The sequence below is a fragment of the Tiliqua scincoides genome, chromosome 12 (genome assembly GCF_035046505.1).
Source record: "Tiliqua scincoides isolate rTilSci1 chromosome 12, rTilSci1.hap2, whole genome shotgun sequence".
Classification (NCBI taxonomy): Eukaryota; Metazoa; Chordata; class Lepidosauria; order Squamata; family Scincidae; genus Tiliqua; species Tiliqua scincoides.
Genome location: NC_089832.1, coordinates 17,483,213 through 17,626,811, shown reverse-complemented (window position 1 = coordinate 17,626,811; position 143,599 = coordinate 17,483,213). Strand labels below are relative to the sequence as shown.

General features: G+C 46.0%; 3 protein-coding genes across 3 annotated transcripts; 2 read left to right on the top strand and 1 right to left on the bottom strand.

Moving 5' to 3' along the window:
* Positions 1 to 41,384: 41,384 nt before the first annotated feature.
* On the top strand, positions 41,385 to 64,337 carry ZDHHC15 (zinc finger DHHC-type palmitoyltransferase 15). The gene is made up of 12 exons (XM_066639957.1): positions 41,385 to 41,506; positions 46,167 to 46,193; positions 48,890 to 48,984; positions 49,868 to 49,988; positions 51,952 to 52,021; positions 52,895 to 52,927; positions 54,301 to 54,421; positions 55,218 to 55,350; positions 56,296 to 56,422; positions 57,593 to 57,702; positions 59,535 to 59,614; positions 61,172 to 64,337. Exons 1-11 carry the CDS (start codon positions 41,386 to 41,388, stop codon positions 59,576 to 59,578), a joined length of 1,002 nt encoding a protein of 333 aa, XP_066496054.1. The 5' UTR covers position 41,385; the 3' UTR covers positions 59,579 to 59,614; positions 61,172 to 64,337.
* A 1,869-nt stretch (positions 64,338 to 66,206) lies between these two features.
* On the bottom strand, positions 66,207 to 87,512 carry UPRT (uracil phosphoribosyltransferase homolog). The gene is made up of 7 exons (XM_066640098.1): positions 87,270 to 87,512; positions 75,745 to 75,787; positions 73,605 to 73,674; positions 72,594 to 72,656; positions 71,070 to 71,231; positions 68,620 to 68,718; positions 66,207 to 66,674 (listed from the first exon to the last, which is right to left on the bottom strand). Exons 1-7 carry the CDS (start codon positions 87,503 to 87,505, stop codon positions 66,568 to 66,570), a joined length of 780 nt encoding a protein of 259 aa, XP_066496195.1. The 5' UTR covers positions 87,506 to 87,512; the 3' UTR covers positions 66,207 to 66,567.
* Positions 87,513 to 88,244: 732 nt separating this feature from the next.
* On the top strand, positions 88,245 to 135,260 carry ABCB7 (ATP binding cassette subfamily B member 7). Its single transcript, XM_066640078.1, has 17 exons — positions 88,245 to 88,381; positions 95,908 to 95,985; positions 103,983 to 104,063; positions 107,517 to 107,636; positions 118,106 to 118,238; positions 118,707 to 118,975; positions 119,784 to 119,872; positions 119,980 to 120,067; positions 121,384 to 121,558; positions 124,029 to 124,186; positions 125,060 to 125,223; positions 125,348 to 125,477; positions 126,273 to 126,444; positions 130,651 to 130,754; positions 132,304 to 132,411; positions 134,125 to 134,344; positions 134,953 to 135,260. Exons 1-16 carry the CDS (start codon positions 88,250 to 88,252, stop codon positions 134,341 to 134,343), a joined length of 2,220 nt encoding a protein of 739 aa, XP_066496175.1. The 5' UTR covers positions 88,245 to 88,249; the 3' UTR covers position 134,344; positions 134,953 to 135,260.
* The last annotated feature ends 8,339 nt before the right edge of the window (positions 135,261 to 143,599 follow it).

Genomic DNA, 143,599 nt, shown 5'->3' with positions numbered 1-143,599 from the left:
AGTCACAAAAACACAGAGAATTGCACAAATTACAATAGTGACTGTCTTGCAGCGGACTTTAGTCCCTGCCGTGCAATAGCATATGAAGAGGGCAGCCAAGGGGCAGCCCCCAATGCCAGGCTGCAGGGGGACATCTGAGAGATCACCCCAAGATGGCGGCAGTGACCCCAGCTGCAGCTGTGATTTGTTTAGCGCCGGCTGCAGCCGCCCACAAAAAATGCATGCTTATTGGTATGATAATATATACAAAATTACAAAGTTATGTACAAATATAAATATACAAACTTACACAGTCTGTATGTAAAGAAAGTTCCATAAAAGAAAATGTTCACTGTCTGCGCTTCTTCTCTGGCCATTATTATTATTCATGTCATGTCATGACTATTACTGAAAATAATTTTGCCATGGGGAGGGTGCCAAAAATGTATGGACCCCAAATGCCAAATGACCTTGGTACGCCACTGCTCCGATGATCTTTACGACTGTGACCACGCTTGATCTTCTCATTTCCACGGATGGAACGTGCATTCTGCCAGCAGAACAAGGAGAGGATTGGGGCAAAAGCCTGATTAGGAAAAGATAGCACCCAAATTGGTTCTCTTAAGGGCCAGCAAATCCAAGGGAATAACATAAGAACATAAGAACAGCCCCACTGGATCAGGCCATAGGCCCATCTAGTTCAGCTTCCTGTATCTCACAGCGGCCCACCAAATGCCCCAGGGAGCACACCAGATAACAAGAGACCTGCATCCTGGTGTCCTTCCTTGCATCTGGCATTCTGACATAGCCCATTTCTAAAATCAGGAGGTTGCGCATACACATCATGGCTTGTACCCCGTAATGGATTTTTCCTTCAGAAACTTGTCCAATCCCCTTTTAAAGGTGTCCAGGCCAGACGCCGTCACCACATCCTGTGGCAAGGAGTTCCACAGACCAACCACACACTGAGTAAAGAAATATTTTCTCTTGTCTGTTCTAACTCTCCCAACACTCAATTTTAGTGGATGTCCCCTGGTTCTGGTGTTATGTGAGAGTGTAAAGAGCATCTCCCTATCCACTCTGTCCATCCCCTGCATAATTTTGTATGTCTCAATCATGTCCCCCCTCAGACGCCTCTTTTCTAGGCTGAAGAGGCCCAAACGCCGTAGCCTTTTCTTGTAAGGAAGGTGCCCCAGCCCCGTAATCATCTTAGTCGCTCTCTTTTGCACCTTTTCCTACTTTTTGCACCTTTTTGCACCTTTGAATCAATCCTACTGATCTCAGTCAAGTTAATGAGAAATGTCCAGCATGTCTACACTGCAAAACTGAACTACCTGGACCTGAGAACAGGTCATTCTGCGCAGGTGCTGCTGTTTCATTTCGAGAATTCTCAGCACTTTCTCAATGGTGTCCATTTTCAAGGTCCCTTGTGGAAAACCAAGATCACGTAATATTATATTTTTCTAGCCCAACTTGGAATGGAATGAAACCAAATTCAGCAGCTGTTGCTTGACATTGTTTAAGAAAACAAGAGCGGTTCCCAAAAGCGATTAGACTGGGCCTCTCTGATGTCCTGGAGATGGGGGGTAGGGATGACTCCTCCATTAGGCAAGGTGATGCAGGTTGTATTCATGCCGGATTGCAGGAAGTGAGAGGATGGGGGATTGGGGGTGCCCTTTACCCCAAGTCTGCTACCACAACTGACTCTCCAGTCCTCTGGATGCAACCCACACTAATCTGTTTTAAGCCCTCTCAAAGCAAGCAGGGTGGGTCACCTGCCTCCTTGCCTTCCTCCTCACATCCTGTTTTATTTGCAGGGACAAACGTGGGAGCACATTTGCATGATCCCTTTAAATTGAACTTGTAAGTCCTGCACTTCCATGACAGAAGAAACTGGAAAATAAGGATGGCCAGTGGCTTTAAAAAATTATGTACTGATTTCAGACAGGAGACAGCATTGGGCAGACTTCTGGGTCATGCCACCATTGAAGGCGAAGTGCCACCCCCAACCCAAAAGACCCTTCACCAGTCACCTCCCCCATCAGAAGCTGGGGACACCAGGAGAAGGGCCTTGAATGACAGGCAGCTAAAAGTGGGAAAGATCATCACTGCTTAGAGTTGCATTTCTTAAACTGTGGGCTGGGACCCATTTGGTGGGTTGTGACCCAATTTCTGGCGGGTTCCACAGAGCCTCCAATGAAAACATGGGTGACAGAAAGATCAGAACAATCACCTCAAGCCCTGAGGCTATTCAAAACTAACTGCGGCTTGCAAGCTTGTGGAAATAAATGTTTGAGCCTCTTTTTCAGATTATTTTTTTCCTAAGTCCATTAATGACAAGCAGTGGGGGCAGTTATGTCTGGGTGACATAATTCACGCCTCTCGATCCTTGAGGCTATTCATTAGGGCTGGCTCCCTTTGAGAAATGGATCAACTTTCCTGTAAGGAAATAAAGAAAATGTTACTTGTAAATAAATAAATAAATAAATAAAAACATTATTTCTTTCTAGATCGCCTTTTTTTAAAAGTCCCGTTAAGCTGGGTAGGTCCCGACAGTGTCATTTTAAAAAGTGGGTCCCAGTGCTAAAAAGTTTGAAGAACCAGTGGCTAAGAGGAATGTGAACAAAAAAACTCCTGGGCAGTCCATTTTCCATGTGCAGTCATGATAGAAAGAGTATTCGATGAGGAGTGGCAAGTGAGAAAGTAGCTGAATATTCCTTGGGAGTGTTGGGGCTACACATTTTGTAGAATTGCGCCCTGGCTCCCGATTCAGTCTATCTACAGTAATTAGATCTATACAGAGTAGCACACAATGTTAGAAGTATTTGTCTGGCAGACACAGTATCTCCTGAAGATATCAGATACGCACAACACTTAAAACCATTACAGCGTCCCAGTTGAGGCATCAGTCTTCTCCAGTTTCAGCCCGTTGCCAAGAAATGCTATTAAAATTTGGCACTCCTGCGCAAAGTCTTGTACTCATGACATTTTATTAACATAACAGGTCTCATTCTGACCTCCGCCGATTTAACGCCAATGGCGTGAGTGGAATTGACCCAGGTCTCTATCTGCTGAGATCAGAATTGGGCCTGGTGTATCTAATTTAATTTACAGGGTTTTTGCACTTAACATTTCAGCTGTCCTTTTGAAGTCCCTTCGCTGGAAGCCTTAAACGATTTGTCAAGCGCAAAACAAAAAGCTCTTTCGAGATGAATCGAGGCTGATTGCTCAGGGCTCTTTTCGCTTGCAGGAAATCAAAGGACGCTGATCACTGCCACCCTGCCTGCCCCGGCATGCCTCCCAGTGGCCCAGATTCCCGCCACAACCCTCACCCTCTCCACCAGGTTATTCCCCTTCCTTGCCCATAACCCACCCACCCACCCCCCACCGCCTCTGACCCCTTGCACCAATTTTCCAACACTAGGGGAGCTGGATGACCTACTGGCCACCATTTGTAGAAGCGGCCCATTTGCACACGATAACACATGTTTTGCAACACTGCAAACCGGTCTGTGCTGACAGAACACAGCTTTATCAAATTGTAAGTCCCCCTTCTCATCCCAGAATGCATTATACAACCCAAACGTGGCTTACAGGAGTGCAGAAGACTGCTCTGTAGCCCTGCGATTTTGTGGCGCAAAGGTAGGGAAGCCTGTTTCTGTAGTGATTTTTGCTTTTTAAAAACATTTTTTTAAAGGGGACCTCCACACCCATGGCATCTGCAGCATCCGTGGCATCTGTATACAGGGGCCCCCTGTATCCACAGATCTCGTCTCTACAGATTCACCTATCCATGTATCAGGTCTGTCCCCCCAATGCATGTGCACCAGTGTGCATCAACTCCAGAGGGTCCTCTGAGCTCAGCAGAGGCCGAGGACATCCGTCCCTGGTCTCTGCCAAGCTCAGACTGAGCTCAGGATCCATGGCGACACATGGCGACACATGGGGGGGTGGCAATAACTCCTGAGCTCCCAATGCCTTCAAAACATCATTTCCAGTTTCTCTGTGAAACTGGAAGTAGTTTTTTTTTTTTTAGCTTTAGAGCTCAGCATGAGCTCAGCAAAGGCCAGAGACAAATGCCCTCGCCCTCTGCTGAGCTCAGAGGCCTCTCCAGAAGTGGCCCCCTGGGACTGCGGAGATTGGCGTTTGCCCATATCTGTGGCTTCAGGCATCTGCTGAGGGTTCCAGATTGGAACCCCCATGAATTCACCTGTATACTAAAATCTGTATACTAAGAACATAAGAACGTAAGAACAGCCCCACTGGATCAGGCCATAGGTCCATCTAGTCCAGCTTCATGTATCTCACAGCGGCCCACCAAATGCCCCAGGGAGCACACCAGATAGCAAGAGATCTGCAAGGCATTCTGGGAATTGTAGTTAAGAACATAAGAACAGCCCCATTGGATCAGGCCAGAGACCCATCTAATCCAGCTTCCTATATCTCACAGCGGCCCACCAAATGCCTCAGGGAGCACACCAGATAACAAGAGACCTCATCCTGGTGCCCTCCCTTGCATCTGGCCTTCTGACATAACCCATTTCTAAAATTAGTGTACTGTATACTACACCTGTATAGTAAAATCTGTGGATGCCAGATTCACAGATAAGTCAGGTTCACTATAAATGGCCCCAGTTTACTGGGCAGTAAGTTTATTAAATTGGAAATTGTCAGAATTTTTTCAATGTTCTAAAAAGGAACCAAGTTAAATTTGGGTGATGTGGAAATCTCAATAAATTTCCTACATTAATCGGTCAGTTAAAAAGACATTTGAATAACCAGCTAAGCATTCATTTCATGAATAACAGGCTTAGAACAAAATACGAAAGCTGCCGCTTCTTAACTCTCACTCGAATCCTGATTTCAAACAGAGAGGTGTTCCAGACTCAATTTCTCTGCAAGTTTTCCACCGTCAAAGCGGCGTTCACCAAGGATTTGGACAGCATTCCATCTCCAAGTTTAATGTCAGTGTCGAAGGTGTGGCAGTTATGGGATGAATGGAAATTTGGCCGCAGATATCAAAGGCAAAACACAGAACTAGGCAGCCACTGTTGTGGTGGAAGCTGTAAAGATTAGCCAGGGTGCATATGTGAACAGGCTTTTTGCAAAGAGGAGAAGCTACATTCAATGTGCAAATGGGGTATTTGGCAACCGTGCAGAAAAGGCTACTTTGAAAAAGGGGTTTGCTTCAAGGCAATGTCTCTGTCCTTTTCACACCCATTTAACCTGAGAACATTCTCCTGCTGAAAATAGGACTGCCAAAGGTTGACCTCCAATGAGCCCCTGTGACACCCACGGTGGTACATAGGGGGTGACCACTGCCTCCTGAGCTTCCTAAACCGTGCATATATCCAGCAGTGGCAACTGAGGTGGCAGCTGAGGACTTACAGCAGTGGTTCCCAAACTGTGCACCACGGTGCCCTCAGATGTCATAGCAAATTCACAGAGGTGCTGTGGGCTATCTCAGGAGACCTCTTCTTTCCAACTCTCCTAGAGGCCACCTTCTTGGACTGTGCAGTTCTTGTGAGAATCTCACAAGATCATGCCCCGTCCAAGATGGCAGTGCCCGGGAAAGCCAGGAAGAGGCAGCGACCACTGTTTGGGAACCACAGACTTAAAGGATCGGCACTCTTGGTACTGAGTTGCTTCTGTACTGAGGGGTCATCTCTGTTTTGCTCTAGCGACCTGGGATGGCTCTGAAGGGGAGGGGCCACTTGCACACCACGGTGAGGCACTGTGCAAGACGTGGTGCTTTGCACCCTCTCCAGCTGTTACTGGCCTGTGCTGCCCCTCTGGCACCAGATCCAGTCTTGTGGTCACCAGAGCAGGTAAGGTCTCAAGCGGCAAGGGGGTGGGGGAGCGCAGAACAGGAGGGGCCATTTCTGGGTGGGGGAAGGGTGGAATGGGGGTAGATCAGGTCCAAAAGGGGGAAGGATCAGCAAAGCAGGCTTATGCAGTATCCTATGCCCCCTTCCTGAGCCTTTCCCCCTGACCTAGGCTTTGCTGGCTATTTAGCTGGTGCAGATCTGAGAAGCCCCATAGGGCAGGCTGGGGTTTTACATAGGGTAAGGGGACAAATTGCCCTGTGCCCCAAGTAGACCTCCATCCTGCTCCTAACCCGCACGGGATACACCGTGGACCATTCAGCCCTGCTGCACGGGTGCTGATTCATTATGCCATTAAAGGTTGTTGAGTTGAGTTGATTAGGATTGAGTAGTCATAGTGTCATTCTAGCCTCTTCTGTTCCTAAACCCTGAAATAAGACCATACAATAATTGCAAGAAGGCAGATTAGTGCGCACAAATTTGAAACAATAGCATCTAACAGAGCCGTTGATATATAATCCCTTTGGAACACCAGTGGGACTGCACAGCACAAGCCTGTTGAAAAAAAATTGTTTGCTTTTTTAAAAATGCAAGACAGCACTGAGAGGCTCAGCCAGGCCCCCACCAGAACCCCACCAAGCCCAGCTCCACATCACCTTCCTCCTCCTTTCTGTCATCGCTCCGCCTGCCACACGAGTCTATAACAGAGAAGCACCCTGTCAATGTTAACTGCAGGCGCGTGGCAGAAGGCTGCATCCCAGGGGAGAGCCGGTAGTCATCTCTCCAGCTAGCTGTGTGTCATGGTTGATATTCCCTCCTGGCACAGAGTTTCTCTCCCACCAGACAGTGTAAAACCCGTTGCAAGTGAACGAGGCAGTTGTAGCAATTCAACACTTTATTTGAGTTACCTGTGCAAGTTTTGGTACAATCGTGGAGAGGCAACACAGCCCAGGACCTGCAATGCATGTCAGTCCAGTGCGTGTATTTTCCCGCAATACCCCCTCCCCTGAATTCCATTTTTTGAAAAAAAATGTTTGGTAAAGCAAGTGACTCTTGCCCACCGCGAACGTCTTGCTGGATTGGTCCTCTTCCAAGTGCGACATGATCCGCATCCATCTGGTTCCCATCAGGGCCAGACCCTTTGCAGAGCTGCAGCAAAGACGAAAACAAGAGCGAGTCAACCCATTACATGATGAGCATGTTCAGCAAAACCGCAGCTCACAAGTGCACCTATAGCGACTGATAGCAGGGCGCAATGAGGACTCCCAGCAAGTGGCTGGAGGTGAGGAAAGCCACTCTGGGCAACTCCAGGCAAGGATCAGGAGTTCAGAGCAGCGGCCAATTTCTATTGCTTGTGAGAATTGCACGCTGTTAAGAAAAGCTCCTTGCTTGCACACACCAGTCTCCTGTCTGCAGCATTTAGAAAGCCTGCGGAATGTCTTCCATGTTATCTGTTTGCATGTCTTTAGCATCTAAACACCACTAAGGGGGGGCGTGGGGCGTGTGCTAATTTGACCAGGGAAAGTGCCTGCATTTTATTGCCCATCGTCCATCCATTTATTGCCAATGCAGCCATACAGTGGCGTAGCTGGAAGGGGTGCCAGGCACTAAGTTTTATAGGGAGACTCACCGTGGTGTGCAAGCATCCCACCCCCTCCTCTTTGGAACCATTCTGGATGGGAGGAATAAAATGGAGGCATACACCTCCAAAGGTGAGGGGGTGGGTCCTGCTTTCATGCCACGGTGAGGCTCCCTGCATAATTTAGTGCTTTGCAACCCCTCTAGCTGTCACCGCAGATATGTGATGTGGGTTGCATCATGCAAAGGGTCTGAGAGGGTGGTGGAGTTAGGGCCCCTTCACCCTGCCATCACTGCTGGGTTAAACCTTCCTCTCCCCTTGCCATGCACCTGGCCCAGATCACTCTCACAGCCGTGATCTCCCCCCCCCCCCCCCAAAGACGTCAGAGTTGCTGTTGTGCAACTTTTACATCACATCTAGTTTTTCCTTCAGAAATTCAGGCACAAAATCTCTCATTGCACACATGAGAATCAGTTCTGTTGTCTGAGCAGGACTAGTCACTGCTAATTGGGTAAGAGGCACTTTTTCAAGTGGGTGCTCCTTTTTTTTAGCAGGGGGAGAGTAACTGGCCCACCTCACCCCAGCACCGTCTGTTCTAGTGGCTGTCTGCTGGTATTCATTTGCATCTTTTTAGATTGTGAGCCCTTTTGGGACAGGGAGCCATTTAGTTATTTGATTTTTCTCTGTAAACCGCTTTGTGAACTTTTAGTTGAAAAGCGGTATATAAATACTGTTAATAATAATAATAATAATAATAATAATAATAATAATAATAATAATAAAAATAATAATACAGTGGTGCCTTGCAAGACGAATGCCTCGCACACCGAAAAACTCGCAAGACGAAAGTGTTTTTGCTATTTTTTCTGGTGACTCACAAGACGAATTTTTCTATGCCGTGCTTCGCAAGACGAATTTTTTCTATGGCCGTGCTTCGCAAGACAAATTTTTAAAATTAAAAAGTTGAAGTTTTGTGCTTGAAATTTTTGAAATCCTCTGTACAGTATGTATGCCTTTAAAGAGCACTTAATAAACACTTTGTAAACCAAATTTGACTTTGTTCTGACTTTTTTTGCCCATAGGAACACATAAATTGAATTTCAATGCATTCCTATGGGAAACCACGCTTCGCAAGACGAAATTTTCACAATACGAAACGACTTGCGGAACGAATTAATTTCGTCTTGCGAGGCACCACTGTAATAATAATAATAATAATAATAATAATAACAACAACAACAACAACAACAACAACAACAACAACAACAACAACAACAACAACAACATAGGCCTTCAGAATCCACAAGGAATCAATCCCATGACACACATACACACCCATGGACACCAAAACCTGCAGATACTGAAATCCATGGGAGACCAGGGTGACAGTGCAGCAAGAAGTTGCCTAGGGGTCATGCCAGGCCCTCTGGAGGTTGTACTGGCCTCATCAGAAGGCCTCCTAGAGGGCCTCCCAGTTCACATCAGTGACTTCTGGTCACGTCAAGGAGGTGTTCTGAGGCACAGGGGGGTGTACAGACAACCTCCCCACTGGTCAGATGTGACCAGAAGTCACCAGTGCAAATTAGAAGTGGCTTCTGTTTACGTCCAGGAGGCCCTTTGAGTCATGGGCTCAACATCTGCAGAACTCAAATCCGAGGCTTGTGAGCCTGCAAATAAGGAGGCCACTGTATATCAAAACAGGTTGCATGATTTTCCCCTAAAGCTAAGGGGCATCTTTTGTTAGCCTGGAGGGTCTACAGGTTGGAAACTCAAAGGACAGTTCCAGGTGGCTCTGAGATCAGGCCGAAGATGGCTTTGCTAAAGCACCAGAATCATTAAACATTAACAGAGGAAGGGAATTATTGGGTGGCATCCCATGAGTAATTCATTCTTGAAACAATGCGAGATCATAAATCCTGAGCACGTACCACACACTGAATGGAAGGCACCTGTCAATAGGTTCGACCAGATCCATTCTGGTGTTGCCCATAAAATCGCACATCGACTTTTTCTAAGGAGGCCAGATCCCTGCGCTGGAAAAGAGCTTTATTGCTTGGAATTGATGCAGCCTTTGGAGGGAAGGACAGGGTGATGAGGTGGGAGAACAGCCCTATGTCCTGTTTTGCTCTCTAATGGATATAAAATGTGGATAAGCTATTTTTAGATGAAAGCTTGTCGCTGGAGGAGGTTCAGCTCCCTGTTTCAAAAAGAAGACGAGATTAGAGGATGGAGAAGAAATAACTAAGGAAAGAAAACTGTTTTCAGAGAAAAACCTGTTGACAATCCTTCGCCCAGAAGATAAAGTCAGTCTTCATGACCTGCAATTCGTTACCTGAGATTCACTTATCCACAGGGAGCACACCCTATCTGTGGTGCATTCTCAGTTATTTGCAGTCCCTTTGGAAGGTCTCTGCTGCCTTCCAGAAGGTCTCTTTTTGGCAGGTTAGCTACCCTAAACCCATTGATCCCATTGGATGAATGCTTCAGTATCCACAAATTTGCTACCTGCTGCAACCTAACCCCAATGAGAATGAATGTTGGCAACCTTCAGTCTCGAAAGACTATGGTACAAGCCTACAGCACCTGGTATTCCCAGGCGGTCTCCCATCCAAGTACTAACCAGGCCTGACCCTGCTTAGCTTCCGAGATCATGGGATAAGCCTACAGCACCTGGTATTCCCAGGCGGTCTCCCATCCAAGTACTAACCAGGCCTGGCCCTGCTTATCTTCCGAGATCATGGTATAAGCCTACAGCACCCGGTATTCCCAGGCGGTCTCCCATCCAAGTACTAACCAGGCCTGACCCTGCTTAGCTTCCAAGACCAGACGAGATCTGGCATGTGCAGGGTAACAATGAGAATTGACTGTATTTTATTGCAAGGAAAGCATCATGTTGGAGATATCTTAAGGAAATCTCAGCACTGATTTCTATGGAAGGGTCATAGTGGTAGAGTGAGCATGTGCTTTGCTCTCAGAACGTACCAGATGCAGTCGGTCCCCTATGTCCTGTTTAAAAGATCAGGTAGTGATGATGAAGGTCTCAGCCTGATCTCCTGGAGAGCTGCAGCCAATCAGATTCAGCAGCAGTGTGCTAGAAGGATCATAGCTCAGGGGTAGAGCACCCACTCTGCTCATTAAAGGTGATACCAGGCTAAATGGACCACTGGCACTGACTCAATATAGTAGTCAAGAGAATGGACCCAAACAGAGGAGACAGTCCCCCAAGTAAAGGCTGCATGGTCAGGAGGTTTGGTTAAACTTTTCACAGCAATCAGGGAGCATTATAATGAGCACTGAGGTGGATTAATTTTTCTACATGAAAATGTTTATCTCCTCCTCTCCCCCCCCCCCCCGTTTCAATGGGCAAATATGGTGACAATTATAGAACTGTGCGCACAACGGGGAGAACTGTTGGGCCCCACACTTCAGAGCCGGCACAAGTTTCCATCATCACGTCCTTTCAAAATAAAATCAGGAATTTTGAAAATTTGTGAAACAGAACACTCCATCCCATAACCCTCTTGATGTCGCAGATTCACCAGAAGTGCTCGCATCGAGGGACAGCCAGGATTCTAATCTTTTTTTCTTTTTTTTAATAGAAGACTGCCTTTGAAGTATTTTTAAACCTGTAGACCGAGTCAGCTGGCTGTGGATGCCCAAGGAATGTCTGGCTGTTGCTTGGAAAAGTTGATTGCTTGCCCTTTTGACTACCAGGGGGGTGGGTGGGGAGGCCATGTGGCTTCCAAGAAAACAGAGGCAGGGAAGGGAAAATGAACAAATGCAAAATGACATACATGTCACTGTGGGCCTTTCTGACACATGTCTTGCTTCTGGCTTTAATGAAATCTAGCAACCCTACCGAACAAGCACCACCGTGGAGAGCTCACTCGATACTTCTCTCTGCCAGGAATGGCTCCGAAGGAGCTGAGGGGCCCCTTGCACGGAGCGTTCAGGAGCCTGCACGACTTAGTGCTTTGCACCCCCTCTAGCTATGCTCCTGCACCCTTGTGTTCTTCAGGGCATGGTGCCGACAATGTGTTTCTGCTGGAGCTAGGATACGTCCATAGCAGAAGTGGGTTCTCAAGCCTGGGTCACTTCTGTTTTCCGGCTGCCTTGTTTTGCTCAAAACGCCAACAGAAAAAAAACACAGGCAGCCATTTGCCTAAGAGGATAGTGCAGAATTCCATCGGAAGTCCTGTCATTGTATTCAAGGAATCGCCACAGTCAGTCCTGTTTTAAATGTAGCATGTTCAACAGCCTGTGGGATGGAGAAAGTCTTTCCTGTGCATTCCTAGCACTGCTGAGCTACAGGTCCCATGGTCTCCGTGGCTCACTGGCTATTCTGAAAGATATGGCAGAAGCCAGGCAGCAATCCAACAGGAGCAGCTTTCACATTCTCTGGAGAGCTGGCTGAAATTTTCTCCACGTTGGTCAAACGTCACCTGGAGTACTATGTCCAAATCTAGGCACCACCTTTTAGGAAAGATGCAGTCAAGCTAGAGCAGGTTCAGAGGAGAACGACAAGGACTGGAGAACTAGCTTATGAGGAAAGGCTGAGAGAACGGAGTATGTTGCATCTGGAGAAGTCTGAGAAGGGATGTGATAGTGCTTCAAATATCCAAAGGGCTGTCATATAGAAGGAGGAACAGATTGCCCAGGGTGGATTCTCCCTCACTGGAGGACTTCAGGCTCAACAAGCACCTGCTGGAGCATTTTCTGCTACAGGGCAGGGGTTTGAATGAGATGATCTTGAAGGTCTCTTCAACTCTTTGATTCCATGAACAAAGCCACACATCTGCATGGCAACCAGAAACTGTTTAAGATCTAAGAAACCATTCCTCCAATACCCCAGGCCGCAAACCACACAGCCACCCTGATGTAGCCCAACTGTGGAGCAGTGGACTCCAATGCAGTGGGCAGACACACCCCTGGCATTCTATTCTGCATCTCCATCTACTCTGCTCCACTGCCCTGATCTCATGCTGGCCAGGAACAGTGGCATCCACACATCCCGTTCACCATTCCAGTGGCAATCAGTCGCAAAATAGTGCCCTTCAGTGTGTTACATGTTCAACTAGATGCAGCAGTTTCCAAGGGCTGATGGCACAACGCACACATCTGGCACAAGTCACCTTCCACATGCGTGTGCCAGCATTACTAATCTCAAGAGAGCTCTTGGAGGGGGGGGGGAAAGAGGACTTTCTCCAGCGCTTGGCAAGAAAGCTCAGGAAGATGAAGCCAAATATTAACGGAGCCTGGGGAGAGTGCCCACTGCTAATTATTTAGAAGTGCACAAGTCTGAGGAAATCTCTGGAGGTCCATAAATCATAGGTGTAACTTGATTAACACCCATAATCCTTGCTGAGAACTCTGCCCTAACACTTCACTAAGAAGCAAGCCCCCCCCTCCAAAAAACGATGCTTTCCCTTACTAATATTCTTCCATTGTACTTTACAGTCCTTCTGTGATTTTCAATTAGCCCCACCTAAACAAACGCTGTGCTTTAACTTGGCCAGCTCTCGCTGCCACTACCAGGTAGGAATGTTTTTCACGCGCAAGCTCATCCACACATCCATTTGAGGCTTCCTACAAATCTCTTACAATCAAGGTTCCCAAACTGACCTGCCTCTACTGGTGTCAGTCATGGAACCCAGAAGCAGAGGCATTCCAAGGCAGGGGGGGGGGGCAACAGTCTGAGGCCAAGAGGCAAAGAAGGAAGGCCCACAGCCAGGGAGACAGACCAGGGACAGGCTGCACTTGCTCCCGGTGTGGAAGGGATTGTCACTCCCGAATGGGCCTTTTCAGCCACACTAGACGCTGTTCCAGAACCACCTTTCAGAGCGCGATACCAGAGTCTTCCGAGACTGAAGGTTGCCAACAACACGGGGCGGGGGCAAATGTCCCAGTGTGCCACGCCTCCAGGGGTGGTAGCACCTTCCTCACTCCCCCTGCCACCACCACCACCCCTGTTTGGGGGCCTTTGGAGAGCCAGGAAGGCAGCATGTGCAGCCTCCTCAGCCCCCAGAAGGCCAAAAATGGCTACGCCTGGTTTTCAGCTGAAAACTGGGTTATTTTTTAGCCTTCTGGAGGCCTCAGAAGGCATGCAGAGGACCAGGGAGGTGGTGCGTGACTTCCTTGGCTTTCTGAAAGTCCCCGGACGGTGGGGGGGCAGCACTTGGTGGGGAGGCAGCACTCTGTGGCCCTGGCCCCGGGTAATGGAGAGGTCAGGATCACCAGTGCCCAGAAGTACGTGCCGGCGATGCAATGATGAGTCATGTAATGACATCATTGGCACTTAACATCCAAGTTCCGCAGCCTTAGAAGACCCTAAAGTCAGCACTAACCAGGGTTAGTTAGTTTTGAGGGTGTCCCCCAAAAACCAAGCAAAACAATGCACAGCCCGTGGAGCACAGCCTGCCATTCACAATCGCGCTGCCAAGCAGTTTGGCCCAACAAGCATCCCGCGACACCCCTAGGGGCTTGTTGAGATGCCCAGGACATTGCAGCACCCATTTTGGGAATCTCTGTCGTACAATGAACCAGATCGGTTCCCCCTGCCCCCAAGCGTTGAGACCACTGGAGAGTTCTCTCCCCGTGTCAACTTTCTGAGTACAGGTGAGAATCTAATGCCCACAACCAGTGTTAGATCTGGAAAAACTCACCTGCTAAAATTCCATACCTTCAAAGAGCGTTTCAGCCCCAGGCTGGGCGAGGAAAGGGGATGTCTCCCTTCACCCAACCACCCCCTACCCCAAGCTCCCTAGTTACATCAGGTTGGGCTTTACACCCACTTCCTCCTCTGAAAATCTGCCAGGTTTCAAATGTCTCTCATTAACTTTTAAAACCTATGCTCTGTTTAAGAGGAGTTATTACTTTTTTCCTGGCAGTCACTGAAATTACAAGGCCCACATAAATGCACCAAATCTACTCAAGGCAGGGTGGGAAATAAATGCGCACCGCGACATATAAAATCAGTTCATGGTGTGCAGGAGTGACAGTATGTGCCCTTTCAAAGCCAAATGGAAAAAGTGGCTTCAGAACACACACTTAAGTTTCCAAAACAAGAGAAAAGGTGATCAGTCTAGGCTTTGGCTCGCTCTTTTTTTTTTTTTTCTTTCAACAAAGCAGCTGTACGGTTTGCTGGAGTAAAGGACGGTCAGGGCTTCCGTGTAACCCTTTGTAGACTCCTTCAGTTTCACAGCAGTGTCTGGCAACGTTCCTTCCTTCAACTACTATCTGCCGATGCTTGAAAAGTTGAGTAGAAAGTTGAGAGCACCGTTGAAAGACTGTAAGCCTTTGTTCTGAACTGTTTTCATTGCATCAGCTCAAGAATTCGGGCAGTTCTCAGGTAAGCCCCAGCAGCTGCCATGGGTCAACTCAGACCTGTGTTAGCTCCATAGCTGGCACAAGTCTACGTTGATCAGTGTGGTTGGATCAGGTCCAGGCAAGGGGATAGCTACCAATCCCTCCCCCCTCCGGGGCCCAATCCACGCACCCCCACCCCATCGCCACACTTCTCATGCCCCGTTCCACCTCTCCCTTCTTTTCCCCCACCCCTGCACTAGACTTACCTGCTCCAATGGGCATCCTTGCAGCCACCAGCACATGCAGGAAGGTTCCGGAAGGTTCAGGAAGGCCCTTGCACTATCACAAAGTGCTTTATGGCCATAGGATTGGGCCATTAGCCGCTGTGCAACACGAGCTCTCAGATGCAGCAACAGCTCCTTATGATGCAAGGGAAAAATTCATTTGTGTTAGAGGAGAACCCTTTAAAACATTTCCTAACACTCCGGCCACGGAGAGAACCTAACACCCAATGCACCTTGCGTGTATTTTCACATCACTCACATTCCAATGAACCTTATTAGCAAGCTACATTCATCCAGGTCCTTAAACAAAACACTTCTCTCTGGTGTTTGTGCCTAGAACCAAGAAACACCAGCAACGCACATTTGGGACGGGAAAATCCAGTCACGGCAGCATTCGGGTGAGGGCTGAGATTCTTCCACTCAAAAGAGAATGTCAAACAAGAACTTTACCAACAACAGCGTTTCTCCCCCTTTCAAGCTGTGGCCATGGACATTCTTTGCAGCTATTTTCCTCTTGTAAATGCCTTTCTCAAGCCGCAAGCGTGATGAAAATGACCCATTCTCTTTTGAGCCTGCCTTCGTCAGCCTCATCAGTGTCATTAGGGGCCAGTTCCCAGGATGTTGACCCCAACTTAGTCAGTTTGCCTCTGTGTTTTACTAGAGCCTGAACAGTTGGTTGCGCACAGCATGGACGGAGATGGAAGAGCTTAATTGCAAGAGGGAGAACTAGGTTGGAGAAAGTACTTTGAAGATTCGGATCATATGAAGCTCCCTCCTGCCCTGGTCCTCCTCCTCCACTTCTCTGGATCTGGAAAGAAAGAGGAGAACAGAAAAGGAAGTGTGGGGGAGAGAATAGAAGGGGCTAGATATGGCCTACTCTATCACTCCCCTCCCCAGTTTTCCACACTTCCATTCCAAAACCAATTGTAAACCACATCTGGTTTCGTGACTGCAAACCAGATATGGGTCGTGATCTTTTTTTTTCATTCTCTGCACATTGGGCAGTCCTGTTGAGGTGTCCATGGGGCTCCCTGCGCCCCTGGGATGCTGCTGCTTAATAAAGGACAGTCCCAGCCCCCCCCCCAACAGTGGCATGATCCTGGGGATTGCGTCACTGCATCCCCACCTCTCCTGCCACCTCAGGAGTTTTGCTCCTGAGGAGTTTGAGCATCCCCGTCCTAGAGCATCTCCAGCAGGTGCCTGTTTGAGCCTCTGCTTGGAGATCTCCAGTGAGAGAGAATCCCCCAACCAGTATAGTGCAGTACAGGTTTTTGACATCTCTAGAGGAACAGATGGTTGGCTGCAGGGTTGAAGAGGTACTGCCGGGCAGATGATACTGATCGAGAGGGACCAGGAATCTTCCAATGGCTCAGGAAAAGACATGTTCTCTATTGGTTGTCATAATATCCCCTTCCTAATAAGTCTTCCTAATAAGTCTCCGGACCAGATCAGACAGAAAGCTCTTCAACCTCTCCAGACTGAGAGCAAAATCCAAAGTCCAGCTGAAATGTCTGCGTGACTTCCTCTTTGCCGACGATGCAGCTGTCACTACCCACTCTGCCAAAGATCTCCAGCAGCTCATGGATCGTTTTAGCAAGGCCTGCCAAGATTTTGGACTGACAATCAGCCTGAAGAAAACACAGGTCATGGTTCAGGATGTGGACTCACCTCCCTGCATTACAATCTCTGAGCATGAACTGGAGGTTGTCCATGACTTTGTGTACCTTGGCTCAACGATCTCCGACACTCATTCTCTCGATGCCGAGCTAAACAGGCGCATCGGTAAAGCAGCTACCACGTTTTCCAGACTCACAAAGAGAGTCTGGTCCAGCAAGAAGCTGACGGAACATACCAAGATCCAGGTCTACAGAGCTTGCGTCCTGAGTACACTTCTGTACTGCAGCGAGTCATGGACTCTTCGCCCACAACAGGAGAGGAAACTGAGCGCTTTCCACATGCGCTGCCTCCGACGCATCCTCGGCATCACCTGGCAGGACAAAGTTCCAAACAACACAGTCCTGGAACGTGCTGGAATCCCTAGCATGTATTCACTGCTGAAACAGAGACGCCTGCGTTGGCTTGGTCATGTCGTGAGAATGGATGATGGCCGGATCCCAAAGGATCTCCTCTATGGAGAACTCGTGCAAGGAAAGCGCCCTACAGGTAGACCACAGCTGCGATACAAGGACATCTGCAAGAGGGATCTGAAGGCCTTAGGGATGGACCTCAACAAGTGGGAAACCCTGGCCTCTGAGCGGCCCGCTTGGAGGCAGGCTGTGCAGCATGGCCTTTCCCAGTTTGAAGAGACACTTTGCCAACAGTCTGAGGCTAAGAGGCAAAGAAGGAAGGCCCATAGCCAGGGAGACAGACCAGGGACAGACTGCACTTGCTCCCAGTGTGGAAGGGATTGTCACTCCCGGATTGGCCTTTTCAGCCACACTAGACGCTGTGCCAGAACCACCTTTCAGAGCGCGATACCATAGTCTTTCGAGACTGAAGGTTGCCAATACTTTAATAAGTCTTGCATTGCTTGCCTTGTTTCCATTTTTAAGTCTATTCAGAATGGTTTGTGGTGGTTGGCAACCTTCAGTCTCGAAAGACTATGGTATAAGCCTACAGCACCCGGTATTCCCAGGCGGTCTCCCATCCAAGTACTAACCAGGCCTGACCCTGCTTAGCTTCCGAGATCAGACAAGATCAGGCATCTGAGTGTTTAAATATCATACATGATTAAAGAGACTAGAGAGAAACAGAAAACAAAGATGAGTAAAAATATTAAGGAAAAGAAAATCCATTGTTTGTGATCAGGACTGACAAAGGCTGAATATAAATGTATAATAAATAAACACACACACACATCTAGCAAGACATGTACACGCAGAAAAATACACATATACATACGTCACTAGATATGTAACAGTGGGTAAGACATGCTTAATGTTCTTACTGAAAATCAGTGCTGGGAAGTGCTTTGGAATGAAAATATGCAGAATGGTGGTATTTAACCCTCTCTCAGCCTGCCACTAGAATTGATTAATATAATAATTAGACAGGCCAGATTTGAGGATCTGAAATATGGCGATCCTAACTGTAGATGTAGGTGATCTCATGCAGAGTTTGAGTGACCCCATTAGGTCTTTACAGAGAATGAAACAAATAATACAGAAATTTGGACTGGTCTCTAGTTACAAATGGAATGTGCTGGATTTTCATTGCATCATAAGCATATGGAGACAATTAAGAGGGTGTTTGGAAATCAGTGAAATAATAAACCAATAAATAAATCTGGGAATTGATTTAGCATCTTCTAAGATAGAATGAAAAAAAGTGCAAAAGAGAGCAACTGAGATGATTACTGGGCTGGGGCACCTTCCTTATGAGGAAAGGCTGCGGCGTTTGGGCCTCTTCAGCCTAAAAAAGAGACACCTGAGGGGGGACATGATTGAGACATACAAAAATATGTAGAGGGTGGACAGAGTGAATAGAGAGATGCTCTTTACAGTCTCACATAACACCAGAACCAGAGGACATCCACTAAAATTGAGTGTTGGGAGAGTGATATTTCTTTACTCAGCGTGTGGTCGGTCTGTGGAACTCCTTGCCACAGATGTGGTGACGGCGTCTGGCCTGGATGCCTTTAAAAGGGGATTGGACAAGTTTCTGGAGGAAAAATTCATTACGGGTTACAAGCCATGATGCGCATGTACAACCTCCTGATTTTAGAAATGGGTTATGTCAGAATGCCAGATGCAAGGGAGGGCAGCAGGATGAGGTCTCTTGTTATCTGGTGTGCTCCCTGGGGCATTTGGTGGGCTGCTGTGAGGTACAGGAAGCTGGACTAGATGGGCCTCTGGCCTGATCCAGTGAGGCTGTTCTTATGTTCTTATGACTGACTTTGATACCTTGATAGCAAAGGATTTTCAAGAACAGGATCATCTTCATCTCTTGCTGCCTCTCTAGTCATAGGCTTGCTATTCATTTATTTTATTTATTTAAAATATTTATATCTTGTCTTGCCCCATCCAATGGAAGTGTCCAAGGCAGCTCTCAATCATAAATTAAAACAATAAAACAACAATATTCTAAGGAAAAAAAAGACAATAAAAGAGCAAACAGAAAACTAATAAGGAAGAATGAAAAGAGCATCAATCAAAAGTAAGACAAAAAAAGAGAAAAAAAGGAACATTCCAGTCAAAAATCACTCCTGCAGGGTGCCTCAGGTTGTGCCTCAGAAAGGCTCCCAGATGCGACCGGAACAAGGTTCTGGGCACATCTGGGAGACTCCGTGGGTCCTCAACCGTGGGTTCCGGTCAAATCTGCAGGTTCACAAATGCACGGATAAAGAGGACCCACCTGTATAAGTACTGACTGTTTTTCTCCAAAAGGAACCAGAGGAGGCTGAATTTTAATGGGGGCCAGGCCACAAGGGAGGAGATTAGCCCTTTGCTCCATGTTGATTCTTAACACCACCCAAAAGATGCTATTATCCACGGGGGGGGGGGGGGACGGACTTAAGAGCAGCTTTGGAGGAAATCTGGATCAGGGCCATGAAATAATAGCAATGGCTTGACCCCTCCCCACACACACACTTCCCACTCCATGGTTCTGATTCAGATCTCTCTCTCTCTCTCTCTCTCTCTCTCTCTCTCTCTCTCTCTCTGTCTTACACACACACACACACACACACACACACACACACATACACACAGTGGGTCCTCAGTATCTGTAGGCTTGGCACCTGCAGATTCCACCATCCGCGGATGGTTCCCTGCGCCTCAGAGGGCCTCCAAGACATATCCAGAACCCACTACCTGTTGTGTCTTTGAGGTGTTTTGAGGCGCATGGAGACTGCAGCCCACTCCACAAGCCTTCCTGTGCCTCAGAAGGCCTCCAGGATGCTATCGGAATCCATTTCTGGTCCATGTCTGTGACTTTGGGTTGCATCTCAGAGATCTTCTAAGGAGGCGGGGAGGTGCGTGGAGTGGCTGCATAACCTCCAGAGGACCCCCAGGTAAGTCATCACAGCATCAGGTGCCAGACTTTAGCATCTGCCAAATTTGTTATTCTCAGGCGTTTCAGGAACGAAACCCCCACGGACAACGAGGGCCTAGTGTACTTTGTGAGTAAGAGAACAACGTCACGACCTCCAGTCCTGGGAATCTCTTGTCACATCTTCTTTGGCCCTAAAAGAGAGTTTTGTTTTCACAAGAGTTCCCATTCAAGCCAGGGCTCCACAGAGGCTTCCACCTCTGTGACAGTCCTGGGGCTTGCCTGATTTCCTCTTTCTCTCTATGGATCTAGAGCAGAGACACTTTTTACCTAATCCAAGCCTCAGCCTTCTCAACAGATTCTGGCAAGGTGGGAAAGCAACCCTGGCCTCCACAGTGTTGACTTTCTGTGGGTGGTTTGAATCCCTCGGGGCAATCCCGCTGTCCTCCAAAGCCCCCTCAACCTCCACTACAAAGTGCAGAACCCAAAGTTCAAAGTCAAGCACTTCCTTTGGCAGCAGTGGCTGTTTTCCACACGCAGTTAAAGTGGTTTATGGCCGGTGTATGAACGAAACAAAACCCTTTAAAGCAACTTGAATATAAATAGCTGCTGCGTGTTTTTATTCCTGCTTCCTCCCTTACTGAATTCTTCCTAAAGTAAACAAGAAGGCCATTAACTTTCTCTTGCAGTAAATTTTATTCCCGTGTCTGATTTACAGGGCAAATGAGCAGCTCTTCAAAGTTGTACAATATCAGAGAACAGTCCCTGAGAAGCTGGTCTCATGACTCCAGCAGCGCATGATGACAGCAAGAAAAGCCCTCCACATCCATGAATGGCAAGGCAGTTGGGTGCATCCTCTTCTCCATATGCAGAAGTGGCTTTTTGCCCACCACAGCCTACTGTCTTCCACCCATAATCCTAGCTGAGTGTCATGATCCAGCTCAATCCAGCTTCCTGAACCATCTGCAGGCAGCCTTCTTGCTGCTACATGCCAGGCTGTCAGGTCCCAAGACCAGAGGGGCGAGCTCTGTGGCTCCTGATGGCGGGGCTAGAACCAATGGGTTGAAGCTACAGGGAAGGAGATTGAGGGAAGAAGAAATTCCTTATATTCCACCAACATAGTGCACCCTTAGGACTGGACCCTGTTTCTATACATGTGGGTCCAATCTCCCGTGTGGGTTATCAACAGGGCTGATTAAGATCTGCTTTGTATAAGATTTGTTGAGTTTGAACTGACCAGAATGAGTTTTAGGCCTCCACAGTAGTCAGCATGAAATAAAGGGTGTCCTGCTTGCCTAGAAAGTCTTGGGTTCACACCCCAGTAGCGGAGTTATGAACCTTGAACAAGCCATTGTCTCAGCCTAACCTACCTCACAGGGTTGTTTGTGAGGTTAAAATTAGAAAAACCCAAGCTACTGCTCTGACTCCTCAGAGACTGGGTAGAACAGATGTGATAAACAAGTCGCTGTGGAATGCTTCGATTGCAGCAGAGCGAAGATTATCTGTTACTCTTGATCTCCTCCATTGCTTAAAATGTGACTTCAGGATCAGTCTTGCCAAGGACAGGGGTTGTGATGTCATCTCATTTGGTGCTGCAAGTTGCCCAACCATATGTTTGGCAAGCAGCGTAAGGAAATGAAAATCATTTCAGTCAAGAAATTTTTTTTTTTTAAATGCTTTTTTTAAACCTCCTCGGTCATTTTAAGATTTGGTCATCTGAAATGACAGAAAGACAATTAGACCAGACGGGACCCTGGAACGATGGCCGTTTCTGAAGGCCAGGTGGCTCTGCGTGAAACAGTTATCCCTTTGTCAAGCAGACGGCGCCTTATAATTTTGCAGCAAGACACAGCCGTCAGGGTTTCTCCTATGTAAGTGAGTTTCACTCACGGGCTTCAGAGCCACTTGAGAAGGCTTGGCAGGAACGGCACAGCCCAAGGTGCGATGGTCCCATTGCAAAGTGGAATTTTGCTTAGTTCATAAATGGGGGGGGGGGGAGAGACAATTAGTGGCTCAGGCCAACGTTGTCATCACCTCTGCATTTTCTGCACAGAGACCGACTGGTGGCTTCTGCCAGACAGCACGAAAGGTCTATTTTTGCTGTACATTCTGATGCTGTGGCATAATCTTGTTTTGATCTCTCTCTCTTTCTCCCCCGGGGTGCATTCAGAGCAGGCTTGCCAAGGTCAATTTCTTTTTTAGAGGAAAGATAACTAAAGTTCACGTCTTGGTGAAAATCTGCAGAGCAAAGCAACGCTCGCCTGGCCTCAAGCAGAGCTCGAACATGCCATGGAACGCGTGCTGGCTATTGAAGCAGACCACTTGGGTCAGGCCTGATGAGAAGCAGAGGCTACCTGGGTTTCTTTCGACTGGAGATGGAACTTTTGTGTGCAAAGATATGCTTTAGAACAGTGGCATTACCAGGAGGTTGCGGGGGGGTGGGCAGACTACACCAGGTGATACCAGGTGATACACCAGGTGATTTGTTGGCATCCTTCAGTCTTGGAAGACTATGGTGTCACGCTCTGAATGGTGGTTCTGGAACACAGTGTCCTCTCCAGTGCGCGAAGCCTGGGTAAAGTAGGTATGGAGGATAGGCTGTTACCCATACAGCAAATCCCCCCTCTCCACGTCGCGGAAATGGTCCAATGGAAAGGCAGAGGCCAATACGGTTGGTTCCAGCGGCGTCGCAGGAGTTGCCAGAACGTGACTGTGTTCAGCCATGAACTGCCTCAGGGACTCTGGCTCCAAATTTTGCCTTGACTCCTGAATCCTTTTCCATAACTGGATGTAGCCACAAGGCAGTGGAGGTTTGGGATCAGAGTTTTCCTTCTCTCAGAAGAGCTGCCTTCCCAGGCTGACGAGTCCCATCTACCCGGTGGCTGTTCAGTCGCCTCTTACGACAAGTACAGCCAAACTGAGGGCCTATTCTTATCCCCAGCCCCCAAGGGTAACACCAGGTGATACACCAGGTGAAAATGAACATGCACCGTGAGAACCCAATGGGGCTGCTGGTGCTCTGTTAAGATCTTGTGAGATCTGCCCAACAGGGAACTTGGGTGATTTCATGAGATCTTGAAAGGTGGTGGCACCCAGGGGAACCTGGAAGTGGAAGCCACATCGCATCAATCCTAGGGAAGCCACTGCTTTAGTACTGAGCTCTGGACCTTCCCCTAAATGTCATCTAGGCCAGCATCTTATAGTTTGGCTCTCAGCAACTTTCTCCAAGGTCTCAGGGAAAGGAAGTCTTTCCCACTCTGCTTCCCAAAATCCTTTCCAGAGGTGGTGCTGGGGTAACCCCTGGAGCCACTGGCATGTAGAACACTCTGCCGGCAAGAAGGACAGGGACCGTAAAATTGGGACTGTCTCTGGTCCACAAGGATAGTTGGAACATATGTGAATATTGACTTCTGTGCCAGGATGTAGGGGAACTCAAGCACACTTTTTGGAGCGACACAAAATTGCCTTTTCCCTTTTCTTAATTTCAGAATCTAGACCAGCCAGAATAACAGACAACATCAAAAGGGAAGGAAACAAGAACCAACAGGTATGAACTGCAAGAGAAGGGATTCCAGTTGGACAACAGGAAACATTTCCTGACGGTCAGGGCAGTTCAGCGGCGGAACAGATGACCAAGGGAGGTGGTGGACACTCCCTCACTGGAGAGCTTCAAAAGAGGCTTGACAAGCACCTGTTGGAGATTCTCTAGGAGGATTTCCTGTTACAGGCAGGGCATTGGACTAGATGACCCTATTAAGTCCCTTCCAACTCTGTGATTCTATGATTCTAAGAAGGTGATAAAAAATCTGGAAGCAGATGAAAAAACAGAGAAAGGAAGAGGTGGAAAGAGGAGGAGACAAGGTTGGTTGTCCTCAATTTCTAGGCTCCCTGATTTACCCAGAGAGGATTCTGGACCACCAACATCCAGGAACGAGCTACCAAGATATTGGGTTTTTTGGCTTCTTTCTTATTCCTGGACTAGCAGCCTCCCTCCTAAAAGCTGAAAAGGGTGCGATGTAGGGAAAGCATAATATTCTGTTGATAACGAGAATCGCCTCCTAAACCTCCATCCTGAGTTTATTCCACTGCAGGGAAGGGCAGAAAACACATTGTGGGCATCTCATCCTCATGGTCAGGTAACCTGCTGACATCCTTCAGTCTAGGAAGACTACGGTATCGCGCTCTGAATAGTGGTTCTGGAACAGAGTGTCCTCTCCAGTGCGCGACTCCTGTGTAAAGTAGATATGGAGGATAGACTGTTTCCCATGCAGCAAATCCCGCCTCTCCACGTTGCTGAAATGGTCCAATGGAAAGGCAGAAGCCAATACGGTTGGTTCCAGCCACGTCGCAGGAGTTGCCAGAACGTGACTGTGTTCAGCCATGAACTGCCTCAGGGACTCTGGCTCCGGATTTTGCCTCGAGGTTGACTCCTGAAGCCTTTTCTATGACTGGATGTAGCCACAAGGCAGTGGAGGTTTGGGATCAGAGTTTTCCTTCTCTCAGATGAGCTGCCTTCCCAGGCTAACGAGTCCCATCTACCTGTTGGTTGCAGATGCTAAATGTCAGTATGTCATAAATGTCATAAAAGCTTTGTACATTTCTGGAATCAGTAGAGTAAGAGAGAACAACTTGTTGGAACTGAAGTCATCACTTCTGAACAGGTTAAGGCCTGCCTGAAGGTAGATTTCCACCAACTTGCCTAGAGAAATTGGTGGCAATTAGCTATAGGAAGGATTTGGACACTTGATTTCTGGAAGTTTTTCCCCTTCTGAATCCATTTTGGATCAGACCCAGAACACGTCAAAGGCCAAGCCAATCTCTCATGAATCTCTTTCAGCCCACAAATATTCTCCAGAGCCGCCTTGATTGCCTCACTAAGATGAGGAGATGTGAACAAGTCTCATAGTCATAGGGCTTCGGGCCCGGTGCTATGACAAACATGCACAACAGTGTGACCAGGAATGCCAGAGACCATGAGAAATATTAGTCCCATGGTCCCCACATCCTTGGACACCAGAGTACATGTTTGGCAACAGGACATCAAGGCTCTGCTGATTCGGAATGTGTTCTAGTTTCAAAGCAGATTTAGTTGGACCGTCTGCATGTCTTCCTCCAAACCAATCCATTTCAATCAGACCCTTTCTGAACTAGAGCAGTTCACATCTTTAGCAATTATATGTGTAACACCCAAATGAATGCAGCCTATGTGATGTTTGAAACTGGTAGCATTCCAAACCCACTGGGTGAAAAATCCAAAACATGAAAGCTTCCATGAACTACCACAACAGGGAGAAATATTACCCAATCTCCTGAGAGTCAGGATGGCGTAGTGGTTCTGGACATAGGCTTAGACTTGGGAGATCCTATCCCATAAGATTGTTGTGAGGGCCAAAGGAGTGGAGTAACTATGTACACCACCCTGAGCTCCTCAGAGGAAGGGTGGTATTAAGATATGAAAAATAAATTAATGAACAGCAGCAAAATGGGCTGCTTTCTATAGTATAGGTTCACTATAGCGTTCTTTGTCCTGGCATGATTGACTGCTATTCTAACCAATGCAAGCAGTGCATTCTGAGCCCATCGGTTCCCATTTCTTGCCAATGAGGTATTGAGGTGGTGAGATGGGGGAGAGAGTTAAGGAATACTGTGGGTGTGATATGGGATAACCCTCAGATTACAAGCTGTGCTTTTGAGCTGAACCAGCAAGTCGTGTCGGGTTCACTACTTGCCCAGAAATGTAGGTGGGCTCTTAAAAGTTTCTCCTTAGAAAGAGTTGGGATCATTAAGAAGAGCAAGGATTGCTATGAGAGGCCACGACACAGAGTCCGTTTCTCCAAAAGGTACAACACTCTTGAGTTCTCCGATGCTTACACTCGGTAGCAATGCAGAACTCTTGGAAGCAGATATCACAAGCATGGTTGATCCATGAAAAAGACCACATTTTTTCCATTTTGTTCTCCTCACACTAAATTCCAAAGGAAGGGTGACAATGACGATTTCAGATGATTTTGTAAGAACATTGTGGTTGTGGCAGAAGCAAACAGTGCCAGGAAAGCCCATGTTAGGACCCCAGTGGGTGTGTCCTTCGTGTGAGCTGAGGAAGCCTTGCAAATTCTCAGACAGATTGCGGCACGAAGGATTCCTTACAGGTCAAGTCCCTGGCTTGATTTTTGTGGGAACTTTCAAATATCTAAGTTTGCAACTGAGCTAATCCAGAGCTAATCCAGAGCCATTTCAGGCTAGGTAAATATGCAGGTTTAAAAAAAAACAAAAAAAACTTAAGAGTTTAGTGCTCTTAAAGGCCTCGAAAGAGCCATTCTGATCAATATGCATTTATATAAAAATATATTTATAAAGGGATGTGGTGTCCATAAAAATCCCTATAAAAATATTTCTCTTCCATCTGTTTGTAATATTTGTGTGGGTTGTTGTTGTTTTTTAAGACAAAAATGCTTTTTGGTTCTAAATCTAAACGGTCAAAATCTAAATGGTCCCAAACCTAAACGCACGCAGAAGAACAAATCTGATAGAATTGGTCCATCAAGTTATGTGTTGTCCACTCTAATCCACGGCAACTCCCTAGGGTCTCTGGTTTGAGAGATCTTTCCCATGACGTGCTACCCTGACCTTTTCGACTAGAGATTGATGCAAAAGAGATTGATGCACGCAAGCAATCATGGACCTTCGGCATGAAAAAAGTATGCTCTACCACTGAGCTCTGGACCCTGCCTGAGAGAGGACTCCAGATTTTAAAACTGATCATCCCCCTGCTTTGAAATTTGATCTCCAACTTGGCCTTTGTTTTGAACAGTTTTATCTTGGTCCAAGTTTACTGAAAATGTGATTGGTGATTAAGAATTTCCAAGAACTTAATCTTGCTTGGCCAAAACAAAGCATTTCACAACACAGCTCCCTTCCAACACTATTTGTTGTGGTTGTACTGCAAAAAAAAGTTTTTAAAAAAGTTTTGATTTATCATGCTAAGAAGGCCTGAGACTTTAACAATCTTTGCAGAACTTGAATTGCTCTGATCCTGTACTTCAAAAGTTTCCAGTCAGACTCCAAGCTCAGCTCAAGGTGCTGGTGTTGACCTATGAAATTTGAGATGTTGCAAGCATTCTACTGGGGAAGTTCAAAATATGAACCTTTGCAAGAGAATCAACTGCTCATGAAAGGTCTTCTTCATTCAACCCTTTGTGATCTTTTGTGAACAGTCGATGCATGGAAAGGTCTAGCCTTTTGTGGGTGCTTTTGAGCCCTTACAAGAGATTGAATTGATGATTCACAAAGACCCAAGTTCTGCAGACATTCACTTGGAGCCTGTGCAGAAGCTCAGTTTGATTTCAGGTGGGACACTGGCCTGTTCACGCACCTGTTCACGTTCATGATTTAAAATCCAAAATGGTCTGGGGTCAGAATATCTCATCAACTGCCTATTTCCATTTGAAATCACCTGATCTTATCAAGGGTCCCTGCTCCCCAGAATTATAGCAGACAACCAAGCTCCTCCTCTCCATCCATCTTTGAATTTTCTTTCCATTTTCTGGCAGAAACATGTTTTTTAACTTTCACTTCCACGTTCAGACCAATGTCTTTAGCTGCCTTTAACTTTTGGGATCCTGACCAATATTTCCCTCTTTCTGCTGCCCAAAACTAAAAGCGTGTTCATATATCATGTGTTTGTCCCTCGATACCGCAAGTATTTTCCACATGGTCGACTCGTTTTCCAACTCCTAAGCCAATGTTATGAAAGAGGGAATGAGCGGTGAGGGAGCCTTTATGGTCCGTTCTTGAAAAATCCCTACCGTTGGACACCATGAAGGGCAGCAGCCCCCACACAAAAGTCACTTTCAACTGTTCTGTGTCCTCCATTGTGAATTGTTCGTCCTTTCGGTGTCCTGTAGCAAATCAAGCAGTTTGGGCATAAACCCATGATGGCCACAAATCCTGTTGCATTCTGGCCCACTAGCTGGTACAGATGGCTAGCCTAAAATTTAGTCATGGTGCCAGATTACCATAAGCAACAATCTTTAAAGTAAGCTATAACCATAAGTGGTAACCTTTAAATGATTCCACGAATCAAGCATAACCTTTCACTGTTCAGTGAACCAAGAAGCTTCTTTTGCTCTCACTCTCTGCCTTTCTGGGTTGTTGCTCTTCTAAGGGCACAATCCTAACCAGGTCTACTCAGAAGTAAGTCCTATTTTGTTCGGTGGGGCTTACTCTCAGGAAAGTGTGGTTAGGATTGCAGCCTAAACCAGGGATTTTCAACTTTTTCCTTCTCATGACGCACTGACCTCTGTGGTCTTCACCTCTTGTGATGTCAGTTCTGGGAGACCAGGTTCTACCATGTTTCTAGAGCAACTGTATGTAGTAACAACTTGCCTGCCCCTCTTTCTCTGCCACAGAGCAATAGAGGGACAGACAATTTGTTGCTACAGACAGTTGCCCTAGAAACAGAGCTGCAGAACCTGGAAGAGTTATTTAGTGATTCTCATCTGCTGTGCTCCAAACTCCTGTGGCACACATGCCGACCTTTCACGGCACACCAGTTGAAAATCGCTGTTCTAAACAGTCTGGTCGAGCTGATGCCTCTCTTGGAAATGCCGTTAACAAGTGCTGTAAGACTTTGGGAAGCCTGTCAAACACGCGGCCCAGCTGCTAAACAGAGCCCTGCTAGCCGGTGTGTGCTTTGGCATGGCTGGGATACACAGGAGCAAGTGGAGGAACAACACTTTGAAGTCTGCCTGGTGATGTGATATTATCCTTGGCCCACAGCATGCTGGAAAATACACTGCAACCAGTTATATTTTTTTTTTGTTCCTCAAGGCTCTGGAAGGTTGCTTTCAGCATTACATGCCGCTATGAAACACCTCGGTCATTTTGTTGCTGAAGTTCTGTTGTTATATTAAACTACTCTTCAGTCCCCCAAGACATATCTTCTCCAACAGGCATTCTCCACCGTCTGTGATTTTGCAAGTGAGTGGGGGAAGGTTATTGTCTCTTTCTGGTTCTTGACATGTGCAGTTATAATTAATTCCAAGAAGCATTTCTAGTTACTATATCACCACAATCTTTCTCTTATATTGCATTTCTCTGACCTCTCATCCAAGTTTTGTTGTGGCCTGGAAGCCTTCTAGGAATTTGGAACTGGAAAAGGTGCAGAAGAGTGTGACCAAAACGATTACTGGGTTGGGGCACCTCACTTATGAAGAAAGGTTAGAGAATTTGGGGCCCTTCAGTCTAGAAAAAAGGTGTCTGGGGTGATTGAGACGCATAAAATGATACAGGGGATGGATAGAGGGACATTCTTTTCCCTCTTGCACAACACCAGAACCAAGGGACAGCCACTAAAATTGAGTGTCAGGAGAGTTAGAAGAAAAGAAAATATTTCTTTACCCATCATGTTGGCAACCTTCAGTCTCGAAAGACTATGGTATCGCGCTCTGAAAGCGGTTCTGGAACAGCGTCTAGTGTGGCTGAAAAGGCCAATTCGGGAGTGACAATCCCTTCCACACTGGGAGCAAGTGCAGTCTGTCCCTGCTCTGTCTCCCTGGCTATGGGCCTTCCTTCTTTGCCTCTTTGCCTCTTTGCCTCTTTGCCTCAGACTGTTGGCCAAGTGTCTCTTCAAACTGGGAAAGGCCATGCTGCACAGCCTGCCTCCAAGCAGGCCGCTCAGAGGCCAGGGTTTCCCACCTGTTGAGGTCCACTCCTAAGGCCTTCAGATCCCTCTTGCAGATGTCCTTGTATCGCAGCTGTGGTCTACCTGTAGGGCGCTTTCCTTGCATGAGTTCACCATAGAGGAGATCCTTTGGGATCCGACCATCATCCATTCTCACGACATGACCGAGCCAACGCAGGCGTCTCTGTTTCAGCAGTGCATACATGCTAGGGATTCCAGCTCGTTCCAGGACTGTGTTGTTTGGAACTTTGTCCTGCCAGGTGATGCCGAGGATGCGCCGGAGGCAGCGCATGTGGAAAGCATTCAGTTTCCTCTCCTGTTGTGAGCGAAGAGTCCATGACTCGCTGCAGTACAGAAGTGCACTCAGGACGCAAGCTCTGTAGACCTGGATCTTCTTTACCCAGCGTGTTATTAATCTGTGGAACTCCTTGCCAAAGGATGAGGTTATGGCACCTGTCCTGGATGCCTTTAAAAGGGGTTTGGACAATTTTTATAGAGGAAAATTCAATCAAAGGTTAAAAACCATGAAGGGTATACCACCTGGTTGTACGTAGAAGCAGGCTATCTCTGACATGCCAGATACAAGGGAGTTGCAACAGGATACAGGCATCATGTTGCCTGTGGCTCCCTGAAGGCCACTGGGAGCGGTAGGAATCTGGAATAGAGGGGCCCTTGGCCTGATCCTGCAGGGCTCTTCTGATGTCCTTATGGTGGAGGAAAAGTCCATTACAAGTTACAAGACGTGATGGGCATATGCAACCTCTGGATTTTAGAAGCAGACTATTGCAGAAGGCCAGGCGCAAGGGAGTGGGACCAGGATTCAGGGATCTTGTTGTCTTGTAAGTTCCCAGAGATGTCTGGTGGGTTACTTTGAGATTCAGGAAGCTGGACTAGATGCATCCTTGATCTGATTCAGCAGGGCTCTTCTGAAGTTCTTAAGCAATTCAGTACGACTTTTTTTCCCCCTGATTTAAATTCCAGTGGAAAAGCAAACTGAAGTCTAGCCGTGGAGAAGTTTCCCCATAGACCTCATGCTTGTGCAAGAGACCTTCCAAATGCTGGAAAATCTGTCCATTTCTCTACACACAACTTCTCGCAAGAGGCACATAGTTGAAGCTGCATTCCTGAAAGACGTCACAGGACTGCCATCTGCACCAAGGTACGTGTCCAAACTCCAGAAACGAAGGCTATACTTTTAAAGAAAAGCTAATATTTTTCCAGTGTATTAAAACAACACCAAAACCCAAGAGTGTACTATACGTATAAAGTTCTTTCAAACCTGTTTCGAGGGTCCTTTCTGCCAATGAAGGGGGAAGCCATGGCTTGAAGTGCTGCACAGTGCCAGTCTTTCTACAGCAGGTGCACTGATGTCCTCATCAGCTCAAGTGTTGCCTTTGAAAAATGTTTCAAAGGGTCCAGCTCAGCAGTAGGCAAATTGAGGCATTTGCCTAGGGGCATAAACCTGCCTACCCTGCACTAGATACAGATGAATGGACAGATAGGGAAGGGGACACCTGGATGTAAGGAGGGGGGAACATGAAACTAGAAAGTGCCTCCAGCGTGGGGAGTAAGCGGACTTTGTTATGGGGGGAGTGGTCTAACTAAAATTCAGGTCTACTAAATGTTAAGAACATAAGAACAGCCCCACTGGATCAGGCCACAGGCCCATTAGTTCAGCTTCCTGTATCTCACAGCGGCCCACCAAATGCCCCAGGGAGCACACCAGATAACAAGAGACCTCATCCTGGTGCCCTCCCTTGCATCTGGCATTCTGACATAACCCATTTCTAAAATCAGGAGGTTGCGCATACACCTCATGGCTTGTACCCCGTAATGAATTTTTCCTCTAGAAACCTGTCCAATCCCCTTTTAAAGGCGTCCAGGCCAGATGCTGCCACCACATCCTGTGGCAAGGAGTTCCACAGACCAACCACACGCTGAGTAAAGAAATATTTTCTCTTGTCTGTTCTAACTCTCCCAACACTCCATTTTAGTGGATGTCCCCTGGTTCTGGTGTTGTGTGAGAGTGTAAAGAGCATCTCCCTATCCACTCTGTCCATCCCCTGCATAATTTCTTGACAATGTTCTTGTCAAGGGCTAAGATGGCTTCTTCTTTAAGAGGTGGTCCAGTCACAGGGCCGGTCCATTCATGCCAACTGAAGAGGCTGCCTTGGGCAGCAAATTGGTGCCCATCTCTGATTGCCTACTTGCTGCCATGCTCCTCCTCCTCCTTCCTCTCCCAAGACTGAAAAGGAAGAAGAGAGCAGAGAGAAAAAGTGGAGAGGAGGAGAGTCTGAGCTAAAACATTGAAGAGTCTGAGGATCAGAGGCTGACACAGCATTATGTAAGGGCGGGCGTTTGGCATGCTGCCTCACGCATCAGGAAGTCTTGGGCTGACCCTGGTCCCAGGGATCTGAAGATAGAGGGTAGTGTTTTGGTGCTAGCCATCTGTAGTCACCCTCTACAGAGAGTTTTTCCCAGTTTCCCCAACAGAGTAGCCCTGCTGGATCAGGCCAAAGGCCCATCTAGTACAACTCCCAGTATCTAACAGTGGCCCATCAGATGCATCAGGGAGCACAGAAGACAACACAAGACCTGCATTCTGTTGCTACTCCCTTGCACCTGGCATTCAGAGATAGCCTACTTCTAAAAACATCCTGTGGCAAGGAGTTCCACAGACTAATGACACGCTGGGTAAAGGAATATATTCTTTTGTGTGCTCCAACTCCCCTGACACTCAATTTAGTGGCTGTTCTGGAGTTGTGCAAGAGTAAAAAGAATATCCCTCTATCCATTCTGTCCACCCCCTGCATAATTTTCTTATGATCATGTCTTCCCTCAGGTGCCTTTTTTTTTTTCTAGGCTGAACCACAAAATTTAAACCAGAAAACACCAGCAGGACTGAATTTTCCTGAGCTTGCCCCAGGAGAGGATAATGTATACACATTTATAGAGAAGCAAAAGCATTCTGAAATGCTTCTTCTGTCTGCACCCATAAGCTTTCCTCCTCAGATCAGAACTGATTTTGGGACATGAGGTGGCCGGTTCATCCCTATTGCAATCTTGGCATGTTTGCTTACACAATCCTCACTGAAAGATCTGATAAATCTAGTCCCTGAAAACGCCCACTTCTCCCACCTACCCCCAGTCTTTTTTAAATGCTTTAGAGTTTGCAGTTTCCTTTCAAACTGTTTCAAGGAGCTGAAACCGACAGGTCAATTAATCAAGCGTAGCTCTTTTCCCAGCCCAACAGCCTCATCCAGGGTTAAAACAAAGAGCAACAATGGCCAGATCTTTGCAGCTCTGGGCCCCACTGAATCGAATGCCTGTTAACCCCTCAGGACTCCTGAAACTTTTGCGCTCGGCAGGCCCCAAGCCAAACTTCGCATGCCGCGGATGAAGTCATGCCGTACCTGTCCATCTGTCTGGCCGACTGCTTTACAATATTTGGAATCAAAATTGAATTTTGTGTAATTTTGGGTGACATTGTTTAGAAAGAGACCATTTGTAAGTGTCAGAATAAAATGCAAATCGCCCCTCCGGTCCACGGAGGCGTGATTTTGTGATTGATATTTTGTGATGCGTGATTGTTATGATTGCAGCATGGTTGTATATCGCCCCCCGCTCCTCCAGAAGAAAATGTAATGGAAAACTTTGCCACCACAATTACTCACAGATGGTGCCATCCGCGTTATTTCAGCTCCCTCCATAGCAGCTTAGATTTCTGCCCAGCAACTGGGATGAATTAAGTTGTAGTTGTCATCTGCAAACGCAGCCACTGTACATCTCCACCAGCTCTCGCTCAAGCGCTGCTCAGCTGTTGAGTGAGAGGCAAAATGCTGATTTTGTTTTGTCGTTTAAATTTAGCAATTATGTGCAATTATGATTCCCAAGGACTCCAAGCCAAACTAGGCATTCAATGTGCAGGTGTCTCTGGAAATAGTAACCATACATTTAACTTTCTTCTACCACCCCACCAGTATCACCTAATACAGTGCTTCCCAAACTCTGAGTCAGGACCCACCAGTGGGTCATAAGCCGATTTTTAGTGAGTTGCAAAAAGTTTTTGAAACATTTTTTTAAAAAACTTTGCAGTCATCCTTGCCCCGTTTACAGAAGAATGTGATGATGTCAAGACCAAACGTTCAGCCCCTTTGCCTGAAAAGGTTGCCGACCCCTCCCCTACAGAATCACCAAATCACATGGGGGGGAGCATGTCCATGTCTTCCCCAAGCGCACATTCCTACCACTGCAGAATACAAATCTCCTCCATTGACCCATCTAGCTCAGGCTTATCTTCTGGCAGCAACTCTCCTGGGTTTCAGATTTGGGGGGGGGGGGTCTTTCCCAGTCCTCCCTTGAGATATTATTAGGAAAGGAACCTGGGAACTTTTGCATGCGAAGTATGTTCTACCACTGAACTACATGCCAGAAACACAACATCTGGACTGCCTCTCATCACAGCATTTAAGTACTTCTTGAATTGCACAAAGGGGGGGCATTCAGATATTCCCCCCAATGTGGTTATGTGACAGCTGGTAGTCACATATAATCACATGGTGATGAGTGATTTAAATGTTCCACCCATTCAGGGTTGGCCCAAGTCATCCTGACCAGCATTTGTTCCATGGCTGGTAACAGATCTGCTGTGCTAAATACATTTACAGTCAATTCTTGTCCTCCGCTAGGATGAGGTTCCGGGAAGACCCAGCAGATACTGAATCAACGGATACAAAATCATGGCTCCTATGGGCTCAGTGGGCTTAGAGGGAGGGTAGCTAACCTGGCCAGGAATATCAGCGGCGGATAGCTTCCGAATGGCCGCAGCTATAGTTTCAAAATGGCCAAGGAATGCTTCAAAATGGTCATCGTGGATACAGAACAATAACTGTTAACGGTTTCAGGATAGCCGAGAGCAGGCAGTAGATGACGGGACATGAATAACACTCTTGTTCCCGTGGATAAGCGAATCCATAGAAATGGAGTGCATGGATAGCAAAAACCGATTGTCTGAGTTTAGGCATATATATATATGGAAAATGGATATATTTAGGAAAATATATATATTTAACCCTGGGGGCTGGGGATAAGAATAGGCCCTCTGTTTGGCTGTACTTGTCGTAAGAGGCGACTAAACAGCCACCGGGTAGATGGTAGATGTTTCAGACTTCATTGATAAATTAAAGATCAATAAGTCACCGGGCCCTGATGGCATCCACCCAAGAGTTATTAAGGAATTGAAGAATGAAGTTGCTGATCTCTTGACTAAGGTATGCAACTTGTCCCTCAAAACGGCCACGGTGCCAGAAGATTGGAGAATAGCAAATGTCACGCCTATTTTTAAAAAGGGAAAGAGGGGGGACCCGGGAAACTATAGGCCGGTCAGCCTAACATCTATACCGGGTAAGATGGTGGAATGCCTCATCAAAGATAGGATCTCAAAACACATAGACGAACAGGCCTTGCTGAGGGAGAGTCAGCATGGCTTCTGTAAGGGTAAGTCTTGCCTCACGAACCTTATAGAATTCTTTGAAAAGGTCAACAGGCATGTGGATGCGGGAGAACCCGTGGACATTATATATCTGGACTTTCAGAAGGCGTTTGACATGGTCCCTCACCAAAGGCTACTGAAAAAACTCCACAGTCAGGGAATTAGAGGACAGGTCCTCTCATGGATTGAGAACTGGTTAGAGGCCAGGAAGCAGAGAGTGGGTGTCAATGGGCAATTTTCACAATGGAGAGAGGTGAAAAGCGGTGTGCCCCAAGGATCTGTCCTGGGACCGGTGCTTTTCAACCTCTTCATAAATGACCTGGAGACAGGGTTGAGCAGTGAAGTGGCTAAGTTTGCAGACGACACCAAACTTTTCCGAGTGGTGAAGACCAGAAGTGATTGTGAGGAGCTCCAGAAGGATCTCTCCAGACTGGCAGAATGGGCAGCAAAATGGTAGATGTGCTTCAATGTCAGTAAGTGTAAAGTCATGCACATTGGGGAAAAAAAATCAAAACTTTAGATATAGGCTGATGGGTTCTGAGCTGTCTGTGACAGATCAGGAGAGAGATCTTGGGTTGGTGGTGGCCAGGTCGATAAAAGTGTCGACCCAATGTGCGGCAGCAGTGAAGAAGGCCAATTCTATGCTTGGGATCATTAGGAAGGGTATTGAGAACAAAACGGCTAGTATTATAATGCTGTTGTACAAATCGATGGTAAGGCCACACCTGGAGTATTGTGTCCAGTTCTGGTCGCCGCATCTCAAAAAAGACATAGTGGAAATGGAAAAGGTGCAAAAGAGAGCAACTAAGATGATTACAGGGCTGGGGCACCTTCCTTATGAGGAAAGGCTACGGCGTTTGGGCCTCTTCAGCCTAGAAAAGAGACGCCTGAGGGGGGACATGATTGAGACATACAAAATTATGCAGGGGATGGACAGAGTGGATAGGGAGATGCTCTTTACACTCTCACATAATACCAGAACCAGGGGACATCCACTAAAATTGAGTGTTGGGCAGGGTAGGTCAGACAAAAGAAAATATTTCTTTACTCAGCGTGTGGTTGGTCTGTGGAACTCCTTGCCACAGAATGTGGTGCTGGCGTCTAGCCTAGACGCCTTTAAAAGGGGATTGGACAAGTTTCTGGAGGAAAAATCCATTACGGGGTACAAGCCATGATGTGTATGCGCAACCTCCTGATTTTAGAAATGGGTTATGTCAGAATGCCAGATGCAAGGGAGGGCACCAGGATGAGGTCTCTTGTTATCTGGTGTGCTCCCTGGGGCATTTGGTGGGCCGCTGTGAGATACAGGAAGCTGGACTAGATGGGCCTATGGCCTGATCCAGTGGGGCTGTTCTTATGTTCTTATGACTCTTCAGCCTGGGAAGGCAGCTCATCTGAGAGAAGGAAAACTCTGATCCCAAACCTCCACTGCCTTGTGGCTACATCCAGTTATGGAAAAGGCTTCAGGAGTCAACCTCGAGGCAAAATCTGGAGCCGGAATCCCTGAGGCAGTTCATGGCTGAACGCAGTCACATTCTGGCAACTCCTGCGACACCGCTGGAACCAACCGTATTGGCCTTTGCCTTTCCATTGGACCATTTCAGCGACGTGGAGAGGGGCAATTTGCTGCATGGGTAACAGTCTATCCTCCACACCTACTTTACCCAGGCTTCGCGCACTGGAGTGGACACTCTGTTCCAGAACCACCATTCAGAGCGTGACACCATAGTCTTCCGAGACTGAAGGATGCCAACATATTATATATATATTATATATATTACGAGAAACTACCCAAGCCAGCTCATCAAAGCCAGGACCACATTACACACACCGGGGAGGGGGTTCTCAGAAGGTGAAGAGGTCCCCATATATCCTCACCCTCTCTCCCATCATAGGATTGCAGTACCCAGGGCTCCTTTGAAGAGGCCTTAGGCAGCAGCTCAGCTAGTTTGAGTCTGCAGTGCCCACCTTTGAAAGAGGAAAGCAAGAGATTTGTATCCAGTTCTCTGCAGGGCTAAATGATCCCAGATGTGGTTTGGTCCATCCGTTTTTTATTTTGTCTGCTGAGAATTCCAGCACCTTTGCCACCTCAGTTCTCCACATTCTGTCGAAAGCTAAATCTTGCAAACAGGCATGTTCTTGATTAAGAGTGCAGCACCTCCTAGACCTGCGCTGCTCCAGCAGAGAAACTGAGCTCAGGTCTCCTGGTCTTCAGAGATAGCAACGTGATGGTGTTTTCCGCACGGGCCCCTCTGCCTCCCAAAGTCAGGCAGAGAAGGTGTTTCTCATTTGCAAGCCAAACCATGGCTTTCTCTTCTGGTGGCCACACACCTTCATCTCCCCAGGTGGAACTGGTATTTCGTCAATTCTACCTTTCCTATCCAAGTTAAAGTTTGTTGGGGGTTCACTTGTAGATGGAAGGAAATGTAAAGCATTCTCAAGTGTAACAAGAACGCCTACCACTTGCCCAGGATTCCAGAATGTTCCATCCCAGCATTCCATATGTGCTGAGCATAATCTCAGCATTCCGTACAACAACCTTGTAAGTTGGTCATGATTGCCTATCCACATGCTGCAAGTGAGAAGGGGGTAGATGCAGTTATGGTCTGGGTAGACTGAAGGCATGGTCTTGCTGAAGCTGAACCCACCTTGCTGAAGCTAAGCAGGTCAGTGTAGAACCACGGGGTTCAATAGGGCTTACTCCCAGGGAAGTGTGTGCAGAGTTGCAGCACCAATGGCATCACCAAGGACCCACCTCTACTTGCTTCCAGAATGGAGGAGGAAGCAAAGTGGGGCCCTACCACCTCCTTCCCAAGTTGCACCCCGTCCTGTCCTACCCCTGCCTGCTCTGATGAGAAGACCGAAGATGATGCTTTGAAGTGCTGCTTCTTTCTCTCTTCTGTTGTTGAGGCAGCCACCTGCTGTTGCCCTCCAAGTCCCCCGAGGGAACGATGCCAGCACACAGGACTGCTCCGATACCAGGTGCAGTGAGAGGGACTGAGCTTAATATTAATAAAAAGAAGGCTTGATGAGAAACAAAAAATAAATAAGCCTGTGATTGCCGGCAAAGAATGTTGCCACCAGGAAATTAAAAAACTCCAGATGGCAGAAGCTGCCTGCCTACACCCATAAGCTGCTTTTCATCACTGCGCTTATGCCCATCAAATCCAACAGAACATGAGACAGGTGTGCCGGACCATTATAACAGAAAGAGGACATCTCTCTGAGTGAGTCTCTGGGACATCCGGGAGGACAATCAGCAGGGCCAGCCTGTCCATGAGGCTGCTGAAGGTGACTACTCCTCCTCCTTCTCCCTGGAACCAGAAAGGAAGTGTGGAGGACGGAGTGGTGGACTGGAGATCTCTGGCCCACCACTCTTCTGCTCCATGAAATCAAAGGGGCAGGCGGTGGAGAGGCTAAAGTTCAGTGGTCTTCAGCTGGCCCCATCTAGAAGGACCTTTCTCCTGGCCCTGCCTGGGCTCAACACAGAGGGAACTGCACACATGACAGAGCCTCACAAGGTAGTTCGATCAGCATCGATTGCATCACTAAGCAGACTGAACAGTCCAGGCGATACTAGCAGAGAGTTCCCATGCTCTGGAGGGGTGGCAGTTCCTTCAGAAATGAACAGGCTGCTCATCTTGCTCTGGTTCAGGACTTGGACATCGGCTTGGAAAATCCAGGTTCAAATTCCTGCTCAGCCGCAAAGCTTCCTGAGTGACCTTGGGTCAGTCAGTTACTCTCTCTACCTCACCTACCTCACAGGGTTGTTGTGAGAAGGAGAGGAGAAACTATGTACACCACCTTGAGCTCCTTGGAGGAAAGGTGGGATAAAAATGTGAAAAATAAAATATTCTTCTTGCCAGTTTGCTGGGGGGGTGGGCTGGGGGGGGGAGGTAGGTACCTCCAGAAAGGCAATGCATTTGGCTGCACAGTTGAGTTCAAGAGAGGAGCATCAGAACCTCCCCAGCATCAGTGAGAGAGGAGAGTGCCACCTCAATGCTGGGGAAAAGTATGGCTCTGACGTCCTTGTCCACTGTGCTGTTTTGCACAGGTGCACTTTCTGGCCTCAGCAGAGAGAGGTGCCAGCAGGGACATGAGAAAAAAGCAAGCACAACAGTCTAAAAGCTGCATGCCTATTAAACCTATTAAACTCAGAACCCAATCCTATGCCCAATCCTTACTCCGAAGTAAGTCCCACTATAGTTAATGGGACTTATTCCCAGGCAAGTGTGGAGGGAATTGCAGCCCAAGTGGAACTGATTTCTGAGTAAACTATAGGATCAGGTTTTCACACTTACATGTCTATTCAAGAGTACCACTGTGTTCAGTGGGGCTTACTCCCAGGAAAACATCCATATAATTGCAACCTTAGGCAGCCTCCCCATGTACTTGGAAGTAAGGGCTATGTTTGTCTGCACCACTTTGCATAGTCCACCTATTGGAAGTACCACCAGAAGTAACTGGCAATAATATAATCGCTTCTGAACTGTAAGGCCAGACACAATGCAACGAACACTAGTAAGCTGCTCAGGGAAGACTGGAGGGCTTTTTCAAGCACACAGAAAGTGCGCGCTAGAGCTCTGCCTGCTGATCTGATCCTCCTATTGCTGCTTGTTGCGCTGCAATGCTGGTCTTGCTGCCAAGGTAGCAGGGGCATGGGGTCCTGTGAATACCACCAAGCACCACCTCAAGCACCACTGGTGGTACAACTACCACTGGTGGTTGAGAAACACTGGGCTACGGAAGTCCATGGGACTTACTCCAGAGTAAACATACATACGCTTGGCCTGTAAATCAAACTATTGGGTTAATCACTTTATTAAGTGCAAGAAGTGAACTGATCCAACCGTGTGGAGCCTTTCAGATCTTAAAGAAGGAGACACTGTACTGGTGACACAGGTGTGTGTTCTACAGGATTCAACCACTGAATTCTGGACTAGACTTACAGCCAAGGGCTACTGTGTGGACTCCAGCAACCTCTAGTGGTGTGCTGATGCTGCTGCGTGCATTTTGGTTCAGCTCACTGCTGTGCTGGACGTGATCTTTCCCTTCTGTCTGTCCAGGGCTGCTTCGCATATGCAAAATTCCTGCACTTCCATAGAAGAACTAGGGCCCAATCCTATCCAAGTTTCCAGCAGCAGTGCTGCTGTGCCTATGGGGTATGCACTGCTTCCTGTGTTGGGGGTGAAGTCACAGAGGCCTCCTTAAGGTTTGGGAACATTTGTTCCCTTACCCCAGGGCTGCATTGCGGTTGCACCGGAGCTGGAAAATTGACTGGGCTGTTAGTGTTCCATGTGTGTAGCTTGTAACCCTGAAGAAACTGCAGGCAGGAGAGAAAGTGCACTCATTGAACATCTTCCTGCCATGCACTGTTAGAAGCACAGAGCCTCCACTGGGAACAAACAGAGGAACTGGAGATTTCTGAAGGTGAACACACAGAACACTTTTAGAACAGCAGAGCTGGTTTAGAGAAGCTCGCTGTGCTCAGCATTGATTGCTGAGCCAATGCTCTCACCTAGAGCCCTTCTTTCCCAGACCTTGGAGAGTTGCACATGTTTCTTCGTGTTTATTAGGAAGGTGATGAACAAACAATAAATATACATGTGACACTTTTTTGTGGGGGAAAAAGTCAGGGAAACTGGGGCATTAGTGGTTGAGAAATCACATGGCTGAAGACAGGAGAGAAAGGGAGGGACAGACAGACAGATATAGGGACAAGGGGGACAGACAGACAGACAGACAGACAGACAGATAGATAGATAGATAGATAGAAGCCCCCCCCCCCAATTCAAGGTGCAGAGGGAGGGGTGGGTGGTGCCCCCCCAATCCAATGTGCAGATGGGAGGAAAAGGCAGAGCAGACAGACATGGGCCAGGAGGGCTGGCAGAGCCCCACTGATCTGGGGGGAGAAGAGCGGGAGGCGCAGACAGGCGCCTGCAGTGCTGCGTGCACAGAACGGGCTGCGGCGAGGCTGCCCAGCTGCGCTTCCCTCCCCTCCCAGCAGGAGTCGCAGGCGGAGCCCGCCCTGCGCAGCGTCCGCAGCAGCAGCAGCAGCAGCACCTGGGTCCAGCCCGCTGTCGCTCGGGAGCCGGAGGTGCGGACGCTGCTGCCTTCAGGCCGGGATGCCGCGCCTCTTGGGGCCGCCAGGCGCATGAGCCGAGCGCCGAGCGAGCGAACGGGAGGGAGGGAAGCAAGCCAGACCGGCGTGCGGACGGCCGAGCGGGCGAGCAGGCGGGCGGGAGGCGAAGATGGCGGCGCTGTCGCGGGGGCTGCGCTGCTGCCAGCGCGTGCTGGGCTGGGTGCCGGTGGGGATCATCGCCCTGGTGGTGCTCTGGTCCTACTACGCCTACGTCTTCGAGCTCTGCCTGGGTGAGCGGGGGGGCTGCCTGCCCGTGCCCGTCGTGGATCTGCGGAACTCACTGCCACTGGGTGGCACCTGGAGGCCTGGGCGCCTCTCTGGGGGGGGCTGGGCAGGGGCCGGCTGTCATTGGACTGTGGAACTCCCTGCCACTGGGTGTGGGGTGGCATCTGGCCTGGATGGTTGGTTGGACAGAGAGGGGTGGTGGATGGGAGTGGCTGGACGTGGGGGCGGGGCTGGGGGGTCATCACTCTGTGGAACTCCCTGACACATGATGTGGTGGTGGTGGAAGCACCGATGCCCTGCCTGTCCAGTCCACTTTAAAAGGGGGCTGGGCTGTCATTAGTCTGTGGAACTCCCTGACACATGTTGAAGTGGTGATGGCACCTGACCTGAAGTCTTAGATGCCTTTCAAAGCGGACTGGACAGGCAGGGGTGCTGGAGGGGAACCAGCTGGCTGGCTGTCATGAGACTGTGGTTTTAATGAAGGTCTTGGTTAACCCTGGCCAGAAGTAGTTGCTCTCTAGGCCAGTGTTTCTCAAACTGTGGATCGGGACCCACTAGGTGGGTTGTGAGCCAACTTTAGGTGGGTCCCCATTCATTTCAATATTTTATTTTTATTATACCGGACTTGATGCTTCCCTGGTATGTGACTGCATTTGGGGAAATGTTACAGACCTGCGTTTTGAACAAGCTACTATGTATATTCTTTTAACAATGACAGTCAGTGGGATTTACTCCTGAGTAAGTGCGGGTAGGATTGCAGCCTAGGATTGTTAACATTTTTCCTGTTTGATGATGGCACTTCTGGTCATGACATCACTTCCGGTGGGTCCCAGTGCTAAATGTGCGAGAACCACTGCTCTAGGCTGTGTGTGCAAAGCAGCAGTCCAACATTTTATCCTCTTCCTCCTTCCTTGAAAGCTAGAAATGCAGCATGCAGGACTTGACAGCGCTGTGCTTGGAGCGGCCCCACCTGTTTCCCTTCCTTGGCTGCTCTTTGCAAGGTGGGAAGATTTGGGGAGCACCAAGGGCTGCCTTGTGTGTTTTGGGTTTTGGATAGAGGGCTGTTCTTTTCCCTCTAACAGAACTTGGGACATCCACCAAAACCGAATGTTGGGAGAGTTAGAACAAAACTTAATATTTCTTTACCCTGTTTGTAATTAATCTGTGGAACTCCTTACCAGAGGATGTGGTGATGATGTCTAGCCTGGATGCCTTTAAAGGGGGATTGGACAGATTGATGGAGGAGAAGTCCATCACAGGGTACAAGTCGTGATGGGTATACGCAACCTTTGGGTTCTCCAAGTCTCTCTAAATGCCTGATGCAATCCAGTTTCTCCAAAGCTATCTCTAAATGCCTGATGCAAGGCAGGGAACCAGGATGCAGGTCTCTTGTGTGTTCCCCAAGGCATCTGCAGGAAGCTGGACTAGAGGGCCTCTGGCCTGATCCAGCAGGGCTCTTTTCGTGTTCACAAGCCCTGGAAACTGTATGACACCTGCGCTGGGACTTGCGTTGACTCCTGAGCCCAAATCAAAGTGCTGGTTCTGAGCTTTAGTGAAGCTTGGTGTAGTTCAAATGGCTCCTGGAAGGAATGCTTTTTCCCACCTGCTTCTTCCTGAACATTAAGCCATTAGGGCGCAATCCTAACCAAGTCTACTCAGAAGTAAGTCCTATTTTTTTCAATGGGGCTTACTCTCAGTAAAGTGTGGTTAGGATTGCAGCCCTAGACATTCTTGACAATCTGAGGCATGCCCTTATGGGACTGAGAAGCTGGGACTTGATCAGTTGTGACATTGCCTGGAAAGGAAGGGAATCTTTAGGTGGCTGGTGGAAACAGTTCTCTTTAGGGGAGCTTCCTTATTGGAAGGGGCTACCAGCAGTGGTGTCATTCCAGGTGTTTAGCTCTCTTGTAGTGTTCACCGCCAAGGATGGATTGATCCCCCAGAGAGGAGGAGAGATCTTAATTGAAATCCGCAGAAGGGACAGATGAAAGCACCAGCTTAAAAGGGGCTTTGCAGGGCTGTCTGCTCTGTTGCTTGCAAAGTGAATCCAGTTTACCCCATAGCAACCAGTCTAAACTTGATTTTTTTTTTCAGTTTGGTTATTCAAGGCTTGATCAGTATTGCTAGTCAATAAAAGCTGAGGATTAAATAAAGCCCCCCCCCCCCCCAGAATGAATGACAGGCAAGGTGTGCAAAAGACACACCATTGGGTTAAAAGTACATCTTAATCTGTATGCACATTTGCAGTCCGTTTGCAACATTTGTTGCACTAAACATTGTTCTCTATTTTGGTGTATCTGCAGTGAATGTTACAGTTCTGAACACATTTCTGTCTGCTAGCTGGAAAGTAAATTATTTTAACTATATCGCAGGAGTTGGCCAAACCGGCCCAGTTGTTCTTGTCTATCTGTCGGAGCGATTCTCTGTCGGTGGCGTGATCTGTTTCAGACATGTCAGGCGGTGTGGAACGCACTCTGACTCAGGCCCTTTGTCTTTCGCTCAGTCTACAGACAGGAGCCGGAATCAATGTGGCTGGTGGTCTCCTCCCTTTAACATTGCAACCCCTGCTGTGGGATTTGGCTACGAAATCCACAGCTCTGGAGGGGTCTCCGTTGAGCAACTGGCTGGCAGACGCTGCCCCAGCATGAGACTGAAGAACGTGCTGCTGGCCAGGGTGTGAAGCCATGTCAGAAAGAGGGGAAAGAACAAGCTGTCCTCGAACCAGGAGGCTAAAAACATCAGTTCCCCCTCAAGTAGGCCCTGGGTTTTGTGGTGCCTGCTGTAGGAATCAACAGCAGCTAATTAGCCCTTAGAAATCTGGAGCACTCTTGCTTGTGCAGGTTCTCCCCCCCCTCCCCCCATGGCAAGACCTTGTGACACACTTCAGGCGCACCTGAATTTAAAACAGCCTGAAAAAATAGTTCTGCAGTTTTATCCTTAAATCAGGGGTGGGGAGAAACACTATGTGAAAGACACATTTTTGTCTCACAGGTACTCAGCGTGTGCAGGGAAGGCCCACAGGTGAGCTATAGGTGTGTTAAGCCTTTTAATGGCCCCAGTTTACCAGTTCACAGGCAATCCACTCTCAATCAGAGCCCTGTTTTTTGTAGAAAAGGGAGGTTTAGCAGCAGACCTGCAAGTGAGTTTTGCAGCACAGCTGCGGAAACTCAACAAGCCAGATTTGAGGTGCTACCACCTCACAAGCCTACATTTTCTGCTTTCTGAATCATTTTCTGATTTCCGCTTCCATTTTATCATTCTGGCTTTGAAAGGAGCACCTTGAAATCAACCAGATGCATGTCTGAGCCAATGTGGCTATGAAGGCAGCAATACCATGTAATCTAGATATGAGTGGAATGTGGCTGGGTGAGGAAACCTTCACCTGCACAGCTGTATGGGTTGGGTCTGTTTAGCTGGACTCATGATGAACACCGCCAACCATATAATCAAGTACATTTCTCCTTGTTTGGCGTTCTCGCTCATGGCCGCGATTGGAATGGCTGAGTGGTGAGCCATGCTCCAGCAGCCACTGAGTCTGTAGTAAACATGAACTACAACATTAGGCATGTGGGAGGTATGGAAGATGTGATTTCCGTTGTAGAGGTTGGGTCAAATGGCTTTCAGTGAGTGACAACCCACAGAGTCAAAGTTGATGTACCTGCAAATACTTACTAAAGAGTTCTCCTTGCAAGCATTTTGTCTACCCAAAACCAGCTTGGGGGGGAGGAGTGTCCTCTATTCTGATTGGATTCGCCACAAACAGGGAGGGGGAAGTTAATGACCCCCAGTCATCTCTAGACATCCAGAGCTGATTGATGCTCCAAGGAGGAGTCAAATGAGGCAAATGAGGTTGTTAAAGGAGATTGTGTAATCTCACAACTGACAGTTCCACTGGAGGATAGAGAGAGAGAGAGAGAGCTGCCTTTTTGCCCCCACAAGGGCTACCATAGCAGCATACAGCAATATCTATTATTAATTCAGAACACAGTCCTATTGATTGCTAGTACCAGCGCAACAGCTGCTACTCCGGAGCTAACTGTCATAAAAGTACCATAAAATGCCTTTTGACTACTCACGTGTAAGCAGGCCTTCTGCTGGAGCAGGCTTCTGCCATGTCCTGTCCTCCTCCTCAGGCCTGGTTGCCTTATGTGGGGCTGCTTGGACTTGTGCCAGCAAACTAACTGGCACAAATGCAAGTAGCCCCATAGGGCAGCCTGGAGTATTACTCGGGGTAAGGGGAAAAATATCCCCTTAGCCAGAGACTTCCAACCTGCTCCTCAGCTGCTCTGGATACAGCAGTGTGGCCCCATCACACCCACACAGGTTAAGATTGGGCTGCCCATTTGCATCACATTTTAATCCATGGGTTCCAAGTGGCTTCTTTCCCCCTGCATATGAATAGGGGGTCTATGTGTGCTCTGTAGTTTGTAGTAGCAGAAAATGGAAAAGAACCAAAATGACTGAATTGCTTATTATGGAGGTCATTTGATTGAACAGGTGAACGGAGGCGCTCCATTGCTGAAGCTTGTTCCTTTGGATCACCAGTCATGTTCTGCATGAGTGTATTCTCAAAATTTTCACTTCATAGAAACACTGAGTTTCCTGGGGAGCCCCCCCTAGGAATTTCTGCTTACTGTGTAATTGTGTCTTTGTTTTCTCTTTCAGTAACCCTGACCAATTCCGTAGAAAAAGGTGCGTGAGTATTTATGATGTTGTGTCTTTGTGCAAAACCAGTTTTTAAAATGTGCAACGGAAAGTCACCTTTAATTCCAAAGGAAGGGGAAGGTGACCAAGACCAGATGCGGGACCCACAGTAAGTCAAATGCCCAGGCCCCAAACCCACAAAACAGGAGGACCAACCAGTATATAGGTCCAGCCTATACACGGTTTATTTATACATGGATTTGACTCAACACAAATGGCCCCGCAAATGAGAAGGAATGTGCTGATCCCTGGAGAAGGGGAAAATGCACCTCTTTAAAATCAGTTTTAAAAACTGAACAGTCCTTTAACAACAGCCTCCTTAATGAGAGAGAGAGAGAGAGAGGGCAGCTGGGTGACAATCCATCAATCCTCCTCTCTCCTTAGGACCCCTCCCTTCCCCCAGCATGTGAAAGAAAGGGATCATTTTGCATTGGTGAAGGGAGGGGCTGAGTGAAGTGCTGATGGATTGTCTTCTTAATGACTCTTATCTTAGAGTCAAAAGGTCAGCAAGACTGTTTTTCAATCACTGGAGCAAAGAAACTTTGTTTCTTAAATTGATTTGCTAGAGTGCTTGAATAATTAGTCTCAACCTGTATAGCTCTTTACCCATATTAAGTTCTCAAATAGTCACTTCAGACTTCTGTTATTTTTTTAAAACAATCCTGGGAAGCTGGGATTCTTCTCCCCACATTCCAAAATGTCACCAACAAGAAAGGGTCCTGCTTGTGATTTCCCTGCTGTCCTACAGAAGATGACCACCTGAGACATCCTTGTGCATGGCAGGGTTTTTGACCTCCACCAGCTGCATGTGTGACTCCCAAAGTATCCTCCACTGATTTAAAAGCCAAGGGGGAACTTTGCTGTTTTGGTTCCTAATGTCGTCACTCAATCTGTCCTCAACAATTAAAAAATAGACCTCTGCTGTGCCTTACTGTTCAGTATATTCAGTATTGGCAACCTTCAGTCTCGAGAGACTCTGGTATCGCGCTCTGAAAGGTGGTTCTGGCACAGCGTCTAGTGTGGCTGAAAAGGCCGATTCGGGAGTGACAATCCCTTCCACACTGGGAGCAAGTGCAGTCTGTCCCTGGTCTGTCTCCCTGGCTATGGGCCTTCCTTCTTTGCCTCTTAGCCTCAGACTGTTGGCAAAGTGTCTCTTCAAACTGGGAAAGGCCATGCTGCACAGCCATTCTGTGTACTGTTCATGCACACACATTTCTACCAGGTACGTGTGGTCAGTGGGAAGGCATGTGAGGCAGTGCCTCCCCACTGGAGTCCTTTGAAAAGCGCCACCATCGTGGGAGGTCCTCAAGCACTCACAACCCACACACAAAGAGCCCTCAGCGGCAACACTTTTCAAAGGACTCTGGTGGGGAGGCACTGCCTCACCTGCCTCCCAATTCCCCGCACGTCCCTGATTTCTACATAGGTGCACTAGTGTGGCAAGATTAATGATGCAGGAGGGGTGGAAAAAAACTTCTATACATTTGCTGCTGCTATATATTTTCCATGGAAATTTTTTCGATTTCAAAAACTACACGGTTTTCATTTTTAGAACTGAATTTCCTTTTCATTGCCTGTGTTTGTTTTGACATGAGCTGTACTTGGCCCTCATTATCGCCTGCATTGTTCTTTTTAATGGAATTTAGAATGAAAAATTGGTCCATTCCAAAAAGATTAATTGTAAAATAATATTGAGTCAAATTGAAACTGCCTAAACTTATAATTAATTTATTGCCAGAGGAATATCCCAAGGACGTATGCAGGCATATGAATGTGTAAATGAAAACGCATAGCTCTTTGGATGTTCTAAAATTATTATGTTAAGAGTTTTTCTGTTATTTTCATTTTTAAAAAAAAAAAATTTAAAATTTAAATCATGCATGGAAGGGTACACCATTAGGTGGTCATGTCTGAAAATATACATTCAAACAAAAATAATTTTCAAATCTCTGAGTTTGTTTGGCTAGAATATTTAAAACTCATTTATTGTATTTTTTATCAGTCTCCCCCCCCAGTTGATTATTTCTGTTCAAATACTTTCGGCTGTTGGAAAAACTCTGCAGTATTTACATAGCAGATAGAATTAACAAGGTATTTTTAAAATTTTGTTTGCTGAGCATAAATCAGACTTGCTAAATCAGACCCCAAATGATTTCAGTCCTGGAAAATTTTTCAGAAAATTCATATCCAGTGGCGTAGCTAAGGGGGGGAGACTTGAGGGCAGTTGCCCAGGTGCTACACCTGGGGGGGCATCAGGGGAGTGACTTTCTAAGCAGCATGAGGAGGATGTGCATGGCCTCCCTGAGCCTTGGAAGGCCTTACAGGGTCCGCCAGAGCCCTTAGAAATGCACTTCTGGTTTTGCTTGTGTGGGGTGGTGTTAGCTTTTTTTGCCCCAGGTGGCGTAGCTGCACCACTACTCATACCGCTGGATATGATGAATCCAATCCCTGGATTTAACTGTCAGAGACCCTCTGGAGGGAGCTGAAACTTGAAGAATAACAAGAGTGACAGCTGACATCAGAAATTTCTGTAATGCAAAACTGGCAGCTTCCCCGGGGGCAGGGGCTCGGAAACAGGGGCATTGAGAGTATCAGATATCACAGGTGGCATCTGCGCCATCATAGGTGGGACCCCAAAATACAGAAATATTTCTTTAATGCCAGACTGCTCTTTTCTCCTGTAGTTGCCTACCTCATCGTATTTCATGTGATCTTTGTGTTCTTTGTGTGGACGTACTGGAAGTCGATATTCACTCCCCCGCAGCAGCCAGGCAAACAGGTAAAAGGGACCCACCTCCCTCTCCGAGCCCACCTGAGGAAGTGCCTGAGCCCAGGTTTCTTCAAGGATAAGAACGCCAGACTGGGAGAGCAAACAGAGAAAGCAGGGGGCAGAAGGAAGGGGAGATGGAGAGGGCAGACGCGAACCCAAGTCAGCTGTTTCTAAACTTTTTAGTGCCGTGACTCACCTTGTCCTCCACGTTGAGTCACAACACTAGGCTCTCTGTCTCTGTGCCGGGCCTGTGACCCACTCCGCTGGCCTCTGCGGGCCTCAGAATTCTTTGCAAAAGCAAACTGGAAGTCGCTTTTGTTCACTTCCACATGACATTCTGAGGCCTGCGGAGACCAGTGGAGTGGGTTATGTGTCCAGCTGGGGAATGCTGTCCTAAGACAGAATGCACCATTGTTGCCGATTTTTCAAGTATCTTGTAAAGTAGTATGCCCAACCGCCCAGCATCTATTCAAGGATCTGCCCAGGTTGCTTCTTCTGGGCAGATCTTTTGTATTATTTTTTTCCTGGGACAAAAAAAATTTTTTAAAACCCAGATCTAGTCTGATAGTAGTCATGTGAGAGGTGAAGAGGACCCTCGGTGAGGAAAATGTGTGTCTGAACAAACATTCCCTGATTTATGTTGATTTACCTACACTTTTTCACATGCTCTTCTTTTTTCATTATTTCATTTTTGGATAGCCAACTTTCTGTTTCTTCGTTTTCCAGCAAGTAGGTTTGTTCTTACTAAATGCTGGCTTGCTTTTTTCTCGAGAAGAGGCTCTTCTCAAGGCAGCCTTCATGCAGAGCAGGGGGGGAGGACAGTGGTCTCCTTACAAACAAGGGTTGTGTCGGAAGCCTTCCTCCCACACAACCACTTGTCTTCTGCTTCCAGTTCCACATGTCTTACTGCGACAAGGAGCGGTACGAGAACGAAGACAGACCCGAGGGGCAGAGGCAGATCCTTGTCGAAATGGCGCGGAAGTTGCCCGTGTACACGAGGACGGGGAATGGAGGTCAGTGGTGCAGAAGGCTCTGGCCGTGTCCAACGGTCTGTCTGAGCAGCGCATGTGGGTAGCCAAGCTGGCAATGTGCATCCCTCCTGCCATTGCAAGGCTACTGCCTGAGTTAGCAGCTAAGAACCTTAGTGTGGAGGGAATAGTACTGTATAAGTTGACCAGGATTTTCTTTCAGAATTCTTGGTGGGCAGGAAATCCCTTAAAGGCTTTCCTGATTTGTAAGAAAAGTGCGGGATGCCGTGCGACCATCTGGTGCCTTTGTCTCCGGCCGCTGGGTACTTTTGGAAGCCTGACACTGTTTCACACCTGAGCAGCATTGACACTAGAGGACATGTTTTGTGTGCCGAAGGCTGCCAGCGCAATCCGGGCAGTGCCTGCCTTAGGAGCTGCGGGGCCCCATTGGAAACATTTCTTGTGGGGCTGCAGGGTCACAGCAACAGACAAAAGAAAATATTTCTTTACTCAGCGTGTGGTCAGTCTCTGGAACTCTTTGCCGCAGGATGTGGTGACAGCATCTGGCCTGGATGCCTTTAAAAGGGGATTGGACAAGTTTCTGGAGGAAAAATCCACTATGGGTTACAAGCCATGATGCGCATGTACAACCTCCTGATTTTAGAAATGGGTTATGTCAGAATGCCAGATGCAAGGGAGGGCACCAGGATGAGGTCTCTTGTTATCTGGTGTGCTCCCTGGGGCATTTGGTGGGCCGCTGTGAGATCCAGGAAGCTGGACTAGATGGGCCTATGGCCTGATCCAGTGGGGCTGTTCTTATGTTCTTAACTACAATTCCCAGGAGGCCTTGCAGGTCTCTTGTTATCTGGTGTGCTCCCTGGGGCATTTGGTGGGCCGCTGTGAGATACAGGAAGCTGGACTAGATGGGCCTATGGCCTGATCCAGTGGGGCTGTTCTTATGTTCTTAACTACAATTCCCAGGAAGCCTTGCAGGTCTCTTGTGATCTGGTGTGCTCCCTGGGGCATTTTGTGGGCTGCTGTGAGATACAGGAAGCTGGACTAGATGGGCCTATGGCCTGATCCAGTGGGGCTGTTCTTATGTTCTTAACTACAATTCCCAGGAAGCCTTGCAGGTCTCTTGTGAGCTGGTGTGCTCCCTGGGGCATTTGGTGGGCCGCTGTGAGATACAGGAAGCTGGACTAGATGGGCCTATGGCCTGATCCAGTGGGGCTGTTCTTATGTTCTTAACTACAATTCCCAGGAAGCCTTGCAGGTCTCTTGTGATCTGGTGTGCTCCCTGGGGCATTTTGTGGGCTGCTGTGAGATACAGGAAGCTGGACTAGATGGGCCTATGGCCTGATCCAGTGGGGCTGTTCTTATGTTCTTAACTACAATTCCCAGGAAGCCTTGCAGGTCTCTTGTGAGCTGGTGTGCTCCCTGGGGCATTTGGTGGGCCGCTGTGAGATACAGGAAGCTGGACTAGATGGGCCTGTGGCCACATCCAGCGGGGCTGTTCTTATGTTTTTAATCTGTAGAGGTATTGATAAAATTTATTATCGACTTGAGATCTCTATGGCAGAATAGAAAGCAATCAAAATGTGTGCTTAAAAAGCTTAATCGCTGGTACAGATCTGAGTTGACCCGTGTTGGGCTTTCTGGCACAGGAGGGGGGCAGGATAGGATGCAGCAGCAACCTGCTTCCATCCCCACCTCCTTCCCAGACCTGAACGGCCCACCTTCTTGCCCAGTTTTGCCCCCTTCGCCCCACCCTCCCCTTGCCTCAGAATGCCTCCCTGCCATTCGGCGGGGAATTTACCGCCAGTGGCTCCCAGGGTTCCTCCGATCAGCATGGAGGCCCAGCGCCCACCTGCCTAGGCCTCCCCACTGGTGCCTCTGTTGTTCTTTCCACCTCAATGTGCCTTATGACTGGAATGGGGGACTTCTTGATTCATATGTGCTGTGAAAGAATCCAGTTTGTGATTTATTTTTTTTCTGTATCCCTTTCTAGCCATTCGATTCTGTGACAGATGCCAACTCATCAAACCCGACCGCTGCCACCATTGCTCAGTCTGTGCCATGTAAGTACTTGGAATCATTGACCCCACGGCATGTGGAAGAAAACCCACCTGTATGTAGAAAGCTGGAGAGTGTGACGTCCCCAGAGCACATTCCATTTTGAGAGAAAGACAGAGACCAAGGGATGAACGTTACTCAGTGTATTGTGGCTTGGAAGGATTTATTTCCTCTGGGATATACAACATGTTCCTCATTTTGTGCTATCAAAATGGTTGCCTGTGTTTGTTTTGAATGTACAAGCTGCTTTTGGACCAGAAAGGAACCTCCCCGCACCCAACAGCATCTCTATCTCCAGCTTGCAGGAAGACCTAGAGCACAGTCCTACGTGTGCCTACTCAGAATTATGCCCCATTGAGTTCCGTGGGACTTACTCCCATGTCAAGGTGTATAGCATTGGGCTGCAATCCTATACTCATTTTCTTGAGAACACAATGAGACTTAGGGCCTGATCCTATCCAACTTTCCAGCACCAGTGCAACTGCAATGCAGCCCTGAGGTAAGGGGACAAATGTTCCCGTAACTTGAGGATGCATTTGTGACTGCCTCCCCACCACAGGATGCAGTACACATCCCATTGGCATAGGTATGCCATTGTTGGAAAGTTGGTTAGGATTGTGCCCTTAATCCCAGAGGTGTTGGACATACTTCTGAGTAGACATGTTTAGGATTGCAGTGCGAGACTCGAGTAAGAGTGGCTTGCGTGAGAATTCCCCATCAGCTTGTCAGTGGGCAAGATCTGAGCCAGGGAAAATCCTGTCCTGCAGCTCACTTCCATTTACCAAACAGAATCTAGTTTTCAGGTCTTCGAGACAGAAGTTTCTGCTCCCCGAAGGTCTTCCTTCATTGTGGCCTTTTTCCTTTTCTCTTTTTTGCAGGTGTGTATTGAAAATGGATCACCATTGCCCCTGGTAAGTGACGGGCTCCTGTGCATTCATTAAACAGAAAGAATGTTTCGGGGAGGGGGGCCTTTCAGTTACAAAAACATGTGTGCAGGATGAGTGGTTGTTTTTTCTTTCCCAGGCAAGACCTGATAAAGAATCTGAGGGTTGATCACATAATCATGTCTTGGTAACCCTGTTCCAAAAGCACCTCCCCTTTGCCATCTTGTTCCGCCCTGTCCCGCCTCCCCCACTGACTTACCTTTTTTGGTGGTCCCTCACCACACGTGGGGCCACTCTGTCCTCACACTGGTGAGCCAACACTGCCAGCAGGCCATAAAAAGCTTCCTGTCATTGGAACACTAGTTTCGGCAGCAGGGGAGGGGGGATAGGATTGGGTCATAAGACACTAAGCCACGAGTTAGAACTTTCTTGGTGCCAATCTGGCTTCTACCATGAATACTTACTTGGTGAAAAGATGGAGGTGATAAAACATGCCTCCCTTGGGAGATTTCAAGGACTACATCACCATAATCAGTGCAGCTCATCCATGCAGCCATCTGAAGCAGGTTGTGAAGGGTCTGAGGGGGTGATGGATTCTGAGTACTTTCCACCACCACTCTTCACCCTGCTGCCAAATCAAGCCACCCCATCTCCTTCCCGCTTACACCAGCGCGAAGCACATCATTCCCGTCCTTTCCATGCTCCTTGCACACTGCCAGGAATCCCGGAAATGTGAGGCTTCTAGTTTCATTTACACTGTCCTTGGAAATAAAGCTGGAAGTCCCATCCTCCCAGGTCTCACTGCAGCATATGAGCATGGTAAGCATGTGGGCCTTTCTTTTAAGAGGAGAGGCGGCGTTCTGGGTCGCTCTGCCCCCGGCCTTAATACACGTGACACTCACAACACCCTATAGAAGTGCTAAGTAGTAGTAGTGTTTTATTCTTGCTCCATGCCAGGATGAAAGTGAAAGATGATAGTAAATCAATATCCTAGTTTTGTTGAGTGCCTCTTCCAAACCTCAGAGCTGGACACCCCCACCCCCCACCCCGCCTGGAGGCTTTTTAAGCCCACATCTGAGCGGACTACCTGTGCCACGCTAGGTAAGAACTCACGTGCCATACTGGCCAGTGTTATCTGTAGGACTTTGATCTTAACAGCAGGTGAATCATATTTTCCATAGGTGTGCCTTGTGCAAGAGTACAAAAGCAAAAAAAAAAAAAAAAGCAAATTGGGTTATGCCTGAGCACCGCTGTTGCTGGAGGCTAGTTCTGAAGTCGACTGTGCTGCGCAATTGTGCTCCTCCAAGGCGATGAGAGCACTCCTCCTGGTTTCTCACTTTGCTCACAGCGCCGTAACCCTGAACATGTCTTCAAAAAAAAAAAAATCCTTTGCTCTCCAGGGTGAACAACTGCATTGGATTTTCCAACTACAAATTCTTCCTGCTATTCTTGGCATATTCCCTGCTGTACTGCTTGTATATCGCCGCAACTGTATTCAAGTACTTCATCAAGTATTGGACAGTAAGTGTTGGTATCTTGGTTGCTTTTATGCACTGTTGATGAATGACCTTGGTGAACCCCCTTTCTGGCAATGCACCCAATGCCATTTTCAATTTTAAAATACTAAAAAGATCTGCCAGGAGCACAGCGAAAGGAGGGGTCATGGGCTCTTGCCCATCACCTGAGTGTCATCACCCAGGTAGGGACAGCGCTGTGTAGGGCTTCCAGGGCCATGCCCACCTGGCTTGTCTTCTCTGAGCTGTCCTCCTCTGGGCCTCAGAGCAGAGGCAGGGAAGGGGTTAACAGCATCCTACTCTGCCTGTGGGCAGCAGCGTAACTACCGGGTGGTGGTGCAGTAAGTATTGCAGGTGTCTCAACATGCTGTGCAACAGGCTTCTTACACACACCGTCATAGCCATTCAGGGCAGCAACGGCAATGGCCATCAGTGCCTCGAATAGCTCCGATGGTGAGTGGGAGGGGCCAGTTACACTAGACATTGTAGTGCCGCATTACTTACTGCACAGCACCCCCTGTAGCTACGCTGCAGCCTCCAGGCCTTCTCCAGCCTCACAGGGTTTTGAAGCTGGCTTTCTGGAGTCTCCAGCCCTCTCTCATCCCTGGCCCTCTCCTTATATACAACTGGCCTTGGCTGGTCCCTCCTCCCTTCCTGGCTCTTCCCACCCAGTCTGATCACCTTCTGGGTCCTAAGCCTCCTCTACTGAGAGGTGGGAAGGCTCCTGCGAACACTTTAGTTTTAACATTGTTGAGTCCTGTCCGTCCGTCCCCATGTTCATTCTCTTCCACTTGCCCTCCCAGGAGGAGCTCAACAACAGCCGTTCCAAGTTCCACATCCTTTTCCTTCTTTTTGTGGCCATCATGTTTTTCGTAAGCCTCATGTTCCTCTTTGGCTACCACTGCTGGCTCGTCAGTCGAAACAGATCCACGCTAGGTAAGATCCTGAGCAGACTCAGCAAGGTTATCTGGTCAGGGACCTTGTTTCTGGGTTTTGAAGTGACCGTTCTGTGTCAGAAAATGTATTGCTGATGTGCTCGCTTAGGTGGGCAACAGAGAGGGTGGCACTTGCAATGCAAATGTTGTGTTGGGTGAGCATCACAAGGCCCTGAGCAGGAGGCAGCAGTTCCCACATGGATAGCAGTTCCCATGTGAACCTCAGGCTAAGGCTCTCCACATGCTAAGATTCCCGTGTGAGGCCTTACTCTGTGTCTCCAAGATGCTTTAGTACAGTGATTTTCAACATTTTTCTTCCGATGGCACACTGACCTCTATGGTCTTCACCTCTCATGATGTCACTTCCAGCTTCTGGGAGAGTCATCTGGGTTCTGTGGCTCTGTTTCCAGGCAACCATTTGTGGTAACGAATTGTCTGTCAAATCGCTCGAAACAGAGCCGCAGAACCCAGATGAGCTTCCCAGAAGCCGCAAGTGACATCACAGGAGGCGAAGATCATAGAGATCGGTGTGCCATGAGAGAAACATTGAAAATCACTGGGCTAGAGTGTCAGAACAAGCAAGTGGGGTTGACCCAACACTTCCTAGCGCCTGAGGCAGTGTGCCTAATGCTGCCCCTGCCCTTACTGAGTGATGTGCCAGCCCAGTGGGGGCAAGTGGAGGAAGTAGAGGTGGGCATCCTCCCTAACAGTCTGCTTCCTGAGGCAGCTGCTTCAGTTGGCCTCATGGCTGTGCTGGCCCTGAAGGTAGGCCGGGGTTCCAGTTCCCACTCTGCTACAAAGCTTGCTCTAAGGCAGCTGCAAACCTTCAGTTCACTGTGGGAGGACAAGTGTGGAAGGGGGAAACCAGGAAGGCCATCTTTTGCTCTTAGGAGGGAGGGCAGGATGAAAAGGCAAGAAAGCAAACCAGTGGTTTCTCCTCCCACAGAGGCATTCTCAGCCCCTGTGTTTCAGAGCGGCCCTGATAAAAACGGATTCAACCTCGGCTTGGTCAAGAATCTTCAGCAGGTGTTTGGAGTGGAGAAAAGGCTCTGGCTGCTTCCTGTCGTGTCCAGGTAAGCAGAAAGGAAGTTCTTAGGCACAAGTCAACAAAAGCAAACTCTATACTGCATGGTCAATAAAAAGTCAATAAAAACAAACTTTTCCGAGTGGTGAAGACCAGAAGTGATTGTGAGGAGCTCCAGAAGGATCTCTCCAGACTGGCAGAATGGGCAGCAAAATGGCAGATGCGCTTCAATGTCAGTAAGTGTAAAGTCATGCACATTGGGGAAAAAAAAATCAAAACTTTAGATATAGGCTGATGGGTTCTGAGCTGTCTGTGACAGATTAGGAGAGAGATCTTGGGGTGGTGGACAGGTTGATTAAAGTGTCGACCCAATGTGCGGCAGCAGTGAAGAAGGCCAGTTCTATGCTTGGGATCATTAGAAAAGGTATTGAGAACAAAACGGCTAATATTATAATGCCGTTGTACAAATCGATGGTAAGGCCACACCTGGAGTATTGTGTCCAGTTCTGGTCACCGCATCTCAAAAAAGACATAGTGGAAATGGAAAAGGTGCAAAAGAGAGCGACTAAGATGATTACGGGGCTGGGGCACCTTCCTTATCAGGAAAGGCTACGGCGTTTGGGCCTCTTCAGCCTAGAAAAGAGGCGCCTGAGGGGGGACATGATTGAGACATACAAAATTATGCAGGGGATGGACAGAGTGGATAGGGAGATGCTCTTTACACTCTCACATAACACCAGAACCAGGGGACATCCACTAAAACTGAGTGTTGGGAGAGTTAGGACAGACAAAAGAAAATATTTCTTTAGTCAGCGTGTGGTTGGTCTGTGGAACTCCTTGCCACAGGATGTGGTGGCGGCATCTGGCCTGGACGCCTTTAAAAGGGGATTGGACAAGTTTCTGGAGGAAGAATCCATTACGGGGTACAAGCCATGATGTGCATGTACAACTTCCTGAGTTTAGAAATGGTGGAGCTACGCCAGATGCGAGGGAGGGCACCAGGATGAGGTCTCTTGTTATCTGGTGTGCTCCCTGGGGCATTTGGTGGGCCGCTGTGAGTTACAGGAAGCTGGACTAGATGGGCCTATGGCCTGATCCAGTGGGGCTGTTCTGATGTTCTTATGGACCAGGGGTGGACTGGAGTAGGATGGGTGCTACTGGGGGAAAAAAGAGAGCCCGCCTTCCTTTTTCAATGGAACTTCTGCCTTTGTCTCTGCAGTCAGGGCGATGGCCATTTCTTCCCGACAAGAACATACAGCGAGGCGCGGAATCCACTGCTAGCAAACGAAGAGCAATGGGAAGAAGACAGATTGGATGATGAGAGCCACGGTAAGGACAGAAAGTGTGGGTGCCCACCCCCCAGCAGGCAGAGTGTAGAGGAGGAGTTGTGTTAGCCTGGGGCCGCCAACAGAGAAAACAGGCAGATCCAAGCAACTGCTGGATTTTATATTTACAAAGACGTTTTCTGACAACTGTTATTGGATGTTCATTCCAGCAGCCCTCTGCAATTTGAAATCCATTTGGCATCTATTGCGATTTAATCTAGTTAAGGTTGCAACCCTAAACGTGGTTACTACACAGTATCCAAGTACAGTGGGTCCTCAGTATCCATGGGGGATCCGTTCCAGGGGCCTCTGCAGCTACAGATTTCCACAGGTAATCAAATCCGCAGAAGGGCCTCACAGGACCTCCTGAACTCGACCGGAAGTGCCTTTTGGCTGCATCCAGGAGGTGTTCTGAGGCCCTCCAGCTGTGGGCTCGATGCCTGCATTGAATGAAATCCAAGAGTGCCAAACCTCCAGATCAGGAGGGCCTACCGTACAGTAGGATTTCATTCCAAGATAGACAAATTTAGTGTCACGCTGTTTCTCTCTGCATCACACCTCCTGCACTCCATGGTCAGGTTGTTACACACTGCAGACCTTGGGGCTGTCCCACCATGCCCAGCTTTTTCTCCCCATCCCCAATAGTTGTTCTGCTCAACACCCAGGTTGAAGAAGGTTTTTAGAAACCCAAAACCTTGCCACCTACTTTTGGATGTTTAGTTCGTCCAAGGCAAGACATGCTATGGGTTCCAGAGACTTTTACTACACTTGAAAGATTGACCCATTGAGTGTGGCATAACCTTTTGAAGGCAAGGCACATGAAAAGGAAAGCATTATTTGTAGATATCTCCTGTCTGTGGCTATGATTGAGCAGTGTCTCTTATTTAAACAATGGGTGACAATTCATATTTATTGTGAAATGCTTGGAGCCACCTGAACTAGCCTTATGCCTCATTGCTATCTCAGTCTGCAAAAAGAAATCAACTGATCCCAGCAAGCCTTCTGTCCTAGACAAATTCAGTGCATCTGAAGTCTGCCTAAATGATTAGTGCTGCGACTCAAGAGCAACTGTGAAGCTGTCTTCCCCTTCTCTCCCCCCAAATGCTCCTGCATCCCACACTGCCCCCCTCCTCACCCTCGTCTCCACAGAGCTGATCAGGATGCCTTGACGTCTCAGTACGTGCTTGAGACATTTCAAAGGGATTGTGGCCAGACTCACTTTCCCTTCCTGACAATGCCCGTCTTTCATTCTGCTCTTGTCTGCTCTAGCAGTGACATTGTTCTCCGCCAGAGATTATTTGTGAAGGATGCTTCATTGTGAAATTTAATAAGCTGTCTCCCTCAAGACTCCTACTTCAAACACCAGCACTGCTGGGAACATGTTCTCTCCAGGAGCTCAGGATGTACTCGAGTGGCTCACTTCAGCACTGGCTCCCACGAGTGACCTGCACTGGGGCAGCATCTCCTCCCTCTCTTCCTGCAGCATCTAGAGTACAGAACAAATAACCCATTGTGCACAGTACGTGGGCCTGTGTCTTTTATTAGATTAGTGGCTTTGAATCATCTACAATTCTTTTTTGTCTACAAATAGAATTTGAAAGGTACATCCTCCTTTTGATTCTTATCTTTCAAGTCCCAGGCACTGGGCAGGGAAAAACCCATTTAGTCAAGGAACTTTATAGGATTGCACTCAGTGCTAAACTAGGAGTCATATGGGATTTCAGTGTGCAAGACTCCCAATATCTTTTTTCAAAAAGCAGCTCCAGGAATGGGGGGGGGGGTGTGACCAATGGAAAACTGCGCTATTTGAACTAATTGTTTTGCTTCACTGCCTAGATTACCACCAAGGTTCCACTCTGGAGGTAGAAATGGAGACGTAGCATTTTGGGCAGGCTGATGGTACAAAACTCACTCAGGTAAGAATGTTGTCTTGGAGCTAAAACAAAAAACTATGACTGGGTGGCAGGTGAACCCGACCCTTTGGTCAATCTTGTTTCATAAACAACTGAAATGGCATACACGAGGGCTGCAGTTTGGTGGTATCGCACATGCTTGGTGTACACAAGCTTGTGGGGAACATCAACTCAAAGAGCTGATGTCCTTGGTTGATGAACATGCTCTTAAGCCAGCAACATACGCATCCTTTGCATCAAATTGTCTTTCAGTTGAGACATAGCTTGAAAGTTGAGGAATATTGTTCCCAACACTCCTGATTAATCTTGTCATTAGGAACCAGTATTTTGTATATTCCAAGAAATATCACACCAGTATTTCCATAGGGTGTGAAGAACAGCAGCGTTAGCGTTCTTCTACCATAGTGTCTTATTGCTCCTTTTAGCAAATTGTGCCTCCAAGTTAAGAGAAAATGTCACAGGCCCGATCCACAGAATCCAATGTAACATGATACATAAGGGGGGAAAAGGGGATGGTGGGGAAGATTAGAAAACAAGTCAGGTACAAAATGTTCAAGTTTCATCACAACAGGTGAGACAGCCACAAGGGAAGCAATGCTTTGGTTGGAGGACACAAACAGTGGCAGATCTCAGCCAAGCTGAAGATGTTCTTTATAATGTCAGGTCCTGCCCTAGTTGAGGGGCCATAGCAGAAAAGCCCCTGCTAACTGGGATCTCTTTGCTCCAGCACTCCCTCCCCAACTGATGGTTTTTAACCAGGAGGGAAGCCATGGCCTGGACAGACACTTAGATCAGAATGTGACTAGTGTTGCCCTAAGTTTTTTATAGTACAGTGGGCCCTCCTTATCACAGGCTCTACATCCGTGGATTTCAGCATCTGTAGATTCAAGCCCAAGGAGGGCCTCAGAAGGACACAACAAATAATAATACAATAATAATAATACAGGTATTTCTGTACCGCCTTTCTTGGTCCTCAGATTTCTCCTTAGACTTTATTCAAGGCGGTTTACATAGGCAGGCAATTTAAATCCCCGTAGGGATTTTTACAATTTGAAAGAAGGTTTCTATCTTTCAAGAAACCACAACATTCAGATGTTTCCTTCTTGATCTGGTCGCACATTCTGGCCTCCATCCTCCCACACTCAGAGCAGATGGAATAGCTCGGCTCAGCTTGTCAGCTGCTTCAGGGTCTCGCCGTTCAGGGTGCCGGTGGCCTCAAACTGGCGACCTTCGGATGTTATCTTCAGGCAAATGGAGGCTCAACCCTCTAGACCAGACCTCCTGCCCAATAAGTTGTTATTGTTAAGTTGTTGCAGTGCCACACCAGTTCACCTTCCCCTCCCCCCCAACAGATTCAATTATCCATGGAATTCTGTATCTTCAGAGGATCTTGGAATTAATCCCCTGCAGATATTAAGGGCCCATTTTAAGCAATTGGTGCTGTATCATGTGCAGGTGTATCCGTAGGAGTAACAGATTAATGAAGTTAATTAGGGTTGGAGAATGGGACTTACCCTTCAACCAGGCGCGTTCTTATGTCTCTCTCTCTTTGAATTCCAGTTTCCTTCTCTCTTATTTGCATTCGCCTACGATGGACATTTGTGGTTGTGGGAGAAGGGGAAAGAAATGCATTTTCAGGAGAACGCACTGCCGTCCGATTCTTATCCCAAGTCTGTGAAAGTTCTCCAGAATATTTTTTGTAATGCTGCCGCCACCGCCAAGGACTCCTACACATAACTGTTTTGGTTTTTTTTTTAACCAGGAGTGATGCAGGTCATGTGTGACCTTTTTTTTTCTACATCATTCCCAGAACTGGTGAAAACTGCACTTGCAAATGCATTTTGAAATGCCCTCAACAGCAGTTGTCCAACCCCTTGCACAAGGATAGCTGCATAACATGAAGTAGAGGCACAAGTGGAAGAATGGTCAACTGGAGTACTTTAGCAAATGCTTTTGGACAGAAATCATGGTTGCCAAATCAGGTCTTATTGTAAAGAAAATTGCAGACAAGGATGCAGAACACAGGTGGGTTATGTATGCACGCCACAAAATACCCACTCTTCATTGTCAACTATCGCTCTGCCAAGAACCCTTTTGGGCCAGAAATCTATCCTCCATGAGATAGGCTTGCAGTTTCAGGAGCCTTAAAACAGATGACCCCTGCAGCTAACACCTGCGGTCTCAGAAAGGAAGTCTTCTTTTCTGCGATCCATTCATGGAGCACCAAATGCTGTGCAGGAATCTGGAGCTTAACCCCTCCCTTGGATCCACGCAAAGGCAGTTTCTTTTTGACTGTGAGAATAAACATCTGCATGGCACCATTTCAGTCTGTGTGCGCGGACCAATATGACTGAATGTTTCTCTGTCCAAGATTCCTTTCACTTGGAAAACTAGCAGCTCAAGGAAAGTGGTGCTATAGCCAAATCTCCCTCTGAAAAGCTCATTTTTCATGTCGATGGAGGTGACTTGCACAATAGAAGCTTCAAGTGATGAAGCCACCTTTCATCCCTGCTGTCTGAAGTGATAACAGGCTTAGTGAGAAACGAAGCCAGTGTCAAACTACTCAGAAGGAAGGGGGGAAATGATAATCTTAGGCACTGAGCACTGGTGTGAGACTTCTAAACAATCAAGCATCTCTTTGCAAATATTTGACAAGACATACTAAGGAGGCTGGAGCTGCTGGGATTTTTATAACTTTCCTAGAGGACTTGACAGCTTAAAGACTCTTTTTATTCTGATGATGCAGCTTGAGTAAGACTTTTTCCTCAAACTTCTCTGTTGGTGAAATCAGGAACAGTGCACAATTGGGAGGGAGAGAGACGTTTTGGAGGACTGTCCAGCAAAGGCAGAACACCAAAAGGTGGCCTTCACCCATAGCAGAACTGGCATTTTGTATAACCGATGCTCGTTTGCCTTGAGATGTGTCTGCTGCACTCTTTGGAATTTAGCACTCTTTGGTTTAAGGCATTTCTTCACATGGCCATACTAAGAAATCAACACAAAGACTTGGGGAAAGATGCTTAATCTTTAAAGCATCAACTGGGTTCCTTGTGCCATTCTTTTGTGAATTGCACCCTTTCTTCAGACCCACCTACAGGACCTCAACGGCATCGCCCATTGCCTCTGGAATATTTCCAGCTCTGAGATGCTTCATGCATTACAGTGGGCCCTCAGTATCTATGGGGAGCTGTTCCAGGACTCCTGGTGGATAGTGATGACCACAGACAGGCAAATCCATGCCTCACAGGACCTCCTGGAGGTTCTTGAGGCCTTCCAGCCACAGGGTTGGCACCTACGCTGACTCAAATCCACAGGTGCCAAACTCCCAGATGAGGAAGCCTCACTGTATTCCCTTCTCCCCCAACCAGAGACTATTAAGTGTGCCTGAATCCCATTAGAAACACTAAGGTTTATGGTTACAATTCTGTTTCATGCCTTATTGATTTCACGGGAACTTTTTATGCCTGGCTGTCTCCGAATTACATGCTGTGTGCTCTGCACCCCTCTCAATCCAGGTACCTGTTGAGAACTGGGTTCCATGCTGTCATTCCCAGCCTGTAGACTTGAAGCAAGGCAGACACGCGCATGGCTCTCCCTGCGTTACATTTACATTTTCTCAGCAGAAATAGTAATCGTGGTGTCAGGACTAGTAATTATTTGTTGTCGTTACTGAACTGTATGTCTTTTTCCTTTCTGCTATTCCTTGGTTGGAGCCCTTCCTCTGTAATTAATGTTCACTTATACAAGCCAGTCCTTCTCTGCTGAGTCAATTCCAAGCTTGTTAAACATTAAAAAGGCAGTGAAGTAAAAGTAACTGGCAAATATTTTTTAACATTACTGTTTTTACGAAAAGAATGAAAATTTCAGTTTGTTCTTCCGAGCTGCTCGTGTTTGGTTCTGTGTAGATCAGCTATTTTCAACCAGTGTGCCGCTAAAGGTCCACATGTGCATTGCAGGAGATTCTGTCACAGCGGTTGAAAAATTACTCCTCTGGGTTTTGTGGCTCTGTTTTTAAGGCAACTGTTTGTAGTAAGGGATTTCTGTCCCTCTTCCCCTGCTGGCAGGGCCTCCGGTGAACAGAGCTACGTAACACAGAAGCGTTTCATGGAAGCCAGAGGTGATGTAACAAGAGGCAAAGACCATAGAGGTCAGTGTGCCATGAGAAGAAAAGTTGAAAATCACTGGTATGGATGTTACTTGTGGTAGAGGATTAAGAGCATACCCAGCTCTGGAACATCCCGATGTTGGACATCACACCTGAATCAGCACCAAAACATCTCGGGCTATTCCTGTCTCCACCTCTACTCAAATTTAATGCCAAAAGTATAGACATCAGACAAGGTGTGGGCCAGGGAGCAGCAGCAGTGCAAGAGGACCCTGTTGCAAACACCCCATAAGCAGAGGTGGAAGAGTTTAGGATTAGTGTTTCTTCTCCTAACTTCATTGTGTCTATCAGATAGAAGGATCAATTGGCGACAGGCTACTGGCATCCCCCCCTTTCCTTTCCGGCCATATGGGTCTGATTTGGGGCCAGGCATGCCAGAATAAGAGAGACCCTACCAGGAACTGCAGGAAGCCACTGACACTCTTACCACCTTCTCTTGGCAAACACCACCAGCTCGTTCTTCCAACTGCTGTTCCCATTAACATGCCAGGCCTCTGGGGGCCGTGCAGCTGCTCAATTCGTAACAGCACAAATTGAATGCGTGTATATTATCTTTTTAAACAGCTGGGGGTGGGGGGTTGCTTGATTTCATAATCTGCCTAAATAAAACTTCCTGTTACTAGGTAACCAAAAATAACTCTTAAGTATATCTTTGGGAACACCTGAGCAACTGGTTTATTGAAAGCAAGACAGACTTAACTCTTGAATGTCCTTTGCTGAGGAAGTTTCATCTGATTTCGGAAAAGGTGTGGTCCAGTGAACGCTTCCAGAATCAGCTGCCTAATGCATAGTTCAAAGCATGATGGAAATGGAGCACTCCCTAACAAGCGATGGATCTGGTATCGGGACTACTAACGATGTTGCAATAGATTAACGCACACCATTTGGGAAATGATTTTTTAAAACAAGAGAAGTAGACTATAGTTCCTCTCTTTGCACCACCAGTTTTCATGAGCCTTTTGTGCTGAAAATCTAGTGTCAGGATCGCCTCACCACCTGATAAGAAATCCAAGTGAAATGTTCTCTCTTGTTCTAAGTCACAGGCCTGTGAAATTGAGGGGCAGAAAAACTTTTCAACATTTATGGTGGTTTTATATGAAGCAGGGATGCTGGTTCCAAAAATACCAGTTTTGCCCCATCACATCTAATGTTGGAGCTACAGCATAGCCTAGTTAGTGAATGGTTCAAACAGCTTCTTCACCATGAAACTAGACATGGCAGGGCAAAACTCAGGTATAACTTGGGCAGAGTGTGAGGGGCACATGGCCTGGGCACTATGCTCCACCCAGTCACCTCAGCCTGGGTTCTCCCCCGAGGAGGGGTGCTGCTGGCTTTGCACACCCCATCCCTCTCCCTGAAAAGACCATGCTGAAACCCCAGAGACCAGCCGTTGACCTGTGTAGTTAATACAAGCTGGAGGGATCAATGGTCTCACTATAAAGATAGCTTATCTTCAGTGTAACCTACCCTCAAGTATCCGCTGTTTTCACAGAAATACAGAACACACATCAACCTACACCACCAATTTTTCAATCAGTGTGCTGTTGGAGTTTGGAGCACAGCTGCTGAAAATTAACTCTTCTGGGTTCAAGCAGCGATTTTCAATGTTTTTCTTCTCACAATGCACTGACCTCTATGGCCTTTGTCTCTTGTGATGTCACTTCTGGCTTCCAGAAGATTCTTACGGGTTCTGCAGTTCTGTTTCTAGGGCAACTGTAGTAAGGAAGTGTCTGTTTCTGCAGTAATGAATTGTCTGCTCCTCTTCCTCCACTGGCATTATTTCATTACGACAGACAGTTGCCCTAGAAATAGAGCCACAAAACCTGGAAGAGTCTCCCCAAAGATGGAAGTGACATCAGAAGAGAAAAATACCGTAGAGAAAACCATAGGTCCGTGTGCCATGAGATGAAAAATGTTGAAAATCACTGCCCTATGCATTCTGCCAAAGATTTCTATAGCCCTGTACAGACAAGCATGAACAGTTCATAGATTTGCACATACTGCCCTCTGGATTGTGGCCACTGCTTCCATTTGCACCTCCTTCCAACAGACACCCAACTCTGTCATTTGAGAACCTCACTTAGAGGGAACCACAAACACCATCGCAGGATAAAGCATCACCTGGAAGTATCTGAAGGGAAGTTAAAAAAACCATCATCCCTTTCAAGCATTCTTCTCAAAGATTCCAGTAGGCCAGTGGTTCTCAAACTCTCTGGGAGTGTTTGACAGCCACCAAGTTCTTGCGTGGGTGGGAGGGGGGAGGCAGCAGCGCAATCCCCAGGATCACGCGCTGCCTCCTCCCTGCCTGCAGGCTGCCCCAGCCCCTTAAGGGGGCAGAGGCCAGTGCTCGCAGGCTGGGGCGTCGCGACGCCCCAGTTTGAAAAGCCCTGCAGTAAGCTGTGAGAACTGAAGAATTGGAGAAAGGTGTCATTTTGCCTTCACATTTATTTTATTTTGCGTTTGCAAGAAGCCACTTAAACTGGCTATGGAAGAATGAATAAATAAAGAAAGAGAAATTTTTTAGTCCAGCCATTTGGAAACGCAGCATCACCAGAAGTCTGTAGTAACCAGATGTGCTTCGTTATTGTCCAACTCATTATTAAAATAAAATAAAAATCAACACAAGGTCAAATATTTCCCCCTTTAAATAACATTTTTTTAAAAATTGGCCAAGGTCACCTTTGTTTAACCTTTGACAAAAGAGATGTGAAGTACGCCCAGAGATACCTCCCTTTAAAATTATAAAACGTAGAAAAAATCATATAGCAATAAAACGAACAGTTTAAGTACTTCAGTCCGTTCCAAAATACTTCTGTCCAAAGTGTGTTGGTGCAACAGGGTGAACTTCTGTGGTTAAGATTGTGATCTCTGGGAATTCTTGGATTATTGATTTGGCACCTTTAAAAAGGGGAAAGGAGAGAATAATTGAAGCCAGCATTTTAGCAAAACACATCTCTTGCTCTACAAGTTGTCACCCACCACCACAGGGTCTCATTTCACTTGCGTTTTTCCACTGCATTTAGACCTCACCACATGTGTACAGACTTCAATGATCTTACTTAAGCACATGCTGAGAGTAGCAATTCCTGCCAATGTAAAACTCTTAATATGTCATACAAAGAAATCTCAAAAGATTCTTGTCCCTCGATAGTGTTTTGTAAGCTAAACTATGTGCAGTGGGCCCTCTGTACCGCAGGGGATTAGTTCCACAATGCCCCACAGATACAAAATCTGAGGATGCTGAAATCAGTGGGGGACCAGGGTTGCAGTAACTTATATGGAGGCCGCACCAAGCCCACTGAAGCCTCCTCAGAAGGCCTCCCAGATGCAACTGGAAGTTGCTGATGCAAACCAGAAGCAGCTTCCAATCGCATCCGGGAGGCCCTCTCAGGCGCAGACTCGGCATCCACAGATGCTCAAATCTGTGGATGCTGAGCCCACGGATAAGGAGGGCCCCCTGTACTGCAATCTAAAATTCAGACAAGGTCTTACAAACATCTGGCTGAAGACTGCTGCAACTCTCAACTAGCAGCAGCCAACTTTCAAATGAGTCTCCCATGGCCTCTGTCCATCCAAACAGCGAAGCCAAGTGGGCCAGACTAGGACCCTCCATGTGCCGAGAGCAGAAAAAAATTCAGAACGAATCCCACGGTCCCTTGCAACGTCATGACATGGAAAGGGTACCGAGGATAAGTATGAGAACCTTGTCACTAGACAAGTCTTCCCACCTCCATCTGTCCTTGCAATAGGTGCTTTAAAGGCAGAGTTTACCAACACTGTTTTCAATCATTAACTGAAAGTGGTCTTTTTTGCACTGCATGTTAAAAGGTTCACTTTATGACCATTCGTGCGTTTGGTGCTCTTGCAGCACTCTAGTTTATGATGCAACATATTTATTGAGCTAGAGATTTGTATTCAACTATGCTGCATATATCAATTTTGTCGTATTTACCTTGCTGTGACTTACAGACAAGGTAATAAAAACCAGTACTTACTTGCTACATTCTCTAGAATACAAGTTTCATAGTGATCCCTGAAGACATTACTGTCACTTACCAAAACTGAATTTCTGGAATTTCCACCAAATTGACTGAAACATTTTCTCTGGCTTAGTCATCCCAACACTGACCAGCCATAAGGGGTCACTACTGACTTACAAGTTAAAAGCCAAGGCTGAATATTCTGTGTGTGGATATGTGCCCCTTAAGCTCAGAATTTGAAGTGCTGCTTGTGCCAGCTGTCTTTTGAAGACAAAGACATTTCTATACGAACTGTATCTGCCAATGACTCCATCGAGTTGGGTTCAAAGTTGAGGAGCACTGCTCCAGTGCCTTCCACAAAATTTACTCATTTTATTCTAAATACAGGAGATCTGTTCTTTCACTCGGGTGAACAGAATACAAGTGGGCCCCAGTAACTGCAGGGGTTCCATCCCCCTCACAGATACAGTAACCATGGATATGGGGGATACCTGTACATATAGCGGCCCTTAACCGAAGAGCCAAATGTGCACGCAACTAGCCTGCATGCTCCAGAGAGACTAGCAGGAATCCTGTTTCCTGTTAGTCACCCTCTAGTGGGCAGCCTAGTTCCCTGAACATTTGGTTCTTCAGTTAAGATTATTAAACAAGAAGCACTCATGCTGCAAGCACTTCTACATAAAACAAAGGTACACTAATGGGCATGTGGGGGACCCCTGGATCTGCAGATCCACAGGGAACTGAATCTGTGGATATGGGGGCCTGCCTAGTGACAGGCCAACAAAACTATTAAAAATCAAAGCACGGCATGATGCGATTTTCTGTTATACATCCAACACACCCATCCCGCTGTGGTGGCTTACCGTGGGGTGTAGAGAATAGACTCAACAAGATTATGACGCTTGGCTGAACTCCATGTTCTATAAGAACTTTTACAGCCTCGATCACAGTGTTGCCAGTGCCTGAAGGAAGAAGGGGGAGGGGATAAGAGGAATTCTTCTATTATGTCATCCCAATTGTGCACATCCAAATCAGAATCACTGCTCACCATTCGTTTTGCTTCAGACAACCCATGCAAAACCCACTGCGCTGAAGACTACTTTAACACCAACTGCGATTGCTTGCTGCATTGCAAGCCAACACCACACTGGCAATGGATCACTTGATGCTCCCTCAGTGATCCAGCATCAGGTTATTTCTTTGAACGATCAATACCCGGCCTTTCCTTCTAGCTGAGCACACAAGGTAGCAGTAACAGGAAACAGCCACACCTCAACAGTGGTGTCGCTAGGGGGGTGCGGGCCGCACCGCGTGACACGCCAGGGGGTGACATGCTAAAACCGCGGCATTAGGAGCTACCCCATCATGCCATACACTGTTGGATGCGGAATGTCCAGTGGAGTGTAATGCAAAAAACCAAACCGAAATCGCTCCTTTCATTCAAAAGTTATGGCCAAAAAACAGGAAGGAAAAATGCATGGATCCCTATGGAAAGTGAAAGTGAGCCGTATCGCGCATTTACTCGCAAGTAGGCATACTTGCCATAGTCTGTCAGAAAGGGCAGGCTGAGAGGACTCCAAGGACATCAGAATGGTCCTCATCCAAGGAATGCAGCCCCCAAAAACGCCCAAGGAGGTTCCGCCCTCCCAGCTGCTAATCTATGGAGCCCTATGGAAAGTAAACTCAGACTCATGGTCGTGTTTACTCGTGAGTAGGCAGACGTGCCTTGGTTGGTGGTCAGGTAAAGGGGAATGAGAGGACACCAGAATGGTCCCAATCCGATGGAGCTGGAGTGCAACAAATGCTCCAGAAGGCAGCCTCCCCCCCCGCCCACTAAAAAAGGCAAAAAAGTGGCTTGAACTGGTAAGTGGAATGCTTTCTATTTTGCGCTTGAAAAGCCAGGTGGGTCCTTATCTTGATATGCCTGAAATAGAAGAACTTTAAACTGGGCACTGGGGATGGCTGGAAATCTCACTGATTCTTTTTGGGGGGTTGTTATTGCAGGCAGACTACAGAGTAAGCTCCATTGACCACTATGGGAATTACTTCTGAGTAGTCATGCATAGGATTGGGCTCACAGGCTGCAATCCTACCCACACTTTCCTGAGAATAAGCCCCATTGACCACTTTGGGACTTACTTCAGAGTAGACATGCATAGGCTTGGGCTCACAGGCTGCAATTCTACCCACACTTTCCTCAGAGTAAACCCCATTGACCACAATAGGACTTACTTCAGAGTAGATTCACTTGGTGGAACAGGACTGGCTCCACCTTATTTAATTATTTTTTTAATTTAATTATTTATAATTATTTTAATTTGCTTGATGATGTCACTTCCAATGGGTCCTGGACAGATTGTCATTCTAAAAAGTGGGTCCCAGTGCTAAAAGTTTGAGAACTGCTGCAATAAGGTGTTAGTAAGTGTGTGTGTGTGTGTGTGTGTGTGTGTGTGAGAGAGAGAGAGAGAGAGAGAGAGAGAGAGAGACTCTACAAGTTTTCAAAATCACTAAAATCGGAATTTGGAGGAATAAGACCATCATGTTAAATATCAATCAATGCATAATTTCATGCAGAATGCAATGAAACAAACCACATTGAAATATCTGTGTTCTAACAAAAGGTACAGCCAAAAAACCAGTGGGGGCGGGGCGATGACACATCACCACGCCCACCACCTGGACGTTGCCCCGCCCACGGCACGGGGTGACGCGCAGGCCTCCCACAGCGGGTGACGTGAATCCTAGTGACGTCACTGCACCTCAATTTTTAATGAGAACTGCATCTTAAAACTAATCCCATTATAATTATCCATCGGATACATTTTCAGTTGGGGGTTGACTCCCATTATGAAGGCTTCATCAGCACCTAATGCACATTTTACAAGGATGTATCATAAATTGCTGGGTTAAAGAGAACTGAATGAAACTGTATCCAATCAGCACTCATTCCATTAAATTTTCTAATTAGCAAAAGGTCTCTATTCAAAATGGTGATGTCCTACTGGCTGAGCTAGATCAATGCCCTGCTTGGTACTTTGCACTCAGGGACTTTTATTTTACTTCATTAGACATGTCACCCCAGCACGACCATTTTACAGTTCAAAGCACTGTTGGATAAAAGGGTATAACCAATGTGTACTCTGGTAAACCTCAAAAAATCCTGTCCTGCGTAGCCAAGGTGAGTCAAAGATTTACTTCCACCGGACACAGCAGATCTGCTTTCCAACAAAGTACTCTAACAAAGCACACAGTATAGTCAAACTGCCTTTGGCAAGACACCACCACCACACAAGCCATCTTTCAAAATGCTTACTTAGGATTGGGTACATGAGCAGTACTTTTCTCCTGTAGATATCTGGTGGAAACTTTGCATAATACACTTTGGCTCTCTGCGTCTCTTCATCGCTCTGTATAAGAATCTTCCCTATTCGGATAGATCTACAGCAGTCTCGCAAACCTTGTTCCATCGCCTCTCCTTCATGCGGGAAAGAAGACAGGAGAGACTTACACATTGGGGAATATCCAGACCAGTTCAGACTATTGGGAGTGCCAAACATAAGGCCTGAGGGCTGGATTCAGCCCCTCCTCCTGCCACTGTCAGCTGCTGAGTTACAAAGCGGTGCCTTAGCAGAAGCAGCACTGTTGAAAGGGCAGCCCACATGATCACTGGGCTATCCCATATCTTGATAATTTGAACAAGACTGGCCCATTTTCTCTTCTGTCATTTGCAGCTAACAAATTCCTAAGTGAGAACAAAGTGTTTATTTCTGGTCATAACCTGCTTAATGATGTCACTTCCTGTTTAACATCATCACTTTCAGCCCTCAGCAGGCACCATGAGTGCTACTTGGCCCACTGTATGAAACATGCTTGAAACCCTTGGACTATTCTAACCATCATTCACTAGCATGTCACTGTACATGTAACCCGACAGATAAATCAAAGGATCCACCCATTTTTTAACTGAATGACTTCTGCGCCATTTGGGTCCCTGAACGCAACAGACATCTGGATATTCAAAATCTGCTGATGTCACCCAAGGGCAATGAATATGAAAGGCAAGCACTGTGGCAGCAAGGGAAACAATGGGTGTCACGGGAGAAACAGCAAACATGCCCTCTTCCTTCTTCCATGAGAAACTGAGCAAAGAAGCATTGTGTCAAAACTGGCAATTAAAATGCGTGCATGGAACAAACCACTAGCTGAGAAAAGTAGTTTTCAGACTTCCCTCTGCCTGCAGTCCCCTTTATTTTCCTTAGGTTACTTGTGCATAACTTATTTGGTGGATGCCTCTACAGGATGTCTCCAAAAAACGTACAAATGTTTAAACAAGCTCTGGATTTGACTTAAAGCAGGTCCAGACCTGCATCTGAGGGCCTCACCAAACCTCCCAGACATGACCAGAAGTGCCTTCCGGTTGTGCCCAGGAGGTGTTCCGAGGCATGGGAGGTCACACGCTTTGGACTGGCACTTCCAGTTTCTCATCAAACCAGGAGGCTTTCTGAGGTGTGCAAAGGCTACACGCAACTTCTGTATGCCTCAAAACACCTACAGATATGCATGGGAGACATTTCCAGAAGTCCTCCAAAGGCTCCCCCTCCACTGATCTTAATAGCTGTAGGTTTGGTAGTCCATGTGGGGAGCCCTACAGGAACAGATTCCCCACAGATACAAAGGGCCAATCTGTATAGCAGAACACATTTGATGCTGCAGAATGTGTGCCCATTTCCTTGAGACGCCAGGTATATTCATTTCAGGAATAACTTTGCAAGAAACAGTGGTTACTGCACTGAAATAACACCGACAAAAAACCACAAAGTTTTAAGAAGCAACCTACCACTTCTCATTATGCTGACTCCACAGTTCCCCTTCTCAAATTTCACCCCTTCGTACTTGTACCCTGTTCAAAAGACACATGCACACGACCAGTAATCAAACAGTGGTTCTCTTTTCACGGACACTTTAATGTCCTATTTCAAGGTGAGCAAGCCGGAGGCACTCTAATCCCTTCAGGCCCAAAATATTTTTTACACAGCCCAGAGACCTGCTCAGATCATCAGACGATCGGCTTGACAGAGGTGGTTTTGGATATGTCCATCACCGTTGCAGAGGGTATTTCCAAATTAAGCAACAATAATTTCCAGAACTTGCTCGGCTATTCTGAACATTTGGAATTAGCAACATCAGGCTCTGTGATATTCCAGCTAGCAAAAAGGGGAACTGCACTCAACAGAAAGGAATTTTTATACTTCTCCCCAACTGCTCCTCCCTCTTTCATAACACTCAGTGCCTTGGTCCTTCTCCCAGCAAAAGTGCTGCTACTTCTAAAAGCAGGATTGTTGTCCAAGGGCTAATTTGAATGATGCACAAGTTCCTAGCATGCCCAAGAACCACTCGTGCTACTACTGGCAACATGCAACATACAGCTGGGGTTGAATCTACGGACTGGCCCATTCATGAGGCCAACTAAAGCAGTTGCCTCAGGCAACAGATTGGTGGTGATTGCCCAGCTGACTGTCTACCTGCCTCTACTGCTCTTCCCAGAATTGGAAAAGGACAGAGAGGAAGGAGGAATGTGGAGGGGAGGAAAGCGCCAAGATGGATCACATCTGACTGTCTACATACTTCTACTGCTCCTCCCAGAATTGGAAAAGGACAAAAAGGAAGGAGGAACGTGAAGGGGAGGAAAGTGCTGAGTTGGATCGCTAAAGAGTGGGAGCAGCAGAGGCTGGCTCAGGTAAGGGGGTATCATTTGGCATGCCACCACAGGTGACAGGAAATCACAGGACAGCCCTGCTCACACCAAACCCTAGCTCACTCCTCCACTAGCCCATAAGCTCCATATTACCTGTTGGAGTGGTTACTGTGCATTCTGTGTATGGCAGCTGATTCAATCCCTCTTCGACCACAAGCCTGATCTATAAAACAGAGTGAGAGAGAGAGAAGAGAGAAACCACCACCACAGTTTAGGATTCAATTTCAATAAATTAGAGTATTTTTCCATATTCATTGTGGAGGCACACCTCCCTCGTACCTTGGAACTATTCAGAAACAAGTCCTGTTGAATTTATTCGACCGTCTGCAGTACATACAAGCCATTTAACACAGAAAGTGTCCAAGCTATTTCACAGTTGCTTACTTGCAAGTCAGATCTACGACATGCAAGCTCCTTGGACAAGGAGGGCAGGGGAGAGACTTGAAAAACTACCAGCCATCTCTCTTTAGATGCCTCCTTAACATGCTGATGTTTCTGCAAAGGGTACATAGTTCAGGATTCTTCTGCTCAGATGATTTCATGGCAGATCAGCCTTGATCTCCCATGTACACACACCTGCCAAGCCTAGTCATCAAGTTAAGATGGTCACATCCTGGCTTTTACAGCACAGCTGCTGTTCAAAAAATGCAGGTCCCAGGGATTGCAGGGCTAGTTACACGATCCCAGCCCATTTTTTCAGTGCTTTGCACTTCGCAGCTGCAAATCTACCAGTTTGTCTTAGTGCTTAACAACACAAAGCAGTCAGACGCACAGAGCTCCCAATGTAAGGAGCACTGCTCCACACAGGGGACACGAAACCTAGCTGTCGCTCTGACACATGCTGGAGCTGCAGCCCAACCAGCAGGCAGAGCATTCCTGTGAACAGTATCTCCGCACCTGTCAGACAGGTGAGCCAACGCTACCCTTCTGCAACACAAAAAGCCACCAGGAGTTTTGCCCTCAGACTGCGCCTTAAGAATGAAGATGTCAGCCTCTCCCTCTAGCTGGCACAACACCTTCAATGAGTTGAGAGAACAGAGGAACAAGGACAAGCACATTGGGAACCATTGCAGATTCCTCTTCACCTGAATCTGCACAAGCAAGAAATAGAGTGTAATTTACCTGTTTGTCCTCTGGCCCTTTGAGATGTGCAAGAAACATCTAGCTCTCATTTATGTGAATATCCTGACAATGCAAGGCAGTGCATTTCAGCAATGAGTTTTTTTCATGAGAACAGGAGTATTCAATTTAGCGACATTTTGAATATGACACGCGTCCATATAAGAAACACATGTATGCCTGCATACACTGTCACATGTGAATCTCTTACTGCAATTATATAGTGGTCCCACGTTATCTGCAGCAGTTTCGTTCTGGAAACCCCCGAGGATAACAAATTCTACAAATGCTGAAGTTCAGCATCTAATGCTGCAATTCCTTACCTGGGCGCCATGCTGAGACCTCTGGAAATAGCACTGGACTTGCAGTACACTTCATGGGCCTCCAGAACACAACCAGAAGCCACTTCTGGTTTGTGCCTTGAAGGTGCTCTGAGGAGCGGGGAGGCCCGCAGCCCACTCCATGGGCTCCAGAACACCTTCCAGGTGTGACCAAAAGTGGCTTCTGGTCATTTCCTGGAAGTCTTTTATGGCACACTGGTTGAAAATCACTGGGTTAGGGAGATAGATGTGTGTGTGCCTCTCTCTCTGCTGGACTCTGTGACAGAAATTCAAGCCACAGACATCCAGCAAGAGGAAGGTGGTTCATGGTAGTGACTCAGGAGGGGGAAGAGGAGGACATGGGGAGAGGGGTGTCTGTAATTATAATGCCACCAAACACAGCAGGCAAATGAAAGTGCATTGGGGGGCTGGATGTGGCCTGTGGGTCGTAGTCTGGGAACTCCTGCTTTGAACAGCCCAGTCCTAGTCATACTTAACCCATTTCTGCCCAACCCACAAATGTACACATTCAATCCCTGTTAAATATAGATGACATTGGGCAGAAATGGCTTAACTGGAAGCAAGTCTCACCACTATTCGAAGTAAATGTACCTAGGATGATAGCCCAGGAGCACTGATATTTTAATAAACCTCCTAGTGGCTATTTGAACATTTACAACCAACCAGCGTATTTGAAAAAAACACTCAATTTCTCTCCAAACCTGATGACAAAAACATAATAACCCTGCTAATGCAGAAGACACAATTGCAAGGGTAAAAAAGCACCAACTCACCAAGCGATCAGCTGAAAATACGAAATCACCCCGACTGGCAGTCCTAGAGAGTGAACAAAATGTCACTTCAGTGAGAGACCAACTTAAAACGGATCTGCATCATTGTTAAGTAGCTCAGAAGCAACATATAAGATGATCTTGATGCAAGATCTAGGGGTAGAATATTTCAGATAGCATCTGAGTAAAAATGCACAATTCAACTTGTGATTTTTCATTATGCAGTATCTTTAAAGGAAACCCAACAGTGGTATGTTACACCAGCAAGGTACAACAAAAATGCTTACAAATGCTGGCTGCGTGAACAGGAACAGGCAAAGGGTTTTAATGCTTGGTGAGGCTGCCCACACATTTCAGGGCAAATAGGATTATTTCAAGGATTACAAGTAATAGGTTATATTTTGGCCCTTTCCACATACTGCTAAATGCCCCAAAGTTTGTTCCCTCTCACCCGGCAAGCTTAATTCTTGGGTTGCCACTACAATTGTTTTGCTATGGCACTGGAAACTTATCTTGCTCAGCTACGAAGGAATGACTTCCTAAGGCCTTAGACATGGCCAAGGTAGATAGCTTGATAGCATGTGAAAAACCAGAAGTGACATTTAATGCCTTATAATGCATTAGGAGGTCCAGGGAAGCCCTCAGGGCCCACCTGTATTTTGCTTGAATTAAAATAACTGAATACATATACTAAGCACAAGGCCAGAAGCAAACTGATTGCTGGGAGATTTACACTCCAATTCTGAAGATGTGCCACTGGTACAAGCATTTAGGGTCAAAACAGACAGTTGTTAAAAATAAACCACAGCCATATAAGCAAAACCAACAGTTAAATTTGCCTCCCATTAACCATGGATTTTACTGTAACACACACACACACACACACACACACACACACACACACACACTCGGAGCTGCTTCTATGGAGACCAGCTCTCAAATCCCTTTTTATTGCAAATGGCAGCATTGCCAGTATTAACCTTGAAATCAGGCAGTATAATCTCTGTGCGAAGAATGAACCTTTTACAAGGCGACTGTAAATTCTGCCCAATAAGCTCTGTATACCACTGTAAACAAGAGACATTTGCAAACATTCAGTACTTGAATGGATGAATGCAAGTCATGACTGTCCCTTAAACAGCTGCTGTGGCCTTTAAACACAGGATGTTACCAGCTGTGCCATAAAAAGTGCAGTAATCACTTTCTTGAGTCTTCTGTTCCTCTGTTGAACCCCAAGGAAAAAGCCCTGTTTCCTTAAATTACAACAGTGGTCTCACAACCCCAATAAACAAGCAAACAATGTATGAGACTGGAGATCCACTGCTAATCCCGCTCACTTCCCAGAACTTGATCTGTCGCCTGCCCCTACAACTTGTGTCTTCACAACAACCCTGTGAGGTCACAGCCTGAGCACAATTGGACAATGAGAAGTTGTGCAGGATGATCAAGAACTAAGTTTTGATAAGGCAGAACCATTATTGGACTGGATCCAAGCCTTCTCTTGCACAAGCTTTGAAAGGCTGCTGTGACTGCCTCCCCCCCAAATGAGGCATCACAACCCCATTGGGCTTGTGGCCCACACGTTGAAGAACAATGATGATGGGTAGGTTAATAATAGACCTGTCAGGGCAGGCATTTGACAACCTAAGCTTGCAACTCTTGTGTATTGGGGTGCTTCATACACAGTTCACAGGAGCTTCAAGGGCAATGTAAGAAAGAAAAGTCACTGGAATACCGAGTGCTGTAGGCTTATACCATAGTCTTTCGAGACTGAAGGTTGCCAACCAAGTTCAGGAGAGCATTAGGTGCACTTTAGGAAGCGTCCTTGGCATAGACAGGGCCACAATTGCCTTAGTCATGGATCTACATAAACAGTGCATACCACTACATGCTCCTGAATCTTCAGCAGTGCACTGACAGCCAATATAGAAGTCATCATTGTGGCAGGGCTCTTCATGAAGAGAGTTACAGTCACAGTACAACCCTAGAAAAAGCCCCCTCTCCAGCAGCCACCTGCCAACCGTTTGCAGGTGAACACCTGGAGGAAAGTCTCCACGACCACCTTAGCTGCTTGGCAGATTCACCCAGTGATTTATTTCCAGCTTGCACTTAGAAAATACACATGCAAGTGCCACTTGTAACTCTGCAGCTGTACTGCACCAAGCTCTTGATGTAGTATAGGTCTTGGACTTGCCATCAGTTCAGGAGACCATTTGGTGAACCACGTTATGAGTTTCTGGTGCCTGTTTAACAAAATGGTCTTTGTGGAGCATTACTGGACATCTGTTCAGTCGTAGGCCTCCATATTAAATGAGCTTTTCATCCTGAAGTGAGTTACAGTCAATTCCTGTTATCCGCTGGGGTTAGGTTCCTGAAAACCAGCAGATACTGAATCTTTGATTCTATTAGGTCAATTGGGTTAGGGGAAGGGGTAGTCAACCTGGTCAGGAACAGCAGCAGTGGGTAGCTGTAAGATGGCCACCACAGATAGCCTCAAGAAAGCTTTAGAATAGCTGTGGATAGCTGAGAACAGGCAGCGGACGGCACAGGGTAAGTGATCCCCATGGATAAGTGAAACAGCAGAAAAAGAGCATGCAGATTGACTGCATTTATACAGTCATCACTCAACATCACTCAATAGTAAAGCAAGAACAAGACAGGTATTTCTGGAGACGCCATCTTGGGGCCCCCACACAACCGCCTTGGCTGGGACTTAAGGAGCTACTCTTGGCACACACAAAAGCTTATGCATGCCCAGGAAGAGATCTGACGTTTAACACAGCAACCCTGCCATGCCACATCAGAAGCTGCTCTCCAAAGCCCCTTCAGTTTCAAAAGCAATGTGCCAGGCGGCATCAAAGGCTGCTACTCAAGACACGCTCGGCCTCCCCCAGGGTGCACAGAACTCGTGACACAATTCTTCAGACACCAGCCAGAACGTCCTTTTCCACTAGAAGGGGTCTGCGGAGCAATGGATAAAACCTCCCTCAGCTGCCCAATCTCTCCTGACAAAAGTTTAAAGCAAGCTGCCTACAGCGAACTGACCCGCAGGAAGCAATTTTTGCCCCTTTCAAGCCCACGCACTTCTAGCAAGAAGTTACTAATTCAATGTTTCTCAAACTGTGGGTCGGGACCCACTTGGTGTGTCATGACCCCATTTCTGGTGGGTCCCACAAAGCCTCCAGTGAAAACAGGGTGATGGAAAAATCAGATAACTAATTCACTCAAGCCCTGATGCTATTCAAAAATTAGTTAGCTGCTAATTGCCCTGCAAACGGCTGGGTTCCTGCCCTATAATATTGTTGGCATCCTTCAGTCTCGGAAGACCATGGTGTAACGCTCTGAATGGTGGTTCTGGAACAGAGTGTCCTCTCCAGTGCGCGAAGCCTGGGTAAAGTAGGTATGGAGAATAGGCTGTTACCCATGCAGCAAATCCCCCCTCTCCACGTCGCTGAAATGGTCCAATGGAAAGGCAGAGGCCAATACGGTTGGTTCCAGCGGCATCGCAGGAGTTGCCAGAACGGGACTGTGTTCAGCCATGAACTGCCTCGGGGACTCCGGATTTGGCCTCAAGGTTGACTCCTGAAGCCTTTTCCATAACTGGATGTAGCCACAAGGCAGTGGAGGTTTGGGATCAGTTTTCCTTCTCTCAGATGAGCTGCCTTCCCAGGCTGACGAGTCCCATCTACCCGGTGGCTGTTTAGTCGCCTCTTACAACAAGTACAGCCAAACTGAGGGCCTATTCTTATCCCCAGCCCCCAGGGGAATATAATGCCTTATAATATAGTTTACAAGCATGTACATATGGGGGGGGCAAATGTTTTGAGTGTCTTTTTTCCTGGTGTATCCCCTTCGCCCGAGTCTGTCAAGGACAGGCAGTGGAGGCAGATGAAGTCTGGGTCATAAAACAGCCCCATGACTTGGGCCTTGAAAAAATCCTGGACCAGGTCAGTTGCATCCAGCAATCACATAACATTCAAGGGAGTGGCAACAGGATGCAAGTATCTTGTTGTCCTGAGTGCCCCCTGAGGCATCTGGCGGGACACTGTGAGTTACAGGAAGCTGGACTAGATTGGCCTGATCCAGCACGGCTCTTCTTACGTTCCTCAACATTATGTATTAGACCACTTAATCCATCATGCCTACTTTTTGCTTTTGCACAGTATGCTGGAACATGCTTCTCTAATGACAGGACCATTTTAGCCAAGCCAGTGGTACTCAGGCTCACAGGAATGTGCTTCTGACCATAGACAAGTTGGTCTGCCAAGCATTCTTCACATGCTCTCCATGCATACTTGATTTTTCTGCATCTAACACAACAGCACCGTTATAACACGTTAAACTGAATTTTGCAAAACAAATACTTCATACCCAGCAAGATATTAAAGTTGCCACTCTAATGAGGAGGAACTTTATTAACACTCAGAAAACAAGGTTTTGTAATGGAAATGTTGACACCACCCAAGGCACTGTGGCACAACTGGGTGCGGCTATAATAAACGTGAAATGTTGGAGAAAGCAAGAAGCTGCAATTCTTGTCCTCGAGGACACAACTGATAATGGCACTGCCTTACTGTTAGCTGCACATGAACACAATTCCTGTACTGTACATTTCAGAACGTACGTCTAAGACCAGGAACTTGCCACAGACCAGTAACTCCATGGGCTTTATAGACAAAAGTGACTCATGTCCAGTTGGCCATAAATTTGAAAGAAGATAGAGGAAGTTTGATCTTCTTAAAAAAAGCTGCCCAAGTCAATAACACAATCAACACTTCCTGCAAACAAAAGCCAACCCCTTGCACTAAACCACAACTGCTCTGATTCACCAGGAAATCTGAAACCAGAGGCAGAAGGAGAAAGGAACTCTGGCAGAAAAAAAGAGAATAAATAAAAGCAGAAAAGCAAAGTGAATCTTTGAGAAAGAGACCAACATAACAAAGAAGAAGGGGGAGGGAAGATGTGGGAGGATCCATCCAGAGTCACTAGAGACCCAGCCACAGCATTAACACTACAGCAAGCATGGGATCTGCAACACCACAGATATGGGATATTGTACCTGTTTACAGGTGTGTTTGATGCTGGATTCATGCATGCCCTCAGCCCACTATTCAATATGACCTACGACATTTCGACTACGATCCATTTAAGCCATATTTTTATCCAAGAGGATTGTCGTCTCAGGTGCAGATTGTTGCTTACTTGTACAAAGGCAAGTGTGCAAATAAATCCATTAAGGCTTCCTTCAGGCCTTGAAACTCCCTCTCTAGGGAGAACCATTAAACGGACAACTTCATTGCCATTCAGAACGCATGTAAAAAACTCATTTTAAAAAGGCATTTAATGTACCTGTTAAACTTTAATAGATGTGAGTTTCTGGATAGAGTTCTAAGGTTTTGAATTTTAGCAGCTTATTATTTTTTTTTTTTAAAAAAGGGTTTTCTTTACATAAGAACATAAGAACATAAGAACAGCCCCACTGGATCAGGCCATAGGCCCATCTAGTCCAGCTTCCTGTATCTCACAGCGGCCCACCAAATGCCCCAGGGAGCACACCAGATAACAAGAGACCTCGTCCTGGTGCTCTCCCCTACATCTGGCATTCTGACTTAACCCATTCCTAAAATCAGGAGGTTGCGCATACACATCATGGCTTGTACCCCATAATGGATTTTTCCTCCAGAAACTCGTCCAATCCCCTTTTAAAGGCGTCTAGGCTAGACGCCAGCACCACATCCTGTGGCAAGGAGTTCCACAGACTGACCACGCGCTGAGTAAAGAAATATTTTCTTTTGTCTGTCCTAACCCGCCCAACACTCAATTTTAGTGGATGTCCCCTGGTTCTGGTATTATGTGAGAGTGTAAAGAGCATCTCCCTATCCACTCTGTCCATCCCCTGCATAATTTTGTATGTTTCAATCATGTCCCCCCTCAAGCGTCTCTTTTCTAGGCTGAAGAGGCCCAAACGCCGTAGCCTTTCCTCATAAGGAAGGTGCCCCAGCCCCGTAATCAGCTTAGTCGCTCTCTTTTGCACCTTTTCCATTTGCACTATGTCTTTTTTGAGATGCGGCGACCAGAACTGGACACAATACTCCAGGTGTGGCCTTACCATCGATTTGTACAACGGCATTATAATATTAGCCGTTTTGTTCTCAATACCCTTCCTAATGATCCCAAGCATAGAATTGGCCTTCTTCACTGCCGCCGCACATTGGGTCGACACTTTCATCGACCTGTCCACCACCACCCCAAGATCTCTCTCCTGATCTGTCACAGACAGCTCAGAACCCATCAGCCTATATCTAAAGTTTTGATTTTTTGCCCCAATGTGCATGACTTTACACTTACTGACATTGAAGTGCATCTGCCATTTTGCTGCCCATTCTGCCAGTCTGGAGAGATCCTTCTGGAGCTCCTCACAATCACTTCTGGTCTTTACCACTCGGAAAAGTTTGGTGTCATCTGCAAACTTAGCCACTTCACTGCTCAACCCTGTCTCCAGGTCATTTATGAAGAGGTTGAAAAGCACCGGTCCCAGGACAGATCCTTGGGGCACACCGCTTTTCACCTCTCTCCATTGTGAAAATTGCCCATTGACACCCACTCTCTGCTTCCTGGCCTCCAACCAGTTCTCAATCCACGAGAGGACCTGTCCTCTAATTCCCTGACTGTGGAGTTTTTTCAGTAGCCTTTGGTGAGGGACCGTGTCAAATGCCTTCTGAAAGTCCAGATATATAATGTCCACGGGTTCTCCCGCATCCACATGCCTGTTGACCTTTTCAAAGAATTCTGTAAGGTTCGTGAGGCAAGACTTACCCTTACAGAAGCCATGCTGACTCTCCCTCAGCAAGGCCTGTTCATCTATGTGTTTTGAGATCCTATCTTTGATGAGGCATTCCACCATCTTACCCGGTATGGATGTTAGGCTGACCGGCCTATAGTTTCCCGGGTCCCCCCTCTTTCCCTTTTTAAAAATAGGCGTGACATTTGCTATCCTCCAATCTTCTGGTACCGTGGCCGTTTTGAGGGACAAGTTGCATACCTTAGTCAAGAGATCTGCAACTTCATTCTTCAATTCCTTAATAACCCTTGGGTGTATGCCATCAGGGCCCGGTGACTTATTGATCTTTAATTTATCAATGAGGTCTGAAACATCTTCTCTTTTAACCTCTATCTGACTTAACTCCTCGGTTAGGAGGGGCCGTTCGGGCAGCGGTATCTGCCCGAGGTCTTCTGCCGTGAAGACAGATGCAAAGAACTCATTTAATTTCTCTGCCATCTCTAAGTCTCCTTTTATCTCCCCTTTCCCTCCCTCACCATCCAGAGGGCCAACCGCTTCTCTGGCGGGTTTCCTGCTTCTAACATATTTGAAGAAGCTTTTATTATTCCCCTTAATGTTGCTGGCCATGCGTTCCTCATAGTCTCGCTTGGCCTCCCCTATCACCTTCTTACATTTCTTTTGCCACAGTTTATGTTCCTTTTTATTCTCTTCATTAGGGCAAGACTTCCATTTACGGAAGGAAGCTTCCTTGCCCTTCACAGCCTCTCTAACTTGGCTGGTTAGCCATGCGGGCACTCTCCTGGATTTAGTGGAACCCTTCTTTCTTTGCGGTATACACCTCTGCTGGGCCTCTATTACTGTTGTTTTAAGCAGCCTCCATGCACTCTGGAGAGACTGGACTCTTTTTACCCTCCCTTTCAACCTCCTTCTAACCAGCCTCCTCATTTGAGGGAAGTCCGCCCGTCGGAAGTCAAGGGTTTTTGTTAGAGATTTGCTTGGTATTCTTCCCCCAACGTGCACATCAAAACGGATCGCAGCATGATCACAGCATGATCATTTGTAAATTAAGACCTAGAAAAATGCACTAAGCTGTTCCGCTCATTGGGGGGAAAAATAAAACTAAAACGTGAGTGTGGATATATTACATTTATTGCGATAGCTATGTGGATATTGTAAGCTACTTCAAATTATGTTTAAGAAGCGCCAAGGATTTTGAATCAAATTTATATAGATCTGAATATATATCTTTGCCACATTGCAGAGTCATAATTAACAGCAAAATTTTCTTATTTATGTGCATGAATTGGAATAAAGTCATGCTTCCAAAGGAAAAGCCTTGCAAGCACACAACTTCAGTTGCAGGGTGATCCAACAAGTCTCCATCCCAGTCTCAGAGAAAGCAGCTTAGACTATCAGTTATTTATTTAGCCATGTGCCAACAGGATGTTCCTGCTCTCTGTTTTGGAAAAATATATAAGAAAGGCTCTTGTGCTACTAAGGAAAGGGAGGCTAGCTTCTAAGCAGTATTATTTACCAAGCATAGGGATGTCTGAGGTTTGCAGGTCACCTGCCTGGGCTCCACTGCACCTGCGATCAGAGGAATTTGCGGCTGATAAGAGTGGCCTAGACAGCAAGTAACATGTGGCCACTGGATCTTGTTTTCAATGCAATATTGTAGAATCTATCAGACACACACTGAGGGCATGTTCAGACACCTCACAGAACAGTATGCACTGAAGTCTGAGTAGTGCAAGTTTTCATTCATGTACCAATTTGTTTCAAGGGTGGAGTGAGGAGCAGCTCACCAAGCAGGTAAATATTCAGCCTTTACAGCACCATGACTAACACCTTAAGAATGTTGGAAGACCTATAGCCTGGCTATTTCCTGCATTTATATATGTTGTTATACAAAACATCTTACAGCAGATGTTTTTTCTTTTATGTCTCCTGTAAATGTGTTTGCAACAATGAGCATGCATACAGTATTGTAAAAATTAAGCCAAATAACAAAGGCTTCATAAATCAAAGTCAGAGGTTATCTGCATCTCTCTAGCACAGTGTTTCTCAAAGTGTGCTCCCAGCAGACCTGGAGTTCCCCGAGACCCCTTCAGGGGCTCTACAAGCACCCCATGGAGCCACCATATGCTTGGCCACTGGGCCACTCTGCACATGTGCCAGCTCCCTGGGTCGCCCCCCCAAGACTCCATTTAGGAGTGTAGAGAGCTCCAGAGACCAAAAGATTTGAGAACCGCTGCCCTGAACATCAGCATTTCTATGAAATCAACCCCTACAGACTTATTTTCTTCAACTCACACTTTCCCCTTTATCGTTGGCACCAAGACTCATGACAAGAAAAGTATTTCCAAGTCATACTATTTTCATTCCACTCCTATACACCAGGGGTGGCCAAACCACAGCTCGTAAGCCACATGCAGCTCTCCGACATATAATGTATGGCTTGCAGAAATATGTTACCTGAGCTCCTTTTTTGTCTCACAATTGATATAAAAGGTAAACTTAAAAATTTTGAGCTATATAATTATTTACCAGATAAAAACCAGAAGTCCACTGGTTTAAAATGCAAGTTTAATGGTCACATAGCGTAACTATATTTAAGAATTCAATTGCTTCTGAAATATGGCAGCTCTCAAAATCTCCCTTATAGCTGTCAAACATCTGAAGTTAATCTTTTGTGGATGTTGCATTAAGAAAGTTTGGCTACCCCCTTTATATACATGCACCAACTGAGTTCAGTGGGACTTGCTCCAAAATAGGTATGTGCAAGACTGTAGCGTGATGGGACTTGCTTCGAGGCTGCAATCCTATGCTGACCTGGAAGTAAGTTCTATGGAACTCAGCAAGACCTACTCCTGCAGACAGACACAGGATCAGATCAGAAGAAACAAAAGAGAGTCAAATCCTGTTCTAGCATTGACAGCCCTGGTTTCACCTTTCCAAAATGAAATCTTTACTGACCTAGAAGTGGGACAATTGGAAACCACTGAAGGCCACTCGCTTGCCCAAACATCTTGCTGGGTACTTTGGAGGCACACACCTCCTGCAACAGCAATAATAGGTGGCTATCCTTAAACTTGCCAGGATTCAGCAGTGCCTTTATATGAAAGGTCTGCCAAAGAGAGATTGACTATGCCCCGATTCTGCTCATTAAAGCTCCTTGGATTGCACCAGGTGCGCAAGATCCAAGACTCAGCCGGGATGCCTGCAGTCTGTTCTGTTAGATAAGCTCTGCCTGATCTCATGGACATATGAGATAAGCTCTGTCTGATCTCATGGACATATGAGATCAGGTCTCATATCGACCTGGACCTACCCTCAGGTCATATCAATCCTTATTTGCCTCAGAATTGATTAACTAGCCAAGAGATATCCTGGCTTTTGTTCTTTTCCTTTCAGAGGTACTAAGAAATTGTTCTCAAGACTGGTCAACTAGAGCCAATGGGTGGAGGCAGGATGAGCTGTCACCAGGCCATCCCTGCATGACAAAACCCGACCTGGAGGTAGGCCAGGAACAGTGAGACAGCAGAGATGGACATCCAGCACCCCACTCATGGAACTGTGCGCAGGCTTCAGCTGACAGCATCGCTCATGCTCCTTCAGCCTCCGTTTTGCTACAGCCACTGAAGAACCACAGAATAATGCCACTTTCCAGTTTGGACACAACACCCTTGCCTGTCTTGCACCCAGAACACAGCCTCCGAGCTGGCCAGACACACCTAGTTGGGCCCTATTTCTCACAAGTCCACTAAGGCTCAGGCGGCTCCTTCAAAGTCAGCTTTACGTACAAAGTGTTTCAGATCTCTTTGTGCAGGGATTACGGACACTGTTCGTCAGCCCTATGAGGATGGACCAGAATTACTCTGGATTGCAGGGAGGCTCGGAGGGACTCTGGTTTCACCTCTAAGCCTACAGAGCGACGCCTTAGAAAGTCTTGATCCTACAGAGTGAACGGGGAGGGGACAGTTTCGAACAGAGTCTTGCCAGCTCCACATCAGCTCTGGCTCTTCCAGTAGTGAAAGTAGGCTGGCTGGAAGCTCCTGGCTCTCCATGAACTGGCTCCCCACCACTGCAAGCATCTCCTTCCCCAAGGGCCTGCCTGGGCAGGAGAGAGCCGGAACCAGGGGTCTGAAACAAGAGTAGCAGCAGGCCTTGGGGAGGAGGCGCAGCAGCCTGGACCCCCCACCCCAAGTGCTTTGTGCTGCAATCCTTGCAGCGCTCCTCCGCTGCACACACACCTGGGGGGGTCACAAATGCTGCTGCTGGAGGGGATGCAAGTGTGGAAGAGGGTGCTGGGGTGCAGTCACCCAGTGGGTGCTCCTGCCGGGCGTGTAGAGACATTTGCTTGGCCGCCCCCACTTCCTCTGCACACGCCCAGAGGCCCCCTGGCCACCCCCACTCACTTGCCACAAGCCCAGAAGTTCCCTTGCTGCCACGCAGGCGGTACTCTGCACTGCCCAGAGGCCCCTCGCCCACACTCTGCACGTGCCCAGAGGCCCCCTGGACGCCTCCACTCCCTCTGCACTGCCCAGAGGCCCCTCGCCCCCATCTGCACGTGCCCAGAGGCCCCCTGGCCGCCCCCACTCCCTCTGCACATGCCCAGAGGCCCCCTGGCCGCCCCCACTCACTCGCCACATGCCCAGAGGTCCCCTTGCTGCCACGCTGGCGGCACTCTGCACGTGCCCAGAGGCCCCTCGCCCACACTCTGCACGTGCCCAGAGACCCCACTGACTTGTCGCGGATGATGGTCTGCAGCTCGCGGATCTGGTCGTTCATGGGCAGCAGGCGGAGGCGCGCGAGCGGCGTGGCGGGAGGCTGCTCGGGGCAGGGGCCGCCCGCGCTGCCGCTGCTGCTGTCCGGGCTGGGGCTGGGGCTGGGGCTGGCGTCGGCGAAACACAGGGTGTGGGCGGCCGCCGGCTGCTGCTGGCCGCCGCCCGCGCGCCGGTCCGGACAGGGCATCGTCTCCATGCGCCGAGCGGCGGCTCCAAGAAGCGGCGCCGCCTGACGGCCGCGACGTCACCGCGCCCCCATTGGCCCGCCGCTCCGCCACTCGGCCGCGCCTCTCTCGGCCCGCCTCCCCGCCGCGCGCGCTCGCCGAACTACACTTCCCAGGGCCCTCTGCGGCGGCCTCGCGGACGCGCGAGAAGGGCCGGCTCGGGCCGAGACCGGCTGAGATGGCGCCTCGGGCAGGAGGGAGCAGCTGGTCCAGCATATGAAAGATAAAACATTGAAACGAACGGGGCCCACCTGACATGCGCTGGCGACCCACAGCTTGAGACACACTGTGAAGCAGGGGAAGGACAGGGTTCCCGCTCTCCAGGGGGTGGCGCTGCTCAGGCCCCGCTTGAGAGAACCTGCCTGGTGACAGAGAAATACTGATCGACACCTTCCTATTAGCCACGCCCACAGGGGTGGAGCTCATCCCATGATTGGCACTTTTCCATTAGCCACGCCCTCAAGGAGATGAGCTTATCCAAGATGGGAATTCTCTTGTGAGCCACGCCCACGCCGAGAGGGGCAAGCGCTATGATTGGAGCTTTCCTATTAGCCAGGCCCACGGGGTGGGCATGCCCCATGATTGGCACCTCCCCATGAGCCACGCCCTGTCGGCTGCAGGCGGCCACGCCCCCTTCTGCCGTGGTCTGGCGTCACTTCCGGCGCCTGCCTGACCGGCTGGCTCTGCTCCCGCATCCCACAATCCCCTCTTCCAGAATGGCGCTGCTGAGGGCCCGGCAGCCGTGCGTCTCGGCGGCGTTCCCTCGGCACGGGGCGGCGGCGGCGGCGGCGGCGGCGAGCTGGGCTCACGCGTGGAGGAGCAGCCAGCCGCCGCTCGAGACCTCCCAGGTGCGCCGCAGGGGGGCGGCTGAGGAGAGCGGGCGGCCGGGAGGGGTCACCTGAGGGAGGACGGACGGGGGGCGTGGGACGGGCCTGCTGGGGGCTGCTGGACCTGGAGCCCCCAGGCAGGCCGGCAGGCCAGGCCAGGCCCCTCCCGCAGGGGCAACTACTCAGACTGCTTGGCAGCCCCAGTCCCAAGCGTGTCTACTCGGAAGTAAGCCTCATTCACTCCAGTGGCGCTTACTCCCAGGTAGGTGCGCGTAGGGTGGCAGCCACTGCAGGGGGTGGGTGAGTGGACAGATCAGGGGGGCTCCGCCCCTCCCCCAGCCCCACAACCAGGGCTAGCCGCTCAGGATGGGTTAGGACAGGTAGTTGGGGATACTGCTCTACCCAATGCGGCCTGTGGAACACCCTGCCACTGGATGTGGGGTGTTGCCTGGCCCGGACAGCTGTGGAACTCTGTGCCTCTGGATGTGAACTCTGTGCCATCCGGCTGCATGAGCCGGATGGCTGTGGAACTTCCTGCCACTGGATGGGGGGTGGCGCCTGGCCTGGACGGCTGTGGAACTCCCACCACTGGATGCGGGGTGGCACCTGGCCTGTGCAGCTGTGAAACTCTGTGCCACTGGATGTGGAGTGGTGCGTGGGCCGGATGGCTGTGGAACTCCCTGTCGGTGTATGTGGGGATGTCGCCTGGCCCGGATGGAGTTATCTGGAGTTTTTGGATCAGCTCAGCATACCAGAAAAAGGCATTTAACTGTGGGCCAAAGTGATGTCATTGTGCAGGAAGTGATGTCATTGTGCAGGTGATGACCCAAGATACGCGCCTTTCCCCTCACTTTGAAGCTCTTGAGCTGCAAATCACAGAAGAGAAAAAATGTGCAAATCTTGATCATATTTTCAGGGTACAGGAGAGCCCAGTTATCATGCAGGCTGCCCTTTTGGCAGCGGCGCCTTAGCACAGCTGATGGTGGTGCTGGGAGAGCCTGAGTACCAGTTAAAGAGCTTCTGCGGCTTGCCTCCGTCAGGGTTGACACTCCTGTCAAAGGGAAGGCTTATTTGGGATCATCAGTGCCTTGTGGCTGATCATAGAAGTCCAGGATAATTTAGTTTTTCATAAAGTTAACTTGGTATGTGAATAAAGGACAAGGCATAAGGAGTGGTTTATGCCCCTAGGCACACATGATCTCTGTCTGGTCTCAGTCTGCAGTTGGCTCAAGTCAGACTTCATGCCAAAAATGTGCTAATCATAACGTAACAAAATAATCATAAAATAGAATGCAAAGTGCGTTCCAAAGAGATGGTGACCCTTCACCATTTCTGACTAATTTTTCACACAAGTTAAAATGGAGGTTGGAGGTCAAACACATATACTGCCCTGGATGTTTAAGCCCCAAAAAAAAATCCCAAGTACTGAACATGTATGGCAATGGTAAGACCCTGTCCTCAAGGTTACAGTTGTAGAGGTGAGGGGGAGGAAAGACTAGAGGAAGGGAAAGGTACAAATGTAATGAAGGAATGCTGCAGTTTGCCCAGTACCCATTGCTCCATGCAACTAGAGATGAGTAGTTCATGGCAGAATTCTATGAGGTATCACTGCGTTCAGTAGGCTTACTCCCGAGAAAGTGTATAGGATTGAAGCCTTAGTCTTGCAAGTGTTAGAGCCCACAAAAAATTTCAGTAGCCTGCTTCTCCAGATATGCCATTGTTTGCTACCCCCGTTGTAGCAACGGTTTGAACAAAAATAAAGATCCTAACACTTAGATAAGTCCTGCAAGTTCAGACCAAAGGCGCAGTTGCACCCAAGTGCAATCAAGCAGTTGCCATGTAAACCTCCATTAATCTGGGAGATTAGAGGACCCTAGAATCTGCTTTAGGTAAGCAGAGCAACCCTATTGAGACACTGCATTCTAGTACACATGCAGAATTCTTTTTATCTGGGTTCTCACCTCCTGCAATAAATTGTTTTATTTATTCAGAATAGGTTAATGCATAATAAATACCTCTGAGGGGTATTTATCAGTTTTTTGTTAATATTAATGACATTTAATATGCTCTTTACCTTTAAAATACTTTTTGGTGTCCAATTGGCATGTGTAACAGAGTGACAAGGAGGGGTTTTGTGAGTTTAAGTGCAATGGTTCCCAAACTGTGAGGCTTGGCTCCCCAGGAGCCACAGCAACCAGCCAAGGGAGCTGCAGAATTCTTGTGGAAAAACCATCCACCCTGTACAATGTATAGCAGCGGTTCTCAAACAGTGGGTCTGGAACCCAAATTTTAGTGGTTCTTGAAACTAACAGGGCAGATTAGGCAATGTGCTCCAAGGGTTAAATAAACTGCTATGGGGAGGATCACTGCTGCCCAATCACCATTATAGCTGTGCCCGTTAACCTTTGTACAGGCAACAGCCTCTAGCATGGATGTCAAACACATTTCATACAGAAGTTCAAAGTTAGCATTCATGGTGCCTGCTGAGGACAAGAAGTGACATCATTAAGCAGATGATAACCAGAAATAAGCACTTCGTTCCCACATAGAAACTCATTAGCTGCAAATGACAGAAGAGAAAAATGTGTAAATCTTGTTCGTATTTTCAAGATACAAGAGAGCCCATTGATCAAGTTGGAGAGCCCAAATATATTGGGGGCCAAATAGATTGCTTCTGGGAGCCGCATTCAGCCTTTGGGCCTTATTTTTGACACCCCTTCCTCTAAAATGTGTGAGAACCATTGATGTTTAGGATTGTAGCCCTAATAGGAAGCTGGAACCAATGGCCCAGTAGGTCAAGGAAGTCACAAGTCAAAAAAGTTTGGGAACCACTGGTTTAAGTGTATTCTTATGCTACATACGCACCTAAATTCTTGTTCTGGTGGCAGTCCTATCTGTCTGTTTTACTGCTTCCCAGGCAGAATTTCTTTTGGCTTTGATAAAATGTCATGAATGCTGTTACTTTTTAAAGAGAGGCCTTATCTATGTATCCAGCACAATGAAGTGGTAAAAAGGAATGTAGCATCTCAGACTGCCAGGGAGGGGGGGGAATGAAATTTACTAGCTAGCTGTTCATGAGCTAAGAAACCTAGAAAAGTTTTACTTGTACCCTGATCTTACACACACTACTTAGGAGTGAGTCCTGTTGATTCCAGTGGACTAAGTGTTTAGGATCAGAGTGTCTAAAAACTAGGCTTTACTTATAGTGGCCAGCATGTCTGCAGCACAGTAGTGCCCTGTATAAGTCAGTGAAGCAAGCTGGTGCTTTGTTGACCCATCACGGGGCCACATTTCAGAATTCTTTAGGTTCTGTCTACATTTTTCATATGAGGTGATCCAGAAATATATTCCTGGAGAAAAGGTCTGGGGTACACTGCTTCAAGTTATCCATTAACACTCATAATCCTATTGCAGAAGAAAACTTAAGACCTAACCATACTCTTGCCAGTCATCATGCCCTGATTCTGTTGTACTTTGAGGAGTTAAAAAGTTATGCCTTTCAAGTCTCACTGATTCCAGCAGGATGGTTAATCAACAACAAGAGAAGTACTTAAATGTGACTTTGAACAGACCAGCAATTGTCTGGGAGGGTTAGGAGGGTTCTTTATTTGAAATAATTTTTTAAGCACATAGTTATTGTAAACTTTTAATTAAATTAATTGATTTGACTTTGTTGTATGAAGGGGTGTTATTTGCCTGCTTGATGATGTCACGTCTGGCCATGAAATCACTCCCAGGTTAACGATATCACTTCTGATGGGTCCCAACAGATTGTCTAAACCAGTGGTTCTCACCCTTTTTAGCCCGGGACCCACTTCTGAGAATAACAATCTGTATGGAACCCACCGGAAGTGGTGTCAGCAACCTGGAAGTGATGCCATAACCAGAAATGACATCATCAAACAGGATGTGACATCACTGTGATGTCAGAGTCAGAAGTGATGTCATCGAGCAGGAAGTTCTTGCCTAGAAACTCAAACTGTACATGACAAGAGACAGTATTCCAGCTCAGGAGCTTCTTCCAATTCTCCCTGCCCTCACTACCATTGCTATCAAGCAAAAAATAAAACATCTGGAACAAAATATTTGACTATTTATTTACTATTGTTTTTGTTTCTGTCTTTATTTACAAAATCTCAAGCTACTTCTTGTGTTGCGCTTGAAACTAACAAACATTGATGTGGCTATTGATGCTGTGCTCAGCACTAGCCAGAAACACCCTACTCGTGCACCTCAATACAAGAAGTAGCTTGAACTTTTGTAAATAAAGGAAATAAAAACAGTAGCATCCCCCTCAGAAGGAAGATAAGCAGGGACGATTCCCCTCATCTCCCCCAAGCCTAAGCACGTCTACTCAGAATGTTCTCTCATTATTGCCAATGGGGCTTACTCCCAGGTAAGAGTAGACAGAATTGCAACCTAAGAGAGAAGTAAGAAGAGGGGAAGAGTGCACATCAGAGAAGTGGCTGGGGGAGCAGTACTCTCCCTGGGTGCTTTCCCCCACCACCACATGCTAGGCTTGCCCTCCCTCCTGGCTGCTCTCTTGGCAGCCAGGGATCCCCCCTCACCCCAGCAAAGATATAGAGAGAGGATGTGCTAGGCAGGGCAGGAAAGGATTATGGCTTCCAGGCAATTTCAGAGAGGGAGAGAGGTTGTGATGCAGAGGATGAGAACGGCAGTGGGGTGGCTGCGGCAGCGATGCTGCTTTCAAGGCAAGCTCACAAGAGGGGAGATCACACGGGTCTGCCTCTACTACCCAGCCCTGTGTTCAGGTCTCCGCCTGCACTCTCCAGCCCAGTCCAGCGGGGGGGGGGGGGAGCTGCTCTGTCTTGCAACCCTGAGGCAGCCCATCCCATCAAGGCAGCCAAGCTGTCAAAGGTTGGTGGGGAGAAGCCTGGCTGGCTCGTCCACATCTCTCCCGGTCCTTCTTTGCCTGCAGTCCAAGCCTGCACTCTGCGATTGGTCCCCCTGAGGGAAGCTTCCAAATGCAGAGCTGTAAGGCAGCAGCATGCTTTCTGGGGAAAAGCGGCACGCTGCTTTCTTTGCACATGTGCAAACCGCTCTTAGTTACGTCTCCATTCCGGGAATTCCATTCCATTCCACTACTCTGAGCTATATTCCAGAGAAAATGTAGTCACCGAAGAAGCACTGAACAACATTGAGTGCCTGCCTGTGCTGGAAGAGCTTGACAGTGAACCAACCCTAGAAGAACTTCACGTGGCCCTGGACTCCCTTGCCTTTGGCAAGGCACCTGGAAAAGACAGCATCCCTGCTGAAGTCCTAAAATGCTGCAAAGAGATCATCGTCACTGAGCTGCATGAAATCCTCTGTCTCTGCTGGAGAGAAGGTGGAGTACCTCAAGACATGAGGGATGCAAACATCATCACGCTGTACAAGAACAAAGGTGACAGGGGTGACTGCAACAACTACCGCGGCATCTCTCTCCTTAGCGTTGTAGGAAAGCTGTTTGCCCGAGTTGTACTAAAGAGGCTCCAGGTACTTGCAGAGAGCGTCTATCCAGAATCGCAGTGTGGATTCCGAGCCAACAGGTCCACCACTGATATGGTAGTCTCCCTTAGACAACTGCAGGAGAAATGCAGGGAACAACGACAGCCACTCTTTATAGCCTTCATAGATCTCACAAAGGCTTTCGACCTGGTCAGCAGAGACGGCCTCTTCAAGATTCTCCCCAAGATTGGATGTCCACCCAGGCTCCTCAGCATCATCAGATCTTTCCACAAGGACATGAAGGGCACTGTTGTCTTCGATGGCTCCACATCAGACCTTTTTGACATCCGAAGCGGAGTGAAGCAGGGCTGTGTTCTTGCACCAACCTTGTTTGGGATTTTCTTCGCTGTCCTGCTGAAGCAGGCCTTTGGAACTGCAACAGAAGGCATCTATCTCCGGACCAGATCAGACGGAAAGCTCTTCAACCTCTCCAGACTGAGAGCAAAATCCAAAGTCCAGCTGAAATGTCTGCGTGACTTCCTCTTTGCCGACGATGCAGCTGTCACTACCCACTCTGCCAAAGATCTCCAGCAGCTCATGGATCGTTTTAGCAAGGCCTGCCAAGATTTTGGACTGACAATCAGCCTGAAGAAAACACAGGTCATGGTTCAGGATGTGGACTCAACTCCCTGCATTACAATCTCTGAGCATGAACTGGAGGTTGTCCATGACTTTGTGTACCTTGGCTCAACGATCTCCAACACTCATTCTCTCGATACCGAGCTAAACAAGCGCATCGGTAAAGCAGCTACCACGTTTTCCAGACTCACAAAGAGAGTCTGGTCCAACAAGAAGCTGACGGAACATACCAAGATCCAGGTCTACAGAGCTTGCGTCCTGAGTACACTTCTGTACTGCAGTGAGTCATGGACTCTTCGCTCACAACAGGAGAGGAAACTGAGCGCTTTCCACATGCGCTGCCTCCGACGCATCCTCGGCATCACCTGGCAGGACAAAGTTCCAAACAACACAGTCCTGGAACGTGCTGGAATCCCTAGCATGTATTCACTGCTGAAACAGAGACGCCTGCGTTGGCTTGGTCATGTCGTGAGAATGGATGATGGCCGGATCCCAAAGGATCTCCTCTATGGAGAACTCGTGCAAGGAAAGCGCCCTACAGGTAGACCACAGCTGCGATACAAGGACATCTGCAAGAGGGATCTGAAGGCCTTAGGGATGGACCTCAACAAGTGGGAAACCCTGGCCTCTGAGCGGCCCGCTTGGAGGCAGGCTGTGCAGCATGGCCTTTCCCAGTTTGAAGAGACATTTTGCCAACAGTCTGAGGCTAAGAGGCAAAGAAGGAAGGCCCATAGCCAGGGAGACAGACCAGGGACAGACTGCACTTGCTCCCGGTGTGGAAGGGATTGTCACTCCCGGATTGGCCTTTTCAGCCACACTAGACGCTGTGCCAGAACCACCTTTCAGAGCGCGATACCATAGTCTTTCGAGACTGAAGGTTGCCAATACATTCCGGGAAGCTTAAAATGGCAATGCCCAGGCTTTGCCCACTTCCAAAATGGTGCCACCTAGGTCTTTTGCCATCTTCCAAGATGGCTGCCGCCAGCTTCTCGCAACCCACCAGAAATCGGATTGCGACCCGCCAAGTGGGTCCTGACCCACAGTTTGAGAACCACTGATCTAAACAGTGGGTCCCAGTGGGATAAAGTTTGAGAACCACTAGGCTAGATTAAAGGATCTCAGCAAGAATAGGGAAATATGAAAGTGAGATTGTTCTGAAATGAATTCATGTGTCAACTGGGGAGAAAAGATTGAACTGGAAGAGAGACTTTCAGAATACAAAGCAGCAGAAGCCTGGTTGGAGCACAAGTGGGGGAAGGGGACGGTTCGTTGCCATTTAGCATTTTAAATAGTTGGATGCCTTTGTTTCTGCTCCCTGCTAGCCTGATTTTCTTTTGTTACTTTTCTGAAGCAAATGTTTTTTGAGTGTTCTGGTCATGTATGCATGAGATGCTTGAAGTGTTCTCTGATCGTGGACTTTGTGCTCTTAATTACAGCAGGCTCGCTTTTCTTCTTTTCAGACTCCACCGGTACTAAATCGACTTGCGTGGCACAGTTCAGGGAGATGCTATTCAAGGCTACTCTTGGATGCTGCAAAGGTAAGGATGGAGCAGTCTTTTTTCCCTGTCCTTGTAGTTTTAATGGAGAAGCAAAATGTGAATACCCAGATTGTTTTATAGTTGCTGCCTTACTCTCTGCTTCATGTGCAGATCTTTCTTCCTGAAACTTTTGAGTGCTTGTGCAAGAGAAGCAGAGTTGCATCCCTGTTTTCAGGAATTAAGTGTTACTGAAATCTTCAACTGCCTTCCTCTACCTTGAGAGTATTTCTAAAATATGCAAAAATCATTGCTGGTATATTACTGTTTCAGAAAAGTTCTACAGATGTGTTTAACCTGAATGCAGATGCAAGGGAGGGCACCAGGATGAGGTCTCTTGTTATCTGGTGTGCTCCCTGGGGCATTTGGTGGGCCGCTGTGAGGTACAGGAAGCTGGACTAGATGGGCCTATGGCCTGATCCAGTGGGGCTGTTCTTATGTTCTTAACTACAATTCCCAGGAGGCCTTGCAGGTCTCTGGTTATCTGGTGTGCTCCTTGGGGCATTTGGTGGGCCGCTGTGAGATACAGGAAGCTGGACTAGATGGGCCTCTGGCCTGATCCAGTGGGGCTGTTCTTATGTTCTTATGTTCTTATGAATGTTTTATTGTCTGACTTACAGAGTGTGCTGGCATACAAGTGGTGTTATGACTGTGAACTATGCTCAGCCTGTGGAACCTTGCCAATGTATTGGCACTTAAGGAGTGACAAGTATGCTAGGTTTTCATGCTTGTAATTCCATTGTGTTTTTAATCATGCTATTTCAGTATATAATCTTTGGAATAGCAATGCCTAAGAGATTTGAGGAGGATATATTCACAGGGGAATCCGTTCCAAGACCCCCCACTGATACAGATTTCCATGGATAATCAAATCTGCAGGGGGGTGCTGCTGGCCAACCAGAAGTGCCTCTAAGGAGTGTCTGGGAGGCCTTCTGAGGTGTGGGATTAAGACCTCCCCAGATGCAACTGGAAGACATTTCCAATCGCATCCAGGAGGTCCTGGGAAGCCCTACAGCCACAGCAGTTCCTGAGTCATTGTTGTTGTTGTAACCTTTATTGGCATATACATATACATCAAAACAATATACGAATAAAATTCAAAATTTATATAAGATCAGAAGATGGCTCCACAATCCATAATGCATGTTACACACAGGAAAAATCCAATAGTCAATAGTGCCCCCATTAGCTGATCTCATACAGGGCAAGGTTTCGAGTCTCGTTTCCCGTGTACTTATGACTGTGGCGACAAAGCAAGAGATGTTGATAAGAGTTTCTCGCTTCTCTACTGACAAAAGTGCTTGTAGCACATCTACCTCTGCCCATCTCCGGAAGTGCGCTAGGATGGGCATAAGATGTTTCTGACGCTGGGTCTTATGCAAGGGACAGAACAAAAGGATATGTTCAACTGACTCCACATGGTTCAGTTCACAAGGATAGAGCCTTGTTGAAAGAGGTATCCCTTTAAACTGGCCCCATAGAAGGGCTGAAGGAAGGGCATTACATTTTGCCAACATGAAGTCTCTTCTTAACTGCCGATTATACAGCTGGGATAAATAAAATGGCATCCTGCCTAACTGGACGGGTACATGAAAGTGCAATGGGTAGCAGGAGGTGTTGGCCAAACTCATTAGCTCTTGACATTCAATGTCCATGATTCTCTCACTGACAACTCTATATGCTGCTGTTTGACACAACATACCCAGACACTCCATATCGAGACCAATTAATTTTAACTTGGTGTGTAAAATGGTGATCCCACAAGGCAGGACCGAGTCTGATACCAATTGGAACATCAGACTGTCATTGACCACATTGAAAAGGATACCAAGCCAAAACTTTGCAAATCTTAGCCATGCCATTGTGTTCAACCTGATAAGACCTGTCTCAAGGCATAAAACGGAGTAAGGGACACATCTTGGCATGCCTAAAATTTTCCTAAGGAAAATAGATTGAATACGCTCCGTAGCTAGATTTAGTGCCTTGAACCAGACCGGAACACCATATAGAACTTGGGTAATAGTCTTGGCTTTGAAAACCTCCAGGGCTGCTGGAACATATCTGTTGCCCTGGGTATGATAAAATCGTGCAATTGCTGATGATGAAAGCTTAGCCAAGTTAAGCACTGAGCTGCGATGGGAAGCCCATGAGTGCCTATAGTGAAATGTAATACCCAAGTATTTAAACTGGCGGACTTGCTCAATCTTATTAGCCTTACAGATCCAGCTGTAAGACTTCCAACTCTTTGCAAAGATCATAACTTTGGACTTGGTATAATTAATCTCCAGCTTGTTGGTTGCTAGATATTCAGCACATTTGTTAAGCAACCTCAAAAGGCCAACGCGGGTGCAAGATATTAGAGCCGTGTCATCTACATATAAAAGCAGTGGCACCCGAAGGTTGCCCAGCTTAGGACAACGGCTGTTAACATTCTCCAAGGCTGGAGCGAGGTCATTCATAAACAGGTTGAACAATAGAGGTGCCAGGATGCAACCCTGTTTGACCCCTTTATTGGTAGTTATTTTCTGGGACTAAGTCCCAGATTGGGGACACAGTTCCTGAGTCCATGGATAAGGAGGCCCCACTATATTCAGCAAACCTTGTTTCTGTCCCTGGCAAGGAGCAAGCAGTCTTTTTGAACAGTTATTTTCCAAATTGGAGTTGAGGAAATTCTCTTGGGTAGAGGATTTTAATATTGTGCTTGACAGCTTTCTTGATGTGGAAATCCAGGAAAAACTTACAGAACCGATCACATACAGAAAAACCCCACAAAAAAATTACACGTCTTATGGCTGCTTTTATTGTACATTTGCTAATTGTTTTGTTGCTTTTATCAAGTTGTTGTAATGTAGAGGCTTGGCACCATAACGCAACTGTATCCAACCAAACAGAATTTAAACCAGGCAGATAGTTACCCTTAGATCAGCAGTTCCCAAACTTTTAGAGTCATGGAGCACTTTTCAGGGGAAAAATGTGTCTCAGAGCACTATCTTCAGACTTATGCTAAAGGCACATATGTGCATTTTTGACTGTTTTTACCTAACTGTATTTTTCAAGTCGTAAGTTGATATATTTTGAATTCTGAATAGCTTAAATTTTGATCTAAACTTAATTCTTCCTATTGAAGTTCATTAAAAATTAGAACTTTAAAAATTTTCCCAAACATCAATTTTGCATGTGCGTTTCTTTGACATAAGGGCAATGATATTTTCATCTAGCACCTACATAAGTACTAAATCGAATGACAGCAGTATTGATGATGGAAGCGATTGCGAACCTGGCCTTGGTGCCAGGACCACAAAATGCCTCCCCCCCCACCCAAAAAAATCTCTTCCAGTTTTTTACCAAAAACCGGAAGTATTGCTATTCAGCATTTTGAAGACCCTCTGGGGAGCAGGGAGGCCACAGGCAGGCTCTCCGATGCTTAAAGGACTTTCTAAGGCCTCAAAAACCGCCCAACCCAAAAAACTGGTGGGGGAAGGGTTCCAGCAGTGTCCCCCTATGGGGTGCCGCCCAGGGAACTTGCCTCCCTGACATCTCCAGGTATGCCAATGTATGGAAGGTATTTTTAAGCATTTGGACATGTTAAGCATCAAGTTTTATTTAATTTGAAATGTTATTTTCTCCACCAAGTTCAGAGAAATAAGGAACTTATTTAGCTACCTAAATGGAAAACAATAGCAAAAAATCTAAAGTAAGACAAAACATTTGAGGACAAATTCAAAGCAGGTGTTGTAAATATGTAACCCACATAGATGTGGTATTTGTAACCATTTTTGCAGTAGCAAAACCAAAACTGTCACTTGGCATCTAAAAAGAACAATAAAGCATATTGCTGGAACTTGGATTCTAATGAGAGTCATGGGACTGTTTTGGTTTGCTGTATCTGGTTGAATTTGGGGCAGCTGCAACTGAATATCTGACTCTGCAGGGATGCACAGTTCATGGCCACACAAATTCACAATTTTGAGACCCTGTCACATTTATTTTCTTTCCAGTCTCTTTGCGGAGCACTTGGAGTTGCTTTGTGGAGCACCGTTTAGGAACAGCTGCCTTAGATATTATAAATGTATCCATCTTTTAGCTGCACCCACTGGCTCTGTTGTTAGTGGATATCAAGAAAAGCTTTTGACTATGTCTAGTGGTAGTTCCGGAAATATTTATTGCTTGAATCTTTTTGGGCACTAGGAGTCAGCTGCACAACACAGAGCAAGAGTAGCTCTTAACAGTCATAAGTCCCAGCATTTTGGCTTCCAGTGAGAACCAGGCAGAGTACCCTTGCTTTCATTGCAGTTGGCCCTGGTGATTGACCCACTGGCAAAGTCCTTTAGAAACTACAGCAACACCAAGGGGCTGAGACAATTGTTCCCAAACTGTGTTGCACTGTCCCTTAGACCAGACCTCAATATATCCCAGATGCTAGAGTACCTTGACTCCTAGAAATTGCATTGTGGTGTCTACTATTTTAACCTAATGCAGTAGTACCCAAACATTTTAGCACCAGGACCCATTTTTAGAATGACATTCTAATAGGAGCCACCTGGCTTTACAAGAGTTAAAAAAAGATGATCTAGAAAGAAATATTTTTATTTTTATTTATTTACAAGTATTATTTTGATTACAGAAAAAACTTGATCAATTTCTTGTAATGTGGCAGCCCTATTGAATAGCCTCAAAGCTTTGAGGGGCTTAGTTCAGTGACCCAACATTCACCTTCCCCCACTACCTGTCACTGATGGATTTGGGGAAAAACACACCAAAAAAAAAGACACTCAAACATTTATCTCTCTATATTTACACAAGCTTGCAAACTTCGGGAGCTCAACAGTTTACAGAGCAGTTAGGAGTGATGTGATTTTGGAATGGCCTCAGGGCTTGAGACAGTGAGTTATCTTATGTTGGAGGCTCTGCGAGACCCACCAGAATTCAGATCATGACTCACCAAATAGGTCCCAACCCACAATTTGATAAACATTGACCTATTTGACAATAATTCTTCACAACCTTCCAGACCCAAAGCTATGGTGCACTGTTCTTTCAGCTCATGTGTGTTTTCATTTTCATATGTGTGTGCATTTTCTTTTCAAGGACTTAAAGTGTAATGTCTGTGTTTTGTTGTTTTTGAAGTTTCATCACACCAGTAGTTGTGTCACTCAACCACCCATCTCTAGCATCTAATCCAAATGCTGAATTCTTTGTTTGATGGTGTTTGTGATAGGGTGTATTGCATTGAATGGTTGGTGGACATTATTTTATACATGGCATAAAGTAAGGAGCCCAGTGTGCTGAGATAGCACAAGGTGAAAACAGAAAGGAAATAAATGCAGAGAGTGTATGAGAAGTAGAGGAAGATTCTGTACATGTTTCATATCAGAATGTTATGTATGACATAAATGTCCACAATGTTCTTCTCTATGCTGGTTTTTATGTAAGATCCAATATCCCTTTCACTGATAGCATTTTTTTGTATTTTTGCAGTTGGCTTAAAACATAAAACCCTGGCAGCTGAAAAATTGATCTGGCTCCTAACTTTCTGGGCTAGCTCTTAGATACAAAGCACATTTGCCAAGCCCTGCCATTAACAAACAATTCTACATTGGTCTTGCTGCTGCTCGTAGGTTGGGGATCATCCACTTTCTCCACTCTTTGTCGACTCTTGGCAGCTGAGACCTTATGGCCCGAAATCTAGAAACCTAGCATACAAATGCTGCATGTCAGGATTAATTGGACAAAATGTGTAGGATTATGATGGCTCTGTAACTGACTTGCCAGGTGCAAACTTCTAAAGGCCAGGCTAGCCAGCAAGCATTTCTTGTTAGCTGTTTTTCTTTCTTTCCTCAAATTGCTTCTCTTGAGGGGGAGGTGGTGGGGGGAGCATAATATATCAGGGAGCCTACTCAGTTCTCCTCAACTCAGAGTCTTGAATTTATGTCTGTATCTTCCATTAGCGTGCTATTTTCTTGTCTTTTTTGCTATCCTCAGAACTCTGGACTGAAACAAATAACTATTCACATCATGTTAAATGTGAATCTTCTGTTAAATTGTTCTGCCTTTTCTTGTAACAATATGTAGGGGAGGTACTAACCCATCCTTTATTTTACTTCTTTTGTATTGTGTATTTTTTTTAAAAAACACAACAAACCTTCAATAAGCTTTAAAAAAACAACAAGAAAGCACCAAGTGGCTGGTGTGTTAAATGGTGAGTCGTAGTTTTTTAATATTGTGCTCTGATTAGTCCATTCCAGACTTTCCATATTTCGGTATTTATCTAGAAACATAATTTTAATCTTTGTATATTGTACTTATTCTGTAATTATTATCAAGACTTTATGGCAGTAAGTCTTTGCATGGGCAGAGGGCAGCAATGTGATTGCCACGATTGTGCTGCTGCTGGGCAGGGAAGGGGTTTTTTAATTTATCTGGGGGTCACTGTGGCTCTCTGGAGGGTCTGGGGAGCCTGTGACCCTCTCTGCAGTCCTTCCCGAGGCTTGGAAATGAAAAAGTAGGGCAAAAAACCATTTCCTGTTTTGTGACAAAAACGAAAGTGCATTTTTTTCTTTTTATAATGTTTGTAAGCCTTGGGGAGGGCTGCAGAGGGGGGTCACAGGGTCCCCAGACTCTCCAGAGAGCCACAGCGACCCCCAGATAAGCTTAAAAAACCCTTCCTTGCCCTGCAGCAGCGCAGTCGTGGTGGTCATGCTCCCAGTTTCTGGGCCCTTAAAGGGGAGTGGCCCTTTTCTGGTTCCCTGGTGGGTTGCAGCCCACCAGTTTGAGAACTGCTGCTTAATGGCATCTGTGTAGAACAAATATCCAGAGCTGCGATCTAAGCTAGGATGAGAAATATATAAGGCATTGCATTAAAATCCACCCTGCCCCCACCCATCTCCAAATGCCAAGAGTTATAGTTCAGAGACTTAATTTTGTACAAATGCAAATAACAAAATACATTCTCAGAGATTCCAAACAGCATTAACTTGACTTTGCTCAGATGTGATATAGTTCACATATTATGCAGTTTGAGGATCTCCAATTTGAATATTTATGCCAGGCACGTTAGATTATTTTCCTTATAGTGCTGCTTTCACTGTAACCTCTGAAAAAGGCTCCCTTTTTTTTTGCCAAAGCAGGGGCAACGATGTTTTCTGGAGAGAATTGCTCTGAATTAATGCTTTCTGTCGCACGTAAGCGTTTCTTAGAGTCTGTATAAGTGCTTCACATTGTTGTTATGATGCTTGCCAAATTGCTCTTGGTGTTCTAGCATAATAGAGATGTTAAGCATTTTGTTTAAAGCACAGTTGCACTTTGAAAGGTGAAATTCTAAATGCTGCATTCTGTTCTTGCTTGAGAATGGAAGAATCCAGGGGTTAAGCATGAAGAAAACGGTGTATTGATTAGGCCCCAAGTGACAAACTCCCTCACCAAAGATCATGATGCTTAGACAGGCATGTGTGTTTACTGTCTGTACATAATGGTGTACATGTGTTCAGAAACTATGACTGGTCACATTTCCCCCCCCCCCCACTGGTTTTACTGGTAGTTTCCAGCTGTCTCTTTCCTTCTGGGCTTCAAAAGGGGTTCCAAAATGCACCTCTTTTACATAGTAAGCTGCCTCCTGCAGAGTTGTACTATTGATCAATGAAATTGTCTACAGTGATAGGCAGCAGCTGTTTCAGGCAAGTCTCTTTCCTAGCCTTGCTTGGAGTGGCTGCCAAAGGCGGCACCTGGAATCTCCTTGCATTGGTCAGACAGTGAGATACAGCCTTTATCCATGGTCTGCACGCAGGTTTCTTACATGAAAAAGTTTGTATGAAAAAGTTCTAGGTAAAGATCTACTGCCTGGTCGCTGTTGCAGTAACCATTGTGTTAAAACAAGTTCTCCTGACCCAAATGCAGGTGGAATGAAATGAAGCAGTTCCAGGAGAACTTGCAAGAGACTGGGTTCCTCCTGAAGTTCATAATGGAGAAAATCATTGTTCAATGTCATCTCTTTCTTTACCCAGAATCTTCATGGGTGGCCAACGACAGATAAAAGAACATGCTGGCATGGAAGTGCAGGCGGAGGACTCCATTCCAGTGAAGGGGTAAATACTTAGTACATTTTTGTATTTCTGTGTAGTGAGTGACTGGAACATTTTTCCCCCTTTTGAAAATGTCTTCTGGCAGTTGGCCCAAATACCCCTGTAAGGTATCCCTAAAAAGATAAAGCCCATTTGTCCAAAGCTTAACTTTTTTCTACACAAGTTCATTCAGAATATATGTTTCTAAGCAAGGAAGAGGCAATGGGAAAACCATTTCATCCTCCCATTGTTGCAGAGATTTCCATCCCAGGCAGAAATGGTCACTGAGAGTCCTTTACAAATGATGAGCCTGGTCGGTGTGCTGTGTGATTCATAAAACAATTGATCTGACTGACTTGTCTTTTGGTCTGGTATTCTGAATTATGTCATAGCAGTCTGGCCCTCGGGGTCATATTCAAGTCACATCTGTTTTGATTTTTATAGATATTTGAACCTGATATAATTCTGAATTGCATTTCAGTTAATCACAAGCCTCTGTGGTTCTTTGCTTTCTGTCTGAGGTAGGCGCTAGCCAGTTTGAAGCAATCCTAATGAGGAACCCTGTATGTGAAGAATAGTAGGAGGACGAAGAAAGTGAGCTCAAATGACTTTTCTTTAGTATTTTGAAAAGAGAACCAGAACTGGTCAACTCTTGACAAAAGTTCTCTCTCAGTGGACAGTGCCATTCACATTACGCATTAATGCAACGTGTCTGAAAATGGTAATCAGTTGTCTAACATGCACAGCAGTGTATATAGGATGGCAAGCATAAGCGTTTAATGTCTGTGTTTGCTGCACATTTCTATATCTGTAAACCAAATGCAAGAGTTATTACACTAGCAAGTGCTGCATTTCAGACTAAAAAACTCTTCTTAATATTGTAAATATGCCCCTTCTCAACCGATATTCTTCATCTGCGGACCCCACCTCAGAGTTGCTGCACAGTGGAATCTTCCGGCATTCGGTGATGACATCATACATCATTGCTGACCTCTGGTTCAGCCAGGCTCTGAGCCTCTGTGGCTGTGAAGCCTCCCAGGATTGCTCCCCCAATTGCAGGGATGCTGAAGACTACAAACAAATTGGGAGCCCCCCTCCCCCATGCTAAATATAAAATGGTTGTTAAATCTGCTATGAAACTGAGAGGATTGACTTGATTGAATACATACCCCTCTAAGAGCAGATTCAAACTAGAATTATTTCTGTAATCTAGAAAACTCAGGAGAATAAACCTAATGGAGGGAAGTAGAAGCAATCTGTTTCAAACCCTCCTTATGAAAGCATAAGATCAAAAGTCAGTTTTCATGTAGAATCTGATTTTAAAGCATTCATCTGCCTCTTATGAATGAAAGCAAAAGGTGCTTCTTAAGAGAAGCACCTTAAGAGCATTTCTTAAGAGAATGAAAGCAAAAGGTGCATTTTCTAAATCGGCTTCTAGTTTTTTATCCCGATTTAGTTCTTGTGAACCTCTGCTATAATATGTATTTTTTCACATTCTTTACCTTGATCTTTTTCTTGCCCTTTTTCATTGTTTGTGGCAATCCGCTTGCTGCTTTGTAGATCCTTTCTGCTTGCTCTTGGTTGCCTTGTAATTGCACTCAGCAACTGTTGTTTTCTCCTTGCTTTTTCAAATAGCGTTTCTCTACAAATTGTGATGAACCAATTGCAGTGTATAATTAGAACAGCTCCAAGTAGCTTTCATGGTTAACCTGGCACCAGTTTAGCTCCCTCCCAAACCATTAGTGGTGCTCAAACATCTGTTCCACCTGTTTAAAATGAGAGGTTGTCTGTGTGTGGCTCTGCCTAAAAGGAAAGTGTTTCTAAATATGCTGTCGCTCTTCTCTTTAGATTGAGGGGTAAGCAGGAATTTATTTTGTACCCACTTGAGACTTATAAGTTGGAGAATATGCATCCTCTGCAGAATGTATAAAAGGTACTTTAATGGGTGCTGTTCACAAATGCTTCAGATTGTCAACAAACTGAAGTATATCTTAACTCTTGGGGTGTGGAGAGGAGACAGAAATAATAACCGAAAAGGAATTTGTATTTCTCTGCTTTCTTCCATTTATAGATCTGTGCTGGTTCCTCTACATTTTACAGCATGTGAATCCTCTTCTTTCTCAGTTACAAACTGATGGTGGTATTACAGTGGGACCACCTTATACATGGGCTCAGCATCTACGGATTTGACTCAATGCGGATTCCAAGCCCCCCAGAGGTGCCACAAAGGACCTCCTGGATATGCCCAGAAGTGCCTTTCAGAAGTGTTCAGGAGGCCTTCTGAGGTTCACAGAGTTCATACATGGTCTCACCATGCCTCAGAAGACCTCTCAGAAGCTTCCGAAATATTTTTCTGGTTTGCTGGCAGGGTGCCCCTCCCCCCCTCCCCCGCAAATGTAATTAACTTTGGATTTTGGTTTGCGTGTCCTGGAACAGATCCCCCAGGGATACCAAGGGCCCACTGTATACCAAACCAAGAATTTTTTGTCTTGAAATTGAGGAAGGGCATGCACTACTGAGGTAACGAATATGAAGTGCTTTCACACACTCTAAAAGCGCTGTATGAATGTTTAGTCCAGCTAGGTAAATGTCAATGAACATAATACAAGCCTATAAAAGAAAGAAAGAAAGAAAGAAAGAAAGAAAGAAAGAAAGAAAGAAAGCAGAGTACTGCAAATTCCAGAAACAGAACCCAGGATTAATTTAAGTCTGTTTTGAAATGCCCTGGTGTTCTTTTGCAACATTAGATAGATAAGACGGTGCACAGTGGAGAGCGACATCCTGTGACCTGAGTCCTGAGCACAAGTTGGTTGTTAAAAGATTTTTATATCCCCTTTCAGTAGCATTTTGATTTACAGAACAAAACAGCAAATAAAACAGAAACCAAAAGATGTTGCTGGCCAGCTAGCATCAAAATCTGCATTGGTCCTTCCTGTTCACTGCCACAATACCACGTGCCCTTAACTTTGTGATTTAGGAATTTATAGGGAGAGTTTGACATGCCACACAATTTTTTAATGTGTAACATTTACTTGGGATGACGAGGAACAGCTAGTTTCTGGTTTTTGTGCTTCATTAACCTTCCAATAACCTTCCTGGCTATTATTTGAGTTACTCGACTGGATAGAAGGCTTATAAATTGAGAAAGGAAAACTTTGAGTGTGTTTGATTAGTCTTGAGCTTTCAAACAAGAAGTTAAGAACATGGGATGCTCTTGATTTATGGGGGGGAGGGTCTAGTGATGTGTTTGACTGTTAAAAATTTTGCAATGAACAGTTACCAGCTCCAGAGCCATTCTGTTAAAATGTGTGGTGACATTTTACGCACAATGAGGTCTCCTACTTCCGTGTCTTAGGCATAATGTTATGGGTAAACCTTGCAAAAGAGTCTGTTGCTGAGGATTGTTTGAAAGAAGGAAACTCTTCTGAAATGTGCTAGGTTATCTTTTGTAACGTATGATACGTTGTCTGTCAACAGCTGAAAGAAATAGATGGCAGGAAGATCATCAAGGCAATGCTGTCTTATGTCTGGCCCAAAGACAGACCTGACCTCCGTGCCAGAGTGGCCGTATCCCTAGGATTTTTAGCAGGTGCAAAGGTAAGAGCTGTTTTCAGGAGCTGAAATTGGGGCAGAGTTTTGACAGCAAGTGCCAGGACCTCAAAAAGAGGGAGGCTGGCTTTAAAATATTAGAGTTCCATTTTGTGTTAGGGAAAAAAAAAATAACTAAATGCCTTGGTTGCCAAAGAATTAAAGATGGCATTTTCCTTCCATCATGATCTTACTGATATTTATTTTACTTTTCACATTTTTATACTGCCCTTCCTCCAAGGAGTTCAGGATGGTGTATGTAGTTCCTTCCCTCTTTTTGTCCTCACAACAACCCTGTGAGGTAGGTGAGGCTGGGAGATAATGACTGACCAAGGTCATCCAGGAAGCAGCATGACTGAGCGGGGATTGAAATCTGAAACTTCCAGGTCTAAGTTCAACATTCGAACCACTGCACCAATTAAAATAATAATAAGAACATATAGGTTTTGATTTAATTCCAGTGCTTCATTGAAGTAAAGACCAGGAAGGCTTCATGCTCCAGATGGGAGGAGCAAGAGGAAGGGAGCATATGATTTTGCAACCTGTTCCAAGTTTGTTAACCAGGTCACAATTTGATTCACAGCAAGCCATTCACCCAGAGCTGTCTGCTACAGGGAAAAGCTGCCTTTCTCTGTGCCATTCTGAATCCACCATTTGACTACAATTACACCTAATTTGACTTTTGCTAACCAAGGGGTTGAACCCTGGGAGTTGGAGCCAGCTGTGCTTTTAATATTGGATGAGTTTGGATATGTTGTTATGTTGATGTTACGTAGGCTGTATTTTAATGCCTTACCCAAGAATCTTTTGGGATTGGACAGTATCAAAATATAAAGTAATAAAATATGCACTGCAGATTCATAGTGTTCTGATTAAAAGTCTTTTGAGGGGAGCCGGTTCATAATATGTATTTGATTGTATTCACTGACGGTTTTAAAAGACAGTCAGCAGGGATCAGGAGTAATACATGTGGAGCAAGTGTGTTTTATTCCCTCACCTTTCATTTTTATGGTTATTATTTTACACATTATCTGGCTTCAGACCAAACGCAAGTCACCAGTGACGAATTAAACTCCTTGGCCCAAGCTCAGCACCCAGTGCACTGGGGTAATTACAGTCCAGAGAAATGGGTTGAAATGGGCTTTCAGTGGTGCCAAGCCACATTCTAGCCTACAGAGAAAGCATTTTACTGGGATGAAGGTCTGAATTAGTAAGAGAAGTTTCAGTGCTGAAGCAGGATGAACCATGCATTTGCTTATCTGCATTTGACAGAGTTGTTTCAATATGAGAGAAGGAAGGCAACTACAAGGAGCATGCCCAGAGATAAGACTACTTGTAAGAGAGATTATTTTTCATCCGCTGAAACAGGAGTGGAATTTTTTGGGACTCTGTATCTTTAGCCTAGTGGTTCTCTCTCTCTCTCTCTCTCTCTCTCTCTCTCTCTCTCTCTGAAAGTACCTTGATGTTGCTGCTAGTAGGGTATTGCGGATATTACAAGGATATTTTCAAAGAACTGCTCAGACTGATATAAGGGGCTTCTAGTAACCCAGTGAATTGTATAGGTTCCTTTCATTAGGAGTTGGTCTCCTCCAAATGTCAGAATGCCAGATGCAAGGGAGGGCACCAGGATGAGGTCTCTTGTTCTCTGGTGTGCTCCGTGGGGCATTTGGTGGGCTGCTGTGAGATCCAGGAAGCTGGACTAGATGGGCCTATGGCCTGATCCAGTGGGGCTGTTCTTATGTTCTTAACTACAATTCCCAGGAGGCCTTGCAGGTCTCTTGTTATCTGGCGTGCTCCCTGGGGCATTTGGTGGGCCGCTGTGAGATACAGGAAGCTGGACTAGATGGTCCTATGACCTGATCCAGTGGGCCTGTTCTGATGTTCTTATGTTTAAATACCTCATCACAGCTTTTGAATTTCTTTGGTTTGGTTACTTTGATTTCCGGAGGAGTGTGTCAGGTAGCATGGGGGTGGGAGGTGTTACTCTTGTACGAAAAACATGTTTAGGGCTTGGGCTCTCAGAACAAGTTGTACAGTTCTTTGATTCTTGCCCTATAGGTCTGATTATATTTAAAGAACATGTGTTAATCCAGAATTTGCTGGGCATAACCCAGTAGGAAACATCGGCCAGTGGGTTTTCTGCAATTCTTGTTGTTGCATGTTCTGTGTTGTTAAAGTTCCTCTAAGATGTTCTTTTTAGCTGTCTTTTCCATGTCTTGTGTGAAAGTAGGTTGGGTGACAAGCTCTTCCTCCACTGCTCTGTTCCTATTACAGATGTCCCCCTGTAACTGTGGATCCGGTGTCTGTGGATTCGGTTATCCACGAACCTTGGGAGTCCCTTGCACTCTTCTACACCTGTTACAGCACCTTCTTTTTCATTTAGTAGCATTGGAAGCACAGATGTTTCTTGCTTAACAAAGGAAGATCCTTGCTTCACTGAAGAACACAGTGTGCAGCCAACCAGCCTGCATGCTAGAAGGAGACTAACTGAATGTTAACAGGAAGCAGGAACTATCCTGTTTCCTGTTAACATTCTGTTATTCTCCTCCCTGTAGTGTGCAGGCATGTCACATTCTTCAGTGAAGGGTCTTTAGTTGCTAAGCAAGAAGCACCTGTGCTTCCAGCGCTCTTGTTGGCATCCTTCAGTCTCAGAAGACTATGGTGTCACACTCTGAATGGTGGCTCTGGAACAGAGTATCCTTTCCAGTGCGTGAAGCCTGGGTAAAGTAGGTATGGAGGATAGGCTGTTACCCATGCAGCAAATCCCCCCTCTCCATGTCGCTGAAATGGTCCAATGGAAAGGCAGAGGCCAATACGGTTGGTTCCAGCGGCGTCATAGGAGTTGCCAGAACGTGACTGTGTTCAGCCATGGACTGTCTCAGGGACTCCGGCTCCGGATTTTGCCTCGAGGTTGACTCCTGAAGCCTTTTCCATAACTGGATGTAGCCACAAGGCAGTGGAGGTTTGGGATCAGAGTTTTCCTTCTCTCAGATGAGCTGCCTTCCCAGGCTGATGAGTCCCATCTACCCAGTGGCTGTTTAGTCGCCTCTTACGACAAGTACAGCCAAACTGAGGGCCTATTCTAATCCCCGGCCCCCAGGGAATTCCAGCACTACTAAATAAAGATAATGGGCGGTAGGGCTGCTATTTGCATAGGGTTCTCCCATATCCACAGGGACCCTTTATTGGGAAAACCTGCCTAAGGGGGAAGCTGTATTTGTCAATTTCCAACTCTAACCCGACTGTCTTTTGTGTGTCACTGTCTTTTGTGTGTCGTGCCAATTCCAAGCCCTCCTGGCAAAGAGTGTGCTCCTTCTATGTTCCGCATGGAGCTTATTGTCATTCAATAAATGTTTAATTGCAGTAATAATATCAAGTACCTCATTAGAATGGTATGAGCAAGCAGCTCAAGCAGTTCATCCAACCAGGTCTTGGCAAGGTCAACGAGCTCGTTTTGAGTTTAAATCATATATTATTGCTTGATGTGTGTAGTATTGTCTAGTTATTCCTGTGAACTCAAACAATACTTCTTTCAGTCCATTGCAGTTCCATATCCTTGTCCACTCATTTTCTTTTTTAGTGCTAACTCATAGTGATTTTTAAAGTTTATATGGCAATAACATCTGCAAACTTTTGGGGGTCAACCAACTGTCTCGTCTGCTTTGGAGCTGTGTCATCAGGCTCAGTCAGTGACACTGGATAATCCAGCCGCTCTCCATTCCTTACCTGCTCATGATACTCACATCCAGCCTCCTTTGTGAAGTTTCTGGCAGGCAGGAAACCTCATATTTTCACTAACACCTGCTAATTGGGCAAGAGGCATTTTTTCAAGTGGGTGCTCCTCTTTTTAGCAGGGGGAGAGTAACTGGCCCACCTCACCCCAGCAGTGTCTTTTCTAGTGGCTGTCTGCTGGTATTTTTGCATCTATTCAGATTGTGAGCCCTTTTGGGACAGGGAGCCATTAGTTGTTTTGATTTTTCTCTGTAAACCGCTTTGTGAACTTTTAGTTGAAAAGCGGTATATAAATACTGTTAATAATAATAACACAGGTGCCCCCCATATCTGCAGATCCTGTATCCGCAGTTTCAATTATCCGTGGTTCAGAAAGCCCCCCCATCATGCAAATGACTTATATACCTATGACTGTAGCCTTCCTGTCATTGTCTCCTGTGTCTTGCACATGCCTTTTTGAAAGAAAAGTTACCACCCTAGAGCAGCAATGGCAAGGGCTGCTGTAGTCTGAGGTGGCTGTCTTTCCTTCAGCCTGACAGGAGGGAGAATTCCAGCCATAGCAGTAAAGCATTCTTTAATTAAAATACGACCCTGTGTTGCAAAAGTAGCATTCATGCTTGACCTTTGGAGCAAGGAGGAGGAATACCCGTATTGAATCAATAGCAGCACCAGGGGGTGTGACAGGAAAGAGGTGGGCAAGTGAAATTCTATAGGGTTTTTGTGTGGCCTGGATAATGTGCAATTAGCACAGATCGAGGAGAGTACTAGTATAGCAGGAGCAGGAAAAGTCACCTGGAAGCCCTTGAGATGCCAAGAAGTACCATTTTTGGACAAATGGAACACAAACATGGTCTACAAACTGCCGTGTCCCTGAAACTCTGTCCCCGTACTGACAGCCCAATCAGCAGCATGAGACAGCCTGAAGCACTTGGAGTTACGCAGAGATAACATTGCTGGTCTAAATTGGCTTAAGCCCTTCAGCCTAGCTGGGTAGTGGCTCAGGCTGTGTGTATCCCTCGCAGGTGAATTAAATTCAAAGTCTTGATAAGAGCTGCTGTCACCTGTCACGTTTGTGGTGTTTTTTGGCCTTTTGCTCATGGGCTGAGCATCCATTATTTATGAATCAAGCACATCTTTCAACAGTATCTGTCTTGCCTCCAACTGTTAATTTTCTTCGGGTTTTTGGGGGAGAACTGGCTAAAAGTGCAAGCTGTGTTTGTTTCATGCCAAGGGAACTTAAAATGGATGATCAGCTTGCCTCATGAATACTTCCTATCCACCTCATCAACAAGGGATATGTCAATGCAATATCGGAACTCATTTAGCTAGAGTCAGCCCTATGAATTCTTAGGGGAGGGTCTTTTAATGAAAAATCTACTGACTGACTTTTTGTGCAACTATTAAGAGAGCAAAGTTCCCAAAGCCAAGAAACTCTTTCTCTCTCCCCCCATTTCAGCATACCACCAGTTAAGCTATCTTGTGAGTGTAGTGGTAGTTGTAGCTGTTAAATGCCTTGCTCCTGGTGGCTAGTGTTGATGCACGGGTTACATTTGTGTCTTGCCCTTCAAAGAGCTTGGATTAGTCTTTTAAGTTTGGATAAAACAGTGAGATGGTGCACAATCACCTCTCTAGGTTCTTTAATTATGGTTCAGAGATCAATAGGTTGTAGGATTGCTTACTCGCACCCTCCCCCACAGCAGCACTGATCTTAATCATGGTTAACTCCAGGGTTCAAACCATGGTTAATGGCAGACTCCAAGTGGCTTTAAACATAGTTGAAAACAGCAGGGCCAGTGTGTGCTGGAAATGGGAGAGGTTGGAGCATCCTGTCCTGTAGTCTGATCTCTTAACTTTGGTTAAAAGGAATGGAAATATAACGTCTGCACTAGCAAGGCAGAGCCAAGAGAGGGGTGAGAAGATGCATTATTGGGGTCTGTCTGGGTTGTGTGTCCTTTAACATGAGGAAAAAATGAGGCTAAGTTGTAGATCATGCTGGAGGGTGTTTGTGCAAACCTGTTTCCAGTATCTATATGGGGTGGTCAGATCTTGTCAGATATGGTAGAGCGCCTCCTAAGCAGTGCTGGAACAGATCGAAGTCAACAGCATTCTGAACAGTGGGTTGCTGGCCAAGGTCCTCATCAGGAACAGAGGGAGGAGTGTCGTACAGGCAATTTGAGGACATGTAGTTGGAGAGACAAAAACAAGTGCGCCATACTGTGGGAGAAGTTCTTCTAAGTACCACACATCATATCCCATTGTTCCTTGGTTCCTGCTGCCTTTTCTTATGTGCAGAGAGGAAGAAGCAACGGAGTGTGGTGTCCAACAGACCCTGGGAAGGAGGGAGGGAGAGAGGGACAAGTGCCATCATAATTGTTGGGTCCAGTGCTGCTGATGGAATTTCCAGACCTCTAAATGCATGCGAATTAATGAGCTGGTCCTGCTGACTTCAGTCCAGCAAGCCCCTGCAACACTCACTGGATGACTTGTTCCATCAGCTCTCTCACCTGCCTATCTGCCACTCTGCCTACGCCTACTCTCTTCTTTTTCCTCCATCCTAGCAGGTGGACTCACAAACAATGTGCTAAGCTTCCCCTTGTGGTTTATGAGCCCTGCTGCCAAAAAGTACTGTGTGTGTAAGGGACTCATTAGACCAATATGTCTTAGTCCTGTGAACATATCAAAAAATTAGTTTTTCATTGGGAAATTGTGTGTTGTGTAGCAGTGAGCAAGGAGGGGTAAATGCCTAATGTTCAAGAGCAATGCGCATTTTATTGCTCAAGGGTATCTATTTTAAATATGAGCAGTGTGCTTGTGGAACCTTCTGTCATGCTCCATTAGTTTTCACCCTAACTTTGCCAGAGAATGCTGCTGTCAGGGAAACTAGCTTCATTAGGGCTGCCACTCAGTTAACAAATTTTGCCAGTCTGCAGCTCATACAGTTATCTCATTGCATAATTAATAAAATCTGCATAAATTTGCTTATGAAAATGCTTTTAAAGAAAAAAGCACACTGTCTTTGTTTAGAAGATGCCTGTATTTGTCACAGAAGCTATTATCCTGGAAGAGGCATTCCCATGTCTCTTTTAAGATGGTTCTTTCCAGCTCCAGTTTTAAGAAAGATTTGTTCTGTTTGGTTGTGTTTCTCAAAACGTTCTGGAGCACCAACTGTTGCAGCCTTACAAAATGTGTGTTAACAGTTCTTCAGGGTTCAGACTATTATTCAAGCATCTCTCAATTTTACTGCTCCAACCAGCACTTAAATTCTTGCATTGTGAATGTTTAACAGCTCATTTATCCCAGTCAAGGAACATGATGCCTGAGTTGCCCTGTGTTTCTATTCAGGAAATCCAGCAATGAAATCATTAGAGTGCTTGACATGAGCTGGCAATATCGGGGCACAGCAAGACTCCTGGCTCTTAGACGGAAGCCTGTTTTTCCACCTGGCAGCATCTCCTATGCTTTGAAACAGTGTAGAGTTTTGTCTGCAGTACCAGCTTGCAATGGGTGTGTAGAAGCTATCCTTGATTTTCCCTCCCATGTATTCTGGTTAGACTGCATTTACCCATGTGTGCAGTGTACACATATTTTTCATACAAGTAAATGTACTCCAGCCTGAATGTGGAAGAGGGAAAATAACAGATAGCATCAGTACAATCTCTGCAGAATTGATTTTGTATTTTATGTTGTAACTTAGATGTGTTAGTATCAAAAGCCTGGGCTTTAAGCTTTCAGTTTCGCTGTTCCCTCTCTCTATTATGAGCCCATCATTTGAGCCAGAAAACACTAGGATTGTCCTGTGTTGTGCAAAATGATGTGTAAATATGGGTTGAGGTCTAAAGAGTCCTGTGCTAGTTCTGCTTCCCAAAGATTCTTTAATATGACTCCTTGACCAGCTGCTCCCCCAACTTTAGAAATGGATCCCACTGGGTTTGTGTAAGGCTTTTTGGAAATACCTAAAGGGGCTCTCTGAACACTGGTCGTGATCGTTAGACTAACCCTCAAGAACATTGTTTTGGTCCCCAGTTCAACGTTTGCAAGGGATAAAAAATGGCTGGACAGACACTCTTACTCTGAGCACAAGAGAAAAGGTGATGGTGTTGCAAACCAATTGTGAATTAGACTTAATGCCGCCCTGCTTCATTCCGATTCATGTTTTCACCCTCTGGGAGCAAAGAGTCCCTGGTTCTAAATTTCATTTAAATGACTTTAAAGTCAGGGCTACATTCTTGCAGAGCTGTAGAGTGCTGCCAATTAATTTAATTGTAGTTGAGAAGGGAACGTGAAGTGCTGCAACCTCTTAACTTCAGAAGTAGAGCCGCTTAGCTGTTCTAAATGTGGCTTAAATCTTACCATGTAGCCTGGTTTTGAAAAGTAAAATGGCTGCACAGGGACTCGCAGAAATCGGCAGCAAATCAAGGCAATCTGCATTACAATAAATTTCATTTCTCCTGAATAGGATCTCCAAGGAAAACCCGTTTTTTATGTCCTTTAAATGATGGTCAACGCAGTGTGACGCAGGTGGCACCTTCTGAAAACAAAAGGATGGCTGCAAATGGAGTTTCTAGGCAAGCTGCACCGCAGGGACTTGGCCAACTTTGTTGTTGTTGATCTGAAGGGCATCTTTGGAAATTAAGATTCCGGAGCAGTGTATTTCCTTAAAGCTTTAAAAATCTATTTAACATGCCCTCAATTCCTTGGAGCTCTCAGTCTGTGAAGTTATTTTCCAGCCCACAACAACCTGTTTATTGTTTTCCACCAACTGTGATTTGCAGTTGTAGAATCTTAAGTATGTGAATTCTTAAGGGATTTTTGTATGATTCTGATGGTGCCTAAGGGCAGGACTGGAGACTTGGCTTACAGAGCCTGTCTGAGGCATCCGCTTAATGGCAAGCTGTGGGGGAAGATGCTACATGCAGGAGCGCAGCAGTGGGTAGCCGCGAAAGGGCTGCGAACTTGTCCTCCCTCAAGCACTGAGACTTGCTGATGAAGCCCTGCTTCAGGCCCCACCCCTTTCTGACATAAAGTTGGTACTGGTTAGAAGCAGGATCTTTTCAATCCTGACTTTGGAATTTATCCTTGTCCCCTCCTCAGGAGGTCCATTTGCCTTTTCTGGTGTTGTTCAAAGGGGTCTTAAAGGCATAACAGGTTGAGCATCCCTTATCCGAAATGCTTGGGACCGGAAGTGTTTCGGATTTCAGATTGTTTTGGATTTCAGAATATTTGCATACACAGAATGAGATTTCTTGGGGATGGAACCTAATTCTTAACATGAAATTCTTTTCTGTAATGGGCGAGCTTGTGTGGAGAAATCTGGGCGTGCACAGAAAAGACATACGAGTTGGGCATCCCTTATCTGAAGTGCTTGCGAAGTGTTTTGGATATTGGATTTTTTTGGTATTTTGGAATACTCGCATATATCTAATGAAATTTTGGGCATGGGGCCCAAATCTAAACACAAAATTCATTTATGTTTCATATACACCTTATACACATAGTCTGAAGGTAATTTTATACAATATTTTTAATAATCTTGTGCATTCTGTGTGACCCGTCCCATGAGGTCAGGTGTGGAATTTTCTACTTGTGTCATGTTGGCACTCGCAAAAAGTATCAATTTTCAGAATACTTTGGTTTTCAGAATTCCAGATAAGGGAAATATCCCATGAGGGAATTGCTTGCCCATCATACATGTGATGCAGGCCTGACAAAAACACCAGTTGCTATGGCAGCCATAACACCACAGCCAGGTCCCTCTGACCCAGAAAGGATTGGTGTAGTCCGCATAGGGTGTAGCAAGGCTTTAAAGGCCTCTGCCAGCAAAGAGGGGTGGATTGTGCCTACGGGAAGCTGAGGGTGGTTCTTATTGTCTCCTGATGTGGAAGGAGGTAAGCTCCTTCAGCCTCATCAACCTACTGAAGCTATCCCCAGGAGGAGAAGGACTCTGGCGATTGACCCCCTTCCCTCTCGCTGGCCACAAACCCATTTTGAGGTCTCCAGGCACCACCTTGCCACTGATCTCAGGTGGCTCTGATTTCAATTCCAACACCGATCTCAATTCCAGACCTAGCTGCTCTGTTTGGGTTGTATCTATCGTATGCTGAGCAGTGCTCACTACAGTGGTTTTGCAGATTACTTTACCTGGAAAAGTGATGAGTGTTCCAACACGGACTCTAGCTTGGACGTGGTGGCTACAGAGGAACCATTTAGCTTCTTCTCCAGTTTCGTGGAATGCAATTGTTTATTCACCGGGGACAGGGCAGGTTGCTTTGCTGCTCTTTGTCCCACTACATACTGAGGGCCCCCATCAATCTGGTCAGTACTGGGCGATCAGGAAAGGTTTATTGCATATTGTTCTGTTTCCAGCTAAACAGCTCCAAAACCACCTCCAGTTACTCTACATAACTTAATGGCACAGTAAATATAGGCCTTTCTGCTTTGTGTCTCCCAGTCTTGCCATCACTTTAATGAGCCTCCAGAATGAACTGAAGTACATTCTCAGTGAACCACGTGGTTGAACTGGAAACTTATTTTTTTTCCAAACTGCCAGTGGGATGCTGGCACTGCTGCTCTGGGAGGGCAGGGCGCTCCTTGCAGTGGCCATTACCCCTGAAATCTGTAGTGTCATCCCGTTAAGTAGTTAATAGCCAAATATCATAATTGCAGCTAATTCAGGGGAAAATATTTATACTTTATAAATAAACATTTTAGTGCATCTTGTGTAATTGCTGTGTGTTGTGCTTTTTCAGGCCATGAATATCATGGTTCCCTTCATGTTTAAATATGCAGTAGACAACCTGAACCAGATGTCTGGAAATGTTCTGAACCTGAGTGATGCACCAAATACAGTTGCAACCATGGCAACAGCTGTTCTGATTGGATGTAAGTGTGAGTCTTTAATCTGTTGACAGGTGCTGACTTTCTTCTGGAAGGTTTTGGAACATTAGTGCACCTGACCTTTTCACTGCCAGCGCTTCTAAGCCTCTGGGATGGATGTTGTGCTGTTGGGGGGGGGGGGGGAAACGTTGCCTGCTTTGTAACCATCCAGCACTGCCATTTTGTGGTTTTTTTTGTCCTGTATTGCCAACAATGCACTAAAATAATAATTACTGAAATAATTGACTGTAAGAGTTCAATCTCTGGGCTGGTTTGAAGTCTGCAAATAATACCTGAGTTTAAAAAAATGACTTAACTAGAAATATATTTGAAGTCTCAGCCTACTAAAAATAGGGGTGACTTGCCTAACAGTGCCAAAAGTGTGAATGGAATGTTGTGCCTATCCATTGAAGGTCTTATTTTGCTGCTCTTTCATAAGTAATTTCTAAAACTCTTCTGCCCCCCCCTCTCCAGATGGTGTCTCACGAGCTGGGTCTGCTTTATTTAATGAAGCCAGAAATGCAGTCTTTGGGAAAGTTGCCCAAAACTCCATCAGAAGAATAGCAAAGAATGTCTTTCTTCACCTTCATAACCTGGACCTGAGTTTCCATCTGAGCAGGCAGACCGGAGCGCTATCCAAAGCCATCGACCGGGGAACAAGAGGCATCAGCTTTGTCCTCAGTGCTCTTGTATTCAATTTGGGACCCACCTTGTTTGAAGTTGCCCTTGTTAGTGGAATTTTGGTGCGTTTTGCTTTTATAGAATTGAGTCTAGCAGTTATCTTCTTTTGTTGATGATGCTTGAAGTTATGGCAGGAACTTGATCAGCTGTAGCGACAAAAATAGTCAGTTACCATTTGAACATGGAGTTGACTAACCAGGGAGGCAAGTATATGTATCATATGTAAGATAGTTGACAGTTCAGACAGGACGACTTGAAATACTTGACTAGTTCTGTTACCCAAATGTGCTCACATATGCAAAGGTAGGTTGCTCTTTGGAATGCAGGGCACCCTGGAAAGGGCTGATTGGGTTTGAAAGATTGCTCTTCCTTCAACTACTCCCTTGCAGTTGTAGTTGACTTTTTTTTGTTGACTATTATTTGTGTTGTCTTTCATAGTACAGCAAATCCTCACTTAAAGTTGTTGATAGATTTTTGGAAACAGCAACTTAAAGCGAAATGACATGTAACAAAACCGATTTTACGGTAGGCTCATTGATATACGTAAAGAAGAGTTGCGTTCCTATAGCATATTTCTGGTCACAAGATCATCACCAAACTTCTAAATAAAGACCCCAAACACTTCTAACATGAAACACTGAAATAAATGTGAGCTTTCTGAGCTATAGAAAACCACACAGCAACGTGCAAACTCCACACAGGTGCAAGAATCCATTTTTTTCTCAACAACTTTATAATGAAATAGCTTTAAATGGAACAACCATAACGTGCTGTATATCCTTCTGGATAGCTTCATCTGTATTGAAACTAATAGCAGACTTCAGAAAACCATCACTTACGTTTATCTTTTTCTCCCACTTCTCCTTCCAGTATTATAAATGTGGTGCCCAGTTTGCACTAGTAGCCCTGGGGACATTAGGGACCTACACAGTATTCACAGTAGGAGTTACACAATGGAGGTAAGTCCTTTCCCCTAACTGTGCTTAGAATTCATTGACTTGTGGAGCTGCAGTGTGGAGGAGAACAAGGCTCTTTTCAAGCAAAACCTTTTTTTTCGGTCTGGCAGGACTAAATTTAGGATAGAAATGAACAAAGCAGATAATGATGCAGGCAATGCTGCAGTTGACTCGCTGCTGAATTATGAAACTGTGAAGGTGAGCCATTAACGTTTTAACTTTTCATATTGTCATTAACTCGGATTGACTTTATTATCTCCATTGGTGTCTTTTCTGTACTCAATAGGAATGTGTATCTACTTCCTTAGTTCATAGGAGTGACTTGCAGAATTAACACATTAAGCTTTGCTCCATAGGATCCAGAGCCTCCGTGTTGGGCTGGCTGGCTGCCTGACATGGATGCTCTTGATTCTACGCCAAGCTTTGGGTCACCGTGGCATTGGGTAGCCCCGTTGTGGGGCTACTCGCTTTACCCGGGCGAAGGGGACGAAAGTCCCCTTATCCCGAGGAGGAGGCGGCGGCTGCTTGGAGTGTGCAGGATGCAGCGGCAGCCATTTTTGGCGCCACTGCAGCCCCGCGCGCCAGGCAGCTCAGGATTGGGCGGCCCGTCCTTGTGGGATAACCATTGCTAACTGGCTAAGAGGTGCTTTTTCAAGTGGGTGGTTCTCTTTTGTTGAGCAAGGGGAGAGTAACTGGCCCTCCTCACCCCAGCAGTGTCTTTTCTAGTGGCTGTCTGCTGGTGTTTTGCATCTTTTTAGACTGCGAGCCCTTTTGGGGCAGGGAGCCATTAGTTATTTGTTTTCTCTGTAAACTGCTTTGTGAACTTTTGTTGAAAAATCTATATATAAATACTGTTAATAATAAAAATATAATCTTTTGAATGAATGAAAGAACGAAACTCATCTTTTGTTGGCTGTTGGGACAAATTAAGTGTCTTAAACTGTGTCTAGTTCTGTACGTCCACATTCCTTTTGGGCAATGTTGGAGAGGCTGCTGGTCCACTGGAACGATTCCAGAGCTTCCCCTACCTCTGCCCTTTCTCTCTTTTTCCCTTTGTGCTTTATTTTTATTCTGGCTTGTTTGCTGTTTGCTGCTTCTCACAGCCACTCTGTTTCCTAAGAATCCAGCAGCTGAGCAGGATTGTGTTTTGCATGTCCCATACGTGTGTGCACACAGTTATGTGACTGTAACAATACTGTTTAGTTTTTTATTATAATACTCTGTGTATTCTGTAAGCCACTTCCAAAGCCTATTGTTGGCCTAGATAAGCAGGGCATATAAATGTTTGAACACACATATTTTAAGGTTTTAGGAAAAGCTGCCATGGAAGCTCTAAAGACCAGGAAATGGTCTTGAAGTGTGATGAATGGCAGGTAATGGGTTTGTTGGCTTAGCAAAAAACTGCTCAATGGTGGTCATAGAGCACTTAGCTAATTACATACTAGAGCATAAATTTGCTTTGATTTGTCTTAGGAAAATGGGCTCTGACTATGTGTTTTGTTCCCACTTGCTAGTATTTCAATAATGAGAAATATGAAGCCACACAATATGATGGATTTCTGAAGACTTATGAAAACGCCTCTTTGAAGACCACTTCAACCTTAGCTGTGCTTAATTTTGGACAAAGTGTTATATTCAGCGTTGGTCTAACAGCCATCATGGTGCTGGCAAGTCAGGGAATTGTTGCAGGTAACCCATATGTCAGACTTTTTTAAAAACCAACATTGCTTATGTATTTGGATCAGATTATATACAGGGCCAAAGCATGGAAGTCTTAAATGGCAGTGAGTGTACTAAATGAGTGGTCATTTCAATGTTGCCTGTTTTGCAAACATCCCCTTCAGGTTCCTCTTGAGATGGTTCTTTGAGCAGATCACTGTTCTAGGTCTGTGTTTCAGTCTTGAGAAGTTTTATCAGGAACACCCATCAAGTGATGGGTGCAGAGTAGATTCTGCTGGTTGGTCATAGAAATTTTGTGGGTAGATCATTGGATGCATGCTGACATTGGGTGAAATGGAAGATGTGGCACCGTAGAAAATAAGGTGTGTCAAGCAGAAATATAATTTTGTTGTAACCATGTTGAAATTGACCTGATGAGAAATTGCAGTATCCAGACATTCCAAAATGTTTGGTCTTACAAATCTCTTGAACAACTTGCCCTATGACTTCAAATATTTATTATCTATTTATTGTTCATATTTTTATACCGCCCTTCCTTCAAGTTACCCAGGGTAGTGTGCATAGTTTCTTCCTTTGATCCTCACAACAACCCTGTAAAATAGATTAGAGAATGACTGGCCCACAGATCTGTCCTATGGAAAAGGTTTTTTCTATTAGGAATAGTCATGTGGATTTCCTGGTAAGTTTGCTGTTGAAAACTGTTCAATATTTAAGTAGTTTTAGTGATGCTGCTATGTGTAGTTCTGGGGATAAGTCTGTAAATGATGCTGTCAAGAAGGGTGAATGGGGTCTAGAGTACCCTGTTTTAGTATGCAGATGTGTGAGTTGGTGACTGAATGGCTTTGGAGTAAGGGGGAATGTCCCTGCTGGTCCACAATTAAGGGAAGTCAGAATGAGGGAAGGCAGGGAATGTTGCCCAAGGTTGGATAAACATGATAAAATACAGATGTTTTACAGTAGTTTCACAAACTGGGCCGAAACCCACCAGTGGGTCGTGACCTGATTGTTGGTGGGTTGTGAAACTGACAAGCTGATCGCTAAAAAGGAAAATGTAATTGAGCTGTGAAACTGAGCTTCATTTGTGCGCTTGTTCCTGAGTAGGAAAACGTGCCCTGTTTCATTTCGAAGGGCAGGCTGAGAAGAACGCAATGCCACCAGAATGGTCCCTATTCGAAGAACACAAACCCCCTAAAAACACTCAAAGGAAGTCCCCCCCCCAGCTGACAAGGAAAATATATTGAACCCGATGGAAAGTAAAATGGAACAAAATAATGATTAAAGGTTGATCTGTAACATAGGAACATGTTCAATAAATTACAGCTAATGTTGTTAAGTGTTCACAGCTTTATGTAGGAATTATTTTTATTGGAATACTTGTAAAAATTTAACATGTACAAAAATGTGCTTTGTACAAGTGCTCCTAACTTGCTCAGCTAAAGAAATGAGATGTTGCATTGTATGTTATGCTGGAAGCGAAATCAGAATTAATAATAATTTTAATTCTGTTTTCACTTGCAGCCTGAGAAGGGTAAAATTTTTAGCTTTGGCTGTGCAAATAAAATTGAAATGAATTGGCTGAATTCATAACTTAATTTTTGGTTGGGGTTTGCTTTGTAAAGTGGTTTTGCTTTGTAAGCTTTATTAAATACACTTTTACCCTGTCTTTTTCCCCACTACCAGGGGTACCCAAGGCAGCTAACATAAAACCATCAATATAAAAACAAAATAAAACTGCAAAAGAGCCAGAGGCAATGGCTCGCTAGCCATAAAAACATCAGCAATAGATAAAAATGTGAAATATAGGAACCTAAACATCACAGCAGAGAAAAAATAAAGCAGTAATAAACAATGATAAAATAGTAAAATACAGCCCTCCAAAGTGGCATAAAAATGGACAGAACACATTTTTAAAAAAACCCAAAATACAGTAGAAGCAGCCCACCCACAAACCCCAATCCAAATACTGTCCACCGTTTTATCCGAAGGGGATCTGTTCCAGGACACCCCCCTCCCCACAGATATGCAAATCTTTAGCCACTTCCAGATTGACAAGAGAACCAGAAATGCCTTTCCCCCAGTGTCCATAGCATTCGCATTGAGTCCGATTTGTAGATGCCAGATCTGCCGATACCAGGGGTACACTGTAAGTTAGTGTTTGTAGAAATGGAACGTTTGCCACGGATAAATATGACACTGGGAAATTACCAGGGGTACACTGTAAGTTAGTGTTTGTAAAAATGGAACATTTGCCACAGATAAATATGACACTGGGAAATTTTCTGCCTGACTTCACCAATTACAACCTAAATTGTCAGTTAACCTTGATTTTTATAAGCAAGTGCAATGCAGAAGAATACAAAGTTCTAATTGGCTTGGCTGTAGTGTGGGATTGCTGTGACTGGTGTCCTAAGGACAGGACAAAAAGGAGGAGCATGTGACAGAGACATATTCAGATGTTTACCTTTTCTTTTTTATTAAGGTAACCTAACAGTTGGTGACCTGGTTATGGTAAATGGACTGTTATTCCAACTTTCTCTACCCCTGAACTTCCTGGGAACGGTCTACAGAGAGACGAGGCAAGCGCTCATAGACATGAACGCCTTGTTTACTCTACTTAGTGTAGACACAAAAATTAAAGTAAGTATCAGTCATAAAGCAGTTCTTCAAACTTTGCTAAGTATGTTGGAATGAAGGGGGGGGTCTCCTTGTGATGGTATTGTGCTTTAACTCAAGAACTAAATTGCTTCCAGAAAAGTAATGTTGTACAGTTGGCCCACAGTATCCACGGGGGTTCCGTTCCCAGACCCCTCTATGGATACCGAAACTCACAAATAACTGAATCTGTGGATGGGGGTCATCACTCACATCTGAGAAGTGGACTGAGGCCTGGGGAGGCCTCACAGCCTCCCTGGGTCTCAGACCACCTCCTGAATGTGACTGGAAGACTCTTTCAGGTGCATCTGAGAAGTACAGTGAGGCCCTTCTGACTTGGGTCTAAACCTTCATTGGGCCCAGTCTGCAAGCTCCAAAGATAAGGAAGGTACAGTGTTTAAGGAACCTCTGTTTCTTCTTTTAAAAGAGTGGGTTAGTGTAGTAGCTTTATTTTAATTTTGTGTCTTGAAAAGAGAGCTGTAGCTTTTTTCCCCTTAATGGCAAAGCTATATTTGTAATCTTTGGAGAGTGTGTCTGTGTGCACAACATGTTGAAGTCTTATTTTATTATTGTAATTAATGATGCAGAATTTATTGTGCAAAGCAGTCTAGAAGCCAGATGGTTACAGCACAAATCCTTGAATTTAAGGGAGAGGAAGGGAGAGATCCTTACCTGTGTGTGGCTAAAAGAGCCAGGTTTGGGGGAGTGAGTGAGTGGGGGATGTGTGTGTGTAGATCTCCTTCAGGCTCCCTTATTTGCCTCTTCCTCAATTTTGAATTCAATGAATGGTTTTTAAGTTGTTAAGCTCTTTGAAGTACCTTCTCAGCTGTGTGTAAAGCAGCACTCTTTTTTTAATAGGATAAGGAGCTGGCTCCGCCCCTGCAGATCACACCACAGACTGCTACCATCGCCTTTGATAACGTCCATTTTGAGTACCTTGAGGGACAGAGAGTTCTCAATGGCGTGTCTTTTGAAGTCCTTGCAGGAAGGAAAGTGGCCATTGTAGGAGGCAGTGGGTCAGGGTGGGTAAATGAACTTCCAAAATTCTGCATCATTGATTAAATTGATTTATAAAAAATGTATTGTGTAATTCTAAACAAGTAACCAGAACTGCAATTTTTCTCAATTCTTTTTTTTTTTTTAAAGGAAAAGCACCATAGTAAGGTTATTGTTTCGCTTCTATGAGCCTCAGAAGGGAGATATTTATGTTTCTGACCAGAATATCCGGAACGTCAGCTTAGAAAGTCTAAGGAAAGCTATTGGAGTTGTCCCTCAGGTATTGTGCCGCTCATATTTTAGCCTTGGTCCAGATATAGTGGCTGTATTTAAGGATTAGTAAACCATGACAGTAGTGGTTGCCCTGTTCTTGGTGGGCTTGTACTCTCCTTTATAGACTGAGCTCATTATTTGGGGATCTGACTGATCCCAGCTTTGCATCTTAATGTCCTGGTGCCACCCATGGCCTGGAACTTCTTATTAACATATTTTGGAAACGTAGTTGCTTGAAGGATCTTCATGGAAGATTCTAGACTAGGATGTCAAACTCATTCTGACAGTGAACTGAATAGCCATTAATGGTGCCTACTAAGGGTTGGAAATGGCATCATTAAGCAGGAAGTGATGTCATTAAGCAGATGATAGCCAGAAATAAGCACTTGGTTCTCATGTAGGAATTCATTAGCTGCAAATGACAGAAGAAAAATGTGCAAATCCTGTTCCTATTTTCAAGATATGAGAGAGCCCAGTTATCATGCAGATTGCCCTTTCAGAAGTGCCACTTCTGCCGAGGTGTCACTTCACAGCTCAGCAACTGAGAGGTAGCCTGCAACATGATGTCTCGGTGGAAGCGCTGCTGCTCAAAGGGCAGCCTGTGTGATAATTGGCCTCTCCCAGCACCTTGGCAGTGTCTCCTTCTCTTAAACCTCCTGGTCTGCCACCATAGCATTCCTTGAGCTTCCATGGGCTGGATTTTGACACTCTTAGACAATTTGTTGACTTTTTGACCAACCATCTGAATTGCCAATTGGTGTTTCATGTTTAAGAGGCATTGTTCTGTTTGCATGTCTCCTAGGATGCTGTCCTCTTTCATAATACCATCTTCTATAACCTCTTGTATGGCAACATCCATGCCTCTGCAGAAGAGGTCCATGCAGTGGCCAAGCTGGCAGGAATCCATGATGCTATTCTCAGAATGCCCAATGGGTACAGCACACAAGTGGGCGAGCGAGGTCTGAAACTCTCAGGTGAGTTAATAAACCTGCAACAGATCTCTGTGCTTAAACGCTCTTTCTGTCTAGCCCCAGGTGTGGCATCACCATGTGTACCTCACCAGAACTGTTGGTGATGTGATTTGCTTAGCGGTGAGGTAAATCCTGAGTTTAGCGTTAATGACAATCCATTTGCCCGGAAAACTCCTATTCAAGAAACTGTTTTAGTAGGTTGTGTTCTTGAGAATAGAGATTCTTTATCCCTCGTCTCCCACTCAAATACTGCTGTGTCTGCTGCAGTGTTTGACTAGATCTGAGATTATTCATGGCTGCGTCGTAGTTTAGATGTGTGATTGCATCTAATTGTAAACAGGAAGCTGTTACACGCACAGCTTTTCTAGGCTAAACAGGAGCTGAGGTAGCAGCTCGTGTTGGAAATGAAGTAATTTAAAAGTTTGGAATACTTTTATGAGCCTAATGCAACATGCTACTTGGGTCGGTGCAAAAGTGAAGATTTAATGGCAAAACTGGTACAAGGGGTAATGGTATAACGGAGAAGCACCTGCCTTTTTACTTTCCCCATTGACTTTGATATAGAACATCTAGGCTTCAGTTGAGGGTCACCTGAAATAAGACTGGGATTCTTTGGTAATACAAGCATCCCCCCCCCCCATATTCCCAGATCCCATATTTACAGTTTCAATTATCTGTGGTTCAAAAATTCCCCCTTCACGCAAATGACTTATCGGCCTGTTATTGCAGCCCTCCAGTCGCTGTTGCATGTCTTGCTGGCTCTTTGCAAATGCTAGCAGGAAACAGGAAGTGAATTGGAGGTCTGAAAATAATGTGATATATGGAATACATTACGTAACATATATAGGAATAGCATGATGTGTATAGGTGTATATCCTTGCAACATAAGACAACTCATTGGTTAAATGAAATGAAAACTGCCCCTTCTGAAGATTGCCAGATTCATGAATGGTTTCAAGTGTCTTGTTTAAAGCACGAGTCTTGCTGCAGCAGTGAATTTCCCACTTTGCTACCAGTAGCTATGTGCCCAACACTTAATATGATATCTGAACTGAAAGAGCTACCCCCCCAGTTGGAGAGCGGGCCTGCTATCCTGCCCCGGAGCAGATAAATCTGAGTTCCGTGCTTATGTGATTTAGACCAGATACAGTAAAAAAAACCAAAGCAGCTCAGCAGGCACAAGAATGCCAAGTTAAGCACCTCGCATGATGCAGCTTGAACAAGTTGCTTTATGAGTCCATGTTCCCAATGCCACTGTATGCTGCTCAGAAGAGACAGGCCAGATGCTTACTAAAAATCCTCCCAAGCAGAAAGTGAGCTCAGAGAACCAGCCTTATGCCACTGCTTGCTCAGCGGCTCCTAGATCTGCTGTAGACCCACAGTCTGAGCAGTTCATTCCAGGGGAAAGCCACTAAGTTCTTCTGCACTTCCAGGTGACTTGCCTCCCTGTTGTCACTTCTGCTGCATGTGCTTGCTGGGGAATTGGGGCTGAATGTTGCTAACATTGGGTTGAACCCGGGTGCCTAATATTTGGCCTCTCTGAAGTGTTATAATTTGCCCAGTGGGAGATCCTGGGTCCTTGTGGATCACTTATGGTAACCTGAGACTGTGTCCTATATCCTTATATATGTCCTTTTTCCTACTATATCACAGTAGGAAAAAGTTTTTCCTACTGTGCAGGGGATCTTTAAAAAAAGGACTGAGAGCATTTCTGTTTACCCCAAGTTTATATGGGTAGACGTGTGATAGCAAGCACCCAAGGAAATCTGTAAAAGCTTATTTTTGTGATTACCTAAATGTTAAATCTAAGGAGGGGATAGAGCAGTTTGTTCATCCATGATTTAAATAACAGGCACTCTGTATATAAGCTCAGCATTGACTATGGTAAAGGTCCTTCAGATTCCTTGCAGGGCTTTTCATTTCTTAAGTGGATATTGCAACCACCCAGTAGCTCAGATTGAAAGTCGACCCTCTACTTTAATGAAGTGTTTCACTTTTCATTAAATTGAGTTATTCTAGGTAAAATCATAGTAAATAGGTCACTGTTGTGGCCCTGCACATTCCCCATTTACTACTCCTAATACAGTCATGTCGTAGGCATTGTATATACAAAAGTCACTGTAAAGTGCATTTGGTAGATGAGCATTGTTCTCATTTCATCAGGCTGGAAATCAGTGCCAAATAACTGTTATAATGAAGTGCTTAAGCAGTGTGTTTATAAGGCTAGAGAAATTGGGTTGCATACTGCTGACTGTGTACCCAGTAAAATGCTTTGTGCCCCAAACCTAAAGGTTACACTCTTTGGTGTCCATTCCCACATGGTCATAATTTTGCAGGATCACAGCCGCGAGGATGTAGATAGACCTCTTTCTATACAATTTTAATGTCTTGCTCTTACCTGAAGTATGGAAACATGCGTGCAATTATAAATACTTTTTTTAAAACAGCTACCAGAGCTGTACAAGGCGATGTGGAGCAAACAATAAGCAATAATTGTGTTTCAGACATGACAGAATTGTGATGCTAAAACATATAAACCCTCCCCCTGTTCAGACGTCGCACCCTAACCTTTGGAATGTTGGGAAGCAGACAGTTTCACTTCTCTTTGCCTTTCCATTTTGGTCCTAGTTCTCTGTAGTTGTTGTAAGTTGCAGTTTTCCTGAACATCACAGGAGGCAATAGGCAAAGGGAGGGAACATGGGACAGATTGCGCTCGGATCCAAAGCAAATTTGTCAGAGAATCCATAGTTAGACAAACGTTATGCTTGCAGCAGTTGTAGGTTGTATGAAATTGCCAGATATAGTCGCAGTTGCTCTTGGGTGTCTTTAGACGCAGTTTGGTATAAGCTAAATTTAGAATATATATGAAAATGGGAACACTTGTCATTCATAACTATCTGTGCACAGATTTTACTCTGTTTCTTACACGCTTTCTAAGTAGGCATTTTGTCATGTCTCAAATGGTCCTCAAGGCCTGTGTGTTCCCAGAACCCTTGTACCCTTGGTATTTGCAGGGGATCTGTTCCAGCTCCCCCCCATGCCGAATTCTGCAGATAATTAAATCCATGGGGATATTCAAATCTGTGGATGCTGAGACCGCAAATAAGGAGGGCCCACTGTGTATGGTTCTGCATACCTGTGTGTGCTTTGGTAGAGATAGGATGAAGTACTTTTCATGGTTTTTTTGGTCACGAGCGATCTGTGAAGACTGTTAAGTGGACACATGAGAGGACCCAAGGAAAGGCCATGTTTTGGGAGGTCCTTCCAGCCTTTCCGCAACACTGGCAGTAGCAAAGGCAACCCACTCAGAGGAGGTTTTTCTAACAGAGAGAGAGAGAAAAGCAGGAATTGCATCTTGGGTGAATAGTTCAATTTCTGCTTATTGCTCAGCTTCAGCAGAGCCACTTAAGGCTCAAAGTGAAATGAGATTATTATCCTCCTAAAGTGGTTTGCTAAAACAAGTCCTTGTTCGTTAGGACGGCACATCCCCAAGTATATGAAGGTATTAAATGGAAGTCTTGTCAAATCTTTGGAACGCAGCACAGGAAGACAGCCGCATATATATACCCTTAATTACCTGCATGCCTTCAAGATCTGCAGTGGGTTTTAAATTTTTAAAAACAAACTTGAATGTCTAATAGCAAAAAGTCTTGTCTGAAGGAACCTGGAAAAAAACTGGCCTGATAAAATAGGATGTGATGCAGAAGCTGCTCGTTTGGGTTCTGCTTCTCAGTGCCAATTCTGCTTGTGTCTGATTCACTGATGGCTGGAATGTTGGTTACTTTGGAGTGCTATTCATCCTGGACCAACCTACCTAACACTGAGAAACCCTCTCTGGATGCAGCCTTACAAGTAGTTTACCTGTGATAAAAGGTTTCTGACAGATATTTTGTGTGCCTGTTTGCTTTGTCAGAACAACTCACCTTCACTATGGTTTGGCTTATGATGTTCCAGGACTGTATGAATTTTATTTCTTTCTCTATTTATACTTATGCCCGAGGCTCCTCCAGGGAACTCAAAATGTTGGGGGAGCTGAAAGCAATAAAGGAGCAAAAGTAGAGGGCGTGTATAATTGTGGGAGATGGGATGTAATAATCACTTGGTGGGTGATGAAAATATGCGAAGATGCAGGTTGCTTTTGCTTTAAAGTTGCATTCAAGGCCAAAAAAAAAAAATCTCCCGAGATTTGTTTCCTCTTATGTTTTTCAGGAGGAGAAAAGCAAAGGATTGCAATAGCTAGAACCATGTTGAAGAATCCCCCCATTATCCTGTACGATGAAGCGACTTCATCTTTAGATTCAATTACGGAAGAGGTAAACGGAGCTAGAAGCACTCAACGTTTGTCCTGCTGCTACCTTTTTACAGATGTGAGAACAATCCCGTCCAGTTCTGAATTGACTGTTGTGTGATATCCTGTTTCTCACAAAGCCGTTGGGGATTGCCTAACAAACTGTGCGGCGCGAGGCCTTCAGCTCCCAAAGGAGCCGGTCAGGTTCCCCTTAACGTTCATGAAAATGAGGCATCTAAGTGATGGTTGCATAATGCAAATAGGAAAACTGTTTTTCCTCCTTGGAGCGTCTTTTACCAAGATGCAAGTCAGGTGCACATAACCCTCTATTTGGTATCCATTTATATTCACTTCACAGGTCGGGCGGTAAAACATCAGGATGTTGTGACACAGATGTCATGGTCTTTCCATAGCAGCTGAATCAGACTTCATAATGGCTAAATGCTGAAATCTCTGCACCAACAATAATTTCCTAAACTAATCTTCTTGTCTCTGCTGAAAGCTGGGAAGCAGGTTGATTTGCTGACTCTCTCTGCTCACGTGAAGCAGCATGGAATACCTGTTGACCTCCAGCCATGAGCTTGCTGGGCTGCTGACATTCAGCTCAGGGTCCCTTACAGGGTGTGGAAGGTGATGGTGCACCTGTCAGAAGTTGTCTCCTTGGATTTCGTTCACAGATTGCAATGTGAATTCCTCATGAATGTTCTGCTTGTTCCTTGCTTTTCATTTTGCTGTATTTATTTATTACAAGGTTGTCAAACGATGCTGAATGTTTACACAGCACAGCTGCACTTTAAAAGCAGCTAGTATGAAATGACTTTCTCCCCCATAGTGTGCGCTGTGCAGTCTGAAGGGTAGTTTGTATTTAAGAGAAAACAAGATGTGTACACTGTCCTTTTAAGAGGGTTGCATCATAACTGAAGCAAGGAAGAATCACTCCTAACAAAGTTTTATATTTAGAAATTAGGTTTTGGAAATCTAGCAAGCCATCCCACCTGTTCTGATTGCCTACATAGCAAGCCAGATCGGTGCACCAGAAAATCAGCTCGGGTGTGGTGGTGGAAAAGCCTTACTGGTCCACCCCGCAGCCTCCTATCTTTGCCCCCGACCTTTGCAGAAATTTGTACCAGGCAGCCGCTTCCGCTGCACATCACCCCAGAAGGCTTTGTGCCCAGGGGAAATGACTGCCCGACATAGGTTTCTGCAAAGATCGGGTTCTAAGATAGGAGGCTGTGGGGTGGAATGGTAAAGCTTCACCACTGCCACACTCAGATCACTAATCCCAGTATACCACAGGCCAGTTTGGAGACTACTGGTCTAGACAATATAAAAAACATGGTTGTCATGTCCAAGCATGTAAAATGTCAGTGCTAGAGGTTTTTTGCAGAGCGAACTGTACCTTAATTCTTGGAGTTCGCTTCTAAAACTTCAACCACCACCTTTTTCTTACTTTGTAGATTCGTAAAATTTATTTAAAGTATTCTTCTTCTTCAGTGTATTAGTTGATGTGCGTGTTTGCCTTCACCCCATCTGAAAGTCAAAATGTTCTAAGTTTTGTGTCTTTAATCTTACAGAACATTTTGAACGCCATGAGGGATATGGTTAGAAATAGAACGTCCATCTTCATTGCACACAGATTATCAACTGTGGTGGATGCAGATGAAATAATTGTCTTGGATCAGGTAAGACCCAGTTTCGGATTACACGTGTGTGTGCTTGCTTTCCTTTCAAGGGTACACAATTCACAATCCATTACACAGAATCATGCTGCCTTTCTTTAGAAACCGCCATATGGCCGGGGGGAGGGGGGGGATGGCAGTGAGAAAGAATACCTCCCAGCTTTCTTAGGGCCATTTCACAATAATGCATAGTCTGCTGTCACTGCCTGAGATTGTGTGTACATATTCATGTGTTCACATGAGTATAAGTGGGGGGGCACGTGTGTGTATGTATGTGAAAGAGAGAGAACTCCAAACATATCCTTTTAAGTGGATTATCGTTAATTAGTTTCACTGGGTGGCTTAGTGATGATTTTGCATTTTGCATTTCCTAAAACTTAATGCAATGTGTTCTTTATTGTGCTGGATTCCTAATGGCTCTGCAGTACGTGTTCTATTGTGCCAAAAGTGTGACCATTTTCCAGACATATACAATTTGCTTTCCAGCAAAAGAGAAAAAATCGAACAATAGAATCATGTCCCTATGGCTAGTCATTTGTGGACAAATCGTTCTAATTAGATAAGAAATGTGACACACCATTTTCGACTGTAATTCAAGATCTCCAGATCATTTTCCTTATTCAAACAAAAATTGTCCCACCTTTCTGTATGGATAGTCTGTTTCTGTTCTATATGGCATTTTGTTACTGATTTTTATTATTATGACTGGCTCATAAACTGAAAATCAGATTAGCTGTATTTTACGCTTGTCTGATTTAAACGCAAATTTATAATAATCAATTTTTTAAAAAAATTTTAAAAAGCAGATTTTACTGGCCAACCTATATGCAACAGGCCATAGGTCAGGTGTCTGACCTGTTTTTATAAATGATGCCAGAGTAAATATTGTCGAAGAAATACTTGTCCATTGGGCCATCTGTGTCCACAGGAATCCATTCCAAGACCCCCTGAAGTTGCAGAAATCCATGGGTACTGGAATCGGGGGGTGTGTGTGCGCGCGTGCATGGCACTGCAGTTACTCTACAGGCCACACCCAGCCCTCTGAAGCTTGTTCCAGCCTCCTTAGGAGGCCTCCCAGATCTGGTCACAAGTCATTTTGGGTTCGCACCGGTGACTTCCAGTCACATCTGGGAGGTGTTCAAAGGCTTGTGGCCTCCCAGTGCTTCAGAACCTCTGGACATTGCAGGTGCAAACCCAAAGTGGTTTCTGTCGCGTCCAGGAGGCGCTCTTCAGCAGGGGCTCAGAATCCGCAGATTCTCAAATTCAGGGATGCCAAGCTTGCGGATAAGGAGCGCGCACTGCATTTGCCTAACTTGTGCAGCTTAGAACTTGGCTTCCCTCAGAGAAGAATTTGGATTGCCCAGCCTTTTAATTTGGGGGGGGGGAGTACATAGATGTCATTATTACTTTATTAAAATCATTTTTATTTTGCCACCTTCCCCTTCCCTACTCCCTGCTGTGGCTAACAGTAACAAGCTGGAAATGTTATTGTGCTTGTGAGAGAAGAAGCTGTTGTGCACAGCCTTTTGCTTGTGAACCCAAGGATCCTAGGATTCTCCTAGTCTGAGCTTCAGTGGTTGGCGGCCCGCATCTCCCCTCTTTAAAATCCGGCTGGCTGCCTGTGCGATCCTTCTCTGGGCTGCGGATTGAAGCCCTTCCTACCCTGGAGAGTCACTACTGTTTGATCACAGTGTTCATGTTTTTTTTAAAAAACAGGGTAAGGTTGCAGAACGTGGCCGGCATTTAGATCTCCTGACCAGTCCCAGCAGCCTCTACTACGAGATGTGGCACACACAGAGCAGCCGGATGCTAAACAGACCCGATGAGCAGTGGGAGGGGAGGAGGAGCGATCGCCTGTCCAAGGAGGAGGAACGGAAGAAGCTGCAAGAAGAAATTATCAATAGCGTGAAGGGCTGTGGGAACTGCTCTTGCTAGCGTGAGCCCAACTTTTCCCTTTTGTGCCCCATCCCCACAGGTTTTGTGGTGATACAAGTTTGCACTGAAGCTGTTTTCTGCATTCTAACAGAATAAACAGTCATTGTTGGCATCCTATAAGAGGCTTTTCTCCATGGAACAAATTCCTTTAACCAAAGGACTTTATTTCTGCCTCTTGACACTTCTAACACTTAAAGATTGGTGGGAGCGTGTTGAAACCTTCTCAGTCTATCAGATTCGCACACCTTGCAGGAAAGATAGTCTTGGACACGTGTGCTGAGTCGTTCCCCCTTCTGATTGCTTGTAAGGCAACATAAATGCTTTTCTTCTGAGCTACACGGTGAAGTATTTGTATTGTATTGCTCTTCACCACTGATGGTGGGTTCAAGATGTTTTTATGTCGATTTTAACAAAAGCCAATCAACTCAAATGTGAGTGTGTGTAAATGGGGGGGGGGGGGAATTGAAGCCGCTGAGGTTATTTAACTGTGGGATTTGATAAAAATTTGTATCCTTTTTGTAAATAATAAAGGACATTAAGTCTGTAGTAGCCCATTCAAAGCAGAGATTTTTCCACTTGGTCTTTTAACAATTCTCATTTCTCCCACAGGAAGTACATATTTCTGGGAAGATGAAGATCTCAGAATTATGAACAATGTGCATCTTAAAATGACCTCAAGCGGGCAAAAAGATAAAGACCAATTCATCTCCACTCACTGCTGTTCCCAGAAATGCACAAGGAAATGATTCTCTTAAATACTAATGAGAAAATGCAAATATTGTCAGAGTTATTGTCCTGCCACTGAGTTAGATTTCTACAGTGGGGACAAAATGCCTTCAAACCTTTGGGCTCAGTATGAAGTGTGTATCATAGCTACGTCCAGCGATGTCTGGAAGTATTGATGAAGTGTGTGTGTGTGTGTGATAGAGAGAGACAGACAGACATGATGTGTTAGTACATGATATGATCTTGGTCAAACTGGTCATCTGATGAGTAACCTTTTTGTTGGGGACATAAAGCAAAAAAATCTTGCCAAAGTACAGTCCAGTTCAGAATTGCTTTCAGTTTAGGCTTCGTCTTCCAATTTTCTCTAACTGAACATGTCTGTTCCTTGAATTGGTGCAGAGAATAGCTAAAAAGAATGCAAATATATTTTTTTATCTGCCAGAAACAACTAATGGAAGCTTTTTTTGTAATTCCCTACCCCATTCCTGTAGCGCAGTGGTTCCCCCAGGTAAGGGGGAGTGGCAACTTGTGGAGACCCATAGGTAAAAGTGCCCATCACTTCCGGGCTCTTGCTGACGACACTAACTACAGGGAAGTAAGGAGTAGGGGTTTTACAGGGCTTCTTCCTTACCTGGTTCTTCTGAGTATTTGGTAGTGGTGGAGAGAACCTGGAAGTGACAGGCACCATTGCCTATGGGTCCTCCAGGTCCCAGTCCTGTCTTAAAGGGACAGGAGGTAGGGAACCACTGCTGTAGAGTCATTGTGAATCAATGGGAGGGAAGGGAGAGAATATTGCATCCGAGTCTGTCATTCAGAATCTGTCATTCAAAATGTGAAAATACTAAGCTCAAATGTTCATCTTCCTTAATGGACACGCACTCACATTTCAGAATCACATGTGTGCATGTGCCCCATTGTACGTCCTCTGCCAAAATAGTTTGCTGATTTGTTACAGTGTGGGGAGAAGAGTGCTGTGTATATGGGACACACCCCCAACCCTGAAACAAATGAGGAAACCTACATGGATAGGAGATATTGTCCAGGAAATAGGTGTGGTTACAGTGGAATTTCCCATGCATATTTTGCCTACTGAAAGAGTCACAATGAAACATGCTTACTTCCTAGATGAGCATTCCTGATTTGTGTTTATCTTTGTTACATCATATTTTTGGTCTGGACATCTTGAAGGGAGCAGGTTTGCTGATGCACCCCAGAGATGGGTTCTATAGGAGTGCCAGCATGAAGTTATTTTGGGGACATGACACATAAATGTGAAGTCTCGCCCCTCGTGTCTTTTCATACTGAATTGGATCACATTTAACTTGAACATACTTTCCTATTATTGCTGCATCATATTCTTTTTGTTCTTAATAAGGGAAGTATTCAATGGAAAGTTTACCAAAGCTGTCAGTTTTTTTCTTAAGTACATTTTGTGTAATGTGAGTTTAAGCATCCGTTGAAAATGCAACCATAGGTCTGTACCAGGTCACCAACCCCTGCCCTAAGCAGGCGTATTTTTTTTTTTCTGTGTCAATTTTTGACTCAGAGTTTCTTCAGGAGTATATGGGGGAAGGGAGCTTAGGGTTCTTATTACTTGAAATATTGATTGGTTATTCTGTTAAAACTAAAACTGTTTTGAAGAGATAATAAAAATGAAATTTGAAAGAGACCAGAAGACTGAAAAACTGCAGCCATTTGACATCATGAATGGTCTTCGTTTTGGTTTTCGGATGGTGCAAGTTGTGCAAGTGTATTTTTTTTAAATCGGATTGATAGTTCTGTCCCATATCATTTGCTATATATTGAACACTTAATCTTGGCATAGGAGGATTAGACCTGAGCCATTTCTGTGTAGAGATTCTCCAAAGCACCCTTGACTTTGCCCATCAGAGGCATACTAGCGCTTAGATAAAGCAGCCTGGATGTTGTAAGATGGCCTGTTCAAATCTTATTATTATTATTATTATTATTATTTTATTGATTTATATCCCGCCTTTTTGCCAATAATTAAAACAATAATTAAATAATAATAATTAAATAATTAAAACAGTGTTATTTTGAAAAATGCTTTGAAACTCTTTAATAGCCAGTAGTAACACTTTGTAGGCATTATCAAATTTCCAGGCCCAGGAGTTGAAACTGGTCCATTTTGCCTCTGTGCAACCAAGCCAGTAGAATAGGAACACAAATTATTATGACATCAGAATGGCGTAAGCTGCATAGTGTGGCACTGAAAATGCTTCGAATGTCTAAATCTACATTGAAAGTCTGACAACCCAATCCTAACTTGTGCTGGAACAGATAGGCAAAGTGGCCTGCACTGTATCCAGCACAAGGTAGGTGCCAGCTGGAGCACAACTCAGAGTAAGGGGATACTTTCCCCTTACCCCTATCACATACCAGCCATCCCTATGGGGCTACTCTGATCTGCACCAACAGAATCACTGGTGCTTTTCTGAGCAGCCCAGTGTAAACACCAGGCTGGCTGAGAGGGGAGTTAGGATTTCGCCTGCAGTGCCACAGCCAGTCCCACCCCCCGCTTGGGCTTAATTCGCCCAGTGTCCTGCCCTTCTCCTGCCCAAAGATGCCCCTCCACGACTCCTTTCCTCTCTCCCACCCCATGCATCAGCGTGCCTGGGCTAGCATGAACTTACCCCCCCCCCCCGGCAGGGTTCCAGCTCCAGCAGGCCAGCACACATCCTTGCGCTGGCCTACCCAGCTCGAGAGTAGTCGCGAACATGCTTTACGGCACGCTCGTGACACTCTAGGGGCAACGCAAAGGGATTGCGACAGCCAAGCACTCCTGGATTGCGCTGTAAGTCACTTGACTTGTGGAACACAAGAATGAGATGGAATAGCAGAGGGGGACATCTGATTCTTGCTCTTGTTGTGGATGTGATTTGATAATTCTCTGCAGATTTAGTTCAGCTTTATCTGATGCTGCATCTTTAGCTGGCTCACTGTTGTCTTTTTTTTTTTAAGTTTATTGAAATTCAGGTTTTAAATGAGAAGGCTTTTCTTTCAGCTCCACGGAGTCAGGTGCAATTTGTATAGTAGTGATAACCAATGACACACTCTCGCCCTGTAAAATCATTGTATATAAAATGTTCATTAAGAAGCCTCCTTATCAAACCTAATTTGTTTAAATGTGTGTAGATAATTATTACTGAAATAAATGATTTATTTCTTTGTGAATAGAAATGTTTGTCCTGTTGAAATGACTGTTTGTTTTGTTTTTTTTAATGAACGGCTCCTTCAATGGTTCCAAGAGGGAAACCAATGTTTTTTTAGTCCCTCACACAGAACCAGAAGGCCTGATGTTTTTAATAGCATGCTTCATCTACCCAGAGGGAACTGCCTTGGAATTATTCTTGGAGTAAAAGTCATTGTTTGTGCAGCATTCGGTAATGTCAGTGAAAGAAGAAGAAACTGCAGAGCTTTCAGGTCTTAACAGAGCCATTTTCAGCCACGGTGCTGTGGTGCATTGGTGTACTGTGAATGGTTCCCAGGTGTGCCATGGGAATTTGGGAGAGGGTCATTTCTTAGTAGGGCCATTGGGGGACGTGAGCCCCCCATTGGCAGCACAGTGTGCCTTATCAATTGTCAAAAAACTAATGGTGTACCTTGACCATTGTAGTGCCTTGCCAGTGTGCCATGAGATGAAAAAGGTTGAAAATTTCTGTCTTAACAGATTCCAGCAGGCTGATCCGTTAGAAGAAGCCAAGGATGACTTGCCACTGCCCACAATACCCCACAATGGTATGTTTTATTTATTGAATTTAATAATAATAATAATAACAGGTATTTATATACTGCCTTTCTTGGTCTTTATTCAAGACTTTATTCAAGGCGGTTTACATAGGCAGGCTTTATTAAATCCCTTATTAAATAGGGATTTTTACAATTTCAAAGAAGGTTCTTTCTTTCAAGAACGACTACATTCAAGGTGCTTCATTCCGATCTGGCTTCACATTCTGGCCTCCATCCTCCCACGCTCAGAGCAGATGGAATAGCTCGGCTCAGCTTGTCAGCTGCTTCAAGGTCGCACGGTGCCGGTGGCCTCGAACTGGCGACCTTGTGGATGTTGTCTTCAGGCAGACGGAGGCTCTACCCTCTAGACCAGACCTCCTGAATTTATACCTGCTTTTCTCAGAAATGGGAACTCAGAGCAACTCATCTTTGTTCATTTTCTTGGTTTATTTAAGGCTCTTAGGACCTAGGTTTTAATCTAGCCTTAGAAGATAGGAAGAACCCTGCTGGATCAGGGCTAAAGCCCATCTGGTCCAGCTTCCTGTATCTGAAAGTGGCCTACCAGATGCCTCAGAGAGCACACAAGACCACAAGAGGCCTGTTGCCACTCCCTTGCATCTGGCATGTCATATATAACCTACTTTTAGAACCAAGGAGTTGCATATACCTACTATAGCTTGTAACCTATGATGGACTTTCTTTCATAAATCTGTCTAATCCTGTTTTCAAGACAGCTAGGCCTTCAGGTGACATCACCACACCCTGTGGCAAGGAGTTCCACATATTAATTATACACTACGAGCACAATCCTAACCAGGTCTACTCAGAGTACGTCCTATTTTGTTCAATCAGGCTTACTCTCAGGAAAGTGTGGTTAGGATTGCAGCCTACGTAAAGCGATATTTTCTTTTGTCTTTTCTAAGCTTTGGCGATGGCTGTGACCACACAAACCTCTACTTTGTGTGCTGGATGTAGCCTTGTGATGAGTGTACATTAGCAAGGTCGCTTTGTAATTGTGGAGATCAGAATGGATTTCCTGAGATGCTGATCCAAGATTATAGCACTGAAGGTCTCTTCTTCCATGTACCCCAATGGCCAGGGCAGTGCCAGTCTATTTTGCTTCCAAGGCACAAAGCTAACTGAAATATGAAAAATTTAATGCTTCATAATTGTATTCCATAGTGCTGTTGTGGTTTATATTTTAAAATAAATAAGGCACACACCCCAGGTGTGTGTAATTGTGGTGCTGCACTGTGCTCCCCTTGCCCCAGATTTCATTATCCATGGAATTTGGTAGCTGTGGGTTGTCCTTGAATGGATCCCCACGGATACTGAGGGCCCACTATATGTTGGCATTGAAATTCTGGAAGAGCTGGGCGCAAATGGGTCCATGCAGATTTTCAACCAGCCCTCTCGCTCACAATCCAAATGTTCTCCTATAGAACATGCCCATATCACTACAGTCTCTTCCTTTCAGCAGGTACCACTTATTGTACTAAATTTCATGGTGGCTTTTATGATGTGAAGAAAACAAGGAAAAAAAATCTTTAAAGCCTGCCTGAGGCCACATGTAATGCTGAATCTCAAGGGCTGAAAGACAAATATGCCATCCTAGCTGCCTGGCACATTCACAGCTATTCTTCTGTGCTTTGTAGCCATCAATAAAATTGTCAAGAAAAACACTTATGTCACTCCAGCCCTTAAAACCTGCGCTCTAAAGCTTTCAGCCTTGGGTTTTGTTTTTTTGCATGTGTTTTTTAAGAGAGAAATTCTACCTCTCCTACACACACACACGGAAAACGCAGGGTGAGCTCTCCTTTTGAATTGGCCTTCAAAGAACATGCTTTGAACATCACATTTTATAGGCCTTGTCCTGATACAGGAAGACTTTGAGAAGCGGCAATGTGAGAGAGAGCATAGAGAGGGCCTTAAAAAGGAAATTAATCACGTAATGTTAAGGTCAGTTATTGCCAACGCACGTTGGAACTAGTAAATGATTTCGAAGTTGAAAAAATGGGAGCAAACTTGAGTCTTGTGTCGGAGAAGGAAGTGTAAAGCGAGCTGGATAGAAAGGAAATGTAATAAAGGAGCACTGGATAGGATTGGAGAGGGACGGAGAATGCCAAGTGTGAGGAAGAGGTGATCAAGTATGGTGGGGCGGATTTGAAGAAATAGGGCACTAATTCAAGTTGTAATGGAAGGGAATTGAAAGGAGGGCAGACAATAGCCAGGCCGAGAGATGACGGCATCAAGCAAATTAAAAGGAGGGAAAAGGTTGGAAACATTGTTGACCGGAAAATGCTTACACAAAGCAAGAGCGGAGAGTTGGCGGAGACGAGTCTGTAGATTGAAACATGGGAAGTTGAGATTAGGATGCGGTTTGAAGCACAAGTGGGTGCTTGAGTGTTTGCAGGAACTTGTGGGCGGTCACACACTCGCTCCCTTCCGTCCATGTTGGAGAGCCTCATTAATGATCTGCTAGAGAGAGGCTTTCATTCTCAACTCCTTTCCTTTTCTCCCGCTGCTGGGATACTTGTCAATGAGCAAAATCATCTTTGTACGCTGCATCTGCGTCCAACTCGCATATGTTTTTAAAACCGTATTGGTGTCTGTCCGTCCCCGTAACCCATTCTAACCTTCCTTTATCAACTATCGCATCTGTTCTTCAACCTGTAGGTCGTGTGACCCCAATGGGGACTCATTTGGGGGTGAAGGTTGCAGCAGCCTTTGGTACTGTCCTATCAAAATGGAATTCTTGATATAATCCTGCACAGCCACTTCTGACTATCTTGCCCCGCAGCACCTAAGGTCAACCCTGCTCAGACTGTTACCTCTCAGGATTGTTGTGAAGACACAAGAGATTGGGGGGAAATGGGGCAGGGCAGGGGGAAATGGATCGGGTCCTGGGAGATGTTGGGATTGGCAGTGAATTCCCAGCCTCTTTATTTACTTATTGGGACAGTGGCACAAAAAGGGTAGAAGATTACTGATCTGTCAAATAGGAAGGAGTTGATTGGCAAAGAACTCCACTTATCTGATCTCCTAATCTGATCTCAGCAAATGAAAACTGGCTTCCTTGTGTGGCTTCATTTGATTAAAGGGTCAGGAGCCCAGTCAAGTTCAATGGTATGCTATGAGGAGGGGGTTGACAGTGGAGGTGAAGGCTTAGGGCAGTTGTTCCCAAACATTTTAGTACAGGACACACATAGCTTTACGAGATTTTTTACCAGCCCAAACCTTGATTTTATTTCTGACTCAGGACCGTTATGGTGGCCGTTCGCCTGACCCTCAAGCTGCACAAGGCATTGGTTGGTGCACTCCTAGATAAGGGGTGGATCATTTGGCATGCCATCTCAGGCACTGGGGGTATGTGTGGACCCACCCTAAGAAGAAACCATTTAATTAGATGCTCTTTCCTTGGTGGAGTACTTATATATAACAAAGGACCATTGTAGACAGTGGCCAAAAGGCTGTGAAATGCAAGAGGAGCCAGTAGGTCTGTGACATTTTTCTCTATACAAAGTTTAAAAGCATACAAGATAAGAACAGGTCTCATCTTATCTTGTGTGCATTTCAGCTTTGCACAGAACCATCCTAGGCTGTGCTGGACCTCTTGCAATTCATGGTCTTTTGGCCACATTTGTAATTTCCCCTCTGCCTGTGTGTGTAGCCAGCTGAGGCAACAAAGTCCATGGAACCTTAAGAGTCTGAAAATATTATGGCCAATCAAGTCTTTTCCTATCTATTAGCAAGGCCCCTGCATTGCAAGCCTGATAGTGCTGGAAATTATTATTATTATTAACTTTATTTCTACCCTGCCTTTCTCCCCAGAGGGACTCAAGGCGGCTTACAACAAAGTTAAAACAAATTAAAAACATAATTTAAAAACAGATAAAAGCATATTAACATATCATAAAAACAGTAGTCAGATAACAATTAGTCAGGTAAAAAGAGCATAGAGCAGCAAATCATAAAAGAATCAGGCCTGTAACCAGGTATTTAAAAATATATTAAAAGATTTTGAAAAGATGTTAAAAAGGCCAAGAACTCAGAAGGCTTGTCTTAACAGAAGGGTCTTCAGGCCTCGCCGAAAAGTCTCAAGAGAGGGAGCCATTCTTAAGTCAGGGGGAAGGGAATAGCTCAGCTATTGAGCTACAAAGTCATTCTGTGGCAGGAGCAATGCTGCTTAAAGTTCGGTCCATGTGATAACTGGGCTCTCCCGCATATTGAAATGTAACAAAGACAGGAGGCACAACTTTTGGTTGTGCAAGCAGAAACTCTTACTGTGTGTAGAGTTGCATTGAGCCACCTTTAAAGCAAGGAGCAAAAGACAGAAGCAGCCACTAAAAAAAACCTATTGCATGATGGAAGAATTCCTTCCTTCTTTCCTTCCACCCCAGGGACTGGTGCTTCAGAGAGAGAAAGGCAAATGTCTTATCAAAGCATGGGACAAAATGGTAGATCAGAGAGGCCTATGAAGCTCTGTTGTACTGCTGGTTTGCTGGTCTCTCTACCCCAGTAGTGTCTTGCTCTGGCTGGCACTGGTTTTCCAAAACCAGGCCAAGGACCCAAATGCTCTAGCTTCATGCATCTCTCAGTGACCCACCAGATGCCACAATGTTTGGGAACAACTGCCCTAAGACACCTGCATCCTGTTGCCACCCTCTTGCATCTGACATGATAGAGCCTACTCCTAAAACCCGGAGCTTGCATATAGTCATCATGTGACCGGCGATGGAGTTTTCCTCTACATATCTGTCCACACAGGCTGCCCTTTCAG

Coding starts and splice junctions, on each gene's coding strand:
- ZDHHC15 (XM_066639957.1), top strand. CDS start 41,386: ATGGCGGCGCTGTCGCGGGGGCTGCGCTGCTGCCAGCGCGTGCTGGGC. Junction 49,989..51,951: donor CACGAGGACGGGGAATGGAG/GTCAGTGGTGCA, acceptor ATCCCTTTCTAG/CCATTCGATTCTGTGACAGA. Junction 52,928..54,300: donor ATGGATCACCATTGCCCCTG/GTAAGTGACGGG, acceptor TTTGCTCTCCAG/GGTGAACAACTGCATTGGAT.
- UPRT (XM_066640098.1), bottom strand. CDS start 87,505: ATGGAGACGATGCCCTGTCCGGACCGGCGCGCGGGCGGCGGCCAGCAG. Junction 68,719..71,069: donor GCTCATGTACCCAATCCTAA/GTAAGCATTTTG, acceptor TTCTTCCTTCAG/GCACTGGCAACACTGTGATC. Junction 66,675..68,619: donor TCTATTCTCTACACCCCACG/GTAAGCCACCAC, acceptor CCCTTTTTAAAG/GTGCCAAATCAATAATCCAA.
- ABCB7 (XM_066640078.1), top strand. CDS start 88,250: ATGGCGCTGCTGAGGGCCCGGCAGCCGTGCGTCTCGGCGGCGTTCCCT. Junction 88,382..95,907: donor CGCCGCTCGAGACCTCCCAG/GTGCGCCGCAGG, acceptor TCTTCTTTTCAG/ACTCCACCGGTACTAAATCG. Junction 132,412..134,124: donor AAATAATTGTCTTGGATCAG/GTAAGACCCAGT, acceptor TTTAAAAAACAG/GGTAAGGTTGCAGAACGTGG.